The sequence below is a fragment of the Macaca mulatta genome, chromosome 9 (genome assembly GCF_049350105.2).
Source record: "Macaca mulatta isolate MMU2019108-1 chromosome 9, T2T-MMU8v2.0, whole genome shotgun sequence".
NCBI lineage: Eukaryota > Metazoa > Chordata > Mammalia > Primates > Cercopithecidae > Macaca > Macaca mulatta.
In genome coordinates this window covers 96,924,695-97,068,873 of record NC_133414.1, presented here as the reverse complement: position 1 = coordinate 97,068,873, position 144,179 = coordinate 96,924,695, and the positions used below count along the sequence as shown (strand labels likewise).

Here is a 144,179-nt window from a genome sequence, read left to right as displayed (position 1 = left end):
AATTGATCATTTGTAGCATATTTTCATGACATGATTATTTATGAATCAAGATTCAATTTCTGGTCCCAGTTCTAGTTGTATAATTTTGTGCAAAAAATATACTAATACTTCAAACCAATAGATTATGTCACATGAAGCAAAAGAAGTAAAACAAATGGAGTGACATATGTGATAACCCTTGTTTTCAGACAATACGTATATTTATACCCCTAAATTATCCAGAGAACAAATAGAAAGTCTTAATAAAATTAAATAAAGTCATTACCTGAAAGATAAATGTAAAAACCTTAATGACTTAACATTTGCTTTTAACTATTTAGAAAGTATTATAAATATATGCCATTTTCATCTGGGTACCATGGCTTACACCAGTAATCCCAGGAGTTTGGAAGGCCAAGACAGGAGGATCACTTGAGCCCAGGAATTTCAGACGAGCCTAGACAACATAGCAAAACCCCATCTCTACAAAAAATTTAAAAATTAGCAAGGTATGGTGGTGCATGCCTGTAGTCCCAGTTGCTTGGGAGGCTGAGGCAGGAACATTGCTTGAGCCTAGGAGGTTAGGGCTGCAGTGAGCTGTGATCACGCCACTGCACTCTAGCCTGGGTGACAGAGTGAGACCCTGTCTCAAAATAAATAAGTAAATGAGACATATACCATTTCCAATAGCATCACAAATATAAAATATTTGGAAATAAGCATTAGAAAAAAGTGTGTATTGCAGGGGCAGTGACAGATTCTATTTGAGGAGCATATGCTGAGAGGCACTGTGAAAGACATGATTAAATAGTGAATAAATGCAATCCCAATGGAAAGATTCATATTATAAACATATTAAGTCATTACAAATTTTTAAACTTAATGCCATTTCATAAGATTTTGATTTTTTTAGGAAAATATCTGATAAATTTTTTTTATTATTACAATTTACTAAATCATCTCTATGTGCCAGGCACCTAAGTTTAAGCATTTTACATGTATTAGCACACGTAACCCTAATGAAATCACCTTTGCAAAATTATGACTGAGACAGTGAAACAGATGTAACTTAACTGACTCCATCTTGCTTCTAACCTCCAAGCTGTCTTTGTTCATTCCTGGGTATAGGCTGAACTTATTTGGGAGAAACTTTGTAGTTTATAGTTTAAACAAAGACAGTAACAGCCCTTTCCCAAAGCAGACCTTCTTTTTGCCTGAGGACTATATTGCCTTTGTGAAACTAACAGTAGCCGCAGGATTAGAAATTATGGTTTAGGAGTCATGCAACTGGAGGCTACAAGATTCTGATCCTCTCTAAACTGCTCTTAAAATCAGTGCTTGAGTTATTTTGCGGATCCTGCACTTGATGGATCAGCAGGCCCCACCCAGATCAATAAACTGGCTCATCTGATCTGCTGGCCTCCACCCAGGAACTGACTCAGCACAAGAAGAGAGCTTTAACTCCCTGTGATTTCATCCCTTACCAATCAGCACTCCTGGCTCGCTGGCTTATCCCCATCCACTAAGTTACCCTTAAAATCTCTACTCCTCTAATGCTTGGGGATACTGATTTGAGTAATAATAAAACTCCAGTCTCCCCCACAGCCGGATCTGCGTAAATTACTCTTTCTCTATTACAATTAGCCTGTCTTGAGGAATCAGCTCTGTCTAGGCAATGGGCATGGTAAACCCCTTGGGTGGTTACACTAACAATAACTGCTGTAGGAAGTACTATTATTATGTCCTTCTTAAAGATAAGAAAGCTGGCTGGGCACAGTGGCTCATGCCTGTAATCCCAGCACTTTGGGAGGCCAAGGTGGGCAGATCACGAAGTCAGGAGTTCAAGACCAGTCTTCTCAACATGGTAAAACCATACCACTACTAAAATACAAAAGAAAAAAAAAAATTAGCCGGGCATGGTGGCATGGGCCTGTAATCCCAGCTACTCAGGAGGCAGAGGCAGGAGAATCGCTTGAACCCGGGAGGCAGAGGTTGCAGTGAGCCGAGATCATGCCACTGCACTCCAGCCTGGGCACCAGAGTGAGACTCTGTCTCAAAAAAACAAAAAAAAATAAAGATAAGAAAGCTGAGGCATAGAAATAATGCAACTTCTTCCAGATTGCACACAGTTAATCAGTGCAGCTGCCAGGGCTTAAGTCCAACCAGCCTGACTTCACTTAGAGTGAACTTTGATTGTTTCACTTCCAGTGACAAATTGAAAAAGAAAAGCGCTACAGTATTCTTACATGAGTCTTTTTTTTTTTTTTTTTTTTTTTTTTTTGAGAGGAAGTTGCACTCTGTCACCCTGGCTGGAGTGCAGTGGCACAATCTTGGCTCACTGCAACCTCCGCCTCCCAGGTTTGAGCGATTCTCCTGCCTCAGCCTCCCAAGTAGCTGAGATTACAGACATGTGTCAGCATGCCTGGCTTATTTTTGTATTTTTAGTAGAGATGAGGTTTCCCCATGTTGGCCAGGCTGGTCTTGAACTCCTGGCCTCAGGTGATCTGCCTGCCTCGGCATCCCAAAGTTCTGGGATTACAGGCATGAGCCACTGTGCTTGGCCCTAAATGAGTCTTAAATAAGGAAAGAATTGTTTTATCATTCAGATATTTAGATATATAAATGTATTAGAAGGCACTTGTAAACTAAAAAGTACCTGAGACAGGTCTCAATCAATTTAGAAGTTTATTTTGCCAAGGTTAAGGACACGTCTATGACACAGCCTCAGGAGGTCCTGAGAACGTGTACCCAAAGTGGTCAGGCTACAGCTTAGTTTTATACATTTTAAGGAAACACAGACATCAATCAGTACTTGTAAGATATACATTGGTTCAGTCTGGGAAGGCAGGAAGACTTAAAAAGAGAGAGTAGGGGGAGCTCCAGGTCCTAGATGGGTTCAAAGATTTCCCAATTGGCGACTGGTTGTAAGAGTTTAAAGACCTGGAATCAATAGAAGGGAGAAAAGGGAGTGTCTGGGTTAAGATAAGAGGTTGTGGAAACGAAGGTTTTTATTATGTAGTTGAAGACTCTAGGTAGCAATTTACAATTTTTCTTATCAGACTTAAAAACGTAGTAGACTCAGTTAATTCTCTCCTGGATCAGAATAAAGACCTGGAAAGGCCAAGGAATTATCTACAGAATGTAGATTTTCCCCACGAGAGAGCTTTGCAGGACCATTTCAAAACATGTGAAAGAAATATATTTTGGGGAAAAATTCTTGGATTTCTTTTAGGGACTGCTATCTGTCATGTTGGTATCTTACTGCTGCTACAAAGCATCAGCTTTGTCAGTCTTAGGATTTCTGTTTTGATGTTAAATCTTGGTCAGCTGTGCTTGAATTCCAAAGGAAAGACAGTATGATGAGGCATGTCCAACCCCCACTTCCCATCATGGCCTGAACTAGTTTTTTAGGTTAACTTGGGAATGTGGTTGGTCATATGGAGTGATCTGTTCAATTGGTTGGGGGGCTTAAAATTTTATTTTCAGTTTACATATCAATAAATAGGTTTATATTACATATCACATATCTCAAATACAGATAGAATGATAATTCAATGGAAAGAAATACAACAATAAAACATGATAGAATTGATGTCACCTCTTGTTTAAATAAGGCTCTCTAATTCTGAATGCAAAAAATACATATAACATATATTTACAGAGAGCCTCTTATTTGTCAGGCATCATACTGAGGCATTATAGGTATGATGGTGAGTGACAGAGAACCAGTTTTTGCTGTAAAGACACAGCCGTTAGCCCAAACATTAAGCCATATTTACTTTAATGGCTATCTAATTACTACTTGGTACTCTGAAGAGTTTTGACCAAGATACCTGAGTTTTGACATTAGGATCATGGAAGACATCCTTGTGGGAGTAACATTTGTTAGAAACAAAATGCTTGTTCCTTGATGCCACGAAGATATAACACTCAAACATTAATTTTCTCAGCAAGGCAATTTTTACTTCTATAGAAGAGTGTGACTTACAAATGGAGCAATGGCAAGAGCACACCTGAACAAGGGAGGAGAAGGGGTTCTTATCCCTGAAGAGGTAGCCTCTAGTGGTGTGTTGTTCTCCTATTGGCTAAGGTTGGACTGCACAGTCCAAACAAATTCCAATTGGCTATTTTAAACATAGTTACTGGAAAAGAGCAGGAGTATGAGCCACAGTGGCGGGGTGAGCAGTTTGGTGGGAAAGACGGTTATGGAACAGGTAACTAAAGGTGACTTAGGTCAGAGCAGGTGACCAGGGGTGACTCAGGTCAAAGCAGGTGACTGGGATGAGTCAGGACAGAGTAGGTGACCAGAGGAACAGATGTGAACTACTGATTAAAACTGGTGGAAAAGGTTGTTTACTGAAACTACGAGGAAGTTAAACTTTAAAATGGAGGACAAAGAACTGAACATACTGACATACTGATTCTTTGAAGAAAAATCTAGAACTCACTGTATCCAACACATTGGAGCTGAGACATGAAGCTATGAGGGCAGTACAGGAGGCAAACAGTTTGGATGGGCAGCCAGGAAGATGTGATAGGAGAAAATTTCAGAAAAGGGTATATCACATAAGCAAAGGCCATGTATGGATGGGAGCTGGGTCTATTGAGAGCTATCAGTAATGGTTAATAGGCTATGTCACATGAAGAGAAGAGTGAAGTAAAATGTGTCTGAGTAAAATTTCCGAGTATACACAAATATAAAATTTTGAATACCTAAAAATGTAAAATGTTTGACTGTTAAAATCAATTATTCTAAAGTACAAATAGCAAGCTGAAGAAAATATTTTTTGCAATAGTTTTAGTTACAAATGGTGTACAAATTATTCAATAACTATCCAACTCTCCAGATAAATGGACCAAAAAAATAAACAGACCACTCATCAAAGATAAAATACACAGATTTAATACATAATACGGGAGATATTTAATCTCACTTTTTTTTTTTTTTTTCTAAACTGAGTTTTACTCTTGTTGCCCAGGCTGGAGTGCAATGTCATGATCTCAGCTCACCACAACCTCTGCCTCCCAGGTTCAAGTGATTCTCCTGCCTCAGCCTCCTGAGTAGTTGGGATTATAGGCATGTGCCACCATGCCCAGCTAATTTTGTATTTTTAGTAGAGATGGGGTTTCTCCATGTTGGTCAAGTTGGCCTAAAACTTCCGACCTCAGGTGATCCGCCCACCTCAGCCTCCCAAAGTGCTAAGATTACAGGCATGAGCCACCACGCCCGGCCTTAATCTGACTTTTATTCAGTGGATGGATATATCAAATTCACAAAAATGTAGTAAAAGAAATATTAATCAGGACAGGTGAAGGAGAGCTAGAGTGAGTACTGGACTAGGGAGATAAAGCCTCCTTTTTGAAAGCATTTTGGCAGTATATAGCAAAGTCCTTAAATAATGTAAATGCTTCACCCTGATATTCTATTTTATTTATCAATTGACCCATCTTTCCAAGCATTCATCAAAATCTAACTGGGCAACTACTATATCCAGACAATAAAGAAAAAAATCTCCATTAAAGAAATAAATGGAATAATGGGTAGAATTTGAATATAAGAAAGGGCACTTAAGAAAAGGCCTGGGTGACAGAACAAGACTCTATATCAAAAAAAAAAAGAAAAATACATTATTTTTTATAAGTTGACACCCAAGGGATCTCATGCAATTTACATAATTTATTTGCATTTATTTACATTATAAATAAAGTAGACCTAATATATGTATATGAATAACTTACAAACACACAGAGACACACACACACACACACACTCTCTCTCTCTGTCTATCTCTCTCTCTCAAGGGGGAATAGATACATTTTTGTAGTTATTTATTTACTGACTTAAGAAATATCAACCATAAAGAAATACTAGGAAAATAAACGGATGTTCAATTTCACTTTATCAAGGGCTCTTTTGAAAACAGAATTAAATGTTGTATTATTTTTCTTTCTTTTGAAAAATATTTTGTGTGAAGGCAGAATCTAAACTAGTTACTGGAAAAAAAATGTTTCCTATTGCCTGGAGTAAATTATATGCTTAAATATATGGAATGACATTCTTGCTAGATGGAATGACATTCCTGGTAGTCAATTTGTTTCACATTTATTCTCTACAGAGAATAACAAATTTCATTCATTTGGATTTACAGGGTAAAACAAGACAGAGCATCAATCTCTTTCTGAAATCCTTCAGTGTTGAACTGTACGTATTTTAAAAGAGGATATATGTTTCCTTGTGAAAGCTTTAACTGGACTACTTGAGTTCTCATAATTTATCAATGTCATCAGCACTCAACTGACAATTTGGAATTCAAGTAATTCCATAAAATGATCTAGATACAGGAAAAAATATGAAAATGGATTTTCCTTTATACTTCCTTGTGCCTGAGCTTCCATTTCCATTTAAGCTGACAACATAGTCCAGACTCATATCACTTCATTCTTGGATTATTATGAAACCTTAACTGCTTTCTCTCCATTCAATCTGCTTTGCATAATATTACCAGATTAATTTTGATAAAATATATTCTTTTTATTATGTCACTATCCTGCTCAAATGCTCTCTATGTACAGGATGAAATTCAAATTATTTTGAAAGACATTCATAATTTCCTCCCCTCTAGCCATAAGCTACCTTTCTTAACTTGTCTCCCACTATTTATTAGCATGAATCTCCAATCTTTATGTTTCTCTCCTGTCTCAGTGCATTCTCATTTTGTGTCTTTGTAGTACAGCTCTGTTCTTCATGAATGTTGTATTATTTTTTATTGTTGCTGTAATAAATTTCCAAAATCTCTACAGCTTAAAACATCATATATGTATTATCTTACAGTTCTGGAGGCTAGAATTTGACTCATGCCTCACTGTGTTAACATCAAGGTGTTGGCAAGACTGCTGTCCTCCTGGAGGCCCTACACAATAATCTGTCTCCAGCTTCCAGAGCCTGCCTGCATTTTTAAGCTCGTGGTCCCTTCTAGCTTCAAATCCAGAAATGGCTGGTTGAGTCTTCCTCACATTGCAGCACTCTGACTTTTCTGCCTCACCCTTCCACATTTAAGGACCTTTTGATTACACTGGGCTCACACAGACTATCCAAAATCATCTGTCTATTTTCACATTAGCTATTTAGCATCCATTTATTCCATCTGCTCCCTAATTTACCTTTGCCTTGAAAGGTAGCATATTCACAGATTCTGAAGGTTAAGGCATGATCACTGGGAGGTAGAGGGGGGAATTATTCTGCCTAGCACAGATAATATGACCATTTTCTCTTCCTTTATAAACTATAATTTTTTGGTTATTTTTCAATGCTCAGTTCACCTCTTCTACGAAGCTTTCTGAGACAGCAGTTAACCACAGTGGTTTCTTTTTCCTCTGAAGTTTTATAAACAGTACCATGCTTATACACTGACAAGAATGGCCCCTGTTTTGGTGTTGTTCACTAAAAAGCCCCACTTTGGCCGGGCCTGGTGACTCACGCCTGTAATCCCAGTACTTTGGGAGGCCAAGGCGGGTGGATCATGAGGTCAGGAGATCAAGACCATCCTGGTCAACATGATGAAACCCCATCTCTACTAAAAATACAAAAATTAGCTCTGTGTGGTGGTATGTGCCTGTAGTCCCAGCTACTCAGGAGGCTAAGGCAGGAGAATCACTTGAACCAGGGAGTCGGAGGTTGCAGTGAGCCAAGATCACACCACTATATTCCAGCCTGGGTGACAGAGCAAGACTCCATCTCAAAAAAAAAAAAAAAAAAAAAAAAAAAAAGCCATGCTTTAGCACTCAGCTGATCTTGGGCCTCCTCAAAAGCAGAGTTGACATGGTAGAGGGGCCTCCATTTTCGTCTTACCCAGGACCATCATAAATGGTAAACTTACCCATAATATTCTTTATTGTGAAATAACTAATTCTATTATAGGTTCTGTGTGGACATGAGAGTATTTATATATATATATATATATATATATATATATGTTTTTAATGTTTTTCTCATCTCTACTGGGAAGTAGTTAGACATAGTTCTCCAAGGATCGACATATGGGGATTTTTTTTTTTTTGAGATGGCGTCTCACTCTGTTACCTAGGCTGGAGTGCAATGGTGCCATCTTGGCTCACTGCAACCTCCACCTTCTGGGTTCAAGTGATTCTCCTGCTTCAGTCTCCCAAGTAGCTGGGATTACAGGTGCATGCCACCAGGCCTGGCTAATTTTTGTATTTTCAGTTGAGATGGAGTTTCCCCATGTTGGCCAGGATGGTCTTGAACTCCTGACCTCAAGTGATCTGCCTACCTTGGCCTCCCAAAGTACTGCAATTACAGATGTCAGCCACCACACCCAGTCTTGATTCAGTATGTTCTGTGGACAAAAAATTTTAGAAACTTTGGGTAACATTCTATGAGTCTGACCCTCCTAGAATAAGCCTTAAATATTTGAGTCACTGGTTAAGACTGTGTCAAATCCTAAGTGTGTTTATCCTGTTGAAATAATAGGGATAAGGGTAAATATTTTTATACAAAGATGTTCATTGTTACATTATCTCCCAAATCAGGATAATAAAGATGTATAAATAAGGGATGGTTAAATTCCAAAAGAGAAATAACAATATTATGCAGCCATTAAAAAGTATATTCTTGGCCGAGCGCAGTGGCTCATGCCTGTAATCCCAACACTTTGGGAGGCCGAGGTGGGCGGATCACTTGAGGTCAGGAGTTCAAGACCAGCCTGGACAACAATGGTGAAACCCCGTCTCTACTAAATATACAAAAATGAGCCGGGCGTGGTGGTGCATGCTTGTAGTCCCAACTACTTGGAAGGCAGAGGCACTAGAATCTCTTGAACCCAGGAGGCAGAGGTTACAGTGAGCCCAGATCGTACCACTGCACTCTAGCCTGGGCGGCAGAGCGAGACTCGGTCTCTAAATAAATAAATAGTATATTCTTAAAGATTATGTAATAATGCAGGAAATGGTTATTTATAAATATATATTCTTTAAAGAAAAAGCATGACATAAAACTCTATATAAAATAATTTCAAATCAAAAAAGAAAGTTTATGTTTAAAACTGGAAAGAAGTAAATTAAAGTAGTGAAAGGGGTTATACCAAGGGTGAGATTGTAAGAGATTTTAAAATATTTTTATACCTTTTCTTATTTTTCATATCACTTTTAAATTAAACATATTTTTAGCTTTTGATAAATTATCTTAATTGATAACATATGATCAAAATACACAATATGATTTTAAATTTGTAACAAAATTTGTTGCCTCCAGAAAACACTAAGTTCAAGAAATATTGACTGGACATTTCCTAAGCACAGCATGCCATGCTGCACAATAATATATGAGATACTGTCCCTGTCTTTAAGGAGCTCATCCTTAATAAGAAATTATACAAATAAATAACTAATCACAATATTGAGTAATGATGGTAATATAGGTGTTATGTACATGTACAGTACTATCTCAGAGGGGGAAGCAATCATTCTTTTTAGGCTGTGGCCAGGGATGGTTTCCTAGGGGAGGTGACATTTGAGAAGAACTTTTTTAAATAAATGAGATTTTGCCAGTTTCTAATGAACAGAAATGTATACCATAACTGTAATTGATTTATATAACACAACATTGAATGTGAAATATAGAATTCTTCCATAAGATAGAAGAGCATCATTCTATATTATATGTCCCGGAACTTCTGGATTTCTTGTTTTGGTCATTGCTTTCCTGTCAGCTGGAACACTATAATAATAGTATATTTAGCACTTCATTATGTTACATTTCACAAGGCAAGAATACACTAGCATATTTTAGCCCAAATTATCCTGAAATCCAGCTTAGTACATTTCTATCTGAGTAGATTCATTGACAGGTCCAAAAAATGAATTTAATGTTTTGTCCAAATTTTGAATAAGGAAGATCTTAGGATCGTCATATTGCTCTGGTTAGTAGCTCTACAAATACTTGGAAAAAACCCCAGAGGATGTTAAGTAAAATAATGACTTTAAAATATCAGATTGATTGCATTAGTACAACTAGCAATCCTACTACATTTTTCAGGTCACCCAGTCTCTCTTTCCCTTTCTTAATTGGGAAATATTTAAACATCCCCATTTTCCCTTAGATCTCAGACCCCTCTTTGTTATTCTCTTTCTAGGTTGATGACCATACACTCACCACCTCATTTACACATTTGTCTCAATCTGTATACATATACTCTGACATCCTTCATAGTACCATGGATGAACAGTCCATTTTTCAATATAACCTCAAACCTTCCCTGGCAGAAGGTCCCAGCCCTTCCCTCTTCCTGAAATATATTACTCTAGTATTATCCACTGTTTCTCTGCATCATCAATTTTTCTACCTTAACTAACCATCAGCCTCAACAGTTTCAATACTTTCTCTCATCTTAGAAAAGCAAAAACCCTCCTCTGGTCTTACATTCTATTCCAACTGTCACCCACATATTTTATTCAAAAGTAAAACCCTCAAATGAGTTGCGTGTGCTCACTCTCTAACAGCTCTTCTCCCATCCTCACGTGGAAATACCCCAGCTGAGCTTTTCGTCTCCACCACTTCACTGAAACAGCTCTTGTCAACACCACCATTGTCATCCACATTGTTTATGTAAAAACTTAATTTTCATTATGCATCATACTCCATCTATCAGCAGCTGATGAACACCTTCCTAGTGATCCACTTTCTTCATTTGGCTTCCAGATTGCCACTCTCTGCTGATTTTCATCCTACTTTATGGCTGCTCCTTCACAGTTTTTTGCTGATCACTTATTTTATCGTGACCTTTAAAGTTGAGCTTTCCCAGGGCCAGTTCTTGGACAATTTCTCTTCTCAAGGCACACTCATTCCTCTGGGGAGCTCATAAATTTCACAGCTTTAAGTAACATCAATATGTTGATGATACCCAAATTCATATATCCAGTCTACACGTATTTCTTGAACTCAAGTCTCTTATTATCTGCCTAGTAACCCTGGAGATTCTGTAAAAATGCAGATCAGCGAATGCCCTTTCTCTGCTAAAACTTCACCCATGGCTTCCATGTCACTCACAGCAAAAGCCAAACACCTCTCAATGGCCTCTAAAGCCTCATCTAAGCTGGTTCTCCCACTGCCTCTGTCTTGTTTTCTTCCACTCTTCCTATCCATTCCGCCATCCTGATCTTCCTCATGTTCTTTAAACTTGGCTGATGTTCTCCAGGCTTAGGGCATTTGAACTTACTGTTCCTCTAGATATCTTTGACTCAAACTCCAGCTATTTAAGGTCTTTACATTTTCTCTTCTGAGTAAGGCTTCATCCTCTTCATCATATGACCCTCACTGCTTCATCATATGTCCCTTTTCCTGTTTTGTTTTTCTTCATAGTACCTATCATTGTCTTACATGTTGTATATTTTAATTATATATTTATGATCTATCTCCCTTCACTACATAAAGTCCACAAGAGGAGGAATTTGTGTCTGTTTTGCTGTTTGCTGCTGTACCTCCAGTATATAGCACTTGGCAAATAATGCATGTTCAATATATTGGTGGTTCTCAAAGTGTGGTACCCAGAAACTTCAGAATAACCTGGAAGCTTTTAAGAAATGTGCTAGAAATGCCAATTCTTGGGCTCTGCCACAGTCCTACTAAATTTGAAACTCTGGGGATGGGCACCCACGGTCTATTTTGACAAGCTCTCCAGGTGATTCTTATTTCTGCTAGTGTCTGAGAATCACTGTGATGAATATTTGTTAAATGAGAGAAGAAGTGAGAAAATTTTTATTCTTGTTACCCTCTTGACAAATATAGTAATCAAACAATGTTGGGGTTAAGGTGTCATACAAATAATAAGTAAAATTACTTTGTAGAATTTTTCTGATAAGATTCCTAATCTAATAAAAAAAGTTCCAGTTTGTCATTTAGAAAATGAAAAATATACATTATACTAAGACATGAATCCAAATCTACTGAAAAGTAGTAGATTTCAATAACCATAATTGATTCTATAGAATTAATTTATGGTTTTAATTCTATTTTAGTTGAAACTTCTGTTAAAAATTGTTCCAAGAACTCTGTCCTATGATTTAAAAATTTAACAAAGCTGTTATGAATTAGTTTACTTCTTCTGGTCTTTCCCTATTCTTAGACTCTCAACTTTAATTTCATTAACTTAAATTGCTCTGTGTCCTCTAAATCCAATCACATCACATGTATACATCTACCTCACATTTGATGCCTGGGATGCACTCTGTCCTCTTAATGAGATAGGGCTGATAGTCTTCTCTTTGAATCCACAGGGGATCAATTTCAGAACCCCTTGCAAATACCAAAATCCAGAAATGCTCGAGTCTCATATAAGAAGGCATCATATTTGCATATAGCTTACTCATATTCTCCTGTATACTTTAAATAATTTTTGGATTACTTAAAATACATAATACAATATAAATGTTATGTAAATAGTTGTACTGTATTGCTTTTTTATTTGTATTATTTTATTGTTGTATTATTGAAAAAAAATTGGTTGAGTCTGCAGATGCAGAAGCCATGCAGATACAGAACACTGATTATAGTTTAGGTTGTGAAACATGACATATGTTGTGATTATGAAGCAAGCAAATAACTCCCTCCCTTAATGTCTATGAATGAAGTTATTATGATTGTTTCTAGGATAAACAAGTATCTGTTAGCTCAAGACAAACCCAGTTTATGCTTGATGTTGCAATGTAAAATAGCATCCATCATCATTGAAGGTGTGTCCTGGTTTTATGATAAATTTATATGACCATCCTAAGTATATGTAATACATAATATAGTTACATATACATGTATATATAATACATACTATTATGTATTAATATATATATACTACCCTTAGTGTACATTTTTAAATAATGTATAAAGAATATTAAATAATATTGTATATTGAAAATTTGCTAAAAGAATAGATTTTAGGTGCTATTACCACATGCATATACATATAAACGATAATACGTGACTGTGGTAGGTAATGGATATGTTAATTTGCTTACCTATAGTAATCATTTCACTATCTATATGTGTATCAAAACATGTATGCCTTAAGTATATACAATAAAAAGCATTCCTATAAAATTTACAATAATAAACATAAAGGATGAAAAAAAGAATATTAAAAACCAAGGTTCCAATTATCTCTAATATTCACTAGGAATATTAACTTTGAAAAAAGTTATTCAAAAAATCCAGATATAAGTACTTTTAATACTATAGTGAGAAAGAAAAAAATTTAATATAATGTTAATATAGATGAATACTATATGACCTTATGTATTTTCCTAAGAATTTTCACTTATTAATTTTATATTTTGTTTATATTGGATTTCATGAAAGTGTCTTCCAGTTTGAATAATGTATGCCAGTATAAATTTCACAGTTGCCATGTTTCTCAATCAGGATATTATGATATTACTACAACAGACAGAAAAATGAAATTATGAGTAAATTATTTTGACTAAATCATTTTCTTTCATTGAGCCAGATAATCTACCAATCCTAACATTTATTTGACATTGTGAAGATGTAACCTCAGACCTCAGAATTTTAAAAGGGTCAATAGCCGTGTGCAATAATTATCATTAGGTGTGATTAACATTTCTGGATTTAATAAACTGGTTTTCAACAGGAATTTTTGACTTGCATCATGTTTTTGGGCCAAACTAAAATGTATTGAAATAAAGGGTGAAACAAAGTAAATAAGATAAATTAATTTATCATCCTAAGTAAATACACTAAGAAGTTTGTGTGCTTTTCTTTTCCTTTAAAAATTCAGATCTTACATGAAAATTATACATTACTACAAACCAGATTTTGCCAACACATAGCTATTCCTTTAAAATAATTTTTAAGGTCTTCTGGCTTTTTAAAATTTCAATTCCTTTTGAGTATGAATTTTTCGAAAACTTAAAGTTTATTAATAGAGTAAATAATTAACGTATTGTTTTAATTTTAAAAATACATGTTAGTTGCCAGGAATGTCCTATATGTAAGACAATCTATATTGAGATTTTTAACAACTACTTTGATTATCTGACCAATAGTATAATTCATCCAGACTATACAGTCTTTGTACAAAGATATTTGTTTACTTGATTCATTCTCTTAATTGTTTCGATTCTGCATTTGGTCTATATAATCAGCCTGTTTCTGGCAGTCTATTCATTACAGTTGTGCTGGCATCCACTCTGACTGCCATACCCAGAACAACTGTGTGGCGTTCCGCATGTATAACAAAAACAGCTGGCGTAAACACACTGACCTTCACTTGACACCCCGTGTAGGCGGTTTGTATGCATAATCATGGCCACAGCCTGCTTGGCTTGTTCAAGGTCATATAACAAGTGTGGATTTAGTTACAACTTGGAACCCTCCAGTTTCTAGCCTGGGGTTGATCTTAAAAAAGTCAATCCAAACTACTATTTTTTCCTTCATAAATGCTGTAAAAATAGTCTTAGTTTAATAAAGTACATAATTTTTATGAAAAAAAGTTTTATTAGTCTAAGGGTAGACTCTTTAATGAGTTCCTTTACAATTGGGATGTACATAGTTTTAAGAGCTATTTTATTTTATTCTAGGCCAGAAGGCCCATCATACTGGTGCATCTTCATTGACTATCAATTTTACTCCATTAGTTGATAGAAAAGACAAAGCAAGAATAATATTTAAATAGCATGTAAAATCCATACACAGTTTTAAAAACATGAGCCTTCAAAAACATTAAATTTTGAGAGTCTGGTTTTAAGCTAAACAATCAGACACTTCAGGAGCAGAAGCTTCTTCTATTCTAGGTACCAATTATGGGTATTTTGGTGGAAAAGTTTAAGACTAGAAAATCTCAATGTCAGAGATTTTTTCCATCTTATTTAGCAAGTTATATACTTCTGCATGCTACATGTGTTCTCTCAGAGAAAAGGTAGTCCTAAATAAAAATTGTTTTCTGTCTGTATTGAAACAAATCTCAACTGTCTTCTAATCTATTAAAAATGGCCTCCTTTAGTAATTAAAAAAGATGTATTTTATAATAAAATAGTTTTTTTCAGTAAATAAAATATATGTATTTTATATTAAAATAGCCTTTTTCAGTAAATAAAGAAATATTTAAAGTTATATCTATGTATATAACTTGATGACTAGCTATACTGTGTGGCTGTTTAGTTCAGTATTTTTAAAGCAAAAAACCAAAACAAGCAAACAAAGCTTATAGTCACATACTTTTTTTTTTTTTAACTTCTAGAGGCTATATCATATACTTATATAAAAGGATTTTGAACAAAGTAAATGCTCAGTAACCTTTTGCAAATGGATACATTGTGGAATACAGGCTTGAGACCTGACTGCTAAATCTTACAGACTGAATTAATTAAAGGCCCCTGAATGCTACCCTCTGGAATAGACTCAGTTTTAAGAATGTAGAGCAGAATTTGGAGGGCTTCAGGTACAATTATCATAATTGTTCTGTGTCTCATGGCTGGTCTATTAGTTGGACCACTCCAAGTTCACTTTATTTACTGGGGAATTTATTGATGTGCTTGTGAGAAATACACATTTCACTGTCATTTCTCAAAATGCACAGGTGATTTTTTCCTTGAGCCTATAATCCCAACAGATACAGATTTTTGAAACACTAATGCACCATTCCTCTAATGCATATTAGAGTGAACTTCAGACATACTTGCGTTTGTTTTCTGAGTAAAACAATTGTAATATAATATTCCTCTCCCCAAACTACCCCCTCACCCCAAATAAACCAAATCATTAGATAAAATTGGTAGCACTGAAATTGAGGATATCTAAAAACAGCAACCTGTAACCTTGGGAATTTTGAGTGATATAAATACAATGGCTGAGAGCATTTTTAACCACAGAATTTTTGCCTTTTATACTTAGACAGTTGCAAGGTTGTTGAGTTGCTCTCCTTGTGGTCCATACCAAAATGCTTATGTTTAGGAACTACACAATTCACATTTTATGACTTTTTTTTTCTTTTTCTCAAATGAATCATTATTTGTAACTAGTTTATAATTTCTGATTCAATTCCCAGCCAAACAGGCAAACACACTTTCTGACTAGTGATTGCAATTCTATACCTGTTTATTTACTATCTGTTTGACAATGAGTCAGAAACCGACAATTTTTTATACATACCTTCTGGATTGATTCAGCATTCTGGAAAAATTTCCTGTCTGTCTTTCAAATGTAAGAAAACTGACTTCAGAATTTTCAGTCTTTCCTGTCTGATACAGAAATGATATTGTGTGTTTCACAGAGAAAATAATGCCTTTTCTATTACATTAAATAGTTCTGACTTATCACAAAAACCTGGTTTTTGGTTACATTATCCCTCAAACTGTTGCCTGTGTCTGGGGAAACATGGCTACTCTAATTAGCAGTAAATCAAAAGTTCTTTCTTTCTGATAGAACAAGACTGTAAAATAAATTGTGATTGGGTGCGCTGTATCAGCAAGCATCAGTGATTAGGAAGACTGGCTGACAAGGCCATTAAGACTGCCCCAAGGAAACTCCACCCATTTAAAGAGAGCCTGGGGGTGGGAGACTCCATTTTCTGTAGTTTTACTGCTGATCACTGTTTCCCCATATGAAGTTCACCATAATTGACAATCAGACTGGTAATACACAGGATGCTTTAGTCTAAATATTTGAAGGTGCTTTTTTTTTTTTTTTTTGTAATCTAATGAAGTAGGACTTTTAGAATTGAATCAACAGGAGCATGAGGTCATAGTTACAAGCAACAACTGAAAACATAAAAATAAATGAGAAAAGATTATGCTCCTTTGGAGAAAAGCGGAATTTGATGTGGATTATTCTGTTAAATGCACACTTAGATTTAGCAAAAAAAACTATACAAATAATTAGCCTGAGTTACCTGGCTTGTCTGTCTATAGTTGCCAAATTCATGAGTTGACCAATTCTCCAATTTATTTGTGTGGATAGCCCCCACATTATAATAGATCTTAAAAATAATATTTTTTTTTGTATGTGGCTCATCTAGGTAAACTCTGGTTAGTTATAAATCTAAATTAATTTTAAAATTATGAACAAGAGTTATAATACGTCAGGGACACAGAGGACAATATTGATACAGAAAGGATTAGTCTTTAGTAATTAAGAAGTGATTTGCAAGAAATCAGAGAACACATATTGCGTGTCTCATTGGGCTCAGTGAACATATTAAGAATGAATTAGCGGACATCTGAGAAATATTTGTTAGGCTGGTTGAAGTCTTTGCTCTTCTCCTTTCTCTTTCATCTCTTTATCAAACTCTAAGTACTTTCTACTATGGCCTACATGCACTCTCCTCTGGTTTTGAACGCTGGTACATGTAAATTTAACCTGAAGTCATTAAAAATACTTTAGTCCAGGGCCTTAAAACAGCTAATACAAAGGCCGGGCGTGGTGGCTCACGCCTGTAATCCCAGAACTTTGGGAGGCCGGGGCGGGCGGGTCGGGAGGTCAGGAGATCGAGACCATCCTGACTAACACGGTGAAACCCTGTCTCTACTAACAAAAAAAAAAAAATTAGCTGGGCGAGGTGGCGGGTGCCTGTAGTCCCAGCTACTCGGGAGGCTGAGGCAGGAGAATGGCGTGAACCCGGGAGGCGGAGCTTGCAGTGAGCCAAGATCGCGTCACTGCACTCCAGCCTGGGCGACAGAGTGAGCCTCCGTCTCAAAAAACAAAACAAAACAAAATAACAACAACAACAACAAAAACAAACACCTAATACAGAATTGCAGGAGTGGGGTGGAGGTTGATGGGGAGGGCCAGGTATCAGTATTTTTAAAGTGCCCTGGAAACCACTGGCCTCCATGTTCTGCTTATTTTTTCTTTATTACTACCACTCTCCCATCTACCTGCTAAACTCAAGCCACATTTCTCTTCCTCAAGATCACCAAAATTATTCCTGTCTTACAGCATTTGCATTGGTTGTACCCTCTACCTGAAAATTCCCCTTCCCTGGGTCTATTTTTACATGACACTTTTCTTCTTGATATTCAGGGATCAACTCAAATGTCATCACTTCAAAAAAACTTCACAAAGTGCCTATCCACCCACCAGCCACAGTTATGCTCTATCACATTATCCTGTTTTATTTTTTTCATAGCCTTCTTTTTGAAATCATTTAAGTATTTGTATGATGGCTTAATGTCTCACTCAACCATTAAAAAAAAATGGTTCGTATTGCAAGAACCTTGTATTTCCTTACCATTGCCCTAGCCCCTGGAGCAGTGTGTAGCAGGACATTGCAGAAACATCATAAACTCATTCATTTTAACAAAAATTTAGTAAAGGCTTGCTATGTTCCAAGCATTCTTCTAGGCAATGGAGATAAAGCAATAAACAAAACAGATAAAATGTATGAATGAATTGATAGGTATATTACTAGAGTGTTCAGTAGACAGGTTTGAGATAAACTCAATTCTTTTAGGGAATTTTCTTTTTTAATGTCCGAATTTTCACAACTACAAGCAAATGAATGCACATAAATGTATTCAGAACTTGTAGGTCTGCAGCCTCACCTACTGAAAGGAATGCAAGGCCAGATAAAATAGAATCTGGATCCTAATATTGTTTCTAACAATATTGATAGTGATGAGATATTAGACAAGGCATGGAATAGTTGCTATAAGGAAAACAGCACCAGGAGGCAAATGGTTTTGAACGTGGCACTTCAAATGTACTCATCCCCTCTATTACTTAGTATTCTTGGGAATAAGATGTGAATAATAATCACTGTTTCATTAGATTGGACTGAAGATTAAATAAGGCCAAAAATGAATATTGAGTGAAATTTTAAAATGCACATAATGCTTTTTTTTTTTTTTTTTTTTTTTTGAGACAGGGTCTCACTCTGTTGCCCAGGCTGTAGTGCAGTGGCATGATCTTGGCTCACTGCAACCTCCTCCTCCCAGGTTCAAATGATTCTACCACCTCAGCCTCCTGAGTAGTCAGGAGTACAGGTGCAGGCCACCACTCCTGGCTAATTTTTGTATTTTTAGTAGAGATAGGGTTTCGTCACATTGGCCAGGCTGGTCTTGAACTCCTGGCCTCAAGTGATCCACCTGCCTCAGCCTCCCAAAGTGTAGGGATTACAGGCATCAGCCACCACATCCAGCCACACACAATGCATTTTAATTAATAGCTATGGTTACATTAATTTTCCTTCTATTTCTCCTCAGCTTTGATTCCCTCATCTGTGAAACAATGAAGGTAGACTAGCATTTCTGCAACCTTACTCGCAGCCCACATTTTCAAAATATTCTAAGCCTGTAAGCCTTGCTGATTATACTGGGATCCCTGACAAGGAACACTTACTGCATTTTAAATATATAAATATTCCAGAGAAACGTAATGACTTGTTGCAGTTTTCTTGGCTTTTATTTTCAGACCATAGAAATTATTCAGGAGAACAATGATGTGATAATACTCTGTGGTTTGCTACTCATAATTCTGAGGTACATTTTTGTCAATCTGCTACTTTAATGGATACCATGCTTTGTTTTTGTTTTTGTTTTTCTCTAAGCATATGCAATGTTCAAGCCTATTTTTCAGAAACCTTATTTCTTTGAATGGATAGTTTCAGCTCATGGAATTTGTTAATCCACCCCTCATTACATTGCTTCTGACTTTGAATGATGGAGGAAATAGCTTTGGGTGGGTAGCCAGCCAGTCTGACTAGGCCATTGGGCACAGGCTCCCTGGTCACTGGGATCACTAACGCCTAATGCTTCTCTAATTATAGACATGTCTCATTCCTGGCTATTTAACGGCCTCACCACAGGGAGTGACTCCACATCCTGACTGGAAGCCTACCTTCATTAGCTTAAACTGTACATCATAACCCTCTAGTTTTACAATAACCCAAGGGGCCCTCCCTCCTGGGACGGTGGCAATGTGACAATGCTGGCATTTTAACATGGAGGCAGATGATAAGATTTATGACTTCCAGCTTTAAAATGAAAAAGGTAAAACTCTATATGATAGTTTCAAAAGAAGTTGTCTATGCCGATAATGGAGAAGATGCAGGGAATTTGTTCTGCCCATTTTCTTCTTAAAAGTGTCCTTTCCTTCCTAAGTTAAGCAAGGCCTATAGTAAGACTGTCAGTGCTACTGCAGTTGAATTAAGAATGGAGACTTTAAAAAACAAATGAGCCTGTAAAGAGACTTAATAACAGATTCAAGGTGTAATACATCTACAAGTGAAAGAATTATCACTTAGATTAGAACATTGATGTCTTTATTCATGCTTTGTTTTTCATAATACAATCATGTGTTGCTGCTTAAGGATGAGGATACATTCTGAGAAATGTGTTGTTAGGTGATGTTGTTGTGCAAACGACATAGAGTATACGTACATAAACCTAGATGGTATAACTTACTGCACACATAGGCTATATGGTGTAGCCTATTGCTTCTAGGCTACAAACCGTGTAGCATGTTACTGTACTGAATGCTGTAGGCAATTGTAATACAGTTATTTGTGTATTTAAATATAAATTGGAAAAGGTACAGTAAAATATGTTTTTACAATCTTCTGGGACCACTGCTGTATGTGTAGTCTGTCATTGATTAAAATGCATTATGCAACTCATGACTATACTAATTATAGTCCTTTATGCCACCTTTTATGGGAAACCCTTCATATACTAAGCCCTGTGCTAGGCACTATAGATATTTGTTACCTTCCTAGATATTCCCCCAAGCACTGCAAAGTAGGTTGTCTCCATTTATACAGAAAAAAACTAGGGTTCAGACAACTTTAGTAAGTTGCCAAAGTCACACAACCTATGACAAATCTGAAATTTGAACTCTGCTTTACTTCATTCTCAACCCTAGTATCTTACTCCCAATCCACTCTGCTTCCTTGAGGCTTTGTTGCTTATGATAACATCATGCCTAAGACATTTAAGTAGGCAGAGTTCTTGCCTCTGTGCTTTTGGTAATTTCGGGTCTTAAACTTCTATTACACTAATAATATAATTTTCATAACAATAATAACAGTAAGTGGTGCCTATTGGACATTTAACATGGGTCATGTACGTCTTTAAAATAATTCTTATATTTTTATCTTTGGGTGAAGATCTTGGGGCTTAGAAAGGTTACATAGATGACATGCTTTTACAACTAGCTAATAGAGCTCACTTCCATTAACTATATTGTCTCTCATAGTAGCTATTAATCAAATGCATTGTGTTGATATGTATTTTGTGTTGTCTTCCTGGTCACACAGTGAGATTCTTAAGAGCAGGGACCACAAACCTGTATAGTTTCTGCATTGCTTAAAACTGTGTCTGGTCCATAATAAGCATTCAATAGATAGTTGTGGAATGATGACCAGTTTTATGTATGTTTGAGTCAGTCATTACTTTGTTCAATTGAACAGATCTCACATAATGGAGAAAACCATCAGAATGTCTAGAAGCTGACGCATAGGAAATGAATGCATGACTAAGTCATATATTATAAAATTATTGCTTTATAATTTCTTCTAGTTACCATGAAACCTTATTATATAGCAGCTAAATCTTTCATTACTGGTTCACATTGACCACAATGTTTTGAGAAATATTTAATACTGTAAATGGAAGTAGCAAACCAGAAAGAAATGATAATTTTATGACACGTCAACAAAAAAGAAGAAAGACAATTCTCTATTCAAAACAGGGCGCCTTTAAAGATGAATAGTTCTATGAAAAGAAAGAAGATATTTTCTATGTATTTTCCTCACCTTACTTTGAAATAATTCATACATTGTTATTTAACATGCCATAAGTAAATATTGAAGGAATAAACGAAAGAATAAAAAATTAGAGTTGCCTAATGGCATTTAATCTGACTAAAGTTAATTTCAGCTCACTCAGAATAATAACCTGTTCTGTAACTCTCAAATCTAAAAAGGAAATTTAGGGACCCCCAAAGGAAAAAAAAATCCTAATTTAACTGATATTTAAATGAAACGTAGAGACTTTAATTTTGCACAGCTAATTAGACCTGGAATTAGAAATCAGTTTTGGAGGCTCATTGCTAGGCATCTTGTCCACAGCAAAATAAAACTATTTATTTTTTCAAAGAATTCATAATTTTATTATATTTTCATATGTATATGTTTTAGTATTTCTTCAAAAATCTACAAAGCAATTATATACTACCTCCAAGTCCTCATGCTGGTCCAGGTCACCATTGTCTCTAGCTAGGATTATGGCAGGAGATCCTGACAGATCTCCCTGCCTCTAGTCTTGCCAGAGTGAGTCTTTTAAAATGTAATTGCAATTATGTTGGTTCTCTGCCTCTGAACCCTGTAATGATTCCCTATTGTCTCAAAGTAGGCTCCAATGTCCTTTCGATGGTCTATGGGGCCCTACATGTCCCAGTGCCCATTCCTGCCTGGTCTCTTCTTCTTCGTCTTTCTTCTTCTTTCTTATTCTTTCTTCTTCTTCCTCTTCCTCTTCCTTCTTCTTCTTCATCTTTTTTTTTTTTTTTTTTTTTTTTTTTTTTTTTTTTTTTTTTTTTTTTTTTAGATAAAGTTTTGCTCTTGTTGCTCAGGCTGGAGGGAGGGCAATGGTGCGATCTTGCGATCTTGGCCCACTACAGTCTCCACCTCCCAGATTCAAGCAATTCTCCTGCCTCAGCCTCCACAGTAACTGGGTTACGGGTGCCTGCCACCACACCCAGCTAATTTTTATATTTTTAGTAGACATTGGGTTTCACCATGTTGACCAGGCTTGTCTCAAACTCTTGGCCTCAAGTGATCCACCTGCCTCAGCTTCCCAAAGTGCAGGGATTACAGGCCACCATGCCAGCCTCTGGTCTCATCTTCTTCTCTTCCTCTAGCCCGTTTCAGATCATCTATGCTGCCCATTTCCTGTGACACCTATGTGTCTAGATGTTCTTGTCTGGCATAAAGATTTGCCTGTTTCTGTGCCCTCTAATTGGAACACTAAACTCCCATAAACTGCTTGCTAACTTATATATCTCATTCAAGTTTTAGCTCAGATTTTTACCACCTCAGTGAAATCTCCCATAAACACTTTTATTTCATATTGTAAACTGTCTCTCAATTTCTGTCCCCTGCTGCCCTGTAATCTTAAATCCTCTTACTTTTCTCTTTTAATTTTTTTCATGTCACTATCACCTTCTATCTTATCATTTTCTTTCTTTCTTTCTTTCTTTATTTAGTACTCATGTTGTCTCCACTGGAATGCAAGACTCTCAACAGAGAGATACCCCTTTTCTATATTCCCCACTGATGTATGCCAAACATCCAAAGTAGTACTTGATACCTAGTAGGTACCTTGTATAGTACTTAGATGATTAAGATAAAATATAGAATTATATATATTACTATTAATTAAAAAAATTTTTTGAGACAGAGTCTCGCTATGTCACCCATCCTGGAGCTTAGTGGTGCCATCTTGGCTCACTGCCACCTCTGCCTCCTGGGTTCAAGTGATTTTTCCTGCCTTAGCCTCTAAGTAGCTGGGATTAACAGGCACATGCCACCATGCCTGGCTAATTTTTGTATTTTTAGTAGAGACAGGGTTTCATCATGTTGGCCAGAATGGTCTCCAACTCCTGACCTCAAGTGACCTGCCCGCCTCAGCCTTCAAAGTGTACATATATATATATATATATATATATATATATATATATATAAAATGGTGATGGATATAAAATACCTAATTTACTCATTAATATAATAATTTGAACAAATAAATTTATCATATGGGAATAAATGCAGTATCTTTTTTAAAAAACTAAGTGGTATTCTAGTCAGGCAGTATAACATTTGATCTTTTAAAATATAGCAATAGCAAATATTAATAGACATAAACATATTTACTCAGTTCTTAATATTTTTTTTTCCAAGAGTTTAAAACTTTTCCTATTCTTGTCATTGATTTCTAGTTTATTCCATTCTAATTATATAACTCACTCTGTACAATTTCAATTCTTTTAAAAATGCTAAGGTTGGTTTTATGACCCAAGTTGTGGTCTCTCTTGGTATATGTTTCATGAGTGCTTGAAAAGTATGTTAATTCTGTTATTCTATAAATGTCGATTAAATCCCATTGGTTGATGGTAGTGCCCAGTTCTTCTATATTCTTGTAGATTTCTGTCTAGTTGTTCTATCAATTGTTTATTGATGAATGTTGAAGTCTACAAATATAATCGGGGAGTTGTCTATTTCGTCTTCAAGTTGTATCAGTTTTGCTTCATGTATATTATAGCTCTGATGTTTGGTGCATTTAGGACTGTACATCTTCTTGCTAGATTGACCTTTCTATCATTATATAAGGTCCCTCTCTTTCTGGTAATTTTCTTTACTTTCAAGTCTACATTATTAATTTAGTCCCTCCTGATATTTTTGATTAATATTTGCACTGTGTATCTTTTTCCATCCTCTCTCTTTCGATTTGCTTATATCCTTATATTTGATGTGAATTTCCTGTAGACCACACATATTTGGATCATGTTTTTAAATCCATTCTGTTAACTTCTTTTTTATTTTTTTGAGATGGAGTCTCACTCTGTTGCCCAGACTGGAGTGCGGTGATGTGATCTTGGCTCACTGCAACATCTGCCTTCCAGGTTCAAGTAATTCTCCTGCCTCAGTCTCCTGAATAGTTGGGATTAAAAGTGCGCACCACCATAACCAGCTATTTTTTTTGTATTTTTAGTAGAGATGGGGTTTCGCCATGTTGGTCAGGCTGGTCTTGAAATCTTGACCTTGTGTTCTGCCTGCCTTGCCTCCCAAAGTGCTGGGATTACAGGCATGAGCCATGACACTCAGCAACCTCCATCTTTTAATTGGTGTATTTAGACCATTTACACTTAATGGAAGGATGGATATGTTAGACCTTAAATCTACATTTTATTTTTTTCTTCTGTTTTATTTTTCATTTTTCTCTTTTGTTTTTCATGTCTTTCTGTAAGTTAATTAAATTGAACATTTTTTAGAATTTTATTTTGATTTATCTATAATGTATTATAGATGTATGATATTGTATACACATATTTTATCACAGCCTATTGTTGTCAATATTTTACCAACTCAAGTGAAATATGAAAATCTTACTTTTCTTTACCCTCTCCCACTCGTAATTATCTAAAATATTTCCTTTACATACATTGGGAACCACATTAAACAACATTATAATTATTGCTTCAACTATAAACATAATTTAGGAACTTTAACAGAAAAGGAAATGTATTTTTACTTTTTCTGTTTATTTTTTTCTTCATGATGTTCTAATATCTATTTTTCTTATTATTCTTCTTCTGTTTGGAGAACTTCTTTTAACCATTCTTCTAGAATAAATGTGCTAATGACAAATTGTCTTAGCTTTGCTTCAGTGAAAATGTCTTGATTTCTTAATTTGTAAGGGTGTTCTAACTGGATATATATTTTAGGATTAATGGTTATTTTTTCCAGCACTTAAAAAATTCTAGGCCACTTTCTTCTGGCCTCCATGGTTTGGGATGAGAAATCTGTTTCATCCTAATTATCTTTCCTTGAAAGCTCTCACTTTTCTCTCCCTGCTTTCAAAATATTTACTTTGTTGTTATTGTTCAGGATTTTGACTATGATGGTGGCTTTGGTGTGATTTCTTTGAGTTTACTCTGTTTATTGTTCACTCTGCTTTTTGAATTTGTTGGTTTATGGCTTTTGCCAAATTTGAGAATTATTAGCCATTATTTATTTGAATATATTTTCAGCCCTTTTTTCTTTCTCTCTCCTTCTTGGACTTTGATGACACTACTATTAGACCTTTTGTTGTAGTCTCACAGGTCCCTGAGGTGGTATTCTTCTTGTCGTTTTTTTTGTTTTTGTTTTTGTTTTTGAGATGGAGTCTCACTCTGTCACCCAGGCTGGAATGCAGTGGCGCAATCTTGGCTCACTGCAACCTCTGCCTCCCAGGTTCAAGCAATTCTCCTGCCTCAGCCTCCTGAATAGCTGGAACTACAGGCACTTGCAACCATGCCCAGCTAATTTTTTGTATTTTTAGTAGAGACAAGGTTTCACTGTGTCAGCCAGGATGGTCTCAGTCTCCGAACCTTGTAGTCCGCCCACCTCAGCCTCTCAAAGTGCTGGGACTACAGGTGTGAGCCACCATGCCCGACCTTTCTTGTTGTTTTATTATTTTGTCTCTGATCTTCATATTTGGTAATTTCTATTGCTTCATCCTTAAGTTCTCTGATGAGTTTTTCTTCTGTCCTTTGTATTCTATTGTTGAGGTCATCCATTGAATTTATTTTTAAAGTCTTCTTTATCATATTCTTCCATTTTAAAGGGTTTTTAAAATATACCTTCCATTTTTCTTTATTTTGTTTGCCGAAACTTTCAGTTTCTTTATCAACGTTTTCTCTTTTAAAAAATTTGTTTGAAGAGTGTTTGTATTGCTCATTGAAATGTTTTATTATGGTTGCTTTAAAATTCCTCTTGATAATTCTAATATCTATGCCACCTTGATGTTGCATCTGTTGATTGTCTTTTCTCATTTGTGTTGAAATTGTTTTGTTTCTTGGTATACAGAGTGATTTTTCTATTGAAATCTAGATAATTAAGTTATTATAAGACTCTGTGTCTTTTTTTCAGTGTTCTGTTTCAGCAAGTTTCCTCTGACATCATTCTGGCAAGAGAAGGGTAGACATCGCCTTTTACTGCCAGGTGGGGTGGAAATCCAAATTTCTCACTCAGTCTTCATTTGCAACTGCAGGAGGGCCTCTTGGTTACTGCTGGATGGAGGTGGAACTTCTGGCATCCCAGTTAACCTCTGCTGATACCTGCCTGGCTAGGAGGGCCAGAAATGCCTTGTTACTACTTCTCAAGGGTTTTCCATTGACACCATGAGGTAGTACAGTCTTTATTACTGCTGAGTATGGCGAAAGTTCTGACTCTCCATTAGCCCTCCTATGACACCACTCTGGTAGTGGGACAGGGAGTTTCTACTGCAATGTAAGAGTGGAAGTCCAGTTTTCTCATTTAACATCCTTGCGTTTGTGGGCTTGCTCTTTCCCTGTGGATGTAAAAGTCCTGGATATCTACTGGATCTTCTCTGACACCACTCTGGCAGGGAGTTTGGGTTACCTCCTTGTACCTAGAGAGGGTAAAATCTACATTTCCACTCAGTCTTGGCTGTCTGGAGTTGGGAGTGGGGCCTCTGTTTTTTTCTGTGATGTTGGTTGGAGAAGAGCAGTTACTATCTAAAGGTTTCTGTCTTGCTAAAAGTTTCTGCCCCTCTCCTAGACCTTTGGATCAAGGCATCCAGCTTCTCTTGGGGCACTTTTTCTTTGCACCAATTTGTTTTGCAGGTGGCCATCTTCTCCAGTGCCGAGTCTGGAATATATAAGATGACAAGAAAACTTTAAAAACTTAGTGTTGTATTCTTGCTTAAATTCTAAAACATTTAGCTATTTGATCCTTTTTTCCATCTTGCAGAGTCTTCTTATGTTTGTTTTGTAGATAATGTTCCAGATTCTTACCTGTATTTACCAGGAAGAATAGAGGAAAAATACTTCAACTCTATCTTTCTTGATGCAAGAGTCTCTTAAAATTTATTTTTTAGTTCTTGAAACTTGATTTCCTAAATGATATCATGACTTTCAGTTGTTACATCATAATAAGAGATGTAAAGTTTATAGAAAAGACCTTTGGAAAATTCTATTAACATCTGTCACATACTATAACAAGAGTTGATTTTTAAAGAGTCATAAAAAAATAGAGAAGAAAATACGACTAACTTTTCAGTAATACAAATACAAAAGTATATTACAAATGCTTTTCTGGGATATATTTGTATATCGTGAAAGAAGGACATTATGTTAACTTAGTTCTCAGTAAGATTGGAAAATCCTATAAATAAAAATACATTTAAGTGTAAATGAAGGTCAGCTTATATACTTAATCAGTATTATTGATGAATGTACACAATGATAATGGTAAAGACAACCCAAAATTTCCTTTTAGATTAATGACTCTTACAATATGCCAAATTAGTGGTAAATAATAAGACAAGGTTTTAAAAAATAAATTTCAAAACATTTAAAAGTTATATTTTATGTTGCTACACTAACAGAGGTTAATATTGTTAGGGTGTTGTCAATTATAGTATAAGAGTGAAGTTACCAGAATAATATTGTGGAACATTCGGTAGATCAGCAGAAATTTGTTGCTCTCATTGATGTCACTGTTGTTGTAAAAAGTCCCCTAAATCTTTTATTTTCTGAATTTTTAGCTGCAAGTTCATATTGGTAATGCAAGATTACTTTTTCTAGTATGTAAATAAAGATAAATAACATTTAGCATATAGTATTGGCAATGACTGATTTTTATTTTCCATTTCAGATGTTGAGTTTCAATGCAATGTATCTATTTTTTAAAAAGATTTTAGCTGTGCGTGGTGGCATGCACCTGTAGTCCCAGCTACTTGGGAGGCTAAGGCAGGAGAATGGTGTGAACCCAGGAGGTGGAGCTTGCAGTGAGCTGAGATCACACCACTGCACACCAGCCTGGGCGACAGAGTGAGACTCTCTAAAAAAAAAAAAAAAAAAAAAAAAGATAAAAAATGTCTAAGGCATGGAAGTTAATTAAGCTGTCAACTAATTTTTTACCAATTTCTATTTAAACACAACAATAATAACAGATTCATATCAATGTATTTAGTTATGACTAGTGTTAGTAACTTATGTAGTGGCAAAATAGGAAATAACTGAGTAGCTACGATTGGAGAGGTAAAGGGGTAATGTTCAGTTTCTAGAGTCAGAATGGTCTTGCTTCAAGTCTGGGTCTGTTACTCACTAGTTGTATGACCTTGGCAATTTACTTAAACCTCTTGCCTTAAATTCTTCATTAGTAAATTGGAACAATCATATGTAATTGATACAAATGGATATCACTATCTCCAAATATCTCCTGAGGGGAAAAATGGAGAATGAATCCTGGAGCACTGAAGTGCCTGGTTTCAGGTGATCCCAACCCCAGATGATGCACATTCTTCCTGGTGTTTAGTGATCCAGTCTTTCCTCAGACTTCAGAGATAGACTAATTTGCCATTTCAGCTTCAGCAAGTCAAGTTTTATGGTTTGTTTTTAGTCATATAAGGCTGCCTGGTTTATATTGATGAATTACATCAGTGACACTATTTCTCTAGTCAGAAAGTTTTACGTTTTAAAACGTAAGATTGAAAAAGTCATGAATTTAGAAGGATGGGAGAAATAAATATACTGAGAGAGTCAAAAGGAAAACTATGGTTACCCTGAAGAGGTGGACCCCCAGAACACTGTAATAGCAGAAAACAATAAGGCAACTTGATAAACATTTTGTAAAAACATGATCTACTGAATATTGGTAGGTTATGTAAGAGGTACATAGACATGGTTTGTCTTTGTACTTTGCAAGGGATTCATCAGCTGAGTCTTAATTTAATCAGCTATTCCATCTTCTTTCCCTTTTGTTCTTTTTTCTTCTCTCTCTCTGTCTCAATCTTAATATTCTAATAATTGTGTTCAATATTCAAATCTCTGGCTTCAAATTCTTTTACCTGAATTGGGTAGTGCCTCAATAAGATTTCCTGGAAATAAATCAGAATTTTAAAAGCTTTAACAGCTTTCTAGCTGCTTCTGACCATAAGATTTTTCATACATATTTTATCAAAGTATCTCCTAAGTATGATTTTTTTCTTTCTAGCCCTATGGACCTCTAGTATTTTTGCTTCTGTAAAACCTGCCCTTCCTTCATGATGTGATCTGAATACCAAATTGCTTCAAATCATCTGTTCCAACTAGCTGGTCTAGAATCTAAAATCACTGGATGTACCTTTCTTTAACTTAATGTTTGAAAGATGTCTTAATAAATAGCTTTATTTTAAAATAAAAACCTAACGAAGAGTGAGGTCATGTTTTTTGCAGCAACATGGATGGAGCTAGAGGTTATTATCCTAAGCAAACTAACACAGGAACAGAAAGCCAAATACTTATGTTCTCACTTATAATGGGAACTAAACATTAAATACTTACGGACATAAAGAAGGGAAAAACAGACATCTGACCCTACTTGAGGGTGGAGGCTAGGAGGAATGTGAGGATCAAAAAGATACCTTTTGGGTACTATGCTTAGTACCTGGGTGATGAAATAATTTGCACACCAAACTCCCATGACATGCAATTTCCTATATAGCCAACGTGCAAATGTACCCCTGAACCTAAAATAAAAGTTTAAAGAAACCTATGCAAAACACATTTAGTGCTATGATAAAGCTTAAATATATTGCACATGGTGATGAATGATAGAGATAATGGAAATTTATCTTAATAAATTACTACACAGAAGAAATAAAAAGAAAGAGAAGAAGAAAAAATATAAGAAATCTGTGTTAGGGAGCTGGAGATAAAACACAAGCTGGTAAATCTATAATCATCAGCGTCAATTTTGAGGATACCAAGGTGTATGGCCTATAATAATTGAAGACAGTTTACTTAAACATTTTAGTTTATATTGACATATAACAGGTCTCCATTATAGTTAGCTCCTATGTCAGTAGTTCTCAAAGGATATGCTGACTAGCACATCTGAATTCAAGAATCTGGGCTTTAAACAAGCATCCAGTTGATGGTTTTATAAAATAAAGTTTTAGAATAACTTGCCTAAGCTACCTAAAAGTAATTCAGGGTCACTATTAAATTCGTGACCAGATTATAGACATCTCTAATCCAGAAATGTTTACATTTAGCTCTTTGAAATTTGTTCCTTATCCTAAGATTTGCAGTACTTGTACTGGAAGCCTGGTTGAAGAGAAATAATAATTAGGGGAAAATCAGGGTGTTACATGTCTTAAATTGTTTATCCTCAGCTATGGCCAATTTCATCATTGTATTTCTTCTATTTCTTATCATATGCAGGATTCAAAAGTACAATAAAGATTACCTATTCATTTATTGAGCAAAAAAGTCTTGAATATGAACAACAAATATACTATAAGATTGGTCACCAAAAATTATTTAAAAGAAAGAAAAATTAATAATTTAAATGTATATCTATGGAAGAATGGTCAAATATGATAAAGGCACAGGTATAGGATAATATTTAGCCAATATAAATCATGTTACATAACAGCATTTAATGTTCATTATATACTGATAAGCTAAAATAAAAGAAAATGAAAATTATTAAAGTTTTCTCTTCTATCTTAGTACAAGCAGAGATAGGATGGTCTTTTTTGAAACCTAATCAGACTCACTGTTGTGGGAAGTCAGGGACCCCAAATAGAGGGACTGGCTGGAGCCACAGCAGAGGAACATAAATTGTGAAGATTTCATTTTAATATAGACATTTGTCAGTTCCCAAAATTAATACTTTTATAATTTCTTATGCCTGTCTTACTTTAATCTCTTAATCCTGTTATCTTCATAAGCTGAGGATGTACATCACCTCAGGACCCTGTGATGATTGCGTTAACTGTACAAATTGATTGTAAAATGTGTGTTTGAACAATATGAAATCAGTGCACCTTGAAATAGAACAGAATAATAGCGATTTTCAGGGAACAAGGGAAGACAACCATAAGGTCTGACTGCTTGCGGGGTTGGGCAGAATAGAACTATATTTTAATTCTTGCAGAGAGCCTATAAACGGACATGCAAGTAGGGAAGATATCACTGAATTCTTTTCCTAGCAAGGAATATTAATAATTAAGACCCTAGGAAAGGAATGCATTCCTGTGGGGAGGTCTATAAACAGCCGCTCTGGAAGTGTCTGTCTTATGTGGTTGAGATAAAGACTGAAATATGCCCTGGTCTCCTGCAGTACCCTCAGGCTTATTAGGGTGGGGAAAAATCCCACCCTGGTAAATTTGAGGTCAGACAAGTTCTCTGCTCTTGAACCCTGTTTTCTGTTGTTTAAGATGTTTATCAAGACAATACGTGCACAGCTGAACATAGACCCTTGTCAGGAGTTTTTGCTTTGCCCTTTGCCTTGTGATCTTTATTGGCCTCAGAAGCATATGATCTTTGTTCTCCTTTTTTGCCCTTTGAAGCATGTGATCTTTGTGACCTACTCTTTGTTCGTACACCGCCACCCCTTTTAAAGTCCTTAATAAAAACCGGCTGGTTTTGCAGCTCAGGTGGGCATCACGGACCTACCAATATGTAATGTCACCCCCGGAGGCCCAGCTGCAAAATTCCTCTTTTTGTACTCTTTCTCTTTATTTCTCAGACCAGCTGACACTTAGGGAAAAGAGAACCTATGTTGAAATATTGGGGGTGGGTTCCCCCAATAACTCATCAATTTTTTTCCCAAATATAAGCAACTTATTATCTACATATCTGGTTTATAAAGCATGCAAAACTAGAGTCCCTGCACTTCAGACCTGTGTGAAGAGTATCTGTTCAAGCAGAAACAAAAAGAACAAAGCTAGAAGCATAATGCTACCCAACTTCAAACTATACTACAAGGCTATAGTAACAAAAACAGGATGGCATTGGTACAAAAACAGACACATAGACCAACGGAACAGAATAAAGACCTCAGAAATAAGACTGCACATTTACAACCATATGATATTCAACAAACCTGACAAAAACAAGCAATGGGAAAATGATTCCCTATTTAATAAATGGTGCTGGGAGAGCTGGCTAGCCATATGCAGAAAATTGAAACTGGACCCTTTCCTTATACCTTGTACAAAATTTAACTCAACCTGGATTAAAGACTGAAATGTAAAACCCCAAACCATGAAAGCCCTAGAAGAAAATCTAAGCAAAACCATTCAGGACATAGGCATGGGCAAAGATTTTATGACAAAAACATCAAAAGCAATTACAAAAAAAAGCAAAAACTGACAAATGGGATTATTTAAATTAAAGAGTTTCTGCACAGCAAAAGAAACCATCATCAGAGTGAACATACAAACTACCGAATGGGATAAAATTTATTGCAATCTATACATTTCACAAAGGCCTAATATCCAGAATTTACAAGGAACTTAAACAAATTTATAATTTAAAAAATGACTGCATTAAAAAGGGGGCAAAGGACATGAACAGGCACTTGTCAAAGGAAGACATTTATGTGACCAACAAACATATGAAAAAAAAGCTCAACATCACTAATCATTAGAGAAATGCAAATCAAAACTACAATGAGATGCCATCTCACGTCAGTCAGAATAGTGATTATTAACAAGTCAAGAAACAACAGATGCTGGTGAGGCTGTGGAGAAATAGGAACACTTTTACACTGTTGGTGGGAATGTAAATTAGTTCAACCATTGTGGAAGACAGTGGGGCAATTCCTCAAAGATCTAGAACCAGAAATACCCTTTGACCCAGCAATCCCATTACTGGGTATATACTCAAAGGAATATAAATCATTCTGTTACAAAGATGCATGTGTGTGTTCATTGCAGCACTATTCACAATAGCAAAGACATGGAATCAACCCAAATGTCCATCAATGATAGACTGGATAAAGAAAATATGGTACATATACACCATGGAATACTATGCAGTCATAAAAAGTAGCAAGATTATGTCCTTTGCAGGTACATGGATGGAGCTGGAAGCCATTATCCTCACCAAACTAACACAGCAACAGAAAACCAAACACCGCATGTTCTCACTTATAAGTGAGAGCTGAACAATGAGAATACATGGACACCGTGGCCTACCAGGAGGGTGAGGTGGGGAGAGGGAGAGCATCAGGAAAAATAGCTAATTAATGCTGGGTTTACTACCTAGGTGATGTATTGATAAGTGCAGCAAACCACCATGGCGCATGTTCACCTATGTAACAAACCTGCAAATCCTGCACATGTATCCCAGAACTTAAATTCATTTTTTTTTTTTTTTTTGGGAGACGAAGTTTCACCTTGTTGCCCAGGCTGGAGTGCAATGGCTGAATCTCAGCTCACTGCAACTTCCACCTCCCAGGTTCAAACAATTCTACTGCCTCAGCCTCTCCAGTAGCTGGGATTACAGGCATGCGCCACTACACCTGGCTAATTTTGTATTTTTCAAAGAGATGGGGTTTTTCCATGTTAGTCAGGCTGGTCTCAAACTCCCATCCTCAGGTGATCCACCTGCCTGGGCCTCCCAAAGTGCTGGGATTACAGGCATGAGCCACCGCACCCAGCCAAATTAAAATTTGTAAAAAAGAGTTTCTGTTGTTGACTCACATAAAAGGGAGGAGCTAGAGGAAACTACAAATGAATAAAGTATTTGAAGGTTATGTAGAGATTCCTCTCCAGTCAGTACTCCAAATGCCATTCTTCGTTAATGTCACATCCACCATAAGGATATGCATATGTAATTAGACTTATATTTCTTTTATTGAGTTTTACTTTTTATTTTAATACCTTCTTTTAAGTGAAACTATATGAAATATTCATTTCATATTTAAATTATAAATTAAAATGCTCTTGATAATAAGCCATCCTCAGACATTGTATATATATTCCTGGCCCCATATTTTTCTTCAAGGTGTTTTCTTATCCTTTAAGACCTAACTCAAACACTTTACCAATAAAAAGTCATCATTCTCTGCAGTCAAAATTAGTCTTGCCTTCTTCTGTGTGTTTATTACTTTTCTGATTGCAATTATTGCATACTATTTTGGCTGTGTACTGTTGTACAGATTTCACCCTAAATGTTAGTGCTTAAAGCACCAATTTATTATTATTTCTTCTGTTTTTGTGGTTGACCAGAATCAGGTGAACAATTCCTTTATGTGTTTGCAATCAAATCGTAGTGGGGAATGGAGTCACCTGAAGCCTTGATTGAATTGATAGGAAGATTTTTTCACTAAAATCTGTGATACTTTGGCTGAGAGAGCAGGAACAGATTTGGGCTGGCTGGGTATTTTGTTTTCCCCATGTGTTTGCTCCGTGTAGCCTGCTTGGGCTTCCTCAGGATAACTGAGCTTTTTATATGAAGTCTGGCTTCCTTCAGATCTAGTGTTCCAAGAAATATAGATGAAAGTGGTGAGGTTTCTCATGACCTAGAGTTAATAGTTCCAGGAATTACTTTTGCCATATTCTGTTGGCCAAGAAAGTCAAGCTAGCCCAGATTCAGGCAGAGAAGCGTAGACTCCATCTCAGTGTGAGGAGCAGCATGCATGTGCAGAGAGAGAAGGAACCGATGGTGGCCATTTTTGGAAACTACCTACCACATGTGAAACAGAAGAGGATTTCAGTGCTGAAAGGAACCCGAAAGATCATCCGATACATTTTCTCACTTTAATGGAGAAAAATCCAATTACTAAAAGTATAAATACTATTTCATAAATGCTATTCAAGTATGAATAGTATTCATATTTCTAGTATGGAAAATATTCATATCTCCAGTATGTGCATGTTCTTTGCCTGTTTTTAAATTGGATTATTTGTTGCTGTTTTGCTGTTGAGTTGTAGGAACTCCCTGTGTATCTTGAGTACTAACTCCTTGTCAGATATATGTTTTGCAAATACTTTTTCCCACTCCATAGGTTGGTTTCTACTCTGTTGATTATTTCCTTGACTATGCATAAACGTTTTAGTTTAGTATAGTCCACTTACCTATTCTTACTTTTGCTACTTGTGTTTTTATGTTATATCCATGAAATCATTGTAACTCAATAGCAAAAACAAATGAAACAAGGAAACACAAATAATTAAAAACTGGGAAAAGGGCTTGAATATACATTTCTTCAAAGAAGAGATACGAACGGCAACAGGTATATATAAATATTATCAATATCACTAATTATCAAAGAAATGTAAATTAAAACTGCAAGGAGATATCACCTCATATCTATTAGGATAGCTATTATTAAAATACACATATGTTAATTTTAATTAATATATATATTTAAAACAAGTGTTAGCAAGGATGTGGAAACATTGGAACATATGCACTGTTGGTGGGAATGTAAAATTGTGCAACTGCAATAAAAAATAGTATAAAGTTTCCTCAAAAAAGTAAAAATAGAACTACCATATGATTTGACCATCCCGTCCTTAGGTATATATTCAATAGAATTGAAATCCAAATCTGGAAGATATATATGTACTACCATGTTCATTGCAGCACTATTCACAATAGCCAAGTTCTGGAAACAACCTAAACCTAAATCTATTCATTGACAGATGAATGGTGAAAGGAAATGTGATATGTACATACAATGGAATATTATTCAACTTACAAAAAGAAGGAAGTACTGCCACATGCAACAATATGGATGAATTTGGAAGACGTTATGCTAAGTGAAACAAGCCAGTCACACAAATGCAGCATAATTCCACTTATGTGAAGTATCTAACAGAGTTAGACACATAGAAATAGAGAGTAGAATGCTGGTTGCCAGGGGATAAAGGAGGGAAATGAGGAATTGCTATTTAACAGGTATAAAGTTTTAGTTTTCAAGATAAGTTCTAGTGATATGTTGTATAGTAATGTGCCAATAGTTAATAATACTGTATTGTGCACTTAAAAATCTGTTCAGAGGGTAGATCTCATGTTAAGTGTTCTTACCACAATAAAAAATAATAAAATAAAATAAAAGCACACATTTCCACATACAACATGCGTATTACTTCATTCTCACACTGCTATAAAGAAATACATGAGACTGGGTAATTCATAAAGAAAAGAGCTTTAAGTAGCTCCTGGTTCTACACAGGTTGTACCGGAAGTCTGCTTCCGGGGATGCCTTCAGGAGCTTTTACTCATGGTGGAAGGCAAAGGGGGAGCAGGCATCTTGCATGGCAGAATCAGGAGGAACAGAGGGAGTGGGAGGTTCTACACACTTTTAAACAACCAGATCTTGTGAGAACTCTCTCTCTATTACAATGACAGTACCAAGGGGGATGATGTAGAGAAACCACCCCCATGATCCAATTACCTTCCATTAGGCCCCACTTCCAACACTGGGGATTGCAATTCGACATGAGATCTGGGGGTGGCCACACAGATTCAAACCATATCAATATGTGACAGGAAAAATGAAAGAATAACAACTTTAAAAATAATTTTAAAAAATAGGCTAGATATGATGGCCTCATACCTGTAATCCCAGTACTTTGGGAGACTGAGGCAGGTGGATCACTTGAGCCCAGGATATTGAGACCAGCCTGGGCAACATAGTGATATTTCATCTCTACAAAAAATAAAATAAAATAAACAGAGTTAGCTGAGCATGGTGGCACATGCCTGTGGTCCCAGCTACTTGGGAGGCTGAGGTGAGAGGATTGCTTGAGCCTGAGAGGTCGAGGCTGCAGTGAACTGTGATCATGCCACTGCACTCCAGCATCGTGACAAGTGAGACCCAGCCTCAATAATAATAACAATAATAATAATTATTATTATTTTAGTAAAAATTTATCCAAGCATAAAAAGGCAAGATAAAATCATTTGCCCCAAATAAAATATATGCATTTATCTCTCTTCCCTTCATGAATTAGATGCCTGACAATGTGGTAGGTTTGTTCACGACAAGTGCAATAGTTTGTGTGCAACTTAGCAAAGGACCATGTTTAAATTACGCATACAAGCATTCCTAAAATCAATAAATTATATTACAGAAAATAAATTGAGCTATCCTGTATCTCATTTAAGGGAGTAAGAATAAAGGCCAGGTTTTCTATTTTGGCTGCATTTTGTCTTATAATATGTACAGTTTTCACCTGATTATTGTTCTGTGTTGTGAAATCAGCTTAGGTATAATTTTAAAAAATAGATTCCCCAAATGTAGGGGAAAATGGTAGAATAGGAGGCAGGAGTAACTTGTAGCTCCCATTCAGACCGACAAAGCAGCATGGAGATCACATGATGAATTTTGTTCCAAGAACTACCGCAGGAACTTAACAGAAAAGCTAAGAGAATCCACAGACCCTTTGAAGGAGCTGGATGGCCGCTACAGGCTCCATGGGACAGCTGAGGAACCATGCGTCTGCTTGCTTTCTCAGCCAGGAGGCTGGTAGCCTGGGGTAAATTTTCAGCTCTGCTCACCAGCTACCTGGAAATAAATTCAGTGCTGTTGAGGGTGCACAATGGGAGTGAGACCTGCCTTTCGGGCTGTGGGCTACATGGGAGCTGGGTAAGGCCTATGGCAGCTTTCTCCCACTTCCCTGGCAACCTGTGTGAGGTAGCAGAGGCAGCCATAATTCCCCTGGGAACATAACTCCATTGGCCTGGGACCTACACTCCCATCCTCCACAGAAGCCACAGCAAGCCCTGCCCAAGGAGAGTCTGAGCTCAGACAAGCCTAACCCTCCCCGATCTGATGGTCTTTCTCTACCCACTCTGGTAGCTGAAGACAAAGGATACAATCTCCTGGAGGCGCTATGGCCCCCCACCGCCTGTTTCTCCCTCGACTAATTCAGCCAATGCACTCTTGAAAGCACCACCTTTTGACTGGAGGCTAACCAACACTAAACCAGCGCACTTAACAAAGGACTGTAAAACCAAGGACCTTTGCAGAGTCCACTTCACTCTCCTACTTCCTCCACTGGAGTAGGTGCTGGTATCCACAGCGGAGAGACCTGAAGATGGATCACATCACAGGACTCTTTGCAGACACTCCCCAGTACCAGCCCACAGCCCTGTAGCTCTGCTGGGTGGCTAGTTCCAGAAGAGAAATAACCACTGCAGTTCAGTTGTCAGGAAGTCCCATCTTTAGGGGAAGGGGATAGCACTGCATCAGGGGAGCACCCCATGGGACATAAGAATCTGAACAGTAGTCCTTGAGTTCCAGATCTTCACTCTGACATAGTCTACCCAAATGAGAAGGAACCAGAAAAACAATCCGGTAATATGACAAGACAAGATTCTTTAACACCCCTAAAGATCACACTAACTCATCAGCAATAGATCCAAACACAGATGAAATCTCTGAATTGCCAGAAAAAGAATTCAGAAATTCAACTATTGAGCCATTTGAGGAGGCACCAGAGAAAGGTAAAGTCCAACTTAAAGAAATAATAATAATAATAAAAATACAGGATATAAATGGAAAAATCTCCAGTGAAGTAAATAGAATTTACATCTATTCACAACTTCTGGAAATGAAGGACACACTTAGAGAATCGCAAAATGCATTGGAAAGACTGCAGTAGAATTGTACAAATAGAAGAAAGAACTTGACTCAATCTGACAAAGACAAAGAAAAAAGAATTAAAAAAATGAAAAAAATCCTCCAAGAATGTTGAGATTATGTTAATTGATCAAACTTAAAAATAATTGGTGTTCCCAAGGAAAAAGAGAAATCTGAAAGTTTGGAAAAAGTATTTGAAGGAATAATTGACCAAGATGAGAATAAAATCAAGAACTCTACCCCTTTTACAAGAACTAAAAAAACAAACAAACAAACAAACAAAAAACTTAGGAATAGACTTAACCAAGGAGGTCAAAGACCTCTACAAAGAAAACTACAAAACACTGCTGAAAGAAATCATAGATGACACAAACAAATGGAAACACATCCCATGCTTATGGATGGGTAGAATCATTATGGTGAAAATGACCATCCTGCCAAAAGCAATCTACAAATTCAATGCAATTCTCATTTAAATACCACCATCATTCCTCACAGAACTTGAAAAGATAATCCTAAAGTTCATATGGAGCCAAAAAAGAGCCAGCATATCCAAAGCAAGACTAAGCACAAAGAACAAATCTGGAGGCACTACATTGCCCTACTTCGAACTATACTATAAGGTCATAGTCACCAAAACAGCATGGCACTGGTATAAAAATAAGCATATAGACAAATGGAACAGAATAGTGAACCCAGAAATAAACCCAAATACTTAGTGCCAACTGATCTTTGACAAGGCAAACAAAAACATAAAGTGGGAGAAGGACACTCTTTTCAACTAACAGTGCTGGAATAATTGGCTATCCACATGTAGGAGAATGAAACTGGATCCTCATCTGTCACCTTATACAAAAATCAACTCAAGATGGATCAAGAACTTAAATCTAAGACCTGAAACCATAAAAATTCTGGAAGATAACATCGGAAAAACGCTTCTAGACACTGGCTTAGGCAAAAACTTCATGACAAAGAACCCAAAAACAAATGCAACAAAAAGATAAATAGATGGGACTTAATTAAACTAAAAAGTTTCTGCACAGCAAAAGAAATAATCAGCAGAGTAAACAGGCAACCCACAGAATGGGAGAAAATCTTCACTATCTATACATCTGACAAAGGACTAATATCCAGAATCTGCAACAAACTCAAACAAATCAACAAGAAAAACAACAACAACAGCAACAATCCCATCAAAACATGGGCTAAGGACATGAATAGATAGTTCTCAAAAGAAGATATACAAATGGTCAATGAACATATGAAAAAATGTCCAACATCACTAATTATCAGGGAAATGTAAATCAGGAAATGAAATGTAAACCACATGTGATACCACCTTACTCCTGCAAGAATGGCCATAATAAAACAAAAATAGATGTTGGCATGGATGTGGTGAATAGAGAACACTTTTACACTGTTGGTTGGAATATAAACTAGTACAACCACTATGGAAGACAATGTGGAGCTTTCTTAAAGGACTGTAAGTAAATCTACCATTTGATCCAGCAATCTCACTACTGGGTATCTACCCAGAGGAAAAGAAGTCAGTATACAAAAATGATACTTGCACAAGCATGTTTATAGTAGCACAATTCATAGTTGCAAAAATATGAAACCATCTGAAATGCCCATAAATCAACGAGTGGATAAAGAAAATTATACATATATATGTGTATGTATGTGTGTGTGTGTGTATATGTGTGTGTGTGTGTGTGTGTATACATATATCATGGAATACTACTCAGCCATTAAAAGGAATGAAATAATGGCATATGCAGCAACCTGGATGGAATGGCAGACCATTATTCTAAGTGAAGTAACTGAGGAATGGAAAATCTAACATCATATATTCTCACTCATAACTGGGAGCTAAGCTATGAGAATCCAAAGGCACAAGAATGATACGGTGAACTTTGGGGACTAGGGGAGAATGGTATGAGAGGGGTGAGGGATAAAAGACTACACATTGAATACAGTGTATACTGCTCAGGTGATGTGTGCACCAAAATCTCAGAAATCACCACTAAAGAACTTATTCACGTAACCAGACACCACTTGTTCCCCAAAAACATATTGAAATAAAAAAAATAGATTCTCACAGTTGCACTCCTCAGAATGTATGTCATTTTGTAGATTTGACTGTGAAATAATGAGTATATGTAATTATAAAATAAGATTACATCAAAACGAATATTTAAAATTTCCTAAAAATAGAAAGTAAAATGAAACAAATAAATGTAACTCTGAATTGAGTTGTTGGATTAATCACATAAACAGGAATTTTTTCAGGTTACTTTGAAACAGGGTAATTTGACAAGTTGTATACTCTTAGTAAAATATAGCTTAAGAACAAATAACTGCAAACCAACTGTCCCCCAAAAACCTAAAAAATGTTTTCACTGGTTATATCATTAGTAATAATTTGGTATTGTTATTTTGAAACTGATTTTCAGCATAGTAAGATAAAACTATAACTCATGCAATTATCGTTATATTAGGAATTAAGATTTTCATAATAAAAAGGGATATAATCATAAAATCAGAGAAGTTAACCCAAAATTCTGTATTTGTAAATTTGAACTTGAAATTATGGGTGTGAACTCATGATATATATGCATTTCTTAGCTGTGTTCACTAAGACATCCTAGACACAATGACCAATGATTACTCAGTAGCAATGAATACCATTAATGCACAGATGATTCTGGTCTTTAAATACCATTTCCCACTAAATCAATCCAAAGGTTATTGGAAAATGGTTGAATCCAGGACTGGTAGAAGAAATGTACAAGATAAATTGGGAATATTTTCTGATAACAGAAAGCTACTAAAGACTATTGGGGTCGCAGTCATGTCTAAAGAAGTCAGGAGCCAGCATGAAATGCGTCCCAACAGTAAAAGATGAGACAAACTGAGAACTGGCAAAAATAACAACTGTGATAAATTAAAACTATCAAGCATTTTAAAAATCCCACAAGTTTATAATTACACGTCAAAAGCAAACAAACAAAATCTTTAGGGAACCTTTGTAACATACTTGAGGACCCAATGAAACTGGTTATAAAAAGGGGTGGAGGTTAAAATTGTATCCTATATTTTCTGTATGAATTTTAGCTCAAATGCAATAAAATGGTAGATAAGAAAAATTTTTATCTTCATAAAATTAAGTAAATGAAAGAAGAAAGGATGATAGAATTAGCATATCACTATTTCAAAAACCTTAAAAAATACTAGACAAAGGCAGTAGTCATCAATGGCCGATAATATCATAAAAAGATATAAAACTAGACATTGTTCTCCTCCCAGTGAAAGTACACAAAACACTTAGGAAGCAGTTCTGCCAAGAAATTAAACTTGAATCGTATCAATCCTCTAGGCTTGATAACAGTGAACAGAAAATAAAGAGAGGAAAATGCAAAATGACTTTTACAGAGTTGCAATCTGCAAAAATCTAGACTGTAAGAAACTACAGGAACGCTTATCAAACTTTAACACGAATATAAATCGCCCAAGGATCTTGTAAAAATAGAGATTCTGATTTAGTAATGTAGGATAGTGCTTGAAATTCTTTATTTGTAATGATCTCTCAGTAGTTGTCGATACTGCTGGTCCATGAACCACACTTTGAGTGACAAGCCTCAACAAAATAAAATAAAGGCAAGGAAAACAAAGAGAAGTGTTTTATAAAGTAAAAGTGACTCCAGAGACATAATAATCAAGGTAATATGTACATTTTTTTCTAGATTCATTGAACTAATCAGCATGAAAAATTATGAGAAAGTGATAACTTGATATTTGAAAATATTCTTATCTTTTTGACATACACACACAATTTATGGTAGGATTGAATATGAGGATTAGAACTGGGTTCAAAATCATCCAGTGTATATTAGGGGAAAGGGGAGAGAAAATAGTGAAGAAGTGACAGGGGTTCCTGAGCTCATCATGTTATTTTCTCTACTTTTTTATGTTTCAAACTTTCCAAAAGAAAAACTATTTCAACTGGCTCTGCAAAATCATTTCCCATATTTTAGTAAGAGTAAGATTTAAATTGATGTTTTATGTTTTTCTTTGTAGTCTTTACCAATTTTCTATGTATATGTGAAGAGATTGTTTCTCTGGGAATGTCTGTAGCTTTCATTATGTTTTCAAAGATGATTGAATAAACAGGAATACAACTAATAATACTTACATTCAAGAAACGACCTCCTTGGAAAACCAACAAATTGAATAAAATCATACATATGGTAATTTTATTAAAATATGTTTCCTCCTACCCAGTGAACATCTTACACAGATCGCCTAGAGAGTGTAATATCTTAATAGAAGAGCACCCTCTGCTGTCTTGACAAGAAATAGCACCACAAATGGGGAGACATAATTGCATTTTCGATTTTTCCAGTTACCAGTTATGGCAAATAAAAATAAAATCAAGGTATGACAGCATAGTCAACTTTTCATTTAAACCTAGTATCATGGGGATTATGGAGAAAAAATATACATGTTCTTTGTGCTTACATCTTATTTTTCTCTTCCAATTTTTCTTTCCCCTGAGGCCTTTGTGTGGGATCAATACGGTTCTCAATACAGTTCATATGATTCTATAACCTGATTAAAAACACTCTCTGAGACCCTCAAAAATGATTGCTCAACCTGGGCAACATAAGGCAACATTTAGGCCGGGCGCGGTGGCTCACGCCTGTAATCCCAGCACTTTGGGAGGCCGAGGCGGGCGGATCACAAGGTCAGGAGATCGAGACCATCCTGGCAAACACTGTGAAACCCCGTCTCTACTAAAAATGCAAAAAATTAGCCGGGCGAGGCGGCGGGCGCCTGTAGTCCCAGCTACTCGGGAGGCTGAGGCAGGAGAATGGCGTGAACCCGGGAGGCGGAGCTTGCAGTGAGCCGAGATCGCGCCACTGCACTCCAGCCTGGGCGACTAAGCGAGACTCTGTCTCAAAAAAAAAAAAAAAAGGCAACATTTAATTCTGTCTCTGCAAAGAATTAAAAAGTTTGCGTCTGTGGTCCCAGCTACTCAGGAGACTGAGGTGGGAGGATCATTTAAAGTTGGGAGGTCAAGGCTGCAAGGAGCCATGATCATGACACAACACTTCAGCCTGGGCAACAGAACGAGACTCTGTATTAAAAAAAAATAATTCCCTCAAAAAAAATTGTATATGGCAGGCATAATTTAAAAAAAAAAAAAGATTATGTGATAGACCTCTGAATTTTAGTCCCACTTCTTTTTTCTAATTTTTTCTAATCTTAATAACTATTTATTAATGTCTGCTGTCTATTTGAACCTCTAAAGAATAGACATAATCTGAAGAGATAGGACTGATATTTTCCAACAATTTAGTAGTGATAAAAACTATTCTTCTAAAACGATCTTTCTTGAGAATCCAATATATAAACTAGATTAAGGTTGCTCTAGTTCATGAGGTGGAAAACCACAGACCACAGAGCAAATGCAGTCCACCACCAGTTTTGGTAAAAAGAAAAAGTTTGTTTGTACACAACCACTACTATTCATTGACAACTGAAACTATAAGACCAATGAAACGATGGTTTTTAAGACATTGAACATTAGGCTAAGGGGAATGGAGAGACTAGAAACAAACTAAGGGAGCCTTAAGACACCCCCAGCTCACTTCCCTGAGAGAGTTTTCAGGTCAAAGTTTAGGGATAAAAAATGAGGTGAAGTGCATTGGATGCCCTGAGTTGAGGGGATAGAGCTGGGAGATCCTGGAGACATGGGCGTTTAGAGTTTATAGAAAAGAGTGCCAAAGCAGAGAGCACTACACAGAGAGAGGATCCTAGAGATCTTTGAGTATTCAAAACTCTTTGTGCAGGTTTGTGAAGATTTTGCCCAAAGTAAGAACCAAAAAGTCTGAAAAGATTAGAGTGAATAGTGTCCAGCAATCACACAAGGCTGAGAACAGTGCCTTTACCAACCAACCAGCTAGAAAAGTTCTTAATTCATGGAGCTTTGGGGAAACTGCTCAAAAGAGGGGAAGCATGAGCTCTAGACAGAGCAGTGCTCCGGATCTCCACATAAAAGCAAGACCTGAGAAAAAACCAACTACTTCCAAGTAACTTAACTGGGTGCCAGGATGATATTTTTCACATTTAAGCAAGTCACTTGCAGAAAACCCACAAAGAAGTCATAGGAGAAATTAGAAATTATTTTTATATGAGTCATAATGAAAAGGAAATGTTTAAATTTTGGTGACAGGCATAGCTGAAGCAGTTCTCATAAGAAAATTTATAGCTTTAAATGTTTATATTAGAGTGGAATAAAGACATGAAATAAATTATCTAATTATTCCTTTTACAAAACTAGAAAAATATGCTGCAATTAAAGTAAGCAGAAGAAAGGAAATAAAGATCAGAGCAAAAATTAATGGTATAGAAAGCTGAAAAAAATGAGAAAATAAATCCAAATGTTGTTTTTTATAAACATTAACACAGTTTTTAAATATCTAGCAAGACAGATCAAGAAAACATGAAAAATGCAAATTAGCAATATCAAGAATAAAAAGGGACTATCAAAACTGATCCTAATAGCTATCAAAAGCATAAAAAAAGATTGTGAACAACTTTGTCAACAAATGTGTGAAGTTAAATTCCTTAAAAATTAAAATATAATAAATATGATACAAGATTGAATAGACAATCCTCGAATAGACAAGATCGAATAGACAAGATAGAATGGACACTCGAATAACCCTCTACCTACCAAAGAAAATTCATTTGTTATCAAAATTGTCCCACAAAGAAAATTCTAGGCCCAGATGGGGTTTCACTGGTGCATTCTATTAAATATGAAGAAAGAAAGAAAGTAAATCCTGTGTAAACTCTCTAAGGAAGAAGGAATACGGAACACTTTCTAATTCATTGATGAAGGCAGTATAATCCTGACATTAAAACCTGAAAATGATACTCCAAGAAAATACCGCTAATAAACATGTTGGTACAAATTCTTAACAAGTCTAGACAAAATCTAGACTACTCAGACTCTCTGCACACAACAAAGATGGCCAATAGGCCCCTCTCCTAGCTGGCATGAACAACTGCTGCTTCTACTATATACAGATCTAGCCCTCTCTGTTCCTCCCCAGTTCTAGAAAAAGGTAATGACATCCAATCCTATTACCCTGCTTCCTGACAGCACCCAGACCAGATCAGACTGATACATAATTTTGAGTCCCCCCAACCTGAAAATCACAAAGCACAAGTACAAATTCCATGCAGATTCCCTCCTGACAAACTGACTGAGTGGTCCTACGGTTCCTCCAGTGGTACAATCTTCCTTGATACAAGTACCAGGAAAATGAACTTTGCCTCATGACAGTTGTGTTCCTGATGGTTTTTGACTAAAGATCTTTGATTAATGGTTTCATGTTCTCTGTCTTTATCTTCCTCACAACATTTCTTGGGAAGCAGCATGGGACTACAAAACTTATTTGATGCCAGTATAAGTGGTTTGTTCAAATTCACATAGATACCAAATTCACGGTTAAGAGTCAAAATCTCTCAATCTCTAGCTGTTTCTTCAACATGGAGCAGCCCACGAAGGCTGCATCCCAGAGTAAGAAGAAGTAGAGATAATTGCAACTGAGGCCAGCAGACTCAGAATGGAGTGGGGAGCATGAAAATCATGCAAGAAAGGGTTGTGGGAAAGGAGCCGAAACAGGCCAGGCTGTGAAAACTGGGCCACGAGTGGGGCAGGCACTCATCTTATAGGTCAGAGAGGCAACTGATTCTGTGGGGAGGTGGATAAGTTGAATGAGGTGGATGTCTGGGAGGAAGAAGCAGTGGACAAGGCTCAAGATCCTAGAAACTCTGACAATGACTATGGGGGTGGTGTGAAGGTGCTCATAGATGCTAAATGACAACAATTTAGCAGAGTTTGTTTGTTGTACCTGTTAGGAGCTTAGCATTGTGACCATGAGCATTTAGATGCCCATTGCTAAGCATTTTAATAATTACAGCACCAGAAGTCAACATTTTCTGGACAGAAACTGGTACTTGCCTCTTGAAATGGGAAGTTCACATTTTCCTGGTGGAGGCTCTTGGGTCAGAGGTGTTAACAGGATGGAGAAGAGTTTTGTGGTCTCAGGCTTGCAGGATGAGGTGGGCTGCCCTGGGCTGAGGACAGCAGTAGGACCAGGTCAGTATATGCTGAATGGGTCCAGGTGGGAGGGAAGGATGGGGTGCTCTTGAAAAAGCTCATTTTACCCTTAGCCATGAGAGAGCAGGGCTCCTCTCCTTACCCCTGACTGGTGGGGAGCATTCTCCAGATTTTCAAGAGTCCCCACAGAATGGCTCTGGGACTCAGAAACCTGGCAGGCATCCCCATCTTCCAGACAGAGTTGCAAATGCTGAGCCAGTCATGGCTTCTCAATTGGACCAGAATTCCTTCCATGTGTATGTTATTCAGATCCCCATATCATGAATAAGAAAACCGAGGCTCAGCCAAAGGAGGTCACTTCTGAAGTGAGCACTTAGTAAAGAGAAGAGCCGCTCCTTAGGCAGGTGAGGCCACTTGTGAAAGTCACTGAGCTCAGGAGAGAGTAGACCCTTGTCTGGCCCCCATGTCTGCTAAGCAGATGCTGGTCTTGTGGTTGATCCATTGCCTCTCTGGTTTGGAACGTTGAATCACCACTTTTGTCTCAAATTTAATCATCCCATTTTCCTTCCCTCGGCAGGATTCCTTCAGCATTAGGCAGAACTAAGATCTTTGGGTCCAGCATGGAACCCCAAAGCCAGACTAGAGTACTCACATCCCAAACTTACAGCATGGGATCCAGGACACCTCTTTGCCCAGAGGACAGGAATGGAATCCCATTTTTTCATCAATGAGCAGTAAATAGCCCAAAGATTCAGCAACATGGGCAGAGCTGGAGCCTGGAGCCCACAGCCCAGTGCCCAAAGCCTGAATGAGGAACCTGCAAGGAGAAGACAAGATTTAGGGGCTCACTTAAGCTTGTAACACTACAGCCCTGCAGATCACCACAGTAGAGCCCAGAAATATACAGTCAATTCCTGTAACCCAAAAGCCAGATGCCAAGCAAGGGCCCAGAGCCAGAGGTCCAGGCCTCAAGCAGAGCCCATGACCCCTAGTTCAGGATCCAACACACAGAGCCTGAAGCCGCCTCTTCTCAGGAAAACTGGGATCACCGCCCAAGCACAGTAGAGGGTGAATCCCACCCACTGCAACCAAGACCCAGGGTCCAGACTGCAGAGTCCAGGGCCACAAGCTCAGTGACCAGAGCGGAGGGAGCAGACTCAGAATCCTAATTCTTTTTTCTGAGCTCAAATACCCAATCACTGAGGGTGTGACCACTGCCCAGAGTCTGCAGCTGAGAGCCCAGGACCCTGAGATCCAGAGACCAGAACCCCGTACCTGGGAGGAGAGTGTCCTAAAGAAGTGACAGCTGGGAGCTGCACATGATTCTTATGTTGATTCTCAATGCTAGAGAAGATGCAGGCCTTTGATCTACTTGCAGATCATCACGAAAGCCAGGCTCTTTCCCTTCCCTGAACATTTCTACATGGTGTTCCCCAGGTCTCATGTTAGATGTCATGTCCAGTCCTCAAAAAGGCCTGCTAGATCTTTGGGCCCATCCCCTTGGCCCACTGCAGTTCTAAATGCTGCCAGCAGAGGGCAGAACTGTTACATGCTTTTCCTACTGGTCTTAGAAGGGGCTGCCTCTCAGGGGCTTCTGCTTATCCTACAGGGTCCCTAAGGGGTCAGCATTTCCCCTTTTGTTGGCTCCAAGAGGTCATTCGGAGAAGCTTTCTTCGTCATTGTATCTCTGTGAAGAGGAAAGTCTTGTTGGAGAGGTATTTCTGGCTAGTCTAACCACCTTTCTGCGGGCTTCTGAGTATCTGCAGCTTCCTATATCGCAGGGCAGGGCTTTTTCCTGCTCAGATCTTAGGGAAGACCTTTTTCTTCAGGCTAAGGGAACACACACTCAAATGCTATCTCAAACGATGCTCACAGCAAACATTCTGTTGGCCAATGCTGTCCACTTGCCAGTCTCATAGGTGTGAGAGCGGAGGCCCAGCAAGTTGTGTCAGTGGGAAGTAACTGCTCTGTGAAGGGCAGAGCATGCATGTGGCATGCAGTGGCATCTGGTCTATGCACATCCACTGTCTTCCCCTCTTCCTGTTTTCAGACCAGTGGCTGGTACACTGGAAAAATAGGTGGGAGGTATGGGGGAAATTCATGACTGCATCAGCCTCATCTGGACTAGGAGTCAGTTCTTTGGAGTTTCAAATGCATTTCTTGCTGGAGGAGGACTGCAAACCATCCCCTGGATGAAGCCTCCCAGGACACAGCTGCTGAGGATCCTGAATCATGCCCTGCCATGGTTTCATCCAACCTCCCCATCTTTATTTTCTTGTTCAGCAGCACCCTAACATAGTGCCCAGTGCTGCTCCTTCACCCTGTTTCTTATAAGAGGATGAGGAGGGTTCGGGGATGCCTCTTCTCTTCCTATTGCCACTTGGCAAGGAAGAACCCCAAAGCTGCCCTTGGGCCAGACAGGGGCTTTATAGTCCTGAACCTCATCGGTTACAGATCATCCTCATCTTGTACATCTGTGCACATCCACATACTTCCCCAATACCAGTGCATATACACACATACATACACAACCACCTGCACACGCTTGGACATGCTTCACACAGACAGGAATACACAGGGCAAGCACAGACATACGAGAATCATAGGGACATAAATAGACCTACCCCGATGCATAAAGAAGCACAAGTATGAACCACTCTGTGACACTTGGTGAGGGCAAAGCATATCTGTATTTTCATTACTCACATTGGAATTAATTTCTACTAAGTTGAGGCTGGGTAGAGGTCAGTCTCACCAATTTGTGCATGCTTTGCTTTTTTTTTTTAAAAAAAAAAAAAGACAGAGTCTCGCTCTGTCGCCCAGGCTGGAGTGCAGTGGGTGATCTTTGCTCACAGCAACTTCTGCCTCCCAAGGTTTTAAGTGATTCTCCTGCCTCGGCCTCTCTATTAACTGGGACTACAGACACCCGTCACCATGTCCAGCTAATTTTTTTGTATTTTTAGTAGAAATGGGGTTTCGGCGTGTTGGCCAGGCTGGTCTCGAGCTCCTGACCTAAATGATCCACTCACCTCAGCCTCCCAAAGTGCTGGAATTACAGGTGTGAGCCACCGTGCCTGGCTGTTTATTTTCATAGAAGTGGTTGCTGAAAGAAAACTAACGTCTATGGACTCTAGTCTCCTTATTGGCTGTTTAGTAGCTAGACACATCTTTCCCTCAGGATTCAAAAATATGTGTGTGATTTACAAGTTCTCAGGAAAGCCATCAAATGTAGTCTCAGTCACTGTTGTGGATGCTCCCTGTATCGATTAAGGTGCTAAAGAGAAACAGACAAATAATTGTGTGTATGTGTGAAGTGGCTCAAGTGCCAGTGAGGGCTGGCAAGTCTGCCGTCTGTATGGCTGGTGGGCTGGAAATTCAGGTCACGGTTACTGCAGCCTTGAGGCAGAGTTTCTCCTCCAGGAAACCTATTTTTCCTCTTCAAGCCTCAACTGTCAGATGGGGTCTCACCGCATGATGGAGGGTCATCTCCTTTACCTAACATCAATTAATTGTGGATGCTAACCATATCTACGAAGTACTTTCACAGCAGCACCTAGGTCAGTGTTGGATTCAATAGCTGGATAGTGTAGCTAGACCAAGTTGATGTGAAAAATTAATAATCACATTCCCTGATTGTGGGATACACAGAGATTGACCCCTAGATGTTCGCTGCCCAAATAGAAAACTGCTAGCCACATGTGAATACTTGAAATAGGCTTACTCCAAATCAAGACGTGCTCTGCATGCAAATGTACATTGGATTTTAAAGATTTCATGAGAAACAAATGGCTGAACTGAATTAGGTGAATAATGTGTTTACATGATTACATGTTGAAATAATATTTTGAATATGCTGGGTTAAATTTTATTTAAATTAATTTTACTTATTTTCACCCTTTTAATGCGGCTGCTAGAAAATTTAAAATTAGATGTGTTTCTAACTCCATATTTCTATTGGACAACAATGCTCTAAAACCCATTGTCCCAGGGCATCACTGGTAGACTCACTGCCCAGGTCACTCGGCCTCTTGAGGGCTGCAGTTCCACAACCTACTGACAAGGATGAGAGCAAGCCTCCTCACTGAGGGCCATGACTCCAGCACCCAAGGCTCACCCTGTGCCACAGGACGCCCTGAGGGAGCAAGGTGGGCTGTGTTGTGACCTCCTTCCTTATCCCATTTTTTGGGAGAGTTGTCCAGGTGTCCTCACTTTAAACTGAAGTTTCAACAGTCTCATACGTTGTTGGATATTTAGAACTTTTAGAATTTGAATCCAGTGCCATGGCCCCCATCAAACTGAAAAACCAGACCTCAGGAGATGTTGCTTCAACTTCAAAGAATACCGAAGACAAGGTTTATGGGCCTTTATCAGGAAGGCCTTGGGCTCCTGAAATGTTTTTAGAGTTCCTCAGAGTGTTTCATCTATTAATACAGTATTAGCAACTAATTAAATACAGGAAAATGCATAGAAAGGCCTTCCACCAAGGGGGAATACAGTATGTCTGTGCTCTGGGACTAGGATGCGGCAGACCATCTAGAGAACTTCATGGAGCTTCATGTGGCTGACTCAGAGATGTTCAGGGACTGAGCTCCAGGGGAGGCTGGGCAGGAGGACAGACCAGGCTGACACTGGAGGGTTGTGTGTATCGGCCTCTGTGCTCAAAGCTTCTCTGAGGGTAAAGGGATCCCTGGGGTGGTTATAAGAAGAAAAATGTCCTGGTGAATATTTCTCAGTTACAGGTAGGGCCTCGGCATCCGTCAAGAAACTTTGTGTCTGGTATTTGGTCCTCAGCTGAGAACTCTCTGCCACTGTCTTGGTCATGCCAGTAGGAACCTAGCCCACTCCACCGCGACTCTCCTGAAGGGATTGTGGGTAATTCAAGGGAAAAGGCTGTGTTCCGTGTATGGGTTTCTGTGGACCTAGGGATTCTAGAAATCGATGAGGTGTTCAGAATGTGTCAGTAATAAAACAGGAAACTAACCGTGACTGAAAGATTAAGAATATAGAAAACTTCCCAAAACAGGGATTTAGACTACATCCAGTATGTGGATGTGGATGTCAGTCATAACTGTCACATGCGACTCATAGGACAGGAAGAAGCCGTCAGTGAGTGATGTTGACTGAATGTATCGGAGCACATAGGAGAAAACTCTGTGTCCTGCTCTCTGCTCCTCACCCTGGGGCAGGAGTGTGGGCCTGGAGAGGGGGAGAGGGACCATTTCCTTCATGTTCCACGGTGTGCTGTGGAGTCCCACCCTCTGGTCACGATGGAGAAACTTGGTCAGTCCCACCTTCCCACAGACATCAGTGATTAAGCCTGGAAAAAGATTGTTTTAAGAATGCAATTAATATTGAAATATTAAACTTTGAAATCCATCATCTTTACAAATCAAGGAGGCATAGTTGAGAGTGAATTCAATGGATTCTGAAAAATCAATTCAGAACTCATCACACATTCATTATTAAAAAAAAAAAAAATCAGCAAATTTCCCTCTACGTGATAAAGTATGTCTAAGAACAACCTTGCGCTCACGTGATCTTTAATGGTGAAAGAGAAAAAAACTACTCTCTGTGATTGAAAACAAGACAAAGATATCAGCTGTAGCTGCCACTATTCTATTCAACATTAGTTAGAGAATCCAAAAAAGGTTGCTATGCACAAGACAAAAATGGCCAAGAGGCCCCTCTTCTGGCTGTCATGAGCAACTGCTGCTTCTTTGTCAAATACAGCTTTAGTCCTCTCTGTTCCTCCCCAGTTCTAGAAAAAAAGTTGACATCTGTTAAAGCAAACTAAAAATGGCCTGAGGGCCGGGCGCGGCGGCTCAAGCCTGTAATCCCAGCACTTTGGGAGGCCGAGACGGGCGGATCATGAGGTCAGGAGATCGAGACCATCCTGGCTAACACGGTGAAACCCCGTCTCTACTAAAAAAATACAAAAAACTAGCCGGGCAAGGTGGCGGGCGCCTGTAGTCCTAGCTACTCCGGAGGCTGAGGCAGGAGAATGGCGTAAACCCGGGACGCGGAGCTTGCAGTGAGCTGAGATCCGGCCACTGCACTCTAGCCTGGGCGACAGAGCGAGACTCCGTCTCAAAAAAAACAAAAACAAAATGGCCTGAGAAGGACTCTGTACTTCTGTATTTGAGTCCCTGTGGACAAACTGTAACCTAACTTGAGAGGTATATGAGATTGAAAACCAAGCTTAGGAATATGCACCTGTAACAACAGCTGAGTCTTGGTCAGTCCCAGCAGCCTTACTTAAACCACTCATACACTGCTGAGTGTTCAAATGCTGATCATATAAGGAGAATGCCAACCTGTAACCAGTCCAGCTGTGTCTGTACCTTAATTCTGATTTCTGTACAACACTTCCTTTTTTTGTCATTAAATTTGTTCTAACCATGTGGCATTCCCAGAATCTCTGAATCTGCTGTGTTTCTGGGGGCTGCTCCATTCATGAATCATTCATTGCGCAATTAAACTCCTTTGAATTTAATTCAGCTGAAATTTTCTTTAGCACATCCAGTAGTATTACTCCTATTCCCTGACAGCACCCACACCAGATCAGACTCCCACTTTCTTTTTTCTCCTCTTAGAATAACTTTGAAAGTCTACTCTTTTTTTTTTTTAATACTATTATTTAATTTAATTTTAAGTTCCAGAATACATAGAGAGAATGTGCAGGTTTGCTACATAGGTAAACATGTGCCATGGTGATTTGCTGCACCTATCAACCCATCGCCTAGGTATTAAGCACTGCATGCATTAGCTATTTATCCTGATGCTCTCCCTCTTCCCACCCCTTTGACAGGCCCCAGTGTGTGTTGTTCCCCTTCCTGTGTCTATGTGTTCTTGTTGTTCAGCTCCCTCTTATGAGTGAGAACATGTGGTGTTTGTTTTTCTGTTCCTGTGTTAGTTTGCTGTGGATAATGGCTTTCAGCTCCATTCATGTCCCTGCAAAGGACATGATCTTATTCCTTTTTAGAGCTGACCCTAGCCCTAACCCTAACCTAATTTTTCATAGCTTCAGTTTCCCTATTAATGACATGGGGATCTAAATAACACACACAGAAGGAATTCCGGTCCAATTGAGAAGCCATGACTGGTTCAGCATTTGCAACTCTGTCTGAAAGATGGAGACTCCTCCCAGGCTTCTGAGTCCCAGAGCCATCTAGTGAGGACTCCTGAAAACAATCTGGAGAATGGTCCCCACCAATCAGGGCCAAAGAGAGGAGCCCTGCTCTCTGATGGCCAAGGGTAGAAATAAACTTTCTCAACCCCATCCTTCCCTCCCACCTTGACCCATTCAGCATATACTGACCTGGCCCTCCTGCTATCCTCAGACCAGGGCAACCCACCCCACCCGACAGGCCTAAGAGCACAAAACTCTTTTCCATCTTGTTAGTACCTCTAACCCAAAAGCCCCCACCAAGCAATTGTGAACTTTGCATTTCAAGAAGCAAGTACCAATTTCTTTCCAGAAAATGTTGACTTCTGGTGCTGTAATTATTAAAATGCTGAGCAATGGTCATCTGAATGCTCATAGTCACAATGGTGAGCTCCTAACAATTACAACAAACAGACTCTGCTAACTCGTTGTCATTTATCTTCTCTGAGCACCTTCACACCACCCCTATAGTCATTGTCAGGGCTTCTAGGACCTTAAACCTTGCCCACTGCTTCTTCCTCCCAGACATCCACCCCATATAACTTATCTACCTCCCTACAGAATCAGTTGCCTCTCCAACCTACAAGATGATTACCTGTTCATCCTATGGCCCATTTTTCACAACCTGGCCTGTTTCTGCTCCCCTCCCACAACCCTTTCTTGCAGGATTTTCATGGTCCCCACTCCATTCTGAGTCTGCTGGTCTCAGCTGCAATTATCTCTACTTCCTTTTTCTCTGGGATGCAGCCTTCATGGACTGACCCATCTTGAAGAAACAGCTGGAGATTGAGAGATTTTGATTCATAACTGTGAATTTGGTATCTATGTGAATTTGAACAAACCACTTGTACTGGCATAAAATAGGTTTTCTAGCTCCATGCTGCTTCCCCAGAAATGTTGTGAGGAAGATAAAGACAGTGAAAATGGGACCATCAATCAAACACCTTCAGTTGTGAACACACCTGTCATGAAGCAAAGTTTATTTTCCTGGTACTTGCATCAAGGCAGACTATACCACAGGAGGAACCACGGGACCACACAGTCATAGTTAGGAGGGAACTTGTATGGAATTTGGGCTTGTGCTTTGTGATTTTGGTTAGGTGGGCACTGAAGAAAGTGTAAGTCTGATCTGGTCTGGGTGCTGTCAGGAAGCAGGGATAATAGGATTGAATGCCATTTTCTTTTTCTAGAACTGGAGAGGACCAAAGAGGGCTAAAGCTCTAATTAGTGGAGAAGCAGCAGTTGCTTGTGGTTTTCTGATGTTCACCATTAGTTCATGCTTTTCAAATACGTTACTCTGTTTGCCTCCACCGGAATGCAATTTTTCTAGTAAACTGTTTGCTGGGTCTGCAGAGCATTAGGTGTGACTTTCCAGAGAAGGCAAGGGATAACTCTGGCCTTCTTCCATTGATTCTAATGCTTGTTCACCGATTCCGTCCACAAATACGCATGGAGTACTGTGCAGCTCATCACGGCCAGGCCCAACCGAGGCCACTGGAGTCGCTGGAGTGAGAGAACTGTGGTCACAAGACAGGGATGTGCCCCACATAGGACAAATGTTATGAGCAGCTTTTCAGACTGAGTAAACAGTGTGCATAATATATTAGAGTCCTTGTTAAGCTCCAGATAAAGAAGTTGAAGTAATGAAAGAAAGAGCCAAGGATATGAGGGAGGATATGAGAGTTCTTGATTGCTTTGGGCCTGCCCACCCACCCTCAGCAGACATGGTTTGCCCTGGTTGCCCAGTGCAGGTTTGATTCTGACTGAAAACCAGAAGCATCATTTTCATGGTGTGGTGTGGGCCTACTGGCCGGGGTGGCCCTAGGTACCTCTGCATCAGACTGGGCCACTATGGAGAAGCTTCATTCTGCTGGGATGTGTACTCTTGTCCAACCCATGAGACACTGGAGGATTTCATCGCAGAAGTCCCTGATGATGTGAGAGCAAATCTCACTGTCCCTGTATATCAGTGGGAGATGGAAGAGTGTATTTTGATAGTCCAGGTATCCCTAGTTCTCTTGTTTGTAGGCAAAATTGTTTAGTAATTCAAAGAAGTCTTTCTTGATCAAGAGACAAGGGACCTGCCAGTAGCAATTTAGCACTAGCAGTAGTCAAATGTAATGATCTTGGCAAGTTTCATCCTGGGGTGGAGGAAAAGGAAGAGTCAGAAGTAACTGATGACTTGGATGGGTTCAAGCCTGTGAAGAGGAACTTCATATGCATTGTGGTGAGACACAGGAAAAGTAAACCCTCATTGTTCAGAACAAAAACGGCTGATGTCTGAGACAGCAAGAAAGATACAGTCTTTACACCAGGCACAAAAAGCCATTGAGCCATACATGCAAGAAGCTAAAGCACGCTTCAAACTAACAGGAGAAACTGAAAAAAGATTCAAGCTGACCAGAGCAACATTTATGTCTTCTATGAAGAATCAGGCCATGTCTTGGCAGGAAGACAGACTCAAGATCAATGAAGCGGCAGCTTGTCCCTGAGAAAAGGACTTGAGTGAGAAATTGGGATTAGGAGAACCAAGGAATGGTGATCATATTCCTAAGAAGGCAGAAGGATCCAGGAAAAGATTGAAGGATGCTGTCAGGTCACATGCCCATTTCAATATTCAAGAGAAAGAGAAAGAACCAATTTCACGTCACTATTACCAAAGAAAAGAAGAAAGCTCACTAAGAGGTCAACACAAGAGCATCTAGAAGCCTCCATGGAAGGAGCAGATTGACATCTTGAGGAGAGAGAAAATGAAATGATTAAATGACATCAGTCTAAAAGAAGTGGAGTGTGTGGGGGTGCTACCTGTCAAGGTAGGTCTTGACTTACAGCATGTGGTAGAAAGTTCTGAAGCCAATGACCTGATGAGCCATGAAATAAAGAGTTGGAGAATTCCCGAGAGCTATTTCCTGATCTGACATGACAGCTGGAAGGAACCATTTTTTTCTAGGCCGTGGCAGATTCTGTTAATCAGGTGTCAAGCTCCCAATGACTGGCTGAGAGCTCAGGAGGTTGAAGGAAACATCATTATCACCAGACAGGAAGTTGCGGACCTAGGACAAAGAAGAAGGGAAAGAGCCATTCAGCTCCAGCTTCTGCACATGTATCTTCATGGACTTGATCATCCCAGTGGAGCATGTGGTTGAGATTAGGGTTTCTGCCCTGATACCTGGCCATGAAGTGGTACTTTCTCAGAGATAGCAGAGTCTCTGGCCCTTCTACTCAGACACTTCCCTTACTAACCCTCTCCTCACTCCCCCTCCTCTGTCTCTATTACCTTCACTTTTTCTTTCCTCTTTCCTTTTCCCCAATAAGATGTTACTGAGTCTTAATAGGGAGTTTCTGGCAAGAAGCTATCTTCTTCTGCTACCTCCTTCAAGAAGGCTTGTTGCACTCGTGCCAGGCTTCTTCGTCCCAAAAGTAGGGTTCCCCTCCTTTGCATCTGCCATAGCCTGTTTTTTCCCCTGGACATTCTAATTTAGAAAATGGTTGTGTGTTATCTCTCAGTTTCATTCAACCTCCATGGGACCTCTGTCCTCCAAATTCTGAAACCACACAGTGGTCTTCAGTCATGAGTTTTCATATTTGATCCTCAAAATGTCTTTCTGTTCTCCCTCTATATTTATATTTATGGTAGAGTTTTTTACACAAGTTTTTTTTTTTTTTTTTTTTTTTTTTTTGTAGAATCTTGATAGTCATATAGATTTCAGGATAAATTTAGAAAATAGAGATTATTGGAAGTTATTCTTATGATAATATACTCTAGAAAAATATGTTTCCAGTAGGTTTTATTTTTTTCTTTTTTTGAGATGGAGTCTTGCTCTGTTGCCCAGGCTGGAGTGCAATGGCATGATCCCAGCTGACTGCAGCCTCTGTCCCCCGGGTTCAAGCAATTCTCCTGCCTCAGCCTCCAAAGTAGTTGGGATTACAGGCACCTACCACCACACCCAGCTAATTTTTGTATTTTTAGTAGAGATGGGGTTTCGTCATGTTGGTCAGGCTGGTCTTGAACTCCAGACCTCAGGTGATCTGCCTGCCTCAGCCTCCCGAAGTGCTGGGATTACAGGCATAAGCCACTGCATCTTGCCCTCCAGTAGGTTTTTATTGTATGAGTCAGCCTGCTTTTCTTTGAAAAACACAGTATGATTTTTGAGCACTTTAGCTTGAAGAGACATTTGAAAGAGAAAAACTTTTCTCCATTTTAATGTTTCAGTCTAGCAGGGTAAAAGAGAATGGTGAACTTTACTTCTGAGTTTCAATACGTTAGACTTGAATTTAAGATTGGCTCCCCTCTTTTCATTTAGTGGAAAGGGCAGTCTGTGATGTGGGGAGTCCAGTAGGGCTGGACCTGTTCATAACTATTGCCTTCTGGTACTATAGGTCTCCGAAAGGGGCTAGACTCAGGGCTAGAGACTCAGTGAAGAGGGTGGTGGGCCAGCCTATAACTCCTCACCTTTATCCCATACCCCTAGGAGACCTGGGCCACTGCAGCCTTCAAACTCTTCATGTAGATGGAAGAACCTATGCCCATATCAACCCCTCTTGACAATACCATTTACATGTTCCTATGTTAATGTCCTGGATGGCATCATGTGCCAAATGCTTGATTGTCTGAAAATATGGCCTATGGAACAGATCTGACCAGCAGTTGATTTGACAGAGGTCAAGAATGTATTCAAGTTTGACAGTGGAGAATGTCAGTGTCGGTACAAGAGTACAGCTGTGGGGTTCTTAGACCAAGAGTTTTGGGTCTCAGCCCAAGCAAATCCTACCACACAGAAAAAGAGGAAAGGCTTTGCTCACTTAGATCCTGGTTCAGAGTCACAGCTCTACTTGGTAAAGCATCTGTCAGAGTCTTCAACAGAGTCATGTCCTAGATCTGTGGTGTCAGTGTGACCAAGGTGTGTAACAGAGTTCCGGTACCTGCAGGCTGTCTGACTACCACCAAGTCTCAGGCTTTCTTGCTCTACGTGGGTCCAACATTCACGACTGCCTACGAAAAGTTCTTGAAAGATTCCAATAGGAGTCATGGATCTCCCTGATCCCTCACCGCCAGCACATACCCAGGAATAGACAGAAGTTACTACTAAGACTTCCCCAAGGATGCAATTGTGAGCCAGGCCTCAGTGGCAAAAAGGCATGGGACAAGTACCAAGGCATTCCCAGAAGCCAGGAACCATCATGAGTGCTGACTCATTCTGTATTGATCAGATCATCCGGTGAAGGAAACAGAGAATTTGGGTAGGAGCAGGGATTCAGGGGGACTCAGACTTGGAGGCCCAGGATTGAAGCGGGTCTTGTACCCGCACACCCTATAGATGTATTTCTACCTGAGAGCCCACACTTAGAGAGCACCCTTCAGAGTCAACTCTGGTCAAAAGCATTGACTGGAGGAGGGGAACTGTTCTGCTCTCCTCTCCATCGCAGGATAGGGACTCTAGGCTTTGTTTTAGTTCCTGTCATTCTCATGTCCTTGTTCTTGTCTGATTTGGCTGTTTCTATCTGCGAGGCAGAGACATTCATCTCTAGTTTCAAATCATCCTTGGGCAGGTCACAGGCCTTGTGTTCCAACCTTCTGATCTAGGTACCTAGTGAGCTGTGGGTACAGATTTATCCCTTGGCTCTGGGCCATGAAACATGATCATGAGAGCTGTGAGGATGATGGCGAAGCTGTGCCACGTGCCCTGTGGCCGTGTGGGGGTTGACACTGGGCTGACCAGCATCCATGTGTCCTATCAGTAAGCCAACCTATAAGCAGTGTGGCTCACAGGTGTCCACTTCTTTTTCACTGTCCTTCAGCTTCTTGGAAGGTCTAGGTGAAGGTCAAGAGTCAACAGAGCTGCTGGAGAAACCAAGGTATAGGGAAGGGGGTGGGCCTGGGCTCTTTTCTTGACCTAGCCATTGCCCGGATGTGCCTTGCCTCCTGATCCTCTGTTCCCTGATTTTGAGATGACCACACTGTTGTGGGCAATCATGACCATTTGCTCTGAATATGGTCTGCCAGGGGAATCACCAGGTGCCCAAAAAAGCCTGTCCTGAATGCCCCTCATAGAACTGTCCTCTGCTTGGCAGAAGTCATTAGGACATTGGACAGCTCACTGCCCCTGGCTTCTTTGCCCTTCTTGCCTTTCTTCCTCTCTCTTTTCCTTAACACGTGTCTTGCCATTTTTCTTTCTTCATTGCTATTTGAATACATTCGATAAAGGTGGTCTCTAGGCCCTGTGAGAGCCTGGCCTTGTGCAGGATGTCTGCAGGTGATGGGCATGGTAGGCCAGGATGGCTCACTGCACACTCTATCAAACCCTGGCCTCCATGTCTGTGTGTGTATGTGCCAACATCATAGACATCCAAGAAAGGTAGGGCTTTCTTCTCTTCCAGACATGTATCTGAAACTTTGTTGCTGGTAGAAGAAATCTGAGAACTGGCCAGGTGATCAAGGGCAGGTGGTGAGGAATAAAGGACTTGTGAGACACTTCACCTCCATCACCTTCTAGTGTGGTCCTGCTGCATGCCTCACTTTTTCGTGGTCTGCAAGTTTTGCCAACTGAGATCAGGAGATTGGCTCGGGATTGAAATCATGATGCACCAGCAGTCTAGCCCTGCAACTGCTCCTCACTCTGGGGCAGAAGCTGTGGGCTTGGAGAGGAGAAGGGGGGGCCTTTTCCTTTCTCTGCCATGGGGTGCTGGGGAGTTCCACCTTCTGGTCGTTGTGGAGGAGGCTGATCAGTGTCACCTTCCCACAGACACCAATGATTCAGTATGGGCAAATGATTTCTGAGAAAGCACCTCATAGAATGTGCTGAAGAGTCAACTAAATCAGGCAGATTCTGGAGGACAAATGTGTGAAGGAAGAGGAACTGCTGGAGATGTGGTCTCTAAGTGTGCAGCTTTTCAGACAAGGGCAAGCCCTGATGCTCAGTGAATTTTTTTTTTTTTTTTTTTTTGAGACGGAGTCTTGCTGTGTCACCCAGGCTGGAGTGCAATGGCCAGATCTCGGCTCACTGCAAGCTCCGCCTCCCGGGTTCACGCCATTCTCCTGCCTCAGCCTCCCGAGTAGCTGGGACTACAGGCACCCGCCACCTCGCCCGGCTAGTTTTTTTTTTTTTGTATTTTTTATTAGAGACGGGGTTTCACCGTGTTAGCCAGGATGGTCTCGATCTCCTGACCTCGTGATCCGCCCGTCTCGGCCTCCCAAAGTGCTGGGATTACAGGCTTGAGCCACCGCGCCCGGCCGCTCAGTGAATATTGAACTTCACCACAATGACACAGGCTCAAACAGAAAATCTGAAAAGTCCCACATTTGTATGACAAAATGAACTTACTCACATAGAGTCCATCTCAAGTTCAAATGGCTTTCTTGGTGAATTCTATCAACTCCAAGGAAAAAACAAACTTATGGAAACTCCATCAGAACATACAGGAAGAAGAAACACTTGATGTGAAATTGTGAGATACCAGCAATACTCTGCTACCCATAATAGAAAACAGTGTCCAGAATAAAATGACAGATGAATATAGCCTATCATCTTGCTCACAAAATTGATTATAAAATATAAACATGTCAAACCAATAACGTATGACAAATATAGGACATCATGGCCAAGTGACATTTATTCAGAATTGCAAGTTCATACTTCAGTGTGTAACTTTGAAATGCACAATGGAATAATTAAATCAGGGAGACATAGTTGTGTCACTTCAATACATTTGAAACATTAATTCACAAATTTCATCACCTATTTATTTTGTTTAAAAATCCCAGCAAATTTGAAATAGATGGGAATTTTCTCCACATGATAAGGTACATCAATGAAGAAAATTAACCTAATATAATGTGTGAGACGTGGAAATCATTTCTCCCTGTGATCGAGAACAAGGCAAGAATATCAGCTCTCATCATTCTCTTCAACTTTAGATAGAATATTTAGCAAATGCAACATGGCAAACAAAAGAGAAAACAGGCAGAATGTTGCGAAGAAAATAGTAGCACTTCCTTATTTACCAAAGACATGAATTGATATGAAAACATTTAAATGAATGTATTTTTAGACCTGTGGAACTAATGAATGTGATTAGCATGGTTTTACATTTAAGGGGAACATACACATTCATTTTTATTTCTATACTTTTAGCAACAGTTCATTGGAACATAGATGAATCAGTATTATACAATGTCAATTCTCAACACCATGATCTCTAGAGTCAACTCCATTTTAATCAAAATTCTAGAGAAAATATCCAGCTTATTCTACAATTGATATAGCGTGTATTATCTGAGGAATTATACTTCGTATTTTCAAGACAAACTATAAGGCACAGCAATTAAAACAGTGTTGAATTGGAATGGAATGCATCAATAAACCGATGGAATAGAATAGATAATTCATACATACATTTGTACATATAAGTGGTCTTTTAAACTTCCATATAGATATAAATGATCTTTAATGGAGACTGGAAAGACTTTTGAACAAATATTGCTTAAATCACTGTAGATTTATTAAAAGAGAAAATCTGTATTGAATACTGCCACACACCATCAATGCAAGTTAACTCACTATTAATATAAGAGCATAATGTAAAAGCTAACTCAAGAAATGTAAAAGCTAAGTCAAAATGTGAAATGCTGAGTCATTTACAAGAAAACAGAAGAATAGCTTCATGAAATAGGAGTAGTCAAGAATGTTTTGGTAGCAAATTAAAATGCTAATGAAAAAAGAAAAAAAAGTATAGATTACTTTTCATCAAACATGAAAACTCTGTTCCTCAAAAGACACCAGTGATAAAATGAGGGTACTATTCAAAAATATTCATAATGTTCAACTGAAAAAACCTTGCCTCTAGTTTATATAGAAATGCTTACAACTTATCAATAAAATTGTAAAGAAATTTTTTAAAGTAGGCATAGGACTTGAATAGAAAATGTACAAAGGAAGAAACATAAAAGTTTGAAGAAGAAACTCTAAAGCATTTGGCATCATTTTTCGTGAGAGAAATAGGAAATCATGCTGAGATACCACTCACACCTTCAAGAAGAAGGCTAAAATTAAAATGACTAAAAACAACAGGAATTGGCAGGAGGAGGGAGCAACCAGAACTGCCATTTTCTGTCAGAGAGAAAGTAAACAAGTACCACCACTTTAGCAAAGGACACGGCAAAACAAAGTATCTTCTTTGACTGGTGGAACTAAGGGTTAGAGGTAACAGCTAGAGAGAAATGTGGGTACCTGCCTCCCAAGCGAGTAGGTTAACCTGTCCTGGCCTCTCCTGAGAACCACAGCACTGCAAATCCAGTGGTTAAGAAAGCAACATCGCCTCTTCTCTCTGAGCTTCAGTTTCCATATCAGTACACTGGGCCTTCAGCCTTGCATGGCCAGAGTCCGCCTCCTTGGGTGTGTGGGTTTCCCTTTATGTCCCCACAAGTGTATCAGGAGCATGTGGCTTTTCCACTGCGGTTTTAAGCTGTATTTACAGGAACCATCCACAGAGTCTGCAGAGTTCACTGTGCATGCATACAGTTATGCAACAGTGGCTTTGTCTGAGTCACTGATTCACTCATTCACTCATTCATCCTACAGATAGGAACAGGAACATTCCAGAAGAAAGATCTGTGATCCTCTTAGTCTTTGCAGCAATCTTCTTGGAGATAACTATAGGCATTATCTATCATTTCTCATTCTAAATTAACTTCATTAATTTTTTTGACACAGGAAAGTATTATAAAAACAAGGCTACAAGGGTGGCCCCCAGCCTTCTTATACAAAATCTTTTCTGCATGATCATCTCAGTCTGTGCTTTGTCACACTGCACATCCTCCGTGCTTCAGTCTGGGCTGAGCCACCTGGCTGGCCTTGATGGAAATTTTCTTGGAGGAAATGGGCTTCTAGGCTAGCATGAACTTGGCTTCTTATGTGAAGCCAAGAGGTGATGGGTCGGGGTAACAGATTGTGGTAATAGGGTGACTGGGAGTCCAGACATGGCTGTTACCAGCTCCTCTTCTCTACATCTTTCTACAGATTTAACAAAGGTAGGTTCCAAAATTATTTTCCTCTATATCTTTGTTGTTCCAATCCTTTTTAATTTTTAATTTCTGCCTTCTCTACTTAAGAGACAGACAGACATACCTCCTGATAGCTGCAGGATGGTTCTTTTAGAGACCTTGAACTGACCCAATTTTCCAGCCTTTCTCACTTGTAGTTCTCAGGAATAACTGAGTCATGGCAGCCCAGGCTCTGCGCCTGTCCCACTTAGGAACAGAATGTCCTTCAGACAGTAGTTTATATCAAGAAGTCCTTGAAAATGAAACACTAAGACAAGCTTCTACTGATGAGTAGGAATGGAGCAGGCAGCCAAGCATTCTCAGAACAAAAGAAGTATCATCAAAGCTAAAAGGGTGAGGAGGGGAGGGATTCATGGGGATAGAATCTAAGGAAAATCAAAATTGAACTGCATCCTGCATCCCAGGATGGCTTATCTGGGATCTCTCTATCTCTGTCTGAAGTCCACCATTACCGAGCGTGCTTTTAGATCCATGACTGATGAAAAGCCTTTCTCTATGACTTTTTCTCCTCCACAGATCCTGCTAGGGCAAACCTATCTGATAGTTCCGCTTTCACACATGTGGTTCTTACACTCAGGAGGGAGATAAAAAAGGAAGGATTAGGCACTAGAGATACCTAAGCACCATGGATTGAATGTGTTACATCACTTTTGCTCACATTTGCATTTCTATAGCCAGATCACTTGCTCCCAACCCAACCCAACTGCAAGGGATTCTGGGAAATACTGCTTCCTGTGCTCCCAAGGAAAGGAAATGGTGCTGGAAATGAAGCCCCATTTCTGCCATAGTGTATGAGAAGATACCACTCAGGGGGTTTTGCTCTTTGGGGACAGCGATCATAGAAATGGAGGATAGCTGAAGAGGTACTGGGTGGAGGGTAAATTATTTTTCGGATGAGATATCTTATACCATGTCTGCATCCAGCTGAGAAGGATGAAATAGAGAAAGAAAACCAGTAAAGCAAATTGGGTTACTTGCTGGAGAGATATCCTTGAGTCACTGAGAGGAGGGTGAGGTTGAGAACATAAGTAACTTGTTTGGCCTTAGAGGAGAACACAGACAGTTCATCCATGATAAGAGGAGGGAGGCCAGAGTTTGTGGTCACTGATGGAGGCACATTGGGACGTTTGGTTGTGAGAAAGGAAGTTATTTTCTGATCATTTTCGATTTTGCAGCGAAGTAAAAAGCAAGATCTTTAGGCAAGAGTAAAGACTGGAAAGTGTGGCAGGCTTAAGAAAAGAGGATAAGGTTTAAAGTTAGTTAGTATCTGGAGGCATGGCAGAGTAAGGGAGAGAAAATGCAGCAGGATTACTGGGTGGCACTTGGGGTTACTTGATGTTAGAAGTCATTAATTTACAGGGAGAGAGGCATCATGATTGTATATTTTTCTACAACCAAGGTCAGCTTTGCAGGCGCGGGTAAAGAGTAAATGGAGAGTATAATTTTGACATGGTTGAAATTGTTGTCCCCCAAGACACTTAAAAGAGGAAGGGAATTATTAAAGGAAGTGGAAATTGCAAAAGAGTGATTATAATAATTAGCCTTGCCACCTAAGTGTGCAGGAGGAAAGTGAGGACAAGAGGATAGTGAGGGGCAGTGACACGATGATTGGCTCAAGGGTTACATGGTCCTAGGAAGTTCAAGAAGTACTGTTGTCTGGTTCCAGAAAGAAATGAGGTGAGGAGAACAAAACTGTCCCCACAGATTTATCCGTGCATTTCAATTTTCAAAAAAGGGTACCAGAAAGTTCATCATTACACTGGTGACTTTATAAATTCAGCATGGTAAATTCCATTCCCTATCTGTGGTTCAAGTCAGTTCAGTACTATGAACTCAGGCTGAGCTCACTTAAATACTACACAAGGTTGTGGAAAGTCCATTCCATGCTTGCCAGTGCCTGTATTTGTCATGATCCTAATAGTCAAGTGAAACCATAACATTAGAAGCATGTTTATATTGTGTCATATGTCATTTTCAATTTACTGTAAGCTTGGATTCTTCTTTTGTAGAATAGCTTGATACAGAAGAGTTTTGGAAATGACACTGTGTGAATAAAGTGTTAGCAAAACCCTTTCTCCCATTTATGAAATTTGACCTTGGGTTAACTTTCTAGTTCTGTTTGCCTGGAACCCTGATCAGGGTGGAAATCCAGCAGTGTTAATGAGCAATATTGCTTACAAAAATGACCTGTGATCGGATCATGAACTACTTCAAACTGGGAGGACAGAATGGAATAAAAATATCAGTTTCTGAACCACAGTTTTGGACTTTCTGAAGTGCGGTGCTTCTTGTGTCACATATGTCCCTTGTGGAGACCTGGAAACTTTGCCTATGGAGCTATTGTCATAACATATATTGGCTCCTATCAGGAATAAGGGGCTTTCAAGTCAGGGTCAGTTCTCACCCATTACTGTACCTACTTGTGTAGGTCTAACTCGGTCACACCTGAAGTCTCCCTGGATGGGCAGAGAGCAGCCCCTAGACTGCTGTGTGACTCCTGTCAGGCCTCCTCTCACTGCAGAACAATGTTTGGTGCTGTCCTGATGGCAGGCTGTGTTCCTTTTCCTATCTTTCTATCCTTCTAAATCCAGGACTAAGTGTGGCCTATGACGAGTCTAAATGCATAGTTGTACTAAGAAGATGGCAGAGTGCACATTGTACCTGGCTGTCATTTGTAAGCATATATGCACGTCACTCAGTATTCTAACGCAACCCAAACTCGATATGAAAAGGTAAACTGAATTCTGGGGTTTACATGAGACTATAGTTATCATCAATGACTGGATTTTCAAAACTTTGATGTTTATTAGAGCACTCTGTCTCATGTAAGGGAATAAATTTGAATTAAACAATTACTTTTTGATAAAATTGTTCTTTAACCTCTTCTGTGTATTTGTGTTCCATGTAAGATTTTGATTGAAATAAAATTGTCTTTAATTTTGCCAAATAGAAACATCCACTGCTCTGTAGCTGTCACGTAGAACATGCTCCTGAACCTCCTGCATGCTGACAGCGTCAGGGAGCTCAGCACCCAGAGGCAGGATACTCCACTCTCCACAGCGTCATTGCCTGGGTGTCAGCTTTGGGATGTACTGGAAATTGTGCCTTGCCTCTGCTGCTAGTGGTTGCATTCTAAAATATTCCTTCAAATGTGAGGGGTCAGAAGCAGGAAGGGGAGCTTAATATTATGCAAGAAGCTTCAACTGGACTATCTATCTGCCAAACGTAGTGTGGGAGGGGTGTGTGTGTGTGTGGTTGTGAATGTGTGTGTGTGGGACAGGGCTCATATATCCATTTCCAGCCCCACTCCACAAGTTATCTCATCATTCATGAGTACTTCCTGTCATTCTTCCCATGGCCACTCTCCAGCTGAGACTTCTGACACAGACCACATCATGGATAGGAGCAGAGAGACCCACTGAGATCCTGGGTTAACAAATGTGGGGAGAGAAGCCACTCTTGGTGGGAGGGAGGTTGGAATAAACTGATTGCAGACAAGAATGGGAAACAGACTCTTGGTGCGTGTAGTTGATAAGGATGCTGTTACGAAAGACTTAGAATTGGGCATGGACATCCACAGCTGCAGAGTTTAAGGGGCCAGCACTAAAAAAGACCACGTCTTAGAGCAGACAGGAGTGGGACAAATATATCAAAGGACACAGAGAAGAATCAGCCTTTCAGGGGCCTCCAGGAATGACAGAATTCTGTTGCTCATGAGTTCAAGACATTCTTCATTCTCCATGAAAAGGTGACCCCATGAATCCTGAAAGAGGAGTGACTGGAGTTTGCCTCATTACCTGCAGACACCCTTTACAGGAGAAGGGTGTTACTGTTGGTGGTGGCCACAGCATAGAGATTGTCCAAATGACAGGTTCATGACTCCTTCAGGAGCCTGTGGTTTTTCATGAGTCTTGAGGAAAAACCTCCATGCATACTTGTTTTAGTTTCCTAGGATGGCTGTAGTACATTAACACAAGCTAGGTGGATTAAAACAACAGAAATTCATTTGCTCCAGTTTCTGGAGTCCAGAAGTCTGAAATCAAAGTATTGGCAGTGCTACACTCCCTTCAGACACTCTAGGGGAGAATCTTTTTCTTGCCTCTTTCAGCCTCAGCTTTCTTTTTACTTCCTTCAGTGTTTGCAGATGTTTCTTTGCTTGTGGCTGCATTGCTTCAATCTCTGCTTCCTCATTCCTTCCTCTTCTTCTTCTGGACATCTGTCTCCAAACTCCCCTGCCCATCTTGATACATGTGATTTTATTTAGGGCCTGCAATGGACTGAATGTTTGTGTCCTCTCAAAATTCCTATCTTGAAATCTTAACCCTCAATATGATGGTATTAGAAGTTGTGGCCTTTGGAGGTGATTAGGTCATGAGGGTGGAGCCCTGCTAAATAGGGTCTGTGCCATTATTGGAGTCTGTGACTCCAGAGAGCTCTATCAGTCTCTTTCTACCATGTGGGAACACAAGGAGCAGTCAGCTGTCTAGAACCCGGAAGAGGTCCAGAACCTCACCAGAACCTGGCCATGCTAGCATGCTGATCTTGGACTTACATCTTCCAGGACTGTGAGAAATAAATTTGCTATTTATAAGTCACCCAGTCTACAATACTTTGTTATAGCAAACTGAAATGGCTAAAAAAGGGCCCAACCAAATAATCCAGGGTAATTCCTCCTCTCAAGATCCTCAATCATATAACGTATAAGATAGTATGCACTATTTTTCCCTGTAAAGTAATATTCACAGGTCCTAGAGATTAGGATATGAATGTATCATTAGAGGTTACCTTTCAGCTAACAGTACTTTTCATATAAAATTGGTCAAACTGGTAAGCCCAAACTAACCATTACTATTCAGATATTGGTGCGCAGAAGGGTGCTCTAAGGGAGCAATCCCTTTTCCTGATCAAGCATTAATCTTCCTGACTTTCCTGTTGATGCATGCAGAACTCGCATAGTGAGATAGGACTGCACAAAGTTAATGTTATTCCATTTCCCATCCGGTTCATCTCCCTGCACTTTCCTCTGTCTCATCCATCAGGCCCTTCTGGGTAGCAAATGTACAGTTACAGGGGTCTCATTCAGGTAGGGGAATTTCCTGGATCTGGGGCCTCCCTTAGGCCCAGGTAGGTGTGTTACTTTCCTCATGAGACATACTAGGCCTGTGTTCTTCAGGTCCATGAGGGTGGTGATGGACTCATGGACACAGAGTTCTCAATGGGCGGCCAAATGACTGCCTGTTGCTGGCAAAGGCCCTATTTCCCTCTGTGATGATGGATTCCTGCAAGGTCAGAGCTGGAGAAGAGAGGGATCACAGTCAGACCTTTGAGTAGAGTCTGGCTTCTATGCATCTATAAGTGTTTGTATGTTTGCTGTATAAGTGTTTATTTTGTGTGTCTCTTGGGTGTTTGTGGTATGCGTGCTTGTGTGTGTGTAAGGAGGGGTATGGTACTGCCTCATCATCTTTTTTTATGTATAATTCTGTCCTTCATTGTGAAAGTGGTTGCCTGTCCTCAGCAGTTTCTTCTTTTGACTGTCCTCGGCAGTTTCGTCTGTAAGTGATGCCTCATCAGGTGGGATGTTAAGGGGAGACAAGTCTGAAAGTAAAAGCTAGGTTACATAACACTGGCCAGAAACTGGGAGAGAAGAACAAGAGGAATGGCTTGAACCTATTTATGACCTGGAGTATGGATTAACACATGGAGAATATGCTTGATGACATGAGTTTGGAGTGAGATAGTTGTGAATTTTCAACTTTCTAAAGCTACCTCACATGAACTGTGAGCTTGCTGCAAGTATCCCAACATCTTAGGTTCTCTTTTCCTAATTTGTAAAATGATGTTTTATGAGGTCATGGTGCAAAGTTTCTAAGTGGCACATAACAGGTACTCAGAAACCCCTTCTACAAGTTTTTCTTCACCTCTTATTCCACTGATTCTCCTGTAAAGATTTAAATCACATGGCACCCAACCTGTGCACATACCTAGCTCACTCCTGGTCCTCTCCCAGCCAGCTCCCCGATACTCACTTAGGTTGCAGTGACAAAGTCCTGCTGTGGGTTACATGGGCTCACTGGGCCCCAAAGTTCCCCCTCACCCTTAGCTAAAAGCCTGGTGTCTGCCTGAGGGTGGCCTGCAGCTCCTTGCCCAGATTGGCCTTCAGTACTGTGAAGACACCTTCCTGTGAGGTCAACATCGAAGCCATCATTATTCTCATGAGTGCAGGCAGGCCCCAGTCCTTGAATCACACACACCACAGTAGCCCAGTCCCTCGTCATGAATCCCCCAGTGGGGATGTGAGCCCAGACCCAGGAGTGACTTTTTATGGAGGTCCTGGCAAGCACATGAGAATATCTCAATTCATTCATTCATTCATTCATTCATTCATTCATTCATTCATTCTCTCTCTCTCTCTCTCTCTGTTTTTGTCTTCCCTCTCATAAAACTGAAGCTCAGAAGGATGTTTTCTAGGGAACAATTCAGTCTACTGTAGTATACACAACAGGAGTCCCTGTTGCTAAGTGTATTCATTTTCTAGGGCTTCCATAATAAACTACCACAAACTGGGTGACTTAAAACAACATAAATTTATTCTCACACAGTGCTGGAGGCTAGAAGTCTGAGATCAAGGTGTCACCAGGGTTGGTTCCTACTGGAGGCTCTGAGGAATATTCTTCTATACCTCCCTCCCAGCTTCTGATATAGGCCATTGTAGGTAAACAGCCCTGAGGAATTAGCAGCAGTTTCCTGGCTGAATGGTTCATCATATTCTGTGTTTTCTCATGGAACGGAAGATTTTAGTAGAAACCAAGTTTGTAGGCAGATGTTTCAGAAGAAGCTGGCGGAAGTTTCTGATACCAGTATTGTCCACAATCTTTGGCATTCTTTGTCTTAAAGATGTGTCACTCCAATCTCTGCCTCCTTCATCACACAGCATTCTCTTTGTGTAACTGTGTGTCCAAATTTCCCTCTTCTTATAAGGATACCAGTCAGTGGATTAGGGCCAGCTCGAATCTAGTGTGGCCTCATCTTGTCTTTATCATAACTATAAAGACCCTAATTCCATATAAGGGTGCCGTCATAAGTCTTTGTGGTTAGGACTTGCATAGATTTTTTTTTTTTTTTTTTTTGCAACACTATTTAGTACACATTAAGGAATGGGAATGCCTGATCAAGGACATTGAAGGTGGTCTGTCATGTGTTTCCTTTCTCCTCTCGTCCCTGGCCATCCCTTCCCAGTTTTGTCTTTTATTACTGGCTTATAGCAGTTGTTTCTGTATCCTTTGTATCCTTTGACAGATGCAGGCCAATATTTGCAAATATTTTTTCTCCCAGTCATGGTTTGCCTGTCTTCCTAATGTTTAACAAACTCAGTTAATCTTTAATTTTGATGAAATTCAATTTATCATTTTTACTTGAATAATAATTGAGTTCTCTAAGACAATTTTGCCTAATGCTAAGTTACAAAGTATATCTGTACATTTTAAACCTAGATGTTTTTAGCTCTTATGAAATAAAACTTTAAGAGAGTGAGCTAGCAAGAGATAGCCAGAATGTAAATAGAAAACAATGTAACAGAAAGGAATGTAGCTCTTATGATCCTTTGTACTTGTATGTTATCAGTTATCATGTCTCCTCTCTTTTTTCTGATTTTGAGTCTTCTCTGTATTTTTCTTATTTTAGCTAAAGTTTGGAAATTGTATCATTTCACAAAAATTAATTTTGAGTTTCATTGACCTATTTGCTTTTCTACTCTCTATATCATTTATTTCTGTTCTGATCTTTGTTATTTCCTTCCAAAAGGGCAAAATATTAGTGAGAATATAGAAAATATGCACAAGACCTAATGATATACTAATCAACTGTAAAAACCACATTATTTCTTGTGCACATAATACATTTACCATTCTAAATCATAACCTAGATCATAAAATCTTAACAAATTTCCAAAGATTGAACTCATAGAAAAGTATATTTCTGGATACAGTGGAATTAAACTAGAAATCACTTACAGGAATATAGCTTTCTAAAATGCTCAAATATTTAGGAATTAAACAATACACTTATAAATAAACCATAAGTCAAAGAAGTCACAATGATAATTATAAAATAATGTGAATTGGATATGAAAAACATATTTTGAATTGGTGACAAAAGATACACATCCAAACATGTGGTATGCAACTGAAATAGTTCTTAAGTACAAATTATAACTTCAAATGATTGTATTAGCAAAGAAGGAAGGAAGAAAATCAGTTCTCTAAATGTCAATTAAAAGAAGCTAGAAAAAGAATGGCAAATTAAACCCATGGAAGATCGATACAAGAAAATGATAAATATAGGAACAGATATAAATACATGTAATCATAGAGGTTAGCAGAGAAAACACCAAAAAGAAGCTTTTGGAAAAAATTAATAAAATTGACAAATCCTTTGCAAGATTGATTAAGAAAAAAAGAGACAGGCCAAGCACAGTGGCTCACGCCTGTAATCCCAGCACTTTGGGAGGTTGAGGCAGGCAGATCACCTCAGGTCAGGAGTTTGAGACCAGCCTAGCCAACATGGTGGAAACTTGTCTCCACTTAAAAATACAGAAATTAGCTGGGCATGGTGGTGGGCATCTGTAATCTCAGCTACTTGGGAGGCTGAGGCAGGAAAATCTCTTAAACCCAGGAGGCAGAGGTTGCAGTGAGCCAAGATCGTGCCACTGCACTCCAGCCACTCCTGCCTAGGTGACAGAGTGAGACTCCGTCTCAAAAAAAAAAAAAAAGAAAAAAAGAGATAAAATACAAATAATTATAACAGATACATAGGCACTGCTATAGATCCTACTTATATTGAAAAGAAATATGAAGGTATTTTAACAATTTTATGGCAATACATATATATTCAGAGGAAATTGACACATTCATTGAAAAATATAACTCACTGAAACTGAACAAAAGACAGAAAACATGAATAAGTTTAGATCATGAGAAATTAAATCTGAAATTAAAATCATTTCCCAATAGAAAACACCATTCCAAGATGGCTTCACTGGTGAATTTATCTAACATTAAAGTATAATTTTACACAAATTATTTTAGATAATGGGAGCATGAGGGCACATCACAGCTCATTTTAATGAGGCTTACATAACCTTGACACCAAAACCTAGCAAGTGCATTAAGAAGGGGAAAAAAAGCCGGTATCTCTCATGAACATAGGTGCAAATGTGCTAAACAAACTATTAATAACTCCACTCCAATAATATATACACAAGATTAAATGTGATTAAATGGAGTTTATTCCATCAAAGTAAGGTTGACTTAATTTGTAAAAATCAATGCATGTTATTTATAATATCACATTATCTCATTAAAAAGCTTATATCTAGTGGCATGACTGTGTGTATTAAGACCTAAAATATAGTATCCTGATACTTTACTACACACTTTAAAGGTGTTAACTTATTTCATTGTCCCCACAATTTTCATGAAATAGGAATCATTATTTTCTCCCAGCTGCAAATACATGGCTGAAACACAGAGTGTTTAAGTAACTGGCTCCAGATCATGTAGCAATTAAGTGACAGAGCTGTGAATCCAGTTTAGATAGGCCTGACTGGAGCACTTCATTATATTGTCTTTCAGGAGTCTATGCCTGTTCTGGAGGTCTCTGTATTGGGGTTGCTAACCAGTGCAATAAGGTAAGAAAAAAAGTAAAGCAATTGGGAAGAAATAAGTATTGCCATATTTTCAGCTTACAAGACTATGCACATACAAAATCCAGAAGAATCTACAAATTACTAGAGTTAAGAAATAAACTTATTGAAGTTACTAAACATCGTAAGACTACATACAACACTTAACTGTATTTCTGTCTACAACAATAGAAAAGAAAAAATATTAAAAATATATTTTTAAAATCCCTAAAACCACCAAAACAAGATATATAAGGTTTTTAAACTAAAAATGCCAAAACATATTAATAAAGTTAAATAAATTCTAGTTAAATGAAGAGATACATGATGAACATCGATTAGAGATTCAGTAGTAAGTTGTCAGTTCTGCATAAGTTGATTCATCGAGTCAGTGTGGTCCCAATGGAAACCTCATCAAGCTTTTGCAGAAATTGAGAAGCTGTTTCTAATATTTATATGGAAATCTTGACTTGAAGAAGAACAAAGCTGGACTATAATTACAATTATAAATGTACAGTAATTAAAACAGGGTACTGTTTGACACAAGCATCAACAAATAGACTAGTAGAATAGACAGCCCAGAAACAGACACACACACATACAGTTACCTAACTTACAAAAATGCACCACCCTAATTCAATGGAGGAAAAATGGTCTTTCCACAAATAGTGCTGTATCAAGTGGATACCTATTCTACCAGGAATAGATAGAATGTTTATTAATAAAACTATTAGAAAAAAATGGAAAAATATCTTCATGATTTTGGGATGGGCAAAAATTTCTTAAACATGACACAAAAAGCACTAATTTTGGAAGAAAATATGAATAAATAAGACTTTCTCAAAATTAGGAAATTTTGTTCATAAAAATTCAACATTAGGAGCAAGTCAAAAACTAGCAAAATATTTGTAATACACATTACAAAGGACATATTCAGAATGTAAAAATAGCTTAAAAGTCAGTAAGAAAAATATTGGCTAAGTAATTTAAACAAAATACAAAAGACGTGAATGGGTACTTCATAAAAGAAGATACCCAAGTACCCAATCAGCAGATAAAAAAGTGTTCAACCTTATTACATGTTGAGGAAATACAGATTAAAACCATGGAGAAATATCACTTTATATCCACAGTAATAATTAAAATTAAGAGAACTGAAAACATTGACTTTTTACAAGCACATAGAGCATCTAGGACTGCCACACATTGCTGGTAGGAGCATAAATTCATACAATCACTTAGGAAAACCAGCAGTATCTACTGAAACTAAATACATGCTTTCCTCATTCTCTACTAGTTCCACTCCTGGATAGGTAAATTCATGCACCATGTCCACCAGAAGACAAGTCCAGGAATGTTCGTGGATTCTCTTCTTCATGGCCAAAAATTGGAAGCCACTTAAATGCCTATTAACAATAGAATGGATGAACTGAGGAATATTAATATAAGGGAACCCTACATGGCAGTGAAAAGGATGAAACTTCTGTACATATGACATGAATGAATCTCACAGATTGAATTCTGAGTAAACAAGACAGACAACATTACACACAGTATGATTCCAACTACACAATGTTTATAAACAGACAAAATTACTGGGCAGTCATGGAGGTCAGAAGAGTATTTTCCTAGAAGTTAACACTAGAAGGACTTATAAAGGGGCTTCTAGGAAGTCAAAAACATCCCATATTTTAATCTAGAAAGTGAGTATATAGTTATGTATGTGAGTGAGTATTTGTGAATCTGTTTGCTTGAGATTTGTTACTTATGTTCTTTACATGGTTTAATATCTCATTAAAAAGAAAACAGAGTTCATAAAGTTACAAAATAGATTTTATTAATACCTGAAACTTGTTAAAAAGCTATGGTATTAAATTGTGGTGATGTCATTAGGGGAGCCCTCTACCCAAAGAGAAAGGAAGGCTCAACAGAGCACAGGTGTTTGTTGTAAATGGAAAAATAAATCCATCTTATGTTCATATTGCAGCAAGTTAATGCTACTGAAAGTATTGCAGCTTAGTTAAACTAGATAATTAACGTAGGATGCAAAAGATAGGGTCTTGTGGTATATATTAAAAATATATTGTTATATAATTAGCATGACTACTACTGCTGCTACTAACTACTACTACTATTATTATTACTTTGTTGGTGCTGTTAGTGATCATTTTTAGTGACTGCCACAAAAGAAACAATACTGGATAAGGGGAAATTGATATAATTTATCTTTTCAAGCAGACTGTGGGCCTGCGGGTTGCAGTAAAAAGACAAGGAGGGCCTGAGTGATGTGACCCTTCAGATAGGGAACTCGCAGAGGGCCAGATGGGAAGAGGAGCAGGGGATGTCATTCCACTTGCCATTTTTCAGTAACAATACACAGTCTTCATTAGAACCAGCATTGTTGGGCTCACCATCGTTCCAGTTTGTGTAGGTCAGTTTATTTCCTGTCAGATCTACAAACTCCCCTTCTGTGTTCTCATCAGTGATGCCCAGGAAGGCTTCCTCCTTGATGAGATTCTGGATGGCTCTGTTCTCTGCAGCATTCCTGGGGGTGGCCACAGAGGCCTGAAACTCGGCACACAGGGCCTTCACTTTGTCAAAGGTCATCATTTCACCATTAGTCAGGAAGAACTTGTTCCCAACTTGTCTGCCCAGAGAGAAGGTCAGCCCTAAAATGTGAAAAAGTGGGTGAAATTGGCTTATCCTTAAGCCCAACTCAAGGTATTTCTCAAGAAAAAGTCTTCTAGAGTAGAGTTGCCAGATAAAATATAGCATGTCCAGTTAAACTTGAATTTCAGACAAACAATGAATATTTTAGTATATCTCCTATATAATTTTTCAGACATATTTATACTAAGAATGTTTTTAAGCTGAAATCCAATTTAATTGGTGCTTTGTCTTTTTCTTTGTTAAATATGGCAACCCAAATGTGAACAGACAGACTGCTACAAAGGCCTCTCTGTGCTTTCAGATCAGAATTCTAAAACATATATAATTTGGACTTCCAAATGATAAATTATTAACTTGAGACCAAACAAAAAATGTCTGAAAATATTTGCCCGAGGCAGGTTAGACCCCATGTCCAGGTCTCAATACCAGTGCAACAAAGGGATATAAGTCCCATTTTCAGTGAGCAATATCAGAGGGTAAAATATTAGGGTCTCTCGAGTTAGACTGACTTCCATCTATAAAGCACCCCTGCCATTTTTTAGCTCTGTGCATTTGAGCAAGTAATTTAACTTCCCTTTGCCCCCATTTCTACCAAAATGTTGTGAGAATTCCATGAGGTCAGAATATGAGAAATGCCTATCAGGGTACAGAAAATTATATGCATTCAATAAATATTTTTTGCATTCTATAAATATTTGTAGCATTCTATTTTTCCCAAATTTCAAGCTGCCTGGAGAGTAAGAGAAAAGGCTTACATTTTTTGATACGAGCCATTTCTGTTTGCAGAGCTTTTCTTTCTGAGGCAGCCAGGCTACTCTCACAATCTAGAAAATTAGAACAAAGTAAAGAAGCATTGTTGAGAAGGAACCTCGGAACTGTGCATATACACGAGAGTAGAGTATCTTTTTCAAATTGAAAAAGAAGCTTATTTTACATTGATGTTTACACTTCAAAGGAAAATAAAAAATACTTAAAAGTCAAAAGAATGAAAAATCTCTATTTTCATCCAACCCCAAACGTCACTCTTTGTCTGTTTACTGTATCCCAAAGTACACGTACATATCACATGCACACATATACTCCCTGATTACTTAGCAATCCATAGGCCAGGTTCTTCACAGATTATTTCTTTCCAAACAAATTGTTCTATCAAAACTAAAAAGAAATCTCTTGAGGCATTACTCTATTATGACCTGGTGAAGAGTGACTAAAAAGATTACAGGGTTTTTGTCTTTGGAGAGGTTTTGCTTTTGTTGTCTTTTATTTTGTTTTTGTTTTTCCCAGGTTTGTTCTATTAGTCAGGAAACCAAGATTTTTGTGAGTTGCCCATTATCCAAGTGGGGAGGGCAAGAGCAAACCACTTGTTGTAGTAGATGGCAAAAATGGCCTCAATAGGGTGTAGCTCCTCTCATTTAGACACGAGTCTATTTCAGTACTCGTTGAATCTGGGCTGGCCTTGTGACTTGTTTTGACCAATACAGTCTGGCAGAAATGATAATGTGCTCTGAGTCTTCAAGAAGCCTAAAGCCTTTCTTATTTCTACTCTTGGGAATCCTGTAGTCACTGCTATGTGAAGAAGCCCTGGCTAGCCTGTTGGATGATGAGAGACGTGGTTCAATTACCCTCATCACTCCAGCTAACATTCAAACAACAGCCAGACACATGAGTGAGACTATTGGCCATCAGCTGACCACAGACATATATGAGTGAGCCCAGCTTAAACCAGCAGACAAATCACATGGCTGACCCACAGACTTGTGATTTAAATTGACGGCTATGTTTTTAAGCTATTAAGCTTTGGCTTGGTTTCTTATGAAGTAAAATATGACATACCATGGTTACATGCTTTTGCAAAAATAGACATAATAAGCCCACACTTAAATGGTCTATTTTTTCCCTCTAGGACCAGGGCCTCACATTGAACTATTTCAACTGATGGAGAACCCAGGCTCAGCTCCTACAGGGAGTGCCTGATGAGGGAGTTGTCTTGAAAAGTTTGTAAGTCTGTACTCAGGCACTTATAGGAATTCCCTAAGGCTCTAAGAATGAAAAGAGGGCTGAGGGCACTGGGTCAGAAAGCAAATTTGGGTATCTTCCTTTGAAGGAACAGGAGAAGGGGCACACCAGGTACTCAAGGTCTCAGAACCCTGGGTGCATTCAGCTCGGACCTTGCTGGAGTCCTTACCTGGACTCTCTCCAGGGTCTCCTTTTTGGCCCTTTGGTCCTGGTGACCCAGAAGACCCTGGATTTCCTGGAGGCCCCAACTTTCCAGGAGGGCCCTGTAAACCTCTGAGCCCTTGGCCTGTTGGAAGAAAAAGGAAATGTGACTTAATATCTATGTTCTTTCTCTTCAAGGGTTGGATGCCCAGTCCCTTCTCAGGAGAAAGGAGACCTTGACGCAGGACTGACCTTTCTGAGCACTGCTCTCAATAACTGTATGGTATGCACCTGAGAGCAATAACTTAAGAAATAGAGTTGCCATATGGAGGTTGCTGCAGGGAGGGTGCAAAGTGAAAATTAACTGCATGTTTTTTACAAATAGTTGTGGTTCTCCTGTCCGGCCCACTGCTGCTGGATCTCCCTGTAAATAGATTCCCCCAGTAAAACCTATGTTTGCTGGCTCCAGGTCTCTACTTTGGCCTCTTGAACCTGGTGCCATCCCTATTGAAGTGAATAGGGGTCTGACATGACAATAACTATGACCCAGAGAAGAAAAATTCATCCTGTGTCCCATGCGATGGCCTGACCTGTGGGCCGCTTTTCTGGGCAGGCAAGACAACTGTTAGTCACAAACTGCTGTGTGGAAGTCTGAGATGCCAGAGAATGAGAGCTGAATCTCTGTTTTGAGTTACAGTATAGTTGAGAAAAATATACTCAAATAGGACATCAGTCTCCTCATACCCCCAGGCAGTTTTCTCTAGAAGGTAAAGAATTGCAGAGACAGAACAGCCCAAACTGTACCTGGTTCCCCCTTTTCTCCCTTGGTGCCATCACGCCCATCTTTGCCTGGGAAGCCGTTGATGCCTGGGGAGTTACAGGCAATCACCGCAGGGCAAATCTTTTGGGAATCCTCACAGGTCACAGTTTCTGAGTAAGATGTTGCCACCACACTCAGGAGAAGGAGAGTGAGTGATGGAAACAGGGACATGGTCCTCCCCTTGGTGTGAGAAAAATCAGGGAAGATTATCTCAGTTAATCAACATATATGTATTGAACATGCCCTCTGTTCTACAACCTGGGTACAGGCTATATAGAAATAGATGACCCATCCCTGGACTCTAGTTGGGGATTTGGAAAAGTAAACATCCTTGTGACATTGTGTGACTAGTACTTTAACAAAGGTAGGCACTGTGATGAGCAGTGGGGATCCTAAGGAGGGGTTCTTCTGTGCCTAGGCCCCTGGTGTTGCCGCTGAAAGACTATAAACATACTTTCCATGGCAGTGAGAACAAATGGGACTGTGCATTGACACCTCGCTCATGCCCATTAGCTTAGGGAATAAGAATGCGTGGAAACCCAGGTGTCTGTAGGAGCTTCCTCTTTCTCTCCACATCCCCTTTGAGTCCATCTGCCACCTGAATCCTATCTTTGTATCTGGGCAGCTGATTCCTCTCCAGGGCCTGTTAACTATCATTTACTCAGTGGCAGGCCCTAGGCTACAGGTTGGTGATCCAATGAGGAAGGTCTCAACCTCAGATCAACCTCAATCTTAGTCACCAGCCCAGCCCAGAATTAACTTGAGTTTGCTTCCCCTTGGTGTTTTAGACAGGTTTGCCTGGGTAAGCATTTTCTCTGAAAATTTCTTACTATGTTGGACCTGGCAGAGTGCTAAATCCCTCTCTACTTTCTGGCAGGAACTCCCCCGTTCTGTGAGTCAAAACCACTGGCAATTAGACAACTTGCCTTGAATCCCCCTCCCATTTCTCAATCTTAACCTTTCATTTGTTCTTCAGAGCTTTCTTCCAGCTATTACCCCACTAAGAATCCTCAGCAGCCCAGCCCCATAGGTCTAGGTCCTCGAGGCTCCCTTTGGAAACAAAGATAGTTTCCACTGCAGATGAACAGATAATTGAGGAAAGTCACAGGTGCTCCAGCAGAAGCATAAAAAGAAACATCCTCAACCTGATTTCTGCCTTTCATCCCACTTCCCCCACCCCTAGAAAGACTCCTCCGTACCTCCAGGGCCATGTCAACTCCCCAAACCCTTGATCCGGGAACCCAGATTTATTCACCAGAAATGACGTACTGGTGTTTCTGCAGAGCAGGGACTCAATGACAAGGACGCTGGCCCTCTAGCCTGGGGCTCTGGCAGATGCCTCAGATTGAGGGAGGAGGCTAGGCTCAGCAATGTAGGGCCCAATCAACCTTGTGAACAAGGATAGCCCGGGCCTGGCCTTCAACTCCAGATTAATAAACAACTCTTCTCGGGACTAGGAGAAATTTAGGAGCCTCCAGCACAGTGCTCGGCAGCTGTGTGCTTCAATACAGTAAAATTTCTCTTTCAATTGCCATCCATTTTGGGAAATCTCCTTGCTGAACTACCATAACTAGGTTCACCTGGTTAGTCATGTTGAGTTCCTTGTTTCCAACAGGAAAACAAGGATACTCACAAATGCAGACATATGCTCATGCCCACCAACTACACACACAGACACGTGCATGCGTGCACACACCCATCCATGAAAGCATATAGACCTCTTGCTGCCATTAATGCATTAAGGTCATTCCTGCCTCAGACTCTTCACTTGATGTCTCCACGCCTGGACCCCTTACGGGCATTGCCAGCTAGCTCTTTCTCTTCTATTTAAACATTCCAATTTCAGAGAAATAAGTACCTTGATCACTTATTCTAAAATAGTCCTACCTAGCAGTCTCTATCCTCTTAGCCTGAATTATTTTCTCTCATGCTACTTACACTTTATGATATTATAGTCATTGACTTTACTGTTCCATTTTTTCATTGTGCTAAAATAGACATACCATTTTGACCATTATTATTAAGCATACAACTCAGTAGCATTAAGTACATTCACATTGTTGTGCTATCATCACCACATCATGGGACAATTTTCATCATCCCAAACTGAAACTCTCAACTCATTAAACTAGAATTCTCCATTTACCCCTACCCACAGCCACTGGTAACTTCTGTTTTACTTTCTGTCTCTCTGAATTCATCTATTCTGGGTACCTCATATATGTGAAATCATACAATAGCTCCTTTGTATCTGGCTTATTTCACTTAGCACAATGTCTTCAAGTTTCATCCTTGCAATAAGAATTGTAAACTGTGTTAAAGACTTTGGGTTTCCTTCCAAGGGTCACTAGGGGAACTGCAATAGTGGAGAGATGATCACATTTGAATTTTGCAATGTGAATTTTGCACCTTTCTGGCTATAGTGTTGAGGGGAACAGGACTGGAGAAAAGCAGATCTAAAAGGAAGTGCTTGCCGTGATCTAAGTAGCAGACAGTGGCCTGGGTTGGAGTAATGGCAGCTGGATTATGAAGGTGGGCACGTTTGAGAAACAGGAGGTATTGATTGCACTTGAGAATTAGCTACAATAGTGAGCGATAATAAGAAGTTTTCATGGGCACACACATTTACGACTTGACTATCTAGGGGCCGCTCAGCTGAGATAAAAAGCAAAAGAACAGCACTTGGCAGTACAAGATCATCAGTATCGTGAGTGTTAACGGCTTGAACCATGTTCCTGTGATTAATGGGGACAATCTAGAAGGGATGGGAGAATACTTTTATGAAGCATAGTTCACTTGATTCTCAACTACATTTCCAATATAGCTTTCAGAAAAATGCCATGTAGCTTGGGGTGTTGGGGAGCCCATCATGGGAAGTTCAGAGGCTGCGAGGCCATGTGGTGGGGATACTATGGAGGCCTCCAAACACCAGAAGAAATGTGAGTAAGATGCACTGCCAGGTCCCTTCTAATTGAAGTCTTCTTGGCTTGTGGAGGGACTGGCTTCCTTATTTCCTGCTGACCTGTCCCCTGTGCCTGGAAAAATCCAGGATGGTACAGAACCACATGCCTAAAGCCATCAATGGATATCAGGAGATCCAGGGCCTAAAGAACACAGTAGATTACTTGTTTCCCTTCTTATTCTTTAGCAGCCAGAGCTTCCCCTGCTCCTGCTCCAGTAGCAGCAGGTGGGGCGAGGTAGTTGACTCCAGGTCACCGGCGGTGCTGGCTTTAATCACAGTGCTTGCTTTCATTGTTTACCTAGTCCAGAGGTTAGGAAACTGCCCTCCAGACCCTGAAATGTCCTAGAACTGGGTTCAGAGGGTGGGGGGATCTGAGGGAAAGTCAATCTAGCAGTTAAGCCACAGATTGGAGTGTTGCCCAGTTACATCCTGCTCTCCAGAAGGCCTTTCCCAGCAGGAGAGGCCCCTCTCCACATACTGCAGCCTGAATGTCTCTCTCCACATCAATGCCCACTCTGCAGTCCATCCCATACACAAGGCCACTGTGTGCATTTGTTCTGGACTTTAAAACTCTTCCCAACACTGCTTCCACTCTGGCAGCACCACAAGAAATCCACCTCACCCCAAAGAGGCTGCAGAGACAACTGCCTCTCTGATCTGCAGGAGTACTGCCTGGTGCCCTACATCCCCTTTTTTGTAGACTAGGGTGAAATCCCAGCTCTCCCGCTTCCCAACAGTGTGACCTTAGTCAAGTTCCACTGCCTTCACGTCCTTAGTTTCCTCGTCTGGGAAAGCAGGCACCGCTGCCTTGACTGTAGATTGGTGTATCCTTAACTGGTCCACAATCAGAGTGCATGGCACACTGCTCACCACGACAGCCTGCTTAAGAAAGGCCTTCATTCCCTCCAGGGTGACTGTTCAAGAGTCTTCTCAGCGTGGGAAGCAGCGTTCTTGGGTGGCTTCATGTGGGAGGCATGGTTTGAGATTCGGAACCAGAAGGCTTGGTTTTGACTCATGAATGTGAGCTTAGACTCCATATTCTGGCTGAACCTCAGTTTTATACCTTTCGAATCCGATTTTGAACCCCATTCCCTTTCCCACTGGGATGCTGTGAGTAGGACACTAGGAATGAGAATGTTACTGCTCTCCAAGCGAGGACCATCAGAAATATGCTTATAGTCAGATAAAATGGATTGATTATTTTTAGTTTTTTTTTTTTCCGTTTGTTTCTACAGGAATATTGAGCACAATGGTGTACCCCAGGGTTTCTCAGTAACAGGGTGTCGGGAGGGGATTTCTGTAAGACTTGGTTTTGTGTTAGGTGGTTTTGGGGGAAGGGTTTACAAAGGAGGAATCTCTTCTGGATAGGGTGCTGTCCATAAGCTGGGCAATTCTGATTGTGCATCTTTTATTTAGGAGATGAGTAGAACAGAGGAAGGCGAAGCTGTATTTTGTCAAAGAGTGGCAAATGTTTATGTTAAGCAGGAGAGGGGCATGTTTTTTGTTTTTGTGGTTCACAGAGAAACCTTTTGTCTGTATGAAGGCATGATTTTGGAATGATTTGGGGTCTTACAACAGAGTAATTTTGTTGTACACCGATATTCTGTGGAAGTGTTCACGGTCAGCAGGGAATACCATGGTCTGGCCGTGAGAGACAGGCTGTGAGAGACAGCTGACAGCTGTAGGCTGCTTTCTGGTTGTCAGCAATGTCCTTTGTAACTCTAAGGCCTGACCTTTCCATACTTTTCATCCTGTACTGTCCTGTGTTCCAGTCCCGCTGTTTTTTCTTTGCTTGTTTTTGCTCATGAATTCTCTGAGAACGTGTAAATGTCATAGGCCTTCATTTAACCAACACAAATACACAGAACCACAGCATCTGGCAAGGACTACCTTAGCCCCCTACAGCCACGGTGTGGGTGGTCCGAGGGTGTCATATCTGCCCATGTGATAGAGACATGCTTATCTGTGACGTGGCCTTGAACACAGGGTGGCTGCAGTGAAGGGAAGCTTAGAAGTTAAGATAGCAAAGACCTGCTCTTTTGCTGCAGAAATCAGAACACATGTGGCTCTCAGGGTCTCCTCAGACATTGCTTGCTCCCATTCTTCCTCCTGCCCCTTCACTCCCAGGCCTGGTATATTCCTTCCACCAGTGTCCTCACTCCGGGGCAGCTGCTGTCTAAAAAAAAAACCCAAGAATTTCCTGGTGGGTGACCCTCATTTACAGGTTTCTGGAAGCAGTGACACTTCTTGCCCAGGCCCTTTCTCTGCCTCTGCTTTGACTCAGTGGGCGACCCAGAGCAGCATGTGGCAGAGGTGACCAGACAGGTTACACCCCCAAAAGGAGGTTTCTCACTGCTGCGATAAGGAGAGGGCTGAGAGGGGCACGGTCAGCACAATGGAAAAATAAGAACCAGAAGCACACGCTACTGGCTGCAACATTATTGGAAAGGAATACCAGTAATTTAAAATAAGTATAATCAATATCCATAGAGAAATCAGTGAAGATACTGCCCGTATGACACAGGCACGAGGCAGTAGGAAAGCAATGAAGTAGAAATATTAACATGGACATTAGTCATTGGAATAATAAACACGATAGAAAGTGCAAACCACCAGGGTGGATATTGCTGAAGAACACACCGAGGAACTGGGAGAGCAGAGCAAAGGACTCTTGCAGGACTGGGAAACTGGAGACATGGAAGTCAGGGGGTTGGAAATGGGAGATTCGGAGTATTAAAGACAAATGAGCAAAGCTTTCTGACACACAAAACGGAGTTGGAGAGATGGTACTCCTGCATCTAAACCAACCCAGTCACACAGATACCAGAAAGGAGGAGTGGAAGAGACAGAGATGGCGGGTCCCCAGGCCGGAAACGGGGGACACAGGGAGGATACCCCAGAGAGGTGCTCACATTTTGAGGATCACCGAAAGCCATGGCTCAGTGAGTGCTTGGGCTCTAACCAATTAGACAACCAAACCCCCTTCCCTGTGACAGTTAAAAATCTAGGTATTTACGGCAGTATCAGAAATGTAGAGAGTTGGGCAGAAAAACTCTTCTTCCCAACACCATCTCACTTGATTCTTGTGATCAGCTGCATGTAACAGCCAAGCCTAGGTACAACCGGGAAAAAACCGTAAGTGACCCCAAAGAGCCTCCAATATCATGAGGCAGCTTTCCTGGTACCCTTCCTGCTCTTTTGTACCTCCCTGGGACCAGACACAGAAAGCTCAGCTGTAGATTAATGGTAGATTAATTGCGTTATTAACGGATTAATTGCATCATTAGTTTACCTAATATCCCACACCGTACACTCGGACAAAAATTCACCCTCTACGCATCCAGGTGTGTGCGCGTGCAGGCCCTTGTGTACACATACTTGTGTATGTGTGTGTGGGGGGGGAGTATCTGAATGTGAGTCTGTGCCATTTCTTAAAGTCTGTCTCCCCACCTGTGACTAAATGAACTCACCTGTAGCTTTGCGAGGATGAAAAGGTTTAACACTCTGGAGCCAATCAGGAAACAGACATCACACAGTGTTCAAAACAGGGGTAGTTTAATATAAATAATTATCAAACCCTGATTAAAAAGTAACTATAGAATGTAAGACATTCTCTGTGGTTCAGACCTCACTGGAGAAAGGGTACTTGAACCCACTGGGTGACTGTGCTGGTTTTTGGACCAGAGCTTCTCTGCAGTTCTGGGACAAGCAGGCATCAGCCCTCCTCCGGAGCACAGGTGGGCCAGGCAAGCCGCAGGTGGTGGCCGCAGTGGTCGCGCAGCGGTAGTGGGGCGCAGGTGCAGCAGAAGGCCCGAAGCGCGACGACCCTGTCGGGGGGACCACTGCTTCCCTAAGATTGCGGGAGACACACCTAGGGGAAGAGGGACGAGCAGAGGCAGCACAACAGAGGTGCAGCAGGAAGCTTCGGTCCCGGAGTCCCTGCCGCAAGGGCTGCAGGGGGTTGGTGGCGAGGTCAGGGCGCGACTGCAAGCTCCCGGATTCGCGGCCAGACTGTGTGTTCCAACCGCGGTGCCTCCAGATGTTCTCATCCGCCAGGCCGACCCCCGAGAGGGCCTCCCGAAACTGCAGGAGCCCCCTTTTTCTTTCTAGACCTCTAGACCTTTCTAGAGGTCTCTCTAGCGCCCTCTACTGAAAAAGCTTTGCATCGTGCTCACTCGAAAAACGCTGAAAGGAATTCTGTGGTTTATCACAGAGCATGTTTCAAAGGGTAAATTGGGAGCTGAGAGTCCTTTGATGCCCTGGCACAGTAGGTGTGTCCGCATCGTCGTGTGCACGGTAAGTCCACAGGCCCTGTGTGCTCCCTCTGTCTGCAGATGTAACATGAAGAGTCCCTCCAGCCCGGCCTCACGGGAAAGCTGAGCAGCAAAGGAAGGCAGAAGGGTGGGCCTTGCCGGCTCTGGGCCCCGAGGCTTGAGGCTGGGCTCCCTGTTTCTTCCTTCCCTCCTTTCCTCTTTCCCTCCTTCCTTTCTTCCTTGCTTCTCCCTCCTTCCCTCCCTGCCTCCCTCCTTCTGTCCTTTCCTCCTCCCCTCCCTGCCTCCCTCCTCCCCTTCTCACCTTCTCCCCTCTCTCCCTGCCTCCCTCTTCCCATCCCCGTCTCCCTTGTCCACTCCCTGCTTCCCTCTTCCCTCCTTCCCTCCCTCTTCCCCTCCTTCCCTCCCTCTTCCCCTCCTTCCCTCCCTCTTCCCCTCCTTCCCTCCCTCTTCCCCTCCTTCCCTCCCTCTTCCCCTCCTCCCCTCCCTCTTCCCCTCCTTCCCTCCCTCCCCAGGCACAACACATTGGCCCCCAGCCCAGTGCAGCTTTAAGAGACCCACTTACCTCAGAGGAACCCAACCAATCCCCACAACCACCTCTCCAGAATAGGAAGATGGAGTTACAGGTGAGTCTGTCCTGGACAGAAAAGTAGAGATCCTGGAGGAGAGTGAGTTGCACTGATTGAGAATGAACTGCCTATTGAATTGGAGGTGGGGGGACGGTCGGGGAGGGTTAAGGAAGACCTTCTCTACCAGAAGGGTCAAGGAAAGGCTGGTTCCACGGGGCTGGCTGGGCTACAGACTAGCTGCCTTTCCCCTCTGCATACAGTCGGGTACCCAGCCGCCAGACCCCACAAGTGAGGGGGTCAGGAAGGCATCACAGACAAATGTACACATATCTCGTTTTCATTCCACTCCATACTGACCTGAGGATTGTGACTTAGACAAATGCCCTCATCTTGTTGAGCCTCAGTTATTCAGCTGTAAATGGGAGGAAGGAGAGCATTTAGTAATGGTAAATATGTAAGAGTGCTAATCGGGAAGCTCTACCCACTGAGAAAACAAGAAAAAAAATTCTTGTCACCGAAAGAGAACTAAGACGGATTGCTTTCTGAGATAGGTGCGGACAGACACATGCAGACCTAGAATAACGAGGTCAGACTCACCCGGAAATACTTGGCCCCAAGTTGACTCCCCTGTTTAAACAGCGATAGAATGGTGGAGAGGGAGGATTATTCCCCTCAGGCGGCTCTGTATGGCTTCCAGGGCCATGCTGAGGGATAGGGGTTATCCGGGCCCTGAAGGCCCAAGGCACTTGAGGGAAGAACAAACTTTGCTGTGTCCCGCAGGGAAAGTATGGGTCAGCCCTGCCATCTTGTGGCCATGCTTAGGACTGCAGGGGGCCAAGGGATACCCTAAGAGATCAGGGGTTGCCCGTCCCCCACCCGCCCCCTTGCCACCTGACACCTGTCTTCTCATTCTACACATTAATTCTGGAAAGTTACTATGTGTTAGGCTCTGGGAGGGAACCTGGGGAGACAACAGAAAACATAATTGCCTTTGTGAGCTCCCAGTATAGTGGGGAAAGATGACACAAATGTATATTAATACAATTGTTGCAACAAAGATGACAAATGAGGGACTGAAAGAGATAATAATGGAGAGATCACTGAAGATTGTGTGGTCAGGAAAAACCTCGCTGGGGAATAGGAAGGATCCCAAAGTGTTGAAGTAGGAGGAAGTACATTTCAAGGAGAAAGAAAAGCATTGCAAATTAGTAAAGATCTTGGCATTTGAAAGACTAAATCCAGACTCAGGTCTCCTGAACTTCTCAGGGTGCCAGGCATCTCACAAACAGCAGTACTGTATCTCCCCTCCTCCCTTTCCAAGATATGAACTCTGGGATGTAGATTCTGGGCCTGGACTCTGGTCTCCTCGTTCTGGGAGCTGCTCTCTAGGCTGACCCCAGGGCCTTGACCTAAATTTTTTCTTTGAAACTTGAGTTCTAAATTTGGGGTCTGGTCCCTGTCCTGACTGTCTAGGCTCAATCCATCTGTCTTTGGGCTTGGTTCTCTGATATCATGCCTGAAGGTTAGGAGATCAGAGCTCCTGGTCTCTTTGCTCTGATCTCTGAACTTAGACCTTGGGAATCAGGACACCAAGGCCTTGGTCAGGGCTTGTGCTACTTGGATGAACTCTGGGCTGCATTCGACATTGTGGTCTCTACCCTCTGGATAGGCAGGAGTCTATATTGTAAGCCCTGAACAACAAGTCACTGGATCTGCTCCAGGTCAGGTGTCTCTGTGCTCTGCTGGCTGGTGCTTCATTTGAGGTTACTCCTTCTGGAGGTTGTTGCTCTTGGCTGTAGGGTTAGGATTTTAGCCAGATTCTTCATGCCAGGCTGGGAACAAAGGCAGCAGGTCTTGCATCTTGTAAAGCATAAAAGAGGCTCTTGCAGATACACAGGGAGCTGGGCCTGCCTGGACACTTTCTCCTGAGAAACTGCCCTAGGAAACATGGGTCTGGCCAAAGATTTGTCCTGGGAGGATCGAGGACCCACAGGCACATCTTGAAGAGGTGCAGAAACTTGCCCATCCCTGATGTCTCAGGCCAGCCCAGATACAAACACAGAAATGGAGACAGACAACCTCACACATTGGACTGTTAGGTGAGGAGAGAGGGTCAGGCTCACTGTGGCCTTTCTGTCCTGTATCTTTCACACTGCCTGGAACATGTGGGACCATAGCAAACATTTGTTAATGAATAAAAGAGTAATGAGCTATGAGAGAAAACTTAGAAAGATGTAGAAGGACAAAAGGAGGGAGACAGAACAGGCATTTGTTGAGTAACTAATGTGTGCTTCTGTGTGCTAGTTGCTTTGTAGGTAATACCTCACTTAATTCACACAACACCTTCAGGTGGCATATAGTATGTCATCTGTGTCGTGGTGACAAGGCCCTTCCCAGGTTCCATGATTCACTAGGAGGACTCCTGGGACTTAGCCTATAGTCATGCCTGTGGTTATAATTTGTTTTCTTATTTATTTATATGAGACAGAGTCTCACTCTCTTGCCCAGGCTGGAGTGCAGTGGCTTAATCATGGCTCCCTGCAACCTCTGCCTCCCAGGTTCAAGCAATTCTCCTGCCTCAGCCTCACAAGTAGCTGGGATTACAGACGTGTGCCACCACAAAAATAGCCACTCCTGGCTATTTTTTGTATTTTTAGTAGATACGGGGCTTCACCATGTTGGCTAGGATGGTCTCAGACTCCTGACCTCAGGTGATCCACCCACCTTGGCCTTCCAAAGTGCTGGGATTACAGGCATGAGTCACCGCACCTAGCCCTGGCTATAATTTATTATACTGAAAAGGTGCAAAGCAAAATCAGCCAAGGGAAAAAGGTGCAGGAGGTGAAGTCTGGAGGAAGCCAATTGCAGGCTTCCAAGAGTCCTCTTTCAATGGAGCCATAGAGGGTATGCTTAATTCCTCCAGCAACAGACTCTGACAACATATGTGTGATATTATGTATGAGGGAAGCTCATTAGAGACTCAGTGTTCAAAGTTTTTATTGGATGTTAGGCACTTTCTGCCTAGCGTGCACCAAAATTCCAGACTCTTAGAAGGAAAAGAAGCGTTTAGCATAAATCATATTGTTTGTAGAATAGTTAGGAACAGTGAGCCACTCTTATAAGTTGTGGGAATGATGGGAACCCTTGAGAAATCCAAGCTCCCAGACTTCAGCCAAAGGCCAACCTTGCAAGTAGGCCTCTAAAAATAATAGTCTCGGGCGTACTATGTGCATTTTTTTCTTCACCTTGAGTATGACTGGTACTCAGCCTTTGGACTGTGAACCCAGTGTCTCCTCACCACTGGGTGTCCTCTCATCAATAGCCTCCAGGTTGTCATTTTGAGGAAATCACAGAAGGAGGGCTGGACCCTGTGGGGACCTGGAAAGAAGATAAATTTGGGGAAGATTAATGTTTAAAGGTTTGAAAAAACCCACCAAGGCTAACCAAAAGTGCTTAAGACCTAGGGAATCTGTATGAATCTTAGCACTGGATATCTCCCTGTGATGTCAGACCCAAGCACTTTACACATTGCATGGCATTTAATCTCTCCAGGCATCCCGTGGGGGTCAGAGTCAATATCCCCATTTCTCAGATGAGGGAAGAACTGCAAATAGGACCTAAAGTCTGCTAGCTTTTAAGGCCATTATTTTCCCCTCAGCCCAATTAATATTCAGTGTGACTGTGGCTCCAACTGCCAACACCTGCCTTTTTATGTCACCACTAGAGTGTGACTGGTCTGCTGTGAGTTCCTAAACTCCCCTCACATCCTTTTCTTACAGAAAACCTCCGCTTCCTCCTTCCCAGGCCTACTGCTCTGCCTTTGTTCTTTCACTTCTTCAACATGGCAAACTTTGTTCCTCCTTCTGCCTCAGTGCAGTCTGGCCCACTGCCTGGGATGCTATACCTTCTTCTTTCTCATGGCTTCTTTCCCCTCCTACAGGACACATATTTCAGAAAGGTGGATGATTTGTGAGTATTTTGCATTCCTCCACCAGAGGTAAACTCTTGAGGACTGGCAACCACTCTGTATCCATGAAACGTCAGCCTATGATCAGAGAATATGAAAATCCAGATGTGCTTTGTGTTCTGGGCAAATTGAGCTCTGTGAATAATATAGAATTGCATTCACATCCTAGTCAACCATGGGATATGAGAAGCCTCAATGTTCAGACCAAGGACAATCAGTGTCTGATCCTAAAAGAAAGATACAGGCTCTAGACAAAGAAATTCAATTCATCACAACACAAGTGGAAGACGCCGAGACACATATATGTGAACCTATCACAGAAAACTGAAAAACGTCTCATCATTTCCATATAGAGATCCAGCACTCATGTGAAGAGTAAGTTCAAGTTTCTGCAGGATTGTTAGCTCAAAACCAGGGAACTGGCAACCTCCCTGGGAGAGGAGAACATTGGTGATCATGTCCAATCAGAGAATGGACATCACATTGATAACCTGGATCCTAGAGGAAACTGGATCCTAGAGGAAAAGGATCCTAGAGGAAACTGAAGGGTTTTGTAAGGCAGATGGACATTTAAACATTGAAAATAGAGGAAAATTCAATTCTATGCCAACATTGCTGAAGAAAAGTACAGAAAAGCGGAACTGACAAGTCCTCTGAAAGGGGCTGAAACTGAAGAAGCCTGAATCAAAAGGTCAGATCCACATCTTAGAGGAGAGAGGAAATGAAATGAGTGGACTCTGTTAGCAGAAAGAAATGGAGTCTGTGTCTCGGTTATTACTGTCAGAGTAGATTATGACTAACAGCAAGAGGTGGGAAGTTTTGAAGCCAAAGACCTGATGAGTCATAAAAATGAGTTAGAGAGCTACAGAAGACATTGCAAGATAACAAACAAAAGCTGGAAATAGCATTTCTTCCTCTCAGGGACAGATTCTGTCCTTAGAACTAAAAGCTAATGGTAATTGGTTGAGAGCTTGGGAGGCTGAACAAAATCTTATCCTCACCAGACAGGAGGTTGCAGATCTGAGGTAAAGAATAAGGGAAAGAGAAATTCAACTCCAGCTTCTAGCAGTGGATCCTCTTGTATCTGTTGATTGTGATGGAACATTTGGCAGGGAGTGTTTGCTTCTCAGCCCCTAGGCTTGGGGTGCTGCTTCCTCTGGGATGGAACGGCTGCATGCTTCTCTGCTCAGCTTCCAGGATGTCCTGTACCTTCACTTTACCTTTCAGAAAGAAGAAAGGTGTTTGTCTCAATACATTTTAGTTGATTTAGAGAATGGCTGTCTTAGGCAGTCTAGGCTGCTATAACAGAAAACCACAGACTGGGTGGCTTAAACAACAGACAATTATCTCTCACAGTTCTTGGAGCTGGGAAGTCTAAAAACAAGGCACTGGCCAATCTGATGTTTGGTGAGGGCACTGCTCTTGGTTTGCAGATGGCCATTTTGTCACTGTATCCTCATATAGTGGAGACAGAAAGAGATGATCTCTTTCTTGTCTCTTCTTATAAGGGCACTAATCCCATTGATCAGGGCTCCACCCTTATGACCTAATTACTTACCAAAGGCCCCATCACCTAATACTATCACCTTGGGAATTTAGGCTTCAACATATGAATTTTAGGCAGACACAAACGTTCAGTACATAGCAATGACTTAACCTTCAGGATACACTAGAGGGAGAAGTGTGTGTAGTGATGACTCCAGGAGGGCCCAGAGAACTCTAATCCCATCCAGGTCTGGTGCCCTGGATGCTCTGGCTTTGCAGAGTCCTGAGTGGGGTTGGATGAGGCTTAGCTGTGAAAGCCACAGGAAGGTAGCTCTGGCTGTGATTCCTCAGCTTTGCCTTCTTTATAAGGGGGACCAGACCCTTAGAACCACCAGGCTCTTCATCTGGCTTGGTGGGCCTCTCCCAGTGGCACCCCCACTTCACAATGCTGTCTCAGGCTGCATGTGCTGAGACCTGTCATTTGAACACCTAGGTGTCTGGAAGCCAGGTGACAGCGTGTGATGTGATTTTGTGGTGCCTACATGCTCATGTGAGGCAGATCAACCTCGTCCTCAGGAATGATTACAGGAACTGGGAAGACAGTAGAGAAACTTCGCCTTTGGGAGAGGAAGAAGTTGCTAGGCTTCCAGGTCTTGAGGCTCCTGCCTTACAGTTTGATGGACCGAGTTGAGCAGTCCCAGGACCTTGGGCAGTGGCTGAAGTATTTCTGATTAGATGAAAGGGTTAGGGTTGTCAAGGAAGCTGTTCTGAATGAGTACACTGTGGAATGGGACCTACTGACATTTGCACTGGGCTGCCGAACTTTCAGGCTGGGTCACCTGGAGTCAGTGATACTCCTTTATTGGGCACCAAGATTCTGTCCAGTAAAGTGGCTTCCTTAACGTGGAAATTGCCTCTCAGAGTTCTTGGAATGTTACAACAAAGGTGATGTGTTGAGGATGGGCCCCCGCGTGTGCTCGGCCTGGTCATCATTCATAGTAAGGATTCCTCATGGATGCAGAGCTGAGCTGGGCCTATGGGGACAAGCAGGACGGGGACTGACAGTGGGGACATAGAGGAGTAGGGTGGCCTGAGATGGAGGCAGCATGAGACCTTACCCTGTTCCTATCAGATCAGCCAGGGAGGGAAGTTCCCTCCTGGCCAATTAAGTGACTCCTGGGTGGAGTCCAGAGGATTAAACTTCCTTTACAGGGCCCGGCCTGTAGCTATTTGTCAACCAGGTTTCCTCAGATCACTCTCTGGGCTTCTTTGTGGACACAACAGAAGAGGAGAGTTCTGTGGAAACTCATGCTAGGTTCAGTTGTGATTATCTGCCGGGAGCGCTGCTGGGAAAACCTATAGCCATTTTCATCTAGTGATGAGGTCTCACTCTACCAAACTGTGAACTCCTCAGCACAGGGCTGAGTGCTGCTCATCACTGTGCCCAGCCAGTACAGCCCTAGCACAGAACAGGTACTAGCAGAAAGCCAGAAATGACAGAGCAAGAAGGAATCACCTGTTAACAATGCAGGGCATCTCCCAGCTCCTAGAACCCAGGGCCCAAAACCACTGTCCATAGGAGGAGAAGCTGTGAACATGGCTTTGCTTTGTACAGCCCAAGTTGATTCTCTGTCCCCGTATGTCTGTGGTAACAGGATGTCCCACTCGCCGCCTCTGGGATGGACCCTGCATTATTCTTGGACTCTGATCTTGGTTCCCAGGAGTGAGAGTTCAGGCTCTGCATGTGGGATCCTTTGCATTGGACACTAGCTGTGCTTCAGGCTCAGCCTTCTGGCTCTGGGCACTGGCTCGACACTGACTGCTGACCCCTGGGTTTTAAGGTGTCAGCTTATTTTTCTGGGCTTTGTCCTTGGTACTATGTAAAGGTTGGAGCTGGGAGTTTAGCTGTGGCCCCTGATCTTATCCACTCCTTGCAGGTTCCTTGATCAAGCTCTGGTTACTGGAGTGTGGGCTGCAGGTTGTGGGCTCTGTTCTGTTCACTGATGAGCAGATCCCCTCTGCCTTCTGAGCTTAGGAGGTGCTTTTAGAATCGTAGGCTCAAGCCTTATTGTGTGATTCTTTGATTGTGACTTTGGAGTAAGAGATGGACCCTGGAATCCGGGTTCTTTCTGATGCTAGGAAGACCCTGAGGAGCTAAGTGTGAGCCAAAAGTGATGATTTAAGGCCCCAAACAGGTGGAGAGTGAGGGAATAGTGAAATGGAAACCACTGGATCATCATTTCCTTGGCCAATTTGGGAGTCATGTCAGGGTCTGCTTCCTCTGGAACTGGGTCCAGAAGTGACCTCCAGAAACTCCAGAAGTGACCTCACCTGCCCCTGGCCAGCACTGCTCCTTCCCGAGATGGGTCATCCTCAGTAGTGACCTCTCTTCTCTGAGCCTCAGTTTTCTCATCTGCTGCATGGGAATCTGAATAGCACCTACATGGAAGGAGTTTCTGTCCTGTTGGGATGCCATGACTGGCTCAGCATTTGCAACATTGGCCTGAAGGTAGGAAGGACCCATCCCAGGGTAGAACGTGGCCTAAATTAGGTATACATTTTGGTCTGTACTTTCTTTTACCAAATGAAGTTTTATTTTATTTTTTAATGCTTTTTGTCTTGCTGTTGTTGTAGTTACATATAATCTAGCATTGTTTAATATTTATATCATATAAATAATACATATATATAATAAATCTTATCAAGGCTCTTCTCTTTTTAAGTAAATCTATAAATCCACATTCCAAAATATTCCAGGGCTTTTGATATTTTTCCTTCAGTGTCTTAAGTTATTTTCAGATATTGCTAATATTGCCTGACTTTCCAGATTTCTTGTATCTCAGAGCTTTGAATTTACCAAGTTACAAAAAATTCACATATAAAACCAACCAGGAGTTTCAGAAGCTGAATATATGTGGAATTGCTGGATATAACAGGAATATCATAGAGCTATTCACTGGAATTACAAAAAATAAAAATTACCCATCCTAGATGGCCCTTCATTTTGTAACATCACGGTAACATTCAGGTGCCTAATAAAAAGGGGAAAGTTAAAAATCCCCCACCCCATAACTCAATTCAACCTAGTTCTGATTACTTTTCTCAAAGTCTCTCTACCAATATTTTTCTTATTTCTTTCTTTTATCCAAACGTTAAAAAGTCATGTTGATTTTTCATTTGCGACATCTCACATATGTTTTTGTTGCTTTATTTGTAGATCCATAAGCTCTTCTCAGGCATTGTTACTTCACCTGTAGACTTCTGCAGTAGCCCCTGACACATCTGCTCATCCTCCCTCACTGGTCCTTGTTGTCATCTGTTCTGCTTCCACTGCTGTATGAATCTGCCCATTGTAGACCTTGCACGCTCTATTAGTTCATTTTCACACTGCTATAAAGAACTACCTGAGACTGGGGAATTTATAAAGAAAAAAGGTTTAATTGACTCACAGTTCCATGTAACTGTGGAATTGTAAGTCAATTGAAAGTTTTCTCAGGAAACTTACAATAATGGTGGAAGGCAAAAGGGAAGCAAGGTACATCATACATGGTGGCAGCACAGAGAGTGAGGGGAGAGGGGAACTGCCAAACACTTAAACCATGAGATCTGATGAGAATGAATTCACTATCATGAGAACAGCATGGGGGAAATGGCCCTCATGATCTAATCACCTCCCACCAGCTTCCTCCCTTGACATGTGGAGATTATAATTCGAGATGAGATTTGGGTGGGGACACAGAGCAAAACTAGATCACACACTGTTATTACTCCTTTAAAAAGCAGTGCAAAATATAAGCATGATGATTCCCAAGTTGTTCCACAATCTAGTCCAAATTAATTGCTCTTCTTTATTGCTTATTTTTTTATTGTGACTCTGAAATAAACTCCATCAGTATTCATCCTGGCAGGACAGTCCATTCAGATTTCCATGTACTGGGCATTGGATGTCTTTGATTCTCCAGAGTCTCTTTCCATCTGATTCTAGTAAATGAATCCCTCTTTTCTGTGAATTGTTTCTATGTGGTTCAGCTGATTTACTCCCCCTTTTACCACATGAAAGAAGGATATACATTCATGTCCAGCCTGTATATTGCTCGTAGATCACCATGATTATTTTAGTGATTGGGTATATTTTGGGAGTGTTTCCTGGTATTCATTACATGGACCCAGGGAAAGAGATTGTAAGGAAAGTGCAGGCTGGAGATTAACAGGACCATCTTTCTGGCTGCTTTGAAAAAGCCTTTTTGAGAATGAAGGCAACAGGTAGAATAAGAGCTGAGAGACAGAAAATGAGATAGAGCCCCAGTCATATTATTCTTTGTGAACAAAAACCACTTTTACTTTTGACACTGTGGAGCTAACAGTCTGGGAAAATTGGTAAGAATATTAGGAAATGTTTGATTCTTATGACAGAGACTCACTAAAATGACAGGGTTTTTGGGGGGGAGGGAGGGGCAACTGAGTTTAGCTCTTGTTGCTCAGGCTGGAGTGCAGTGCCATGATCTCAGCTCACTGCAACCTCTGCCTCCCAGGTTCAAGCAATACTCCTGCATCAGCCTCCTGAGAAGCTGGGATTACAGGCACATACCAACACACCCGGCTAATTTTTGTATTTTTAGTAGAAACAGAGTTTCACCATGTTGGCCAGGCTGGTCTCGAACTCCTGACCTCCGATGATCTACCCGCCTCAGCCTCCCAGAGTGCTGGGATTACAGATGTGAGCCACGGAGCCCAACTGACGGGTCTTTTTAAAACCTAATTCTTTTTTGCTGTTCATGAACTCAACTGCATTTTCTAGCACTCTTTGATGTTAGAGATGGCCATGTGACTTTGTTCTAGTCAATGGAGCGTGAACCGGAGTCTTGTATCACCTACAGACTTGGCCCATTACATACCACTTACATGTGATTCTCCACGTTCATTTTTCCTCCAAAGTCAAAATGTAGATGTTTTATTTGTATCATACAGTTTTGTTGTTTTTAGTATATTGATAAAATGATGCAGTCATCACCACTATCTAATTCCAGCATATTTTTATCACCTCAAAAAAACCTTGTACCCATTAGCAGTCATTCCCATTCATCCTTTTCCTCAGCCCTTGGCAAACCACTGATCTACTTTCTATCTCTATTGATTTACCTATTCTTGATATTTCATACAAATATAATAACATACGATCTGGCTCTTTCTGGCTGACTTCTTTCACATAGGATTATGTTTTCAAGATTCAACCATGTTGTAGAATGAATCAATACTTCATTCCTTCTAATGGCTGAATAGATAAACTACATTTGTTTTTCCATTTTCCACTTAATAGATTTTTGGGTTGTTTTCACTATGGGCTATTATGATTAATATTGCTATGAAAACTTGTGTACAAGTTTTTGTGTGGATGTGTGTTTTCAATACTCTTGAATCTGTACCTTGGAATTGAATTGCTGTATCATATGGTGGTAATTCAATGTTTAATCTTTTTTTTTTTTTTTTTTTTTTTTCAGAGAGAGTCTCACTCTATTGCCAGGATACAGTGCAGTGTTGCAATCATGGCCCTCTGCAGCCTCCAACTCCTGGGCTCAAGCTGTTGTCCTATCTCAGCCTCTCAAGTAGCTTGGACTGCCGGTATACACCACCATGCCCAGATAAGATTTATTTATATTTTTGTAGAGATGAGGCCTTGCTATGTTTCCCAGACTAATCCTCCTGCCTTGTCCTCCCAAAGTGCTGGGATTAAAGGTGAGCTAGTGCACCTGGCCTATGTTTAACATTTTGAGCAACTTTTCAAATTGTTTTCCAAATTGACTACGGCATTGTACATTCCCACTAGCAAGATATGGATTCTAGTTTCTTTGTATCTTCAGTAACACTTGTTAATACAGTAGACCCTTGAACAATGTGGTGGTTGGGGGCACGACCCCCTGTGCAGTTGAAAATTCACATGTAACTTTTGACTCCCTTGGAACTTAACTACTAAAAACCTACTCTTGACCAAAAGCCTTGCCATTTACACAGTCGATTAACACGTATTTTATATGTATTATATATTCTTACAATAAAGTAAGCTAGAGAAGTGAAAATGTTATATAAAAAAATCATAAGGAAGAGAGAATATATTTACTACTCATTAAGTGGAAGTAGATCACCATAAAGATCTCCATCCTCACTGTCTTCATGTTGAATGGGCTGAGGAGCGGGAGGAGGAGGAAGGATTGATCTTACTGTCTCAGGTATAGCAGATGTGGTAGAAAATCCATATATAAGTGTACTCACACAGCTCAAGCCTGTGTTGTTCGAGGCTCAACTGTATATGTCTTCTTTATTATAGCCACCCCAGTGGATGTGAAGTGGCATCTCAAGGAAAATGTTTAGAATTTTTTGTTATTGATGGAAGTGATAAAGATACAACATACCAAACCTTCTAAGGTATAGTTGAAGTAGTGCTTAGAGAGACATTTATAGCTATAAACGACTACATATGTTTTAAAAGACGAAGATCTCAAACTAATCATTCACCTTAAGAAACTAGATAAATAAGAAAATATAAAACCAAAACAAGCAGAAGGAAGGAAAAATAAGGATTAGATAATAAAAATAGATAATAAAGAATAGAGAATGAAGTAAATGAAACAGAGAATAGAAAAACAATAGAGAAAATAATCAAAATCAAAATTGTTCCTGTGAAAAGACCAACAGAGGTAACAACCCTTTAGCTAAAATGAACGAGAAAAAAGAATACTCAAAATATTAAAATCAGGAATAAAAGGACAGTAGTACAGAACTTATAGAAATAAAGGATTTTAAGGGCATAGTATGAATAAGAAGCTTATATCAACAAATTGGGAAACTTAAAATAACACCAATTGTTGAAACAAACTCACAGAGAAATAAAAATATCTGAATTGACATGTAACAAGTAAAGTGATTGATTTAATTTTAAAAACTTTCCACATAAAAAAGATCAGGTCTTGAGGTCTTTCATGGTGACTTCTACCAAATATTTAAATATTTAAGAATTTATCATTTCCTCACAAACTCCTCCAAAATATGGAGGAGGAAGAAATGCTTCCCAATTGATTCTATAAGGTCAGTATTACCCTAGTACCAAAATCAAAAATGTTACAAAAATAAAATTTCAGAACAATATGTCTTATGAATATAGACACAAAAATATAAACAACACAAATCCAGCAACATACAGGAATGGATACACCATGGCAAAGTGGGATACATCCCAGGAATGCAAGGCTGGTCCCACATATGAAAATCTATCAATAAAATACAAAGGATTATACAATAAAGGACAAAAACCACATACAGAAAATGCATTTGACAAAATCCAACACCCTTTCATGATGAAAAAAAATCTTAGCAAACTAGGAATAGGTAGGTAAGCTTTTTGCATGCTACATGACAGAAGGTGACTGACACCTTGAATTCTTACTTAGAAGACAGCAATTTTAAGAGAAGGAATATTGTCAGTTTTCAAGTTTGTTTTTGAAAAATCAACTTCTATCTATATTTTCCCCAAGTACAATTATTTTGGTGTTTCCAGAGTTAACATTACCTTAGCAATTAAAATTTTTCTGATCAAAGCTGTGATTTTGCTATTTTTAATGTTTCAAATAAAAAGGAAGGTCAAAACCTGCTTAGGACCTAAATAACAGAAAGATCCAGGATAAAGATTTTTAAACTAATATAATTCTAATAAGAGGCTTTTCTTAAAAGACTAAGATACCTACCTAAGTGAAAATTATATCACCTTTCTGCTTCCAGGAATCCTCTTTGAATACTATTGTAGAGTTAATAGCCTCTTTACTCAAGAGAAGTCCTAAAACTTACGTGGGAATCAATCTTCTGATGTGGCATAAACGAAAAAAATCCTTATTTTCTCCCAAGATTAGAGCAAAACAAACAAATCAACAGTCAGCAAGATTCAATAATCCTTCTAAGGTTCTGCACCTTAGAAGTTATCCAAGAAAATATAATTAAAATTGTAAGAACTTCATAGATCAGACTATCAGAAAAATGTTCTGTCCTCTTCTATCGCATATATATGTTTGTATATATTTTCAAATTTTAAAATGTGAATTTAATGAGAATCTGAATCTTTCTTTCTGTGGTTACAGAGCTTCCTTAGAGGCATTATTTCATTTGAAGGCTTATCCCTTAAAAAGAAATGCATGATGATAGTGAAGGATACTTAGAATTTATTTATTTATTTATTCAACAAATTCTTATCACAAGCCTGCTTTATGATATGTAGTAGGGAGCCAACAGTGAACAGAATAGACAAGGATCCTTTCTAATAGAACTAATATTCTCATGAAAAATTCAACTTCTAAAACTTGTTGGAAAAAACTTCTAAAACAGTGGAAAATAAACCATGATTGTCATTGAAAGTCTTTTTCAACAAGGCAGTAATCTCAAAATCTATCTTAAAAGGCATTACAGAATCTCTCTTGGTGCTTTAAATTGTTTCACCAAGCAGGTTATTCTATTGTTTAAAATCCTACCAATGAAAGAAGAATTGTAATCAAAATGGATTATGTTTTACTGAGTCTGAATCTATGTGGATTTTTGTATTATTAATAAGTAAAACCCTAATCTCAGACAAAAGATGAACTGGAAGATGGTTGTGTAATGGGGCGGATGTTCATAGGGACATGCATGCCTAGTTCTAGTACTGAGATTGTTACGAGCAACAGTCATAGTAAGTCATAGTATTTTACAGAAGAATAGCAAGTACTTATTAACAAGCTAGTCAGTCAAGTAAAAGTCATTTAAAAATTTTTCTACTGTACATTTGAATTCCATTTCATTCTTTGAGCCATGATTGATATATATGGCCTTTGATATGGCACTGTGCTTGTATCACACAATCTGAGTAAGAAGCAGAAAAGACCTGTGGAAACTTGCTGTCTTGCTGCTTATCATTTTCCGTAATGTTTCAAAATAATACAATAATCACAGTTTGCCAATTTCTTTTACATATATTGTCTTCTTGAAATTCTTTCCTGCCTTCTAGCAGGGAGTATAACATAATTATAAACCACATGGCAAATCCATGGTAGTTTCCAGTCTCTAACTCCTTCTATTGTACTACCTTGACAATTTTTTTTTTTCTGATCCTCCTATCAAAATTATTACAGTAAATATATCTTCTGCATATTATTTGTGAGTTTCAAATGAAATAACATTTATAAGATTTAAGTGCTTGACACATATAAGCTCTTATTATTAACTTTCAGAAAAACAAATAAAGCAAGAAAAAAGTGTAGGGTGAAAGTATCTTAAAAATTAAAGTCACAAACTAAATGCCTTTTATAATATGTAGGTAGTTTCCAGAAAACAAGTATAAATTAAGGATATTATATTCTGAGAAATACATGTAGATGCTGTGTTTAAAAAGTTTCTAAATTTTTATTTCTTATCTAGGAACTAATTCCAACTTTTTAACTTACTGGCCCATCAAATATCACTTGATAAATGTTTATCTAGTAAATATTAGAACACTATTTCACATCTTTAGATTTGCAGGTAGTATTTTACCTATTTAAGTAACTTTGTTGAAGCAATGTGCGTTTCAATTTGCAGCAAATAGATCTTATATAGCTTATCACTTTCTATTGCAAAGAAATTATGCAAATACTTTTTTGGTTTTTTTAAAAAAAAGTTAATAGGTTTTTTGGGAAGAGTGTTCCTTGGTTACATGAATAAGTTATTTAGTGGTGATTCCTGAGATTTTGGTGAACCCATCACCTGAGCAGTGTACACTGTACCCAATGTGTAATATTTTATCCTTCACCCCCCTCCCACCGTTTTCCCCAAGTCCCCAAAGTCCATTGTATCCTTCTTATGCCTTTGTAGCCTCATAGCTTAACTCTCATTTATAAATGAGAATACACAATGTTTGGTTTTCCATTCCTGAGTTACTTCACTTAGAATAATGATCTCCAGTTCCATCCTAGCTGTTGCAAATGCCATTATTTCGTTGTGATTTATGGCTAAGTAGTATTCCATGGTATGTTTATATACATATACCACAGTTTCTTTATCCAGTTGTTCATTAATGGGCATTTGGGCTGGTTCCATATTTTTGCAATTGTGAATTGTGTTGCTATAAACACGAGTGTGCAAGGATCTTATTCATATAACTTCTTTTCCTTTGGGTAGATACCCAGTAGTGGGATTGCTGGATCAAATGGTAGTTCTACTTTTAGTTCTTTAAGGAATATCTATAGTTTTGCATTGTGGTTGTACTAGTTTACATTCACAGCATTAATGTAAAAGTGTTCCCTTTTCACTGCATCCTCACCAACATCTATTCTTTTTTGATATTTTGATAATGGTCATTCTTGCAGGAATAAGATGGTATTGTCTTGTGGTTTTGATTTGCATTTCCCTGATCATTAGTGATGTTGAGCATTTTTCCATATGTTTTTTGATCATTTGTATATCTTCTTTGAAGAATTGCCTATTTATATCCTTAGCCCACTTTTTGATAGGATTGTTTGTATTTTTCTTGCTGATTTGAGTTTCTTGTAGATTCTGCATAGTAGTCTTTTGTCAGATGTATAGATTGAAAATATTTTCTCCCACTCTGTGCATTATTTGTTTACTCTGCTGAGTGTTTTTTTTTTTTTTTTTTTTTTTTTTTTTTTTTTTTTTTTTTCTGTGCAGAAGCTTTTAAGTTTAACTTTGTTTTTGTTGCATTGCTTTTGGGTTCTCGGTCATGAAGTCTTTGCCTAAGCCAATGTTTAGAAGGGTTTTTCCAATGTTATCTTCTAGAATTTTTATGGTTTCGCATCTTAGATTTAAGTCTTTGATCCATCCTGAGTTGATTTTTGTATAAGGTGAGAGATGATGATCCAGTTTCATTCCCCTACATGTGGCTTGCCAATCATTCCAGTACCATATGTTCAACACGGTGTCCTTTCCCCGCTTTACGTTTTTGTTTGCTTCGTCAAAGATCAGTTGGCTGTATGAATTTGGCTTTATTTCTGGGTTCTCTATTATTTTCCATTGATCTCTGTGCCTATTTTTATACTAGTACCATGCTGTTTTGGTGACTATGGCCTTATAATATGGTTTGAATATACTATACTGTATTATATTATAGTATAGGTAATGTGATGGCTCCAGATTTGTTCTTTTTGCTTACTCTTGCTTTGGCTATGCGGGCTCTTTTTTGGTTCCATATGAATTTTAGGATTGTTTTATCTAGTTCTGTGAAGAATGATGGTGGTATTTTGATGGGAATTGCATTGGATTTGTAGATTGCTTTTGGCCGTATGGTCATTTTCACCGTATTGATTCTACCCATCCATGAGATGAAATTCAGAAATTCATGATTCTACACATCCATGATGTGTTTCATTTGTTTGTGTCATCTATGATTTCTTTCAGCAGTGTTTTGTAGTTTTCCTTGTAGAGGCCTTTCACCTCCTTAGTTAGGCATATTCCGAAGTATTTTATTTTAATTTTTTGCAGTTAGTGTAAAAGGGGTTGAGTTCTTGATTTGATTCTCAGCTTGTTACATGGTTAGGCTTTGTGTCCCCACCCAAATTTCATCTTGATTTGTAATTCCCATAATCCTCATATGCTAAGGGAGACACCAGGTGGAAGTAATTGAATCTGATCTGGACTGAGTAGGGGTGACAACATGGCTCACAGGGCATGTGTAATATGTTTATATGATTTATTTTAATAATACTTATAGTAGAGAAACCTCTCAGATATTTTTAAAGCAATTTTATTAAGCTCTGGATATTTATTTCAATGCTCCATCAATGACAGTTACAACAAGTTAGCTTCTTAAGTTATAGTTATATTGAAATTATCTTCCAAAGGAAATGCACTAAGGGTTTGCTAGACTTTGAGGTTACAATTGCAGAACCAATCTTAAAATATGCCATATTGTAAGGTGGTCCTACTGTGCATGACGAATGCCGGGGTCAGACTCGGGAAACCTTACTCAATTGTTAGAGAGCAGTTCTCTACCCTGCTCAACTAGAGGGTTCCACTGATCACACTTGGAGGTCCTGGCAATGTCAAATTGCTCTAGGAGTGTGCACCTGAGTCTCAACTTTGATGTTACTCCCTTTATCAAGTAGTACTGGATTACACAGCGTTCAACACAAAGAGAAACGTCTTTCTGATTTTTGCTCTAGTTTGAGCATCTACTTTAATCATATTCACTAAATTAATGGAATTCTGCCCGTGTGTCTTTTACACAAAAGAACTGTGAATTTAAAATTCAGCCATGGTGCTATTCACTCACAAGTGCCCACATCCCAGATCAGATCCACAAAGAAATGAAATACTCTTCATACTCAAATACCCTCTGCCCATATTTTTTTCAGTTGATTTTCATGTTAACATTACCCATCAGAAGCTTAAGAGTTCTCATTCTATGAAATTATGTTTATGACAGCACTGTGAACTCTCAGATGGTATTTACTGCAGCGTGGTTAGACCCCTCTCAATGTAGCTCTGGCTCTTGCAGAAATGCCAGCATTCCACTGTAGCCCATGGTGGGTTCTGGGGGATCTACTAACCTCAGCACCACACCAGAGTCAGCAGTCACCACCTCCCGAGTCAGCTCACTCTCTGCATGCTGCAGATCCCTGTGGCCAGAAGTCCTGGTGCCAATCCCCGGAGCTTCACGGGTGTTGACCTGCACCTAAGTCCTTAAGTGACTCTGTCCTTGTGCCTGAAGGAACGGACTTTTAAACAGTCCCTTTGTCCAAAGAGGCAAGAGTTTTGCCCTTTGGTGGTGTGAACCTACAGGATTCCCCATGCCCTGTGTTTTCCGGGTGAACTCGGAGACCGGCGGCTGTGATGTCAGCTCCAGGCTCACCGGAGGAGCGGGAGGCTCTTCCTAGAATTTGGTGGTAGTGCTGACAGGTGATTGTTTCTCACTGCTGGTGAAAGCGCCATCAAGCCCCCACTTTCTGAACTGATAGTTCTGGTTTCCTCACAGACTTATGTGTGAGCTTGCAACTTTAAAGTTTTCTTCTTTCCTGGGAAAAATACAGTATTTCATTGCGCCTCCCAGCAGTGCTTCTACCCTGTGATGTCTCTGCCAGGGCCGAAGCTGAGCCTGGATAGGATCACCCGGCACGCGGGGATGGGACAGGCAGGCACAAGGGAAGGAACCACTGTCCTGTGCTCCCAGGTGACCTTTTGCCAGGAGAAAGAGTCCTGCAAGGGAGCTGAAAAAGTCAAGACCTCCAGGAAGGCATGTGTCTCACACCAGAATGTTTAATGACTTCATATCACAGATCAAGTTTCTTTTTCCCAGGGACTTGGGTGATAGTCAGGGTTTATTGACATAGAAATGAAAACAGACCATTCTTTAAGTTCACTGAGGTCCTGTAACAATAATCTTCTCAAGATGCTCAACATAAAGATTTTATTTTTGGTGTGTTTCTTCTCTTAAGGCAATATTGATAAGTTTGAGAGTGCTACTGGATTGCATTTGCTGATGTTTTAAGTTATTTTGCATGTAGCTTCATCAGGAGTATTAGTCTACATTTCCTGTAAACCCTAAGATTTTGATATCAATGATATGCCTACCTTAAAGCAAGTTGGGAATGTCCTGCCTCCCACTTTTTTTTTTTTTTCTTCACTTACTTACTGAAAGAGTTCATGTGAGATTGGTATTATTTCTCTCTCAAATGTTACAGTTCACCAGCAATATCTTGTGTACTAGAAGATTTCTTCATAACCTGACTTTTAATGACAATTCCTTTAATGGATTTTGAACTGTACAGATTTTCTATTTCTCCATGGGTCCAAATTGGTAAGTTGTGTTTTTCAAGAAATTTAAACAGCAGTTTGTCCATTTCATCTAAGTTGTCAAATTTAGTGGCATAAAATTGTTCCTAATATTCCTTCACCTTTTGCTAGCTGTAGTATCTGTTATGATGTTCCCCTTTTCATTTTTTACAGTCTTTCACTCTCTCTCACATGCTTTCTCCCCTCCTTTCCTTCTTTTCCTTTCTTCCTCTCTCCCTCTTTTTCTCTTTGTCTCTCTCCTTCTCTCTGTTTTGATCAGTTCTGTACTGCTAGGTGTTTATCAATTATATTAACCTTTAACTTCTTCTTTAGCTACATCTCCAAATTATGATGTACTGGGTTTTTCTTATCATTTAGTTGAAAATATTTGTGTTATCATTATGACTTCATCTTTTATCCATGAGTTATTTTTAATTTTATTGTTTTTTTAAATTTTTGGAATACTTGATGATTATATTTTATTTTTGTGACAGATCTTTCAGTTGTAGTAATATGCCATACTTTATGTGATTTTCATCATTTGAAATGTATTGGGGTTTACTTTTATTGCCTAGAGCAGGGTTTGACATTTTCTTTGACATTTTTTAGTTTTTATTTTTCTGTAACAGTCTAGATAATAAATGCTTTAGGCTCTGTGACCCAAATGATCTCTGTTCCAACTAACTCAACTCTGCTGTTGTAGCACATAATGATTAACATGGTTATGTTTCAATAAAACTTTATCTACATTGCAGGTGTCAGGCCAGAATGGCCTGCAGGCTATAGTTTGCGGACCCTTTCATTACTGAATGGAATCCATATTAGTTATAGACTAACAATTTTTAGATTATTTGAAAGAGAAATAAACTTATACTGAGTTATTATGTAATTTATATGTAACATAATTCTAACCAATATCCTTGTAGTCTATAGTGTTTTTGTTTGTTCAACATACATTTCTCATTTAATAGGAAACACCTAATTTTTCTCTCCTATTTCCAGTCCGGATAGCTTGGGTAAGATTGATTCCAGCCCATAGAACTAGGGAGGAATAACTGATTCAAGTCTGACCAATTCAAGCATTCCATCTACTTGGACAATGAATGGCTCACTGATGGTCACCTGGCCTCTGAGTAACCCTGATGAAACACAGTGCTGCGATTCTGACTGAAAGCAGGGCAAAGAGAACTTTTCTTTCCAGTTAGGTTGCTAAACTGTGAGAATGTGATCCTGAGGCTGATGTTAGACATCTTGGCAATACAAAAGGAGAATAGCCTGAACAGGAAGTCAGTATACAGGAAATAGAACTGACACAGAGCTATCAGAAAAAACAGGAGCAGATTATTTATTATCTTCTTGTGCCTCGGAATCTAGCCACCCCTGAAGAGACAGTCCTGGACTTTGATTACTAGAACCACTAGACCCCACTCCCTATTCTTGAGAAGTGTTTGTTTAATCAAGTTGGTTTACTCACTTGCAATAGAAAGATTTCTGAAAAGTAGGTAGTTACAAAAAGTATCATATACATCATTTCTTATTTAAATTCTCAAAATGACCCCATTATTTAGGTAGGACAGCAAATGTATATTATTCAGTCTGTCTTTACACAATGCTTAGCACAATCTCTTGAAGAAAAAAATCTGCTAAATTAAATTGGAGTAGAATGAAGGAGGCGATTGACCACTGTTAATAACTGATTTAATTTTATTCAAGTTAGATAGAATTTATCAATTGATACATCTTTCTCTCTTTTAGAGCATTTCAATAAATGGTTCTGACATTTCTCAATTCAATCAAAAGACGCTTCTTGAAAATTGTCTTTACAGACTGAAGCTTTGATATAGTTGTGTACTTTGTTGTTTTATACTTAGTTGTGATGAATCTTCATCTTATAAAGGATGAATTAATTTATATAAATAGCCAAAGTTAATAGACCAAATTTCTGTATAAAAATTTTATTTCTACTGTTCTATTTGATTTAGACTATCCTCCTTTTGTATTGCCAAGATATCTAACAGCAGCCCCAGGAACACATTCTTGCCGTTTAGCAACCTAACTAGAAAAAGTTTTCTTCCCCATGCTTTCAGCAAAAATCCCAGCATTGTGTTTCGTTAGGGTGACTCAGAGGTCAGGCGACCACCCGGTAATAAAGAAAATAGGCTAGCTAGGTGGGGTGGCTCATGCCTATAATCCCAGCAATTTGCAAGACCAAGGTGGGCAGATTAATTGAGCCCAGGAGTTTGAGACCAGCCTGGGCAGCATGGCAAAACCCCATCTCTACAAAAATTACAAAAATTAACCCAGCACAGTGGCTGGCACTTGTAGTCCTAGTTACTTAGGAGGCTGAGGTGGTAGGATCACTTGAGTCCAGGAGAAGGAGGTTACAATGAGCCAAAGAATGCACCATTGCACTGCAGCCCGGGTGACAGAGCAAGACCTTGTCTCAGAAAAGAAAAGAAAAACAAAAAGGAAGAAAATAAAATAGGCTGGCAGGTTGAATTGGAAGAAAAGAAAAGGAGGACAGGAATAACTTCTATGAAGTACTTATGATGTACATTATACATACATGCCTGCAAGTATTTATTGGGTACCTACCTTGATCCAGACACAGTACTAAGTGCTTTGCATACAGTTCTTTATTAGTCCTTATAAGAATCTATTAGGCAGGCATTAGTATTATCAGTGTCCACATCCTAAATTATATACATTGCCTGGGGTCACACAATCTTTAAGTGCCAGAGACACTGTTTAAGCTGAAGATTAACTGTGACTCCAAAGACTAATGTTTACCTTCCCACAATTCTGCCTCTCTGCAATCAATTTTTAGTTTAAAGCCAGAGCGTAACCATACAATGAAGAAACTTCCTATCTCTTGGGCTTTTCAAAAAGTGTCAAGCCATAGGGTTTAAGCATAAATATCAGGGTTACTGGGGAAGCAAAGGTTAGCAGAATGCATACAGTTGGTCTCCTAACTCCATCACAGAACGGGTGACTTGGTGCAACTGGATACACCTTAGGGGTGTGCTCCAGGAGAGGGAGTCACTTCCCTCACCATGCAACTTTCATATTGATAGAGAGTTTGGGAGGTTGAAGGAACGCCCATTAACCATGTGACAATGGGAGTTGTTTTTTTGATTGTTTGTTTGAGTGTGGGGAAAAGAGAGATCAGACTGTTACTGTGTCTATGTAGAAAGAAGTAAACATAAGAGACTCCATGTTGTTCTGTATTAAGAAAAATTCTTCTGCCTTGAGATGCTGTTAATCTGTAACCCTAGCCCCAACCCTGTGCTTGCAGAGACACGCGCTGCCTTGACTCAAGGTTTAATGGATTTAGGGCTATGCAGGATGTGCTTTGTTAAACAAGTGCTTGAAGGCAGTATGCTTGTTAAAAGTCATCACCACTCTCTAATCTCAAGTACCCAGGGACACAATACACACGTGGAAGGCCTCATGGACCTCTGCCTAGGAAAGCCAGGTATTGTCCAAGGTTTCTCCCCATGTGACAGTCTGAGATATGGCCTCATGGGAAGGGAAAGACCTGACTGGCTCCCAGCCTGACACCTGTAAAGGGGTAAAGGGTCTGTGCTGAGGAGGATTAGTAAAAGAGGAAGGAGGCCTTTTTGTGGTTGAGATAAGAGGAAGGCATCTGTCTCCTGCTCGTCCCTGGGCAATAGAATGTCTCGGTGTAAAACCCGATTGTATGTTCCATTTACTGAGATTGGAGAAAACCACCTTAGGGCTGGAGGTGAGACGTGCTGGCTGGCAGCAATACTGCTCTTTAATGCACTGAGATGTTTGTATCCATGCACGTCAAAGCACAGCACCTTTTCTTAACCTTATTTATGACACAGAGACCTTTGTTCATATGTTTTCCTGCTGACCCTCTCCCCACTATTACCCTGTTGTTCTGTCACATACCCCTTTCCGAGATGGTAGCGATAATAATCAATAAATACTGAGGGTACTCAGAGACCGGTGCCAGCATGGGTCCTCCGTTTGCTAAGCTCCAGTCCCCTGGGCCCACTTTTCTTTCCCTATACTGGGTCTCTGTGTTTCTTTCTTTTCTCAGTCTCTCATTCCACCTGATGAGAAACACCCACAGGTGTGGAGGGGCTGGACCCCTTCATTGAGATAGAGTTTCACTCTGTCACCTAGGCTGGAGTGCAGTGGCATGATCTCAGTTCACTGCAACTTCTGCCTCCTAGGTTCAAGTGATTCTGCTGCCTCAGCCTCCCGAGTAGCTGGGATTACAGGCATGTGCCACCAAGTCTGGCTAATTTGTTGTATTTTTAGTAAAGATAGGGTTTCACCATGTTGGCCAGGCTGGTCTGGAACTCCTGACCTCAAGTAATCCACCCGCCTTGGCCTCCCAAAGTGTTGGAATTACAGGAGCGAGCCACTGTGCCCCTCCTGGGAGATTTTTATTTATAATAAATGACCTTGTTTGAAAAAGCCAGTGACTGGTATTTAAATGTCATTTACTTGGAGCATTTGTAAATCTGTACTGGTGCTCACTGATCAGCTTGCTACCCTTCAGCTGAGCCACCTCAATTTTGCGCAATCACATCAGAGTGGAGGAAGAATGCTATCAGAACTGGTTTACGGAGGGTCTGTGCATCCTTATTGCATGTGTAGCTTCTTATGGTGACTATAGAATATGAATGCATGCTTGCCTTATATTCCCTTTATCATCTTACCTCCTATTTTCCACTCTCTCTCTCATAGCATGTTTCTTGTTTGCTAATCCAGCTTCAAGTGCTTCAGATTCCACTCAGCTTCTCTGAGCCATACAGGGATCAATATTTCAGTGCATGTATGAGCCAGTATGACTGTCCACGGAACCTCTGGTTTATGTGTGGCAGGAGTAGCAGGGCTCCTGTGGCCCACATACCAAAGCAATATTTGATATGCAGAGCCCAAACAGAGCCCAGTTCCCCCTAGATTAATGAGAATGGATAACTGCCTGAAGATTTATGGGCAAGGATTCATAAGTTTGCTAACACTAAGTCAAACTTATCATTAGAATGCTATCATTTTGCCTTTCCAGCCAATTATTTTTCACTTTCCTTGTTATTTCCTCTCAGAGACTATCAGAATGCACTCCATGGGTCTGACCAATTCCTTTCTCGCTTACCATGTGAGTACTCCACTCAGTGAAACTGAAACCCCTCAAATTGTACCCATCTATTGCTCATAAATACTGCACCTTCTGGGTACTTAGCTAATTCCTCTATTTCTGCATAAGGTGTTCTCTGCTGCTTTTGGTTCTTGGTGACCTGTTCCTTAGCTTGTCTTGCCAATGTCTCCCTCTCTGTGACAGGTTTCCTCTCTTTCTTGAACATGTCAAACACTCAGTAACTATTAGCTGGATACCATCCCATGCTCAGGCTAGTTAGGTAAGCTAACGGATATTTGACTTGGAAAGAGCATTGGGGTTGAAAGTCAGGAAACATGGACTTGTAGACACTATTTCATTATTTTTGTATCCTTTCAGAGCCAACCTTCCTGAGCCGTGAAATTGAGGAAGTGGGTGTGATTTAGAGGGAGAATTTCCAAGACCCACTTCAGACTTATAACAACCATTAGCATACTTTGCAATTTAAGATAGTACATGTGTCACAATTATTTTACATTGTTTTGGTATGGTACTTTATCAAAATTATATCTATAGTAGCAGATGAGGATGACTATTTGTTTCAACAAATTTCTAGAGAGATCACTGCACACAACACTACTGAATGATCACAGTTTTATATAATGAGAGAAAAAGTTCAACTTTTCCTTTTCATTTTTTTCTACTTTTGTGCAGAGAAAGTACAGAGGACACATTTGCCTTGTTACTTTCAAGTAACATTGGCAATTGTTGTAGAAACTGGCTTTCTTTGTAGAAAAACAGATTTAATAAAGATCAAACTACCTTAGAAAATTTCCTTTATCAACCCTTTCACAAAAAAATATAGCAAGTTAGTCAAATTTTCCAGTCTCCTAATACAACTAAATGTTCCCTGTGGATTCCATTCCACTTTGGTTTAAAAGGATATTAAAGAGGTAAGTGTATTTCCTGCAACCTTACAAAGCCATTTAGTAATAAACAATTTATGCTGAAGTGGGAAACTCACATAAAAGAATCAATTTTTGATATGAAAAAGAGTAACTTTGTAACATGCAGAAAGAATATGACTTTCAAATTCTTGAAATTATAGTACAAAAGAAATCCCAAAGGACCAAACATGATTCCTGACAGATAACTGCAGTAATAACATCCGAATGATAAAATAAATGCTATTTTTGGTGACAATGCATTTTCTTTTCCAACTAATCTGTATTCCTCTGTCACACATATGTAAAACTGAATGATTTCTGAATGTGTAATTGAATCATTCCTTGCTTGGCATATCATCCTGCCAGAAAACTTAGAAATAGCACTATCTGGCCAGACGCGGTGGCTCACGCCTGTAATCCCAGCACTTTGGGAGGCCGAGGTGGGCGGATCACAAGGTCAGGAGATCAAGACCATCCTGGCTAACACGGTGAAACTCTATCTCTACTAAAAACTTCAAAAAATTAGCCAGGCGCGGTGGTGGGCGCCTGTGGTCCCAGCGACTTGGGAGGCTGAGGCAGGAGAATGGCGTGAACCCAGGAGGCAGAGCTAGCAGTGAGCTGAGATCCCGCCACTACACTCCAGCTGGGCGACAGAGCGAGACTGTCTCAAAAAAAAAAAAAAAAGAAAGAAAGAAAGAAATATCACTATCTTTGTTGTGAAGTATATGAAAAATGGCAGTATAAAATCCTTTGTGATCCTAAACAAATATTATTTCCATATGTCTGTATGTACATGTGTATTGCCAAATGCATCATAGTAATTTATTTTCAAATGTTAGGAGCAAGGTAGAGACTTTATCATCACTCTTAGTCAAAGACAAATATAAAAGAACATAGTTACAATTCATACCACTATTAAAAAAAAAAACTTTTTTTTTTTTTTTTTTGAGACAAAGTCTCACTGTGTTGCCTAGGCAAGAGTGCAGTGGCGTAGTCTTGGCTCACTGCAACCTCTGCTTCTGGGTTCAAGCAATTCTCCTGCCTCAGCCTCCCAAGTAGCTGGGACTACAGGTGCCTGCCAACACACCCAGCTAATTTTTGTATTTTTAGTAGAGACGGGGTTTCACCACGTTGGCCAAGGTGGTCTCAAACTCCTGATCTCGTGATCTGCCCACCTCAGGCTCCCAAAGTGCTGGGATTACAGGCATTAGCCACTGCGCCCAGCCAAAAAAACTTTTATAAAATATATTTTGGATACATTATTCAGACTTCAACAATTAGAGCCTCATGCCATTAATTCAGACAATGTGGATGAACTGAATGGAATAGCTAATGTAAATTTATAGCAAAAGTGAATAAAATAATATGCTTCATAGTGTTTACTTGCATCCAAAGACTCCAAATGGTTTACACTGAAGAAACAGGTAAGTTCGTGGAAACACCAGTCAACACTTAATTCATATAAATGAATACTGGGAAAATGTTAGAGGTGAAAGATTTTAGAAATTTGCTCTACTTTAGAATAGTACTCTATTCTTATCAAATCATGTTCACTTTTTTTTTTCTCTGAATTGTCCATGTAGCCTTTATAGATGCGCACTGCTGCTCATTTGGAGGTTTCTATAAAGACAATGAGGATAAAGAAGAATATATTCACTCTGGCTAAATAAATTCTTTTCATGATGTATCAGTTTGTCCTTGTCTTCTAGAAAATGACAGGACATTAATATTAGTATGTCATAAATTAGTATTTTTGCATCTTTTTTTTTTTTAGCAAAAAGGTTCTAAAAGGTCTTTTTAAAACTTTTTAAATTAAGAAAATATTACCATATAATCTTGTCAATACTATTAGTGTTTTTTTTATAAACCTGCTTTTACATAGACAGGAAAACAATGAACTAAGTTCTAAATGTATCATCTACAATACAAAAGGAATTGTAACTTATGGCTGGTATAATATTTTGCTGTTACTTCCTCTAATTTTGACTCCAAAATAGAGTCACAAGTTCTTTATAAAAAACATCTTTGTACTCTAGGTTCCAATTCTAACATGTAAAGAGTTTTGAAATCATCAGCCTTATCCTTACAACAGGAATAAAGCTAAAGACACTGAAAATCAACAACTTTTCTGGGACCCATCAGACAACTGCAGTCACATGACAAACTACCATTTTGAAATATGGAGACAGAGGAATACGGAGTACAACTGACATCAGCTTACCTGGAGCAGGAACCACGGAACTAAAAACTGGATGGGTCACCTGAATGGTAATTCAGATAAATTGCCGTAAGTTGATTGTGACATAGCTCAAGAATAAAAAACTCCTTGGAGCCACAGTCTTAGCAGGGTTTCAGCATATTCAGAGGTTTTTACCTCCAAGAACCCCAACAAGTTCTCATCATGAAGAAGCGAGAAAAATCATCTCTAGTCTTTGGCAAGGGGAGGAGAAAAGTAACCACTTTGAAATATGACCATTTTTTTCTTGTAACAAAGTCCTACGCTCCACTGAAAAAGATCTTATCAGAGCCTTATCTTATGTAGACAGAAGGGCAATTACCCAATTCCAGCCACCCACAGCCTTTCTGTCTTACCTAAGTGAGGAGAAAAAAAAAGGTAAAAGCAACTGTGAAAGTCACAGCCCTCATGGAAAGATCTGCTAAAAAACTGAGATTTAATCACAAGATTACAGAATTCTCTTTTCTCCCACTCCTTGCTACCAAATCAATGGGGATCTAATATAATAACAGTAGATTTGTAGCCAAAAGACCTGCAAACTTTAGACTCTATTTAAGAAGGAGTTCTTAGGGAAACCTAAAGACAACACCAGAGACAAAAACAAGGACATTAAAATAATTGAAAAACTCGACACCTACAGCTACCGAAAACGCTGGACACAGCCCAAATCCTAGCCAGATTAAGATACAACCTCACACTAAAGGCCTACCGTGTCTCGTTCTCTTTTCCAAATATATGTATATAGCTTTCAATAACAACAAAAATTCAAGGTATGCTAAAAAGCAGGAAAAACACAGAAAATGCAAAGCAAGCATTAAACCAGACTCAGATATGACAGAAATGTTGGACTTAGAGATGGAAGGTAAAATAACTGTGATTCATATTTTAAGGGTCCTAATGGAAAAAATGTAGACATTATGTAAAAACAGAGGTAATGTAAGCAGAAATTTGACAATGATAAATAGACCTAAGAACCAAGTTAGGATTAAATATTAGGGTCCACCTGTTGCTAAAGCCCTAGATTGACCCTGGCTCATGTACAGATCTCCTTTAACTGCACTCAACCCTGTACTTCAGGGCTGCACATGCAGGGAGAATTGGATCTATAGAATTGTATAGGATATAGTTAATTTGCAGTTGGACTAGAACAGCCCTGTGCTTATCTCTGGGGAACATGGAAATCAACTGCTGACTCTTGGCCAAGATCAGGGCAGTGGAATAAATAATCATTTATAGAGTGTAATTTAAACTTTGAACCTCCTAAGGTGGCACTCAGGCCCAGCTTAATTATTGATGGTTTTCACCAGCATAATTAGCTAGACAGCTTTCTTGTCTATATAAGCAAATTGTTAGGGAGCTCCCCCTAAACCAAGGTTTCTTGTACAAATCTTGTCACCTAATCTGAAGACAAAGTATTTCTTTGCGGGCATAAGGATGACCCTGAAGAGCTATGTCTGGGAGAATCTGAGGGCCCTGTTGCTTGCCGGCATTATCTTCCTGCTCTTGCATGCTATCCTTTGGCTTCTATACTGTGAGATCATATAAGTCCTTTCAATGATCTGATCAATGAACTTCATAAAAATAAATATTTTCCAGGCTAATTGGAAGTTCGTAGACTGTTCATATCCTCTCACAGGTGAAATCTTCATACTGACAAACCATCATAATTGTTTAGGGAGATAAAAAATTGCAAATTTCAGAGCTTCATTAGAACTAGAATCAGAAGCTCCAGGGTAGAGCCTGGGAACTTGTATTTGTGGAACTCTGCCTAGATTGTTCTGATGATTAGCCAGGTGTGTGAACCACTGACCAAACCCTGGAGCTCCTCAGTTACCCTCAAGCTCCCTTAAGGGTGTCGTGTAGCAGGAACACATTTTGTCTGCTGGGAAACCACATGGGTTAAAGAGTACGTTATAAATGAATTGAAACCAAAGAAAATGTTGGGTTAAGCACTTAGTACATACTGTTTTTTTAAACTTCTACATTAAATTGCTTGGCATGGTATAATGTGTATAAATGTTGCAATCAACCTCTAAATACCAATACTGTCAAAATTGTTACAAATATTGTCCTAACTAGTAGAAAGGAATTGCAACTATTATACAATGGTGTAGGTCATATCTTATAACCAGGAAAAATATTGTGTCTGAGAGACAATGGTGTATACACATTTAAAGCCGTGGCAGCCATCCTAGGCTTGTAACATAAATGGTGACCCAAAAATAATTTGGGGATTTTTTTTTTTCTCACCATAGCAAAGAGCCTGCTTTCAGGAACCAGGTTTCAGGAGCATTTATGCCACCACTGATAATAGGTCAGACATTTCTAAAATGGCTTTGTTTTTCAGAGGTGTATTTCTGCTTTATTTTGTTTCAGTTTAAATGGTAGTATGATCAGATACATTTATTTACAGTTGTCCCTTGGTATCCGTGAAGGATTGATTCCAGGATGCCACGTGAATACCAAAATTCAGGAATTCCCAAGCTCTTGATATAAAATGGCCTGGTATTTGCATATAACATACCATTATCCTCTGATATAATTTAACTTATCTCTAGATTACTTATCATACCTAATAAAATGTAAATCCTATGCAAATCATTGTTATACTGTATTGTTTTGGGAATAACAACAAGGAAAATGTTTGTACATGTTCAGTACAGATGCAGTTTTTTTCTGAACATTTTTGATCCATGGTTGGTTGAATCCACAGGCATGGAACCCCCAGATGTGGAGGGTTGACTGTATTTATTTTTATTTTCTGTTTTGCTGAAATGAGCAAGCAGAGAAGGGAGAACATAAGCATTAATATCTGAATAGCATTTAAGTGCTGTGATTAAAAGCCTTGATTTTAGACCTGCCTGCAGGCTGTGTAATTCAAGTCCTAGCAGTGTTATTTATTGCTGTCGGACCTAGGAAAATGTTCTTTTTCCTCTCCTGTCTTTCTCACCTCAGATGCAAGATGCCAATAACAAGATCTCATGTTAGTTTCAGGATTATATGACTTAAAAATATACAGTGTTTTGAAAGCAATGGTAATTACTTAGTAATTACACAGTAATAGGTATTTCACTAAGTGTTAGCTTTGTATTAATTATTGATGTAGCCTCTCCCATCCTTAACCACAACCTCCCTTACTCCTCCTCCCTCTCCAAACTATTTTGGTCCAGAGGAACAAACTAGTTAATCTAGCCAGTGTATACGATACAAGGTGTACTTGAAACTAATTCCAAAGAAGCCATAAAGATGAAGGCCAAAAATGAACAAAACTGGGAAAAGGAAAATATTCAGTTCCTAAAAAACATGTAATACTTTTAGTCTTTGTTTCAAACTGGAAATGCAAGAAATCTCTCTTTTGATTGACTTAGATATGAGCATCTGTAATTCAAAGACATATTTATTTTGATGGGTTTTGTTGGTCTTTATGTACAGGTGGAAAGAAAGAAACTATTTTTTATGAAGAACTGAAGTAATTCTGAGCCAGGACTGAGAATATAGTTAGTTTGTGGCATTTGGGAAATAATTTGGTTGTAAAAACATGAATTATAAATGTTTACATTTCAGATTCTGGGTATAAATTTGAAGCTACAGAAACAACCAAAAGTGAAACAAAAGTGGTTGTAGTTCATAATTTGTTCTAATTACATATATCAAATCAATGGCCTGGTAGGAAGCAAGAGGGTTAACTGAGAAGATTTAAATTAACAATGGTTTATTAAAGAGGAGATATTGGCCGGGCGCGGTAGCTCAAGCCTGTAATCCCAGCACTTTGGGAGGCCGAGACGGGCGGATCACGAGGTCAGGAGATCGAGACCATCCTGGCTAACACGGTGAAACCCCGTCTCTACTAAAAATACAAAAAACTAGCCGGGCGAGACGGCGGGCGCCTGTAGTCCCAGCTATTCGGGAGGCTGAGGCAGGAGAATGGCGTAAACCCGGGAGGCGGAGCTTGCAGTGAGCTGAGATCCGGCCACTGCACTCCAGCCTGGGCGACAGAGCGAGACTCCGTCTCAAAAAAAAAAAAAAAAAAAAAAAGGAGCTATTTACAGATCTGTGAGCATGGTTCAAGGAATGAACAAGACATAGTGAGACACCCAGCTGCTGGAGCCAGGGAGGAAGGGGCAAAGAGACAGTGGAAGCTGAAAGACACAGAGAAAAAGCCATGGAAGCCGACCCCCCAGCAGCTGCTGCCAAACTGCAGGAGCGCAGGAAGTGAATGCTGCTGTGTGGGAGGAGATGGCAGAGTGGTGATGATATCCAAATTGCCGCCTTCTTTTTCCTTCTACTTTATGATCCCCTCCCTGCCAACACCTCCCATTAGTGACCCAACAAGAAGTCAGAGAGTTAGGGAGCAGCCCAAATAGGGCACCAAGTCAGGTAGATGAACAAGAAATAAACTTCTCATCCAGCTGAGATTCTACTAGCAGTGTCATTGACCCCTGTTTGTGGCTCAGATAGAGACTTGGGATTTAAGGGAAGCTACGTTAGGCTAAGGTATAGTCGTTCCTGCCCTGTGTATTTATCCTGCTTTAAATCCTTAGCTAAACTGGAATTTAATCTAATGTTACATTGGAGGTGTGTCTGTTGCACAGAAACTGTCCAATTCATATGGGTAAAAAAATTGATATAAGTAAATCCATGGGAAATGGTTGATTAAGCACTGAATATATCCTTAAAATTTAAAGAAAAAAATTACAACTAAATTTAAATTACTGTATTAAAATAAAGTACTATAATCTTGTTGATAATTTAGGGGAGTGTTTAGTGGCAAAAATTAAACAAAAAAAAACTCTTTAAAAGCAAGTATTTGTTTAGAGAGCTTGAGTTTTGCTCAACAAGAGATTTTCTTGGTAACTCTTACTAATCTACATTATTTCTCTTCTGGCCTTTTCAGGCATATGACAATCTCAAAAGATTGTTTTTCTGAGACTAAATACAAGAAAACTCTACTACAGTGAAGAAAAAAAGCATAGATTTCAGAAATGGAAACTATAGGTTTGATACTAACTCCTGCACACATGTAATCTTTGGAGAATTGTTTACAGTTTTATAATATCAATATCATCTACAAAAGTTTAAAGAACCCAACTTTACCTCTAGGGCTGTGGTTAGGATTAAATAAGATAAATTATATAAAAATGTCTACTGCAGTGCCTAGATCATAGCATGTCTTCAAAAAAGTTTTCTTTCTTCTGCCAATATTTTCTAATCACCTACTTTAGGCCCTTTGTCAGATAATATACTTTAAATTAGAACACGAAGTATTCTAAATTGTGCCTATATCTGAGTAGATGCTGAATAACTATAATGCTGTGTGGAACAGAATTGGACCTTTGCCCCAAAGCATAAGATTTTTGCTTATAGTAAAATGGAATAAACATATATACACATAAAATATGCTCTACATATGAGTAGGAAGAAACTAAGAGCTGTGGGATATTATAGTACAGGGTGAGTATCGAGAACTAACAAGATGGTGAAGCCCTCACAAAAGAGATGGGGCTAAAGCTGGGTCTAGAAATATTGGGAGCATCTGGACACACGTACCAGATAGGGAAGGTTCTTCCAGACGTGGGGAATTTCCTAAGCAAAGTAGCGGAGAAGAGTAAGCAAGATATGTTCTGATAAGTTAATAAATGAGGCTGACTTGAAAGGAAAGTTCACGGAATACAGAGTAAGAATGGCTGCCTGGCAAACAAGAATTGGTTTGGCCAGGTGCGGTGGCTCACACCTATAATCCCAGCACTTTGGGAGGTCGAGGCAGGCAGACCACAAGGTCAGGGGAACAAGACCATCCTGGCCAACATGGTGAAACTTGTTTCTACTAAAAATACAAAAATTAGCTGGGTGCGGTGGTGCGTGCCTGTTATCTCAGCTGCTTGGGAGGCTGAGGCAGGAGATCGCTTGAACCAGGGAGTCGGAAGTTGCAGTGAGCCGAGATCGCACTACTGAACTCGAGTCTGGTGACAGAGCGAGACTCTGTCTCAAAAACAAATAAGAATTGGTTTGAGGATTACCTCAAGTGCTTAATCAGTTTGAATTTGAAGGTCTTGGAGCATTTTAAGTGATAGATAAAATAAGTATTTTAAAAAATTAGTCTTGGGCAGAATTGATTTGGCCTAAGTTATAATGTATGAAAGTGAAAAAGTATGAAAGTTATAATGTATGAAAGTGACAAAGTAGGCCGGGCGCGGTGGCTCAAGCCTGTAATCCCAGCACTTTGGGAGGCCGAGGCGGGCGGATCACGAGGTCAGGAGATCGAGACCATCCTGGCTAACACGGTGAAACCCCATCTCTACTAAAAATACAAAAAGAAATTAGCCGGGCGTGGTGGCGGGCGCCTGTAGTCCCAGCTACTCCGGAGGCTGAGGCAGGAGAATGGCGTGAACCCGGGAGGCGGAGCTTGCAGTGAGCCGAGATCGCGCCACTGCACTCCAGTCTGGGCGACAGAGCGAAACTCCGTCTCAAAAAAAAAAAAAAAAAAAAAAAAAGGAAGTGACAAAGTATGAAAGTTATAATGTAGGAAAAGCTTTTGATAAAATCTTAGCATTAATTGAAAATATTTTGTATGTTTTCTTGTCATGATATGTATAAATCAGGAAAGTATTGTTTTTTGTCAACATAAAATCAATCGTGTCTGATATTTGAGACTTATTATTTAACTTGGAAATCTTCATGAACATTTTTTCTGGCAACTAGAGCTAAAGAGACAATTGGCTCATAGAGCAAAAAATGAATGGAATTTAAGAGGAGAGGAAGGAGCTAGGATTTTGAATGCTCTTTTCATCTTTCATGAATATTGGAAAACTACAGGATTTTGGAATGGATCTTTGGCATCGAACAGAACTTAACTTTAATTTTGACTCTATCATTTTTTTGGCTGTGCTATCTTGATGTAGCTACTTCTATCAATGTTAAATTCCTAATTAGTAAATGAAAAGAAATTATGCCTGCTTCTCAAGATCATTGTAATAAATGAGATTTGTATGTATGCCACAATGCCTGGCAAATACTAGATGCTCAATTGATGTTATTTAGCTTTATTGTCGTTTTTGGTAAATGATGATCTCAAGTGCAAAGGTCAGGTATAGAATACTCGCATAATAATGGTTGAACAAATTCTTATGATGACAATCATTAGCTGTAGTTATTATTTTTCAAATCTCTAATAAAGAAAAGTGAAATTGTATGGATCAAGAGAAACCCTGGTTGTCACCCTTAGACTCCTTTGGCTTTGAATTCATTACCTCGTGATCTCTCTTCCCATTAACAGTTTTATGGCAGCAATGGCAACAAAACCCAAATTGACAAAAGGGATCTAATTAAACTAAAGAAGTTCTGCACATCAAAAGAAACTACCATCAGAGTGAACAGGCAACCTACAGAATAGGAGAAAATTTTTGCAATCTATCCATCTGACAAAGGGCTAATATCCAGAATCTAGAAAGAACTTAAACAAATTTACAAGAAACAATCAAACAACCCCATCAAAAAGTGGGCGAAGGATATAAACAGACACTTCTCAAAAGAAGACATTTATGCAGCCAACAGATACATGAAAAAATGCTAATCATCACTGGCCATCAGAGAAATGCAAATCACAACCACCATGAGAAACCATCTCACACCAGTTAGAATGGCGATCATTAAAAAGTCAGGAAACAACAGGTGCTGGAGAGGATGTGGAGAAACAGGAACACTTTCATGTTGTTGGTGGGACTGTAAACTAGTTCAACCATTGTGGAAGATAGTGTGGTGATTACTCAAGGATCTAGAACTAGAAATACCATTTGACCCAGCCATCCCATTACTGGGTATATACCCAAAAGATTATAAATCATGCTGCTATGAAGACACATGCACATGTATGTTTATTGCAGCACTATTCACAATAGCAAAGACTTGGAACCAACCCGAATGCCCATCAATGATAAACTGGATTAAGAAAATGTGGCACATATACACCATGGAATACTATGCAGCCATAAAAAAGGATGATTTAATGTCCTTTGTAGGGACATGGATGAGGCTGGAAGCCATCATTCTCAGCAAACTATTAGGACAGAAAACCAAACACTGCATGTTCTCACTTATAGGTGGGAATTAAACAATGAGAACACTTGGACGCAGGAAGTGGAACATCACACTCCAGGGCCTGCACCCGATATTGGAAGGCATTGGGTGCATGTATTAGGTGGAGGGATAATTTCAGCTCATTAGGTGCTAAAGCTATTTAATATTAGAGGCATCCTAGAATGGGATCAGTGGTCTCTGGAGGTGGTAGGCAATCTGTCACTTGGAATGTCCAGGAGGGTTCTGCAATGGGAGTTTCAGCACTGAGTGGGTGGGGGCATGGGAGAGGGATAGCATTAGAAGATATACCTAATGTAAATGATGATTTAATGGGTGCAGCACACCAACATGGCACATGTATACATATGTAACAAACCTGCACGTTGTGCACATGTACTGTAGAACTTAAAGTATAATAATAATATAATAATAATAATAATAATAAACAGTTTTATGACTCTTCTTCTGGCTGAAGAAAGGGCATTGGTACAGCCCACAATACATGCATATCTTCTTTAATTCAAAATTTTTGTGTATGAACTATTTCTCACCACTTCCTTGAATTTGAGAGTAACTTCAGGCTTATCATTTTTCCAGCTGGGGAACCCAAGGTGACAGATTAAGTGCTTTTGTCATTATTTCTTGGAGAGATAGGGATGTTCAGCCTCCTGAACTGTGAGCCAGAGGCTTTTTATATGGAAAGAGCATTTTGATGTGAATTGTATTTTGTGAAATGTGAATTTCAGCGCCAAAATACTGTAGTCCTCACTGTTAACCTCTTGTTGAACATTAAATCAAATTATTGTTACTGGGAAACCTCCATTACATTACAAAGCAGAGCCAAGATTCTCGGGTTTACAAGCTTCATGTGCAAATTACATACTGCTGCCGACAGCATGGGTGAGGCTCTAAGGACATTTGATATTCTAGAAGTTTATTTTATGAAGCCAAATTTAATCAGAATGTGGGTCACAAAAATGGATCATGATGTTAATGATCTACTTCATTGGAGTCCAAGTTCATTGAGTGAGTGAGAGTAATATTGTACAAGGTTTTTTTCCCAGAAATATTATTTTTCCTTACCTCCCTCAAGCAGTTCTGAATTGACCTTGGCAACAGAAACTAAAAACTCATTTAGGCCTGACAGATAAGAGCTATGCCCTTCCAGGTGCTAAGAGTATTGTTTGCTGGCTTAGAACACTAGATGGCAGAAATGCTCTTGTTAAGATTTGCCGATTTGTCAAGGAGAGCGGTTTTATTGACAGCAATGATGAGCTCACTTAATTAGTCACCCATACACATGAAAGCCACACAGGATGCTCTAATCGAAAGGGACATGTACTTTGCAGTCCATAGGGAACTAGTTTTTACAATATGAATGGCTTGGCCAAGGATGCTTTTTATGAGGCCTGCCTATTCATTTCAGTAATGGAGCAGAGTCATCTAGGGCTCTGCTGTCCATTCATTAATGGGGAGTGTTAGGAGAAAAAGGAAATCTGGATTTAAACCCTGACAGATCATTGTGTTTGCTACTGAAAATCTCTGCATATGCATTTTGGTACCCAAGAAAAGACTGAGAGAAAGAGCTTACTGCAATTTTTTCTCTCTTATGATTGAGAGGAATGATTTGCTTCATAGCAGAGAAACCTAATTAAAGAATGGACCTCAGAAATGATCTAATAACCAGAATCTTGTCCAAGTGGTACTCAATTGTGTTACTGTGCCTCAATATTATCTCTGGTACTTTTTTTGAAAAAGAAAAGTAAGTGTCTGGTTATTACTCTAGCCACACAGAGTCAGAATCCCTGGGATATCTATATTTGAAAAGGTATGTGGACGATTCTGAGGTGCAGAATTTTTACCCTTGAGTAACATTTTTAATTCGAGAATCAGAGTCAACCCTCCATATACTAAGTGCACTCAAAGGACCTAGTCTCCACAACAAACAGTTTTCTCTCAGCCTAATTGTAATGTGAATGTCTTCTCACTGGCCACTGGTTTGTATCAAAGACTCCTGGGATAAAGTGTAACAGTTGTATAGAATGTAAGTCATTAGCAGAATTTAGCTTTATAGATTCAAATAGTTTGATATATTTTTCACAAGTGATAATGACTTAAAGCACTGAATTTCTCAAGGTTGAGAAAGTATTTTGATCTTGAATTTTGAGAAATACGGGGCTGAGCAGAGTATGGCACTGACACCACTAGTCACCTGGAAGGCAACATATGAAGGGAAGGGGGTTGTTATCAGAAAAGTGATGGGCTCTTGATCAGGAATTTGGAGGATACTTAAAAAATGTCTTCGTGTGTTTTCCAACTCTACCATGGGCTGGCCAGGCTCTCTGTTGAGTGTGACAGAGCCCATTAAAAAGATATAATTTGAAGGACAGGAATGGAGAAGCTGCATCCAGTGGTTTCAATGGTACATTTAATCTCTGGGTGATCATAGAGCAAAAGTCAAATCTTCTCATGTTGAACATTCGCTTTTCTTTGTGTACAGGTTTTGGGGTTTTAGGAGTTGTTGGCAAGACTCTAAGACATTGAAATGAAAGGCTAAAAGTGAAAAGTTCTATCAATCAGTCAAATATGTGTGAGTCCAGTCTGCTTGCTTATACTTTTCTTGTCGAGTTGATCTGCTATTTTAGTGTTATGAAGGTACAGTTTAAATTGCCACTCAATTTAAGTAGATTGTGTCTAACACTAGTAACTTTGGTGAAAAAAATCAGTTGACCTTATTATTTGATGTCATGAAATACCAAAAACTTCCTTGATTTACTCAGCTTTTGCTTTTTAAGTATTGTATTGGCAAGGAAGCCCTAGCTAATCTGTTATGAAAAAATATCCAGAGAAATATCATTTTCCATTTTGGAGAAAAAAAACTTATTTATTAACTATGAATTAGCAAACTACTCATCTATTTATTCATTAAATTTTACCGGAATCTTTTTCTCTTAACAGCTGTAGTAGCATAGTCATTATTATAACTTCATGAAAAGTAAACACTGAATTCAACTAATACAATCAATATCTATGCCAGAATATATTTTGTATTCTTAGCTCAACCAATGTCATCAATACCTGCTTCAGAAAACAGTCTTGATCGACTTGCCAATATTTACGGTGATCTTGATGCAGTTCATGCATAATGGCTAGATTTCAGAAACAATAAAAGGGAGCATAAGATGTACGGGAAAGTTCCCTCACTGAAAGAAATATTCATGTTTTCACAGCAGCCTTTTTTTTTTTTTTTTTTTTAAGACAGAGTCTCGCTATGTCACCCAGGCTGGAGTGCGGTGACATGATCTCGGCTCACTGCAAGCTCCGCCTCCTGGGTTCACGCCATTCTCCTGCCTCAGCCTCCCAAGTAGCTGGGACTACAGGCGCCCGCCACCATGCCTGGCTAATTTTTTTTGTATTTTTAGTAGAGATGGGGTTTCATCGTGTTAGCCAGGATGGTATCGATATCCTGACCTCGTGATCCACCCACCTCTGCCTCCCAAAGTGCTGGGATTACAGGCTTGAGCCACCGCGCCTGGCATTCAGCAGCCTGACTCTTAAGTTTTGCATACTACTGCTATGCAGGGCATAGAATTGGAGTGAGTAATCCTCCTCATTCACTGATATTCTGATTCAAAATTTTGCTGAACCCTAAAGGAACATACATTTCCCAAGCTGTATTTTTGTATCACAGGCATATATAAAGACTGCAATTATTTCTCAAGGGGAACCTGTCATAAGTACTACATTGGAAGTTAGTCCAACATTTATAGCTTTAGCTTGGAGTTGCAATTGCTGGCAATGTGTAAACATATTTGCCATTAGTGTTGAATAATGCTCCCTCACAGTCACAGAAAACATTGTTCTGCATTTGTGCTTCTTAATCTTGTTGAATAAACATTGCAATGCAAGAAGGCTCATTGGCTAGTGTGGAAGTGGCAATGTGTTGCTTTTGAAAACTGGCCTGTAAATTTGTCAGGGGGAGCTGTTTTTATTAGTATGGTCACTGAAAGTTTAGAATCATCGGAGAGTAAGCAACCATTGGTAAACGAAGCAGATGATAAACCCTTATTTAACTCTCCATTTATTATTTGGTTACTGATTTGCCTGCTTGTACTAAAACAAAGATTTACTTTACTCAGGAAGGAAATAAATTTGTCTCTTTTTTATTTTTGTTAAGCAATCAGTTACGAATAAGGGACATCAGGTCAACATTTCATATATGATAATAATTGATTGGATAAGAGAGTTCTTTGCTTTAGACCTTCACCTTTCATTTCTCAGTGAAACGTGCTTTCAAAGACTGGCTGCCTGAAATAACACGTGATAAATGTACATTACTCTATGGTTTCTTCAGGTAGGTGTGCATGCTTCTTATCAAGTGTGCCAATGAGTCATTTTGTCAAGTGAGTAATTAAAATGTCAATGGAGTGGATGAATTCTGTGTAAATATTCAGCTCATCATGTAGCATCAGGTAATAGAATCGCCGTTTTGCTAGATTTGAACTATAGTGATTAGATCGATGGACACTTTGGAAGAGGAAAAAATCACTGACATCATTTGACATCATTCCACTTGGAAGTGGAAATTCTATGTAGGGAAGAGCTCTCTCATTCATTTCAGTCATCCTTAAATCATAGCATTATATGTCCTTGGAACTACTTTGTGTTCAATTTTGCAGTAAAATCAGATAGGTTTCGTGTCCTTTTAATTATCTTATGACTTGCAGGTAGCAGTTGCAAATTGATATCTTAATATTTACTGTTAGGGAAGTTTTGTTTACCCTGAATTCTTCTGGTCTGCAATTTTTTAAAAAAAGTTAATGGTCATTCCCAACACTTACAATTCATACATTTCTAATTAAGTCCATATTTTTGGTTTCTTTAAAATAATGAACAATATGACAACAGTGGCTCTGTGTTTATACAAACATAGATTGGAGTTAAATAGCAGCTGCCACATTTAGACAGAAGAAGAAAAGTTCCTTGGTCTGCCACATTCTCCTGTCTTTCTTAATTGTTACTCTGAGAGTGCTAGCTTCCATTTCTTATCATGCTTGCATTGTTGTATTTGTGATAGTAGAGCTAAAAGGGAAATAAAACATTTCCCATAAAAATTGCTTATCAGAAGTGAGAAAATGAAAGCCAGAGAGAGAGGGTCATATGTTTTCAGAAACAGTCATGAGATTTTCTTGTGAAATCTATTTTTTTCTAGATTTCTTCCATCTACTAATCTATAAGCAAAAATGTCCACATTCAAAACCCACTCCAGGCTGCTTTGCTCCATGTTTCAAACCTTCTTCCTCCTCCCATGTTTAGTGTGGAGACCACCGATATCTTGCTTTGTGGCACTGATACCTCATAGAGTCTCAGGGACACGATTGCTCTTTCTAACTTTAAGAAGTACTATTGACAACTGTCAAAGCTCTCTCAGTATGCTTAGTTTTCCTTTTGCTTAATTTTGTATATTTTCAAAGAAAATTTGTGCTTTTTCACCCTGACATAGAAGTTTACACCTGATTTTGTTTTACAAATTACAGAGTTGATAGACATAATAGGCAATCCTTTTGTGTGTGTGTGTGTGTGTGTGTGTGTGTGTGTACAGTACTTCATGATTCTTTACCTATCATTCCTGGTCTCTCTAGAAACTGTGTCATGATTATATAGATTCTGGAACCAATAAGACATAGACTTCTAATTCAAATGTTGCCGAAGTCCTGAGTTCAGGGAAGGAAGATGGGCAAAATTATAATCAAAGAGAAATGCTGCTTCTGTAATTTGTGAGAACTGTAATAGTACAAGGAGTGAGATTAAGATGTTACTTAAAGAGAAAAAAATCTGGTTAATATACTCCAAGTTCCAAAGAGAATATATACTGCCAGAGTAAAAATAATAGATGTAAGGGCATTTTCCATTATGCTGTGAACTTGGTCTGAAAAGACGGTGTAGAACTTGATCATATATACAGAAATTATCTGTCTATGCCAAGGACAGGTTTGGGGCTCTCTTACCAACATAGCATTCATATATGTAGTCTCATCTTCTTTCTTCTTCCCAAGCCTATCTCTGACTCTTGATCTTCCTGCTTTAATGGCAAGGTCAGAGATAACTAGAGAAGCAGCATCAGCAACTCTCAGGTCCATTTTTCATCACCAATGAAGTAGAATAAAGCATGTATAAAAGGGAGAAGGCATCCAAGTGAAACAGAGATGACCAGGTTTTTATCCTGTCTCTGCCTTACTTCTCAGGCTTCACGGAGCAAGTATCAGGTGAATATATCTTTATACACATGATATTTAACAACTTTGAAAGTTGTAAATCCCAGGGCAAGAGTCTAATCCATAGACAAACTCCTCCCCTCTGAGGATGAATTAAGTGCAACCACTGCAAAAACAACAACAACCCTAAGTTTAACATGTGTTTGTTTGTGTGTGTGTGTGTGTATATACACACCGATTATAAATTATATTGATATAAAGGATGTATAACACTCAATTTCTGAATAATAACAAAATATATGATAGTCTCCATTATAAACTCCTCATTGCCAGTTGATTCTTATGGAACATTTTCATTGATTTTTGCCCAACTCTTGTATCTGTAGTGAAACTATGGTTGTAATAGATGGATGAGTATAGTTCTGACATAAATGTTGGTGGTAATTCTTATTTACCTTAATGAGTAAGATGAAAAGGAAACAACAAGGATATAGACCCATACTTCACTAATGTGTCACGGAAGTGAGTGGCTTTCCCGAATCAAAGTATGATTTTTGAATATAGTACAACTACATTCTCAATGTTTTATGCTCTTTATAATGTAAGAGCTGCATGCACAACAAATTTTTAACTTCAATATGCAGTATTAACATCTTTTACATCTACAATTCTAGTCAGAAATAAATGACAGTCTGTGTGATAGTGCTTAGCACACAGCCTAGCAGATAGTAAGTACTAATTCAATGGTAGATATTCCTCCTCTTCTTTCCCCATGTCCTCAAAACCAGCTCACCAAACAGCATCATGAAACATGCACCAGGAAATAGCAAAGCCAATGTGTCAGTGTCTTAGTCTGTTTGCTGCCGCTATACCAGAATATCACAGACTGGGTACCATAACAAGGAGGAAAATTTATTTCTCACAGTTTTGGAGGCTGGGAAGGCCAGTACTGCATCTTGTGAGGGCCTTCATGCTGTGTTATCCCATGGTGGAAGACAAAGAAGAAAGTGAGACAGAGAGAGGCAATCAGTTCAAACTTGTCTTTTCATCAGAAACCCACTCCCTAGATGGTGGCTTTTCTTCATTCATGAGGGTGGAGTCCTTATAACCTAATCATCTCTTAAAGATCCCACCTCTTAATACTGTTACAATAGCAATTATATTTCAAAATAAGTTTTGGAGGAGACATTCAAACCATAGCAAGTAGGAAAAATAGTGGCTACTAATATTTACTAATCACTTGTTATGGGCTACTCACTTCTCACATGTAATTTATTTTAACATTTACAGTAATGCTATGAGGTAGGTACTATCAGTATATCAATCTACAGGTGGGCAAATTGAGGGCAGAGATATTAAGTAAATTTCTAAAGTTCATATGGCCAAAATATGCAAGAATAACTTCTCTGATTTTGTAACCCACAATTGTAGAAACTGTTTTATAAAGTTATAACATAAAATAATATTGAACAATTTGTAAAATATGAATTTTTAAAATAAGTTTATGTTCAAATATTGAAATTTAAATTCTAATAAAATAAGTCTCCTATCCCTTGTTGACACAGAAAAATATAATGTACCAGGATATGCACAGAAGACACTCTTTGCCCCCATTTTTTCTTAGTTGGCTCAGTCCCAGGCATTGGTGGTTTCTCTGGAGTCTGGCTTCCTCCTTCACAGCTTTAGTCAAGTGTGTTTCCCTTTAAAACCGATGTTGCTCCTTGGCACCAATTAATTACCTCTGAAATTGGAAAAAAATTCAACTCCAACTCTCATACATTTCATTTTTCCAAAATCTCAGGAGATAAAAACACATAAGAATGAAAGCACCAGATATTTTTTTGTTGTTGCAGTAACTTACTACTTAAGAAACCATTTTGTTATAGTATACCCAAGCCAAAGTATTAATCTCAGGACATAGCAGATATTTTGTTCTAGATCTTGTTGCTATAGATCATACCAAAATTTCATCTTGGAGAAAAATAAAATATAGAAAAATCAGAAGAAAGCAAAATTTACATAATATATATGTGTGTACATATATAATTTCTGTGTGTGTGTGTGGATATACATATATATACACACATGTATATATATGTTTGGTTATTATATGTGTATATATACATAAATACACATATATACATATATATACAACTACACACGTATATATGTTTACATATGTAGGTGGCCCTTTGTATTTTTGGATTCTGCATCCATGAATTCAATTATAGATGGAAAATAGTTGAGGAAAAAAATTGCATCTGTATTGAAAATGTATAGACTTTTTCTTGTTTGTATTCCCTAAGCAATACAGTATAACAACTATTTACATAGCATTTACATTGCATTCAGTATTATAAATAATCTAGAGAATATTTAAAGTATGTGGAAGGATGTGGGTAGGTAGGTTTTATGTAAATGCTAGGCTATTTTATATCATGAATTTGAGTATCCATGGATTTTGGTGTCCCTGGAACCAATCCTCCATGGATACAAAGAGATGACTGTATTTAATTGTGTGTATAATTTTGTATATATATGTGTATGTATATATGTGTGTGTGTAGATAGATCGATAGATTAGATAGATAGATAGATAGATAGATAGATAGATAGATCTTTCCAAATCTGTCAATTAAGTCTAGGACCTGTGAGTGAAATCTCAACTGAGAGAAGTCCTCCATCAGGAAGTTAATGATGACACAGTAGCTGTTATTCTTGTTGCAGAGTTGTGGGACCACCACCAATGCATATTAACTCATCTCTAAAAATGACATGTAAAACATTTTAATCTTTCAAAATCTGCTATAGTGCAACTGCAAATCCTCAAAATTTCCCTCATGTTGCCTTCTTTTTTGAGATGTTCATTAATATATGTAAAACCTATGTCCTTTCAATTTCCTCTCAGCCCCTCCTGGCATTTCTGGCATTCCAATGCTATATTAAGAGGACCTCCATCTAGGAATGAAGTTTTAATTCTACATTTCTGATAGGCACATCTTCAGAATGAGTTCAGAAGCTTTGTTGGTGTTGAGTCATGCTGTAGAATTACTTAAGACTTTGGTTTCTAACAAAGTACCCCTTACCCCATATTTAACTGATCTAGTTGTTTTCCTATTTTCTTTACTTAGAACACTATTCTTGGTTCCTTCTTTGATTTCATCTGATCTGCAAACATCTTCATTATTTAAAACCTGGAGCATACGAACAGTGCTCTATAAAATCAATGAAAATTATAAGCAGATCATTTTTCAAGAGAGAGCAAGACCTCAGAACTATTCTGAACACTTTAACCTCTGGAAAGTGCACCTGAAGGGAGAATGTGCCCATTTGCACTTACACATTAACTCCTGTTAAATCTCCACTTCCTGGAACTGTGATTCAATGACCTGCCCTATCCATTATATGAGAGCAAAGAAAAGCCAAGGGAGGAGGATAGAGAGGAGCCATCAACTTTCCCTGATTTTCACACTAGATAGCACAGTTGTTAAAATCATACATCAATCAAGCACCCACACTACCTTTCAATAAACTGTTTCCCTAATATCTCACTTCTTGGGCATTCCCCTTCTCATCTCCACCTCTAGAGAATAATACCTTCTCTCTAAAAGTAAAGAAAATTAACCCCTACCACATCTTTGCCTCAGATTATCTTGCAATCTTGTGAACCAAAGTAGTGTAGTGATTAAAGGCACACACTTTCTGCTCATAATCTGGCTCTGCCACTTAATAGTCATACAAATTTGTTCAAGCCTCCATTTCCTTTTGGGAAGATTAGAGATATTTGTTAATAAATGTAGCCAGCTCATAGAATTTCCATGGGAATGAAATGGGATACTGAAGCTCCTAGCATAGTATCTGCCCAAAGCGGGGAATTAAATGGATGCTATGTATCTCCTTTCTCTTCTCCTCCTTTTCCTCTTACTTCATAATATTTGTCTTTGTTGTCATATGTACACATTTATTTTCTTGTCTTCATCTTTAGAAGCATTACGATTTCTGCATGAGGCAAAGTAGTGGGAAGCAAGAGGATTCAAAGAAAGAAATGTGTGTGTGTGTTTGGGGTCGGGGGAGAATGCTCAGAAAATGCAGGAAAGTTTGATCATACGAATAATCAATAATTCTTACCGTTGTTGGAGTATTTACTATATTGTAATTACTGGTGAGGTCCTTATATGCATTATTAGTATTTGATTCTCAAAACCTTTTAGGATAGGTAACATTACCTTTAATTGCAAAGAGGATAACTAAATCCCAGAAAAAATGAGCACAGATGGACATCTATGAAATGTTGAGTGATAAATAAAGCCAGTCTCGCTGTGTCAACATTTATCCTCTTTATATACCTCGACTCTATAAAAAGAATAAAAGAACAAATGGAAAGAGGCAGGGAAAAGGAGAGTTCGTACGAAAAGAGAAGAATGAAGAAGAGGAGAGGCTGGAGTTAGAGGAAGATGGTCAAAGAGAACCCCCTAGTGATCACTCCCCTGCAGGAACATCAAATTGAATAACTATCCATGCAAGAAAGAACCTTTATAAGAACTAAAAAATCAGGTAAGAGATCACAGTTTCTGGTTGTAATGTAACAGGATGGAAACGTGAATGGAAGAGGGTAGGAAAGAGTCTCAATTGCCTACACCACCTCTCCCCCAACAGGCAGTGCAGCCCAAAGAGGAAATCTGTGCACTCAAGAAAGGGAGAGCAAAGTGACTGTGGGATTTTGTATTAGAACTCAGCCCCACCCTGTCACAGTGGAACACAGCACTAAAAAGAATCCTGCCATTGCCCATAGGGAAAGCATTTAGATCACCCCTGGGCCAGAGGGGAGTCTGCCATTCCTGGAGGAGAAACCCAATTTCCAGCCTTCCTAACTACTGGCTCCCTAAAGTGGCCTTGGGACCTGAATAAATTTCAATGGCAGCCAGGCATAGCAACTGCTGTTCTTAGGAAAGCCCTGGTGCTGCACTGGTCTAGAAGGCTGTGGTCTCAGAGTGTGACCCAGTGTGACATCAGCTGTGGCAGCCACAGGAGTGCCTGCATCACTCCTCCCCCAACTCCAGGCAATACAGTGCAGAAAAACTCCTTCCTAAGGGAAGGAGAGGGAAGGAGAACAAAGAGTAGAGGAGACTTTGTCTTGTAACCGGGTACCAGCCCAGCTACAGTAAAACGAAGCACGAGGCAGGATCCTAAAGCCCCTGATTTCAGGTTATTACTCCAGGATAACACTTCTAGATGTACCCTGGACCAAAAGGAAATCTTCTGCCCTGGCAGAGCAGACACAAGGACCCCCCCATCCTGCAAACTTCAACATCTCTGACTAAAAGTGGCCTCAGGCCTTGAATAAACATCAGTGTCAGGCAGAAACAATCATGGGCTTTGGTGAGCATTGTGCTGGTCTGAGAGGCCATAGGCTTTGAGTACAACCCAGCATAGTGCCAGCTGCGGTGGCTATGAGAGTGCCTACGTCATCCCTCCTCCAACAGCAGGAAGCCTAGCATACACATACACATACACACACACACACACACACACACCTTTCACGTGAGAGAAAGAGAAGTAAAGGACGTTGCCTGAGAACACAGATAATTCTCCCTTATCTTTCCCAAGTCCATCAGGGCTGGTATCTAGAAATAACCAGTATCACACTGTAGGCTTAGAGAGCCCTCTAGTACTGAAATGGGTGCAGATACCATGGGCTTAGGTAAGTCAATGCTCAATCTCTTTTGACTTTTTGGAAGGCCCTCTGAAGAAGGATGAATACACACAAAATCAGACAGTGAAGACTGAAATAAATACCGAACTCCTAAATGCCCAGACATCCACAAATATTCACAAGCATAAAGAACATTCAGGGAAACATGACCTCAGAAAATGAACTAAATAGGGTACCAGTGACCAACCCTGAAATAGTGGAGATATATGAATGCTCAGACAAGCAATTGAAAATAATTATTTTAGGGAAATTTAACAAATGTTCAGCAAACACAAGAGAAGAAATTAAGGAATGCATCAGAGAAATTCAACAAAAATATTGAGGTAATAAAAAAAATTCTGGAGCTGTAAAATTCAACTGATGAACTGAAAAATGCATCAGGTTGTCTCAAAAGCAGAATTGATCAAGCAGAAGAAATAATTAGCTTGAAGACAGGCTGAAAATACACAAAGGAGAGAAAAGAAAAAAAAAAGTACACTTACAAGATCTAGAAAGTAACCACATAAGGGCAAATCTAACAATAATTGACCTTAAAGAGGAAGTAAAGGAATAGATCAAGACAGAAAGATTCTTCAAAAAATAATAGCAGATAACTTGTCAAACCTAGAGGAAAGTAAGAATAACCAGGTACAAGAAGGTCAACAAACATCAAGAAGACTCAACCCAAATAAGATACGACAAGGAATATAATAATCAAACTCTCAAAGGTCAAGGGCAAAGAAAGTACCCTAAAAGCAGCAAGAGAAAATAAGTAAATAATGTATAATGAAGCTATGATACATCTGGCAGTAAACTTCTTGGCAAAAGTTTATAAGGCCAGGAGGGAGTGGAATGACACACTAAAAGTGGTAAAGAAAAATAATAACTTTGAACCTAAAATACTGTACTCCAAAAAGCTATCTTTCAAACACGTGAGAGAAATACTTTCCTAGACAAATGAAAGTGAATGGAATTCATCATTACCAGACTTGTCTTACAAACAATACTACAGGAGACTCTTTGATCTGAAATAAAAGGATGCTGACATGCAACAGGAAATCATCTGAAAGAATAAAACTCATTGATAGAAGTAAGTACACAGACAGATTAAGAATACTCTAATGCTGTAATTGTGGTATATAAACCACTCATATTTTTAGTATGAAGACTAAAAGACAAATACATCAAAATAATAATTACAACACATTTTAAAAGACCATAGTAAAAAAATATAAATTCAAATAGTAAAATGTCAAAAAATAGGGAAATGGGTTAAAGTACAGAGGATTCTTTTTTACAATTTTTTCTTTGTTTCTTTTCTTTGTAATCAAAGTTGAGTTGTCACCAATTTAAGTTAACTTGTTATATCTATAAAATGTTTCTTGTAAGACTCATGGAAACCGCAAAGCAAAAACCTGTAATAGAAAACTATGTGAAAAAGAAAAAGAAAGGAATTAAAACATCCTCTCAAAGAAAATCACTTATCCACAAAGGAAGAGTGTAAGAAAGGAAGAAAATAAGAGAAGACTTACAAAACAACCAGAAAACAAATAACAAAATAGCAGTTGCAAATTCTTACCTATCAATCATATTGACTGTAAATGAGACAAAATCTATATGCTGCCACAAGAAACTCGCTTCACCTGTAAAGGCACACATAGACTGAAAGTGAAGGATGGTAAAATGTATTCTATTCAAGTGGAAATCAAAAAAGAGCAGGAGTAGCTATAATTAAATCAGATAAAATAGACTTCAAGTCAAAAACTGTAAAAAGGGACAAAGAAGGTCATTATATAATAATGCAATGGTCAATTCAACAAGAGCATATTATTGTAAATATATACCCAACCCACAATGGAGTACCCAAATATATAAAGCAAATATTAAAAGATATAAAGGGAGACTTAGACTACAATACGATAATAATAGGGGACTAAAACACCCCACTATCAAAAATTGACCGATCATTCAGACAGAAAATGAACAAAGAAACATTGGAATTTATGTGACCAAATAGACTTACCTGATATTTACAAAGCATTTTATCCAACTGGTGCAGAATACACAATCTTCCCATCAGCACATGGAATATTACCCAGGGTAGACCATATCCTGGTTATGGTCTATTTAGTCCTCAAAGCAAGTTTCAACAAATTTAAAAAATGAAATCATATCAGTTCTTTTTTTCTGAGTATGATAGAATAAAACTAGAAATCAATAACGAGACACTTTGGAAAGTATGCTAATATGTGGAAATTAAACAACATTCTTTTGAAAAAACTATGGGTCAATATTAAGAAAACAAAACTTGTCTGAAGCAAATGAAAATGGAAATACAACATATCAAAACCTATGGGATACAATAAAAGCAGTACTAAGAGGGAAGTTTATAACAATAAACACCTACATCCAAAAAGTAAAGACTTCAAATAAACAACCTAATACTGAGTCTTAAAGAACTAGAGAAGCAAGAACACAGCAAACTCAAAATAGTAGAAGAAAGAAATAGTAAAGATTAGAGTGGAAATAAATGACATTAAGACTAAAATTATACAAAATTAACAACAAAATTAAAAGCTGTTTTTTGAAAAGATAAACAAAATTGATAACCTTTTGGTTAGACTTGAAAAAGGCGAGAAGGCTCATATAAGTAAAATCAGAGAAGGATTTTTGTAGACTATTATTAACAATTGTATGCCAATAAACTGGAAAACCTTGAAGAAATAAGTAAGTTCCTAGACACATACAACATACAATGGTTGAACCATGAAAAATAAAAGACCTGAACAGAACAATAATGACAAATGGGATAGAAGCAATAATAAAAAGTCTATCATCAAAGAAAAACTCAGGACCTGATTGCTTTACTGATGAATTATATAAAACATTTAAAGAAGTACTAATAGTAATTCTACTCAAACTCTTTTTAAAAATTAAAAAGTAGGACATACATCAGAATGCATTCTGTGAGGTCATAATTAATCTAATGCCAAAACCAGACAAAGATACACACAAAAAAGAAAACCATGGAACAATATCCCTGATGAACGTAGATGTAAAAATTCTTGACAAAATACTGGCAAGCCAAATTCAGCTACACTTAAAAAGGTCATTTATAATGAAAAAAATGAGATTTATCTCTGGGATGCAAGGATGGTTCAACATACACAAATCAATAAATATCATATATCTCATTAATGGAATAAAGGACAAAAACCATATGATCATTTCAATAGATGCTAAAAAAGCATTCAAGAGCTAGGCGCAGTGGCTCATGCCTGTAATCCCAGTGTTCTGAGAGTCCGAGGTGGGTAGAACACTTGAGGTCTGGAGTTTGAGACCAGCTTGGCCAACATGGTGAAAACCCATCTCTACTAAAAAAAAATACAATAGTTAACCAGGTATAATGGCACAGGCCTGTAATACCAACTACTTGGGAGCCTGAGGCAGGAGAATCACTTGAACCCGGGAGGTGGAGTTAGCAGTGAATCAAGATTGTGCCACTACACTGCAGCCTGGACGGCAGAGTGAGTCCCTGTAAAAGGAAAAAAAAAAAAAAAAAAAAAAAGGAACAGCAGCAGCATTTAATAAAATTTCACATTTTCATGATAAATAATCTCAACAAAGTAGTTATAGAAGGAACATACTGCCAAACAGTAAAAGCCATAGGCCGTATATAATAAAACCACAGCCAACATCATACTGAGGGGGGGAAAATGGAAAGCTTTTCCTCTAAGATCTTGAACAAGACAAAGATGCTCACTTTCACCAACTTTATGCAATGCAGTACTGGAATCCTAACCAGAGCAATTAGGCAAGAGAAAGAAGGAAAGGGTATCAAAATTGGAAAGGAAGAAATCAAATTGTTCTTGTTTGAAGATGACATGATCTTGTATTTAGAAACACCTAAAAACTCTGTCAAAAATCTGTTAGAACTGATAAATGAATTCAGTGTGAAGTCACAGAATACAAAATCAACATGCAAATTCAGTAGCATTTTTATATAACAAAGCAAATAATCCGAAAGAGAAATCAAGAAACCAATGCCATTTGCAATAGCTACAAAAAGTAAAATAAAGTAACTAACAATAAACTTAACCAAAGAAGTGAAAGACCTCTACAATGAAAACTGTAATATATTGATGAAATAAATTGAAGATGACATTTAAAAAATGGAAACATCTTACATGTTTCTGGATTGGAAGAATTAATTTTGCTAACATGACCATACTGCTTGAAGAAATTTACAGATTCAAAAAAATCCCTATCAACCAATGATGTTCTTCACAGAAATAGGAAAAAAAAATTCTAAAATTTGTATGAAACCACAGATTCCAAATAGTCAAAGAAATCCTGAGCAAAAAGAATAAAGCTGGAGGCATCAACATTACCTGACTCCAAAATATACTACAAAGCTATAGTAACCAAAACAGCATGGTGCTGGCATAAAAACAGACACATAGACCAATTAAACAGAATAGAGAACCCAGAAATAAATTCATACATTTTCAGAGGACTCATTTTCAATAAAAGTGCCAAGAACATACATTAAGAAAAAGATAGTCTCTTCACTTAATGTTCTTGGGAAAATAGGATAACCACATGTAAAACAATAAAAGTAGATCCCTATCTCTCGTCATATACTAAAATCAAGTTGAAATGGATTAAAGACTTAAATGTAACACCTGAAACTATGAAATTATTACAAGAAAACACTAGGGAAACACCTCAGGACATTGCTTTGGGTAAACATATTGTAAGTAATCCTCAAAAGCATAGGTAACCAAAGCAAAAATTGACAAATAGGATTATTTCAAGGTAAAAAAACTTCTGCGGAGCACAGGAAAAAATCAACAGAGTGCAGGGACAACCTATAGAATGGGAGAAAATATTTCAAACTATCCATCTGACAAGGGATTAGTAACCAGAACATATAATAAGCTCAAACAATTCAATAGCAAAAAACAAATAATTCAATTAAAAATTGGCAAAATATTTGAATAGACATTTTTTAAAACAAGACAAATGGTGCAGAGGTATATGAAAAAATAATCAACATAACTAATTATCAGGGGAATGCAATTCAAAAACACAATAAACTATTCTCTCACTCCAGTTAAATTTTATTCAAAGGACATACAATAATGAATGCTGGCAAGGATGCAGAGAAGGTGGAAAGTTTATACACTGTTGGTGGAAATGTAAATTAGTACAGCCGCTATGAAAAACAGCATGGAGGGTCCTCAAAAAAACTAAAACCAGAACTACCATATGGTTCACCAATCCCATTACTAGGTATATATGCAAAGGAAAGAAAATAGATGTATTAAAGACATATCTGCACTCCCATGTTTATCACAGCACTATTCACAATAGCTAAGATATGGAATCAACCTAAGGGTTTATCAACAAATGGCTGGGTAAATAAAATATTTACATATATCATATATATATACACACATATATATATATATGAATCCTATTTGGCCATAAAAAGATTAAAATCATGTAAATTGTAGCAACACGGATGGAACTAAAGGTCATTATGTTAAGCGAAATAAGCTAGGCATAGAAGGACAAATATTGCATGTTCTCACTTATATGAGGGGGCTATACAAATTGACATCATGGAGGTTGTGAATAGAATGGTGGTTGCCAGAGGCTGGGAAGGGTAATTATGAGGGCAAATAAAGAAGGGTTTATTAATAGATATAAAAATACAATTAGATAGAAGGCACAAGGTCTAGTATGGATAGCATAATAGGAGGGCTGTAGTAAAAAATAAGTTGTTGTATATTTCAAAATAGCTAGAAGAGATTTGGAATTTTCCCAACACAAATAAATGATACAAGTTTGGAATAATGAATATTTCAATTATCCAAATTTGATCATTACATATTGAATGCTTGTATCAAAATGTTACATGTACCTCCATAAATATGCACAACTATTGTAAACAAGAATATGGAGATAAAGAATAAAAGCAGTGCTGAATCTTCTAACTGTCATGTAACACATTTGAACATGAATAGAGGGCACATAATTTAATCCTAAAGAAAGATTGTATGTAGCATTTTCAAGATTCAGGAAAATATTTATAGGCCTTGGGTTAGGAATGGAGAGGTTGGTGGTATAAATGAGTGAGACATATAAGTGAGTTGGGGACTGTGAGGTGGCAGGTGTTGGAGACTTCTTCAATTTCTATCTGGCAGGTGCTACTAAGGAAACATGTAACGGGAAAACTAATGCTAGCTGTTTGTTCTTACAGAAATTCATCCAAGATTTAAGATAAGAGAAGGGAGAAGCAATTAGGTAAAGAATTAATAGTGCTTTGTAAAGGAAACCTTTATATGCACCTCAGGTAGTATAGATAGCTGTGCCTTGCTGTATATTTGTCTGTTTTCTTATCTTTCTAAGTTTGAATTTTCATGCTCACACAAAAATAAGCTATTTATGAAAATTAGCCATAACCAGGAGATTTCCAGAATATTTTGAATTTCTGACTTTGTGACATGACATTGCTTCTTACTTGTTTCTTCTTTGGGCTCTTGTATGTGCAAAAAATGTGACCAGTGAAATGTGACCTTCTTGGATCCTGGACTGACCCTTGCAGATAACTATCGAGTGAGGACACTGTTATAAATGATACTAGAGAGTGACCAGCATACCTCCCATAGAGTCCTGGTTTTCTTCCACTCTCATTGCTACATTTTTTGTGTCTCTCTCAAAATTGATAGTGAGATGCCAGGGCATAGGAATATCTTATTTGTTCCTTCATTCTTTATATATATATAAAATATTATGTGTGTGCTTACTGATTTATTATTAAAAATCAAGAAAATCAGTTGCAGAATTTGCATTGTTTGACTGTTTATTTCCCTTTCTTTCTGTTTAATATAATTATATTTCAGGCATTTTTTGTTTACTCCACAACGTAGTTACTTTTTTCCTCTTTGAGAAGAATTTTCTATCATATTGTAATTTAAATGTCGTGTTAAGAAGCAAAACCCTTTCAATTTTATCTTATAGCATTCAGGATGATGTGATCTTTCTATGTAAAATCCATGCTGGTGTTTTGCAAGCTGTTATCAGCCAAGATCTAGAGTCAAAAGTAAGGGGATAAAAAAAATCTCTTAGATATTATGACAGAATTGAAGTGATGATAATGTTCATATACCATGAAAGTAATGTAATACCTTCTTCTCCATGCAGATTTCCTGATGTTATCCTTGTATTAGGAGGAGATGTATTTTTACCTCCTGTCACTCAATCCTTCAGATGTCTTTCAATCAGAAGGAAATATCAGTTAAATTGAGATCATAGAGCAGGATATTTATTTAATTGCTTTCTTATCACTGAATGTGGCTGGTGCTTTCTAATGTAGTTAGAAGCAATGGTATAAACTATATACCTCAAAGGAATACTTAATTTAGCATTTCAGAAATTCTGCTGTCTTGTCCTGTTGGCTGAGTGAAATATATATATATATCTCTCTCCATGTTTTGCATTTGATTCCAGGGGAAAATGTGTGCTTTTAAGAATTCTATGCATTTTTTATAGTACACACTTTCCAGTTATGTGATTCTGATTATATGGAGGCTGCATTTTTTACATTGTTTTGAGCTATTTTACAACTCTTCAAGTTTTAGATGGGAATGTAAATAATTGTTGCCTATAGTAAAGCAAATAACCTGGTTCAATGGAGGGACAACCTGACTCTCTCTGTGGAAGAGAACATTTTGCATCTGTCTGTAAATGCATGCCAATATTCCTGGCTTATAAATGTCCCTATCTTTGGATTTACCTTTGAAATGGATTTCTCATTTAATAATGAATCCAATTAAATCACTGGCATGTGTTCTTTTTTATCTATATGAGAATCACAATTTATCCTTAAAAAAACTTCTTTGTTAGCAATCCCAGTATCTCAACAATGGAGCTAGAGAAGCAATCTCTTTCCTTTTCACTGTATTCCATTTCATTCACTAACATGTAGAAACAAGTAGTAACTCATTTTGCCTTTGTCCTGAGGGCTATGGTACCACAATACATTTTAAGTGAAGGGTACCAAAGGTTGTCTAGGTAACTCTCCAAAAATCATTTGTAGCACATTAAACAAATAATGGTAGCAATGAATGTGGCCAAAGATGGACTATTTGGTAGAGTTTAGGCCTTGCAGATTAAGGTAGATATTTCAGGTATTAAACAAATTCACTGATGAACATGGCATAAATTAGGAGGTTGATTTCTGTAAGTAGCTTTATAATTTTACGAGTTTCAAAGTAAAATCAGCGACTTTATTTGCTGGAAGTTTCTTTATTGCTGTTGAATGCAAAAGATCAATTATGAATAGGATTCTCCTTTATGACAGAGCTCTATTAGTTTATTTCAAAGAGAGTTAATGCAATTATAAACTATTCTTGTAAGCACCATTTCTTTAATGCCAGTTAAAGTTATTATTACCTGGACAAAGATCAGGGCCTTTTAAAAGTGTTCAAAATAGTAATATCTAAAGGAGAAATACTGATGAATTTTTAAATATCTCCATTCATTTACTTTTTTTCCAGGAGAGGAGCCAGAGCCTTGAGGGATTTAAAATCATTCTTTTGGATTTCCTAATAAAATGGCATATCTGTGTATGTCTGTGTTGTCTGTGATTTGGCAAACTTTTCCCACAGGAAACAAAGAAGAAAGTCAGAGCTAGTTTATATTCTGAATTTTAATATTCAAGACCATGCTTAGAAACATTTTTTGTTCTGGTAGAACTCCTGGGAAAAGCTTTCTAAGTATATTTTTTTGCTTTCTATTTTATTTACTTATTTTTTTCTTTATTTCTTCTTTAAAAAAAAAAAAAAAAAACGGGACACATATACAGAACGTGCAGGTTTGTTACATAAGTATATGTGTGCCGTGGTGATTTGCTGCACCTATTGACCCGTCCTCTAAGTTCCCACTCCTAACCCCCCATCCCCCAACAGACCCTGGTGTGTGTTGTTCCCCTCTCTGTGTCCATGTGTTCTCATTGTTCAACTCCCACTTATGAGCAAGAACATGCAGTGTTTGGTTTTCTGTTCCTGTTTTAGTTTGTTGAGGAAGATGGCTTCCAGCTACATCCATG

General features: G+C 39.0%; 1 protein-coding gene and 3 long non-coding RNA genes across 8 annotated transcripts; 1 reads left to right on the top strand and 3 right to left on the bottom strand.

The window, feature by feature from the left end:
* Positions 1-55,351: 55,351 nt before the first annotated feature.
* LOC114669991 (uncharacterized) lies at positions 55,352-63,838 on the bottom strand. The gene is made up of 2 exons (XR_003719387.2): positions 63,616-63,838; positions 55,352-57,441 (listed from the first exon to the last, which is right to left on the bottom strand). It is a non-coding gene; the product is annotated as an uncharacterized LOC114669991 (long non-coding RNA).
* Positions 63,839-75,942: 12,104 nt separating this feature from the next.
* On the bottom strand, positions 75,943-82,120 carry MBL2 (mannose binding lectin 2). Of its 4 annotated transcripts, none has more exons than XM_015147559.3 (5): positions 81,044-82,120; positions 79,759-79,954; positions 78,983-79,099; positions 77,553-77,621; positions 75,943-76,796 (listed from the first exon to the last, which is right to left on the bottom strand). In XM_015147559.3, the coding sequence occupies exons 2-5, from the start codon at positions 79,943-79,945 to the stop codon at positions 76,423-76,425; spliced, it is 747 nt and encodes a 248-aa protein (XP_015003045.3). In that variant the 5' UTR covers positions 79,946-79,954; positions 81,044-82,120; the 3' UTR covers positions 75,943-76,422.
* Positions 82,121-82,217: 97 nt separating this feature from the next.
* Positions 82,218-98,788, top strand: LOC144331021 (uncharacterized). Its single transcript, XR_013397854.1, has 2 exons — positions 82,218-82,306; positions 98,527-98,788. It is a non-coding gene; the product is annotated as an uncharacterized LOC144331021 (long non-coding RNA).
* On the bottom strand, positions 86,275-115,474 carry LOC107000198 (uncharacterized). 2 transcript variants are annotated; one of them, XR_013397853.1, is made up of 7 exons: positions 115,068-115,474; positions 92,545-92,763; positions 91,481-91,621; positions 90,822-90,954; positions 87,934-87,988; positions 87,573-87,665; positions 86,275-87,112 (listed from the first exon to the last, which is right to left on the bottom strand). It is a non-coding gene; the product is annotated as an uncharacterized LOC107000198 (long non-coding RNA). The 2 variants fall into 2 exon arrangements; XR_013397852.1 differs by lacking the exon at positions 91,481-91,621 and having other exon boundaries at positions 115,068-115,449.
* Positions 115,475-144,179: the final 28,705 nt, after the last annotated feature.

Bases quoted from the DNA above. Each gene is read 5' to 3' on its own strand.
- MBL2 (XM_015147558.3), bottom strand. The intron at 79,100-79,758 runs GTACAGTTTGGG...TTCTTCCAACAG, and splicing joins GGGAGAAAAGGGGGAACCAG to GCCAAGGGCTCAGAGGTTTA. The intron at 76,797-77,552 runs GTAAGCCTTTTC...TTCACATTTTAG, and splicing joins AATGGCTCGTATCAAAAAAT to GGCTGACCTTCTCTCTGGGC.